The sequence below is a fragment of the Metopolophium dirhodum genome, chromosome 3, assembly GCF_019925205.1.
Source record: "Metopolophium dirhodum isolate CAU chromosome 3, ASM1992520v1, whole genome shotgun sequence".
In the NCBI taxonomy this organism is placed as follows: Eukaryota; Metazoa; Arthropoda; class Insecta; order Hemiptera; family Aphididae; genus Metopolophium; species Metopolophium dirhodum.
The window spans coordinates 19,814,880-19,936,775 of NC_083562.1; the positions used below are offsets into that span (position 1 = coordinate 19,814,880).

General features: G+C 30.6%; 8 protein-coding genes across 13 annotated transcripts; 4 read left to right on the forward strand and 4 right to left on the reverse strand.

Annotated features, from left to right (window-relative positions):
* Positions 1-793: 793 nt before the first annotated feature.
* Positions 794-4,063, reverse strand: LOC132941514 (cell cycle checkpoint control protein RAD9A). Its single transcript, XM_061009602.1, has 6 exons — positions 3,741-4,063; positions 3,304-3,515; positions 3,061-3,222; positions 2,765-2,918; positions 1,897-2,068; positions 794-1,820 (listed from the first exon to the last, which is right to left on the reverse strand). Exons 1-6 carry the CDS (start codon positions 3,772-3,774, stop codon positions 1,256-1,258), a joined length of 1,299 nt encoding a protein of 432 aa, XP_060865585.1. The 5' UTR covers positions 3,775-4,063; the 3' UTR covers positions 794-1,255.
* A 152-nt stretch (positions 4,064-4,215) lies between these two features.
* Positions 4,216-8,567, forward strand: LOC132941515 (ER membrane protein complex subunit 2-like). The gene is made up of 8 exons (XM_061009603.1): positions 4,216-4,520; positions 4,593-4,706; positions 6,218-6,368; positions 6,583-6,726; positions 6,792-6,948; positions 7,172-7,267; positions 7,729-7,832; positions 7,900-8,567. The coding sequence occupies exons 1-8, from the start codon at positions 4,505-4,507 to the stop codon at positions 7,979-7,981; spliced, it is 864 nt and encodes a 287-aa protein (XP_060865586.1). The 5' UTR covers positions 4,216-4,504; the 3' UTR covers positions 7,982-8,567.
* Positions 8,568-12,519: 3,952 nt separating this feature from the next.
* On the forward strand, positions 12,520-23,746 carry LOC132940723 (fragile X messenger ribonucleoprotein 1 homolog). 3 transcript variants are annotated; one of them, XM_061008436.1, is made up of 11 exons: positions 12,521-13,099; positions 14,977-15,029; positions 16,394-16,714; positions 16,809-17,196; positions 17,251-17,388; positions 17,877-18,020; positions 18,083-18,210; positions 19,304-19,428; positions 19,494-19,748; positions 20,743-20,826; positions 21,825-23,746. In XM_061008436.1, exons 1-11 carry the CDS (start codon positions 13,049-13,051, stop codon positions 22,073-22,075), a joined length of 1,938 nt encoding a protein of 645 aa, XP_060864419.1. In that variant the 5' UTR covers positions 12,521-13,048; the 3' UTR covers positions 22,076-23,746. The 3 variants fall into 3 exon arrangements, with proteins under 3 accessions (XP_060864420.1, XP_060864419.1, XP_060864418.1); XM_061008435.1 differs by having other exon boundaries at positions 12,526-13,099; positions 20,743-20,883; XM_061008437.1 differs by lacking the exon at positions 20,743-20,826 and having other exon boundaries at positions 12,520-13,099.
* Positions 23,747-26,700: 2,954 nt separating this feature from the next.
* Positions 26,701-28,652, forward strand: LOC132940581 (52 kDa repressor of the inhibitor of the protein kinase-like). Its single transcript, XM_061008309.1, has 3 exons — positions 26,701-26,794; positions 27,596-28,116; positions 28,221-28,652. Exons 1-3 carry the CDS (start codon positions 26,701-26,703, stop codon positions 28,650-28,652), a joined length of 1,047 nt encoding a protein of 348 aa, XP_060864292.1.
* A 29,074-nt stretch (positions 28,653-57,726) lies between these two features.
* LOC132940475 (uncharacterized) lies at positions 57,727-69,968 on the reverse strand. The gene is made up of 4 exons (XM_061008110.1): positions 69,706-69,968; positions 64,206-64,279; positions 61,729-62,694; positions 57,727-59,308 (listed from the first exon to the last, which is right to left on the reverse strand). The coding sequence occupies exons 2-4, from the start codon at positions 64,248-64,250 to the stop codon at positions 58,388-58,390; spliced, it is 1,932 nt and encodes a 643-aa protein (XP_060864093.1). The 5' UTR covers positions 64,251-64,279; positions 69,706-69,968; the 3' UTR covers positions 57,727-58,387.
* Positions 69,969-70,739: 771 nt separating this feature from the next.
* Positions 70,740-103,164, forward strand: LOC132941811 (basic-leucine zipper transcription factor A-like). 2 transcript variants are annotated; one of them, XM_061009992.1, is made up of 3 exons: positions 70,740-70,818; positions 99,838-99,926; positions 102,568-103,164. In XM_061009992.1, the coding sequence occupies exons 2-3, from the start codon at positions 99,852-99,854 to the stop codon at positions 103,147-103,149; spliced, it is 657 nt and encodes a 218-aa protein (XP_060865975.1). In that variant the 5' UTR covers positions 70,740-70,818; positions 99,838-99,851; the 3' UTR covers positions 103,150-103,164. The 2 variants fall into 2 exon arrangements, with proteins under 2 accessions (XP_060865975.1, XP_060865974.1); XM_061009991.1 differs by lacking the exon at positions 70,740-70,818 and having other exon boundaries at positions 99,676-99,926.
* Positions 84,664-89,796, reverse strand: LOC132941097 (uncharacterized). 3 transcript variants are annotated; one of them, XM_061008976.1, is made up of 4 exons: positions 89,650-89,796; positions 89,480-89,564; positions 85,454-85,682; positions 84,664-85,174 (listed from the first exon to the last, which is right to left on the reverse strand). In XM_061008976.1, exons 1-4 carry the CDS (start codon positions 89,715-89,717, stop codon positions 84,807-84,809), a joined length of 750 nt encoding a protein of 249 aa, XP_060864959.1. In that variant the 5' UTR covers positions 89,718-89,796; the 3' UTR covers positions 84,664-84,806. The 3 variants fall into 3 exon arrangements, with proteins under 3 accessions (XP_060864959.1, XP_060864960.1, XP_060864961.1); XM_061008977.1 differs by having other exon boundaries at positions 89,480-89,721; XM_061008978.1 differs by lacking the exons at positions 89,480-89,564; positions 89,650-89,796 and adding an exon at positions 88,218-88,354.
* On the reverse strand, positions 96,930-120,990 carry LOC132941810 (anosmin-1). The gene is made up of 7 exons (XM_061009990.1): positions 120,630-120,990; positions 111,512-111,716; positions 107,240-107,560; positions 105,419-105,609; positions 99,535-99,664; positions 98,407-98,603; positions 96,930-97,954 (listed from the first exon to the last, which is right to left on the reverse strand). The coding sequence occupies exons 1-7, from the start codon at positions 120,810-120,812 to the stop codon at positions 97,829-97,831; spliced, it is 1,353 nt and encodes a 450-aa protein (XP_060865973.1). The 5' UTR covers positions 120,813-120,990; the 3' UTR covers positions 96,930-97,828.
* Positions 120,991-121,896: the final 906 nt, after the last annotated feature.

The following is a 121,896-nucleotide window of genomic DNA, read 5'->3' on the forward strand; positions in this document are numbered from 1 at the left end:
TACTACAAATACAAATTTATATAGCCGTACAGGAATCAAAACGGTAAAACCTACAATAAAACCTCGTCATAACTCATCAGTAAGCTAAACTTATCGGAGACCCTAATTAAACAAACTTTGTGTAAGCACGTTATCAGCCCCTCCCTCCCCAAAAGAAAAATCCTGGCTTTGCCACTGTCTTAACCACTCATATCTGATCAGCTATGGAACCCTGGCCATCGTGTGACACATGTAAAACACCCTTTATAATTGAAAGTATAATTATCCACTGCCCAAAATCACGTAATCTTCTCAACAATCCAACTACCTCAGAAGAAGCTCTCAACCAACACACCACTGAAAAAAAATATACTTATTTTTTTTATAAATAGACCTAGATTAAAAATCATAATTTAGACCTGAATAATGTATTTGATTTTATACTATAGCCTAATAATCTGTCATTGAAACATCTAATAAAGTTTATAAAAAAATACATACATAAGAAGTGTATGATAATAGATGAGACTATGTACATCAGTTTATATATTATGTGTCTTAAGAGTATTGTTTTTTTTTAGTTACAAACTAATTTACAAATGGGACACTTATGTTTTTTTTAATAAAATATTCAGTCATATAATTTAATATTTACAAGAATAATGCATTTAGACCATAATTACATCGTTTTCATTTAGTGCCTATTGGGTAAGTAGGTAAAGCCAAAATTATATTCAACTAACATTTTCAACTTATTTTTTTAACTTTTCTATTCTCTTAACATATTTTATAATACAAAGAAATTAACTATTAATCTTTTATAGGTATAATGGTTTATTTGTTATTATTTTTAACAGTTTATACTATTAAAGCATCCACACAATTATTAAAACTAAACATTTCAAATTTGTGTATTATAATTTATAATCTTTATATTATTTCATGTAAGTACATTAAAAAAGTATAAGACCCATATTTATTTCACTCACATTCACACAACACTATCTGTTGTGCTTTTTACACATCCCAAATTCCTAATAATTAAATACAACTATTTTAACAAATCATTTATATGAAAAATTAAAATTGACTTGAGTAATTTGTTTTACATGTAGTCTTGTAAAAATAAAAAAATTGTATTATTTACGATGAAATTACATTAAATTATAGTTTATTTAACACAATTTTTAACATAGGACTTGAACAGTCAATGAACAAATAAATAAATTTAAGTTTGTTTCTGAAAAATTAATGTGTACACCAATTAAATCAATAATTAATCAGAATCATCTATAAGACCATCTGAATCATACACTAGCACTTTTCCCTTTCCTTTAATAGGGGAATTTCTTATAGGCAATGAATGACATCTGGCAAATACAAGTGCAGTATCAGAAAATTCTTGTGTGATATTACTATTCTTGTTTACAAGTGTTTTAATTGGTTCATTATTGACATGGAAGTCAGCAACCTGAGATAATAAGACATCTTCTTCTAAACATTCTTCTCTGAACTGCTCAATTACTGAAATAGAATTGACTGAATTGGCTATTTTTGGCGTTTGTTGACTAGTTGATGAGTGTTTGCGTTTTCTTGAAATACTATCCGGATACTCAACTTGTACCCGCATTGGAGTTCGTAAGCTAGAACTTGCTATTTGAGTTCGATTTATATTGGGTAACAGATTTTCTGGTTGCTCATTAGTACTCTGAGTATTGTCGATGGCATTAATATTTAAACGTATGGAATTGGCATCTCCAGATATTGCATTATCATTCATTGTTGATAATATGTACTGGCTTTCAAATGTCAAGCCGTTTTTAAGTCCAAATACCATAGGCCTAATAAAACAGATTTAAAAGAATTTTCTTGATATAACATATAAAATAAAATACTCATAGTGATCATTACACTTACATTCCAGGAGAACTAAAACGAATAATAACTGGTAATGTCATGTGCTCTGCAAAGGCCAACAGAGGTCGTATTTCTTTAAGCGAAAATGTTATACAACAGCCTTCACCAACATCATAGATGTCAAATTCTGATGACTGCAAGCTCAACTCAGTTCTTAACATTTGTCTTATATCTATATTTAAATGTACACAAATTAGGCATGATTGATAGTAAGTCTAAATTTAATTACAAATCAACTGTTATTATTATAATATGAAGCTAAGCAAAGTCCTACGCGTCTGGTGTATTAGGCCAAAATGATTGGTCACTGGCGATATATGATTAATGTTGACCTAAATTGGTCTTTCCTCCTATACTGTTACTGATTAGTGTATATCAGCGATTCTCAAACTGGGGTAATCAGAAGGTTACATGATGGTACACAGAAGGCTGTATGGTGGTAGTACGATAAATTAGTAAACTGATATTTTCAGTAATTTATTATATAATGGATTTAATATTATTTTATGTTTTGTGTAAATGTGTACTAAATATACAGTTAAATGTACCTGAATTATTATTTTTATAAATATATTGAAATTCTAAATAGTTTTATTTTTAACCATTGGTAGTAAATGACCAATCTGTAATACACATGGGTGGTACGTGAAAAAGTTTAAGTATCTCTGGTGTATAATATGTACAAGAATCATGTTACATAGTACATACAAATATTGGCGGTCATTTGACTTGTGTTAAGTTTACCAAAAATCCATTAGAAGCCAGTGAATAACAAATATACATGTGACTCTTCCCACTGGTGACCAGTGACCAATATTGGCCTAGTACATCAGTCATGTAGGACCGACTTAGGATTCAATTCAAACACCTCGACATGATTCCGAGTGGGTTTTCAATATCACTTTTTCAGTAGTTACAATTAATGTAATGTCGGTTTCACTGTTTTGGAAATGTTTAACAGCAGCTGATAACACCTTGGAATCAATACAAAGTACATGACTTGTATCAACATTTTGATTCACCTAGTAAAAACAAATTAGAAATATTAAAAAAATAATTGCCCCAGTTTGATGATTTATATTTTATTTTTTACTTTGCATATGAACAAGAACCCTTATAAAAAAATTGTTTATTTCCTATATAATGATCCGATCAAAAGCTCACTTGTAATGCTGAATATTCTAATACTGGTATCAAATGTGTTTTAACACAAAAATTTGAATAACGTAACTGTATAGTAATTGTATCTGCATTACTTTTAATTTCCATATGACATGACTCTAAGCAGCGGGATAAATGTGGAGATTTGAATATTGTAATGCATGACTAAACAAATAAGATACAATTATCAGGTATTTCTTGTTTAAGCTTTTTCAATAAAGTTGTGTTAGACAAACCAAAATATACCTTGAGTGATATTTTACATTTCAATGAATTTTCACTGTTTTGTTCGTCGTCTTCAGTAAAATAATAACTAGAGAAAAATGACGAATCAAATGTAAACCATGCATAAACGGTATGCCAACTATTGGTAGTATGCATGACTAATTGCGTTGAATTTGGCTCGATGTACAAATCTTCCCCAATGCGACACATTGTGTTCAATGCTCGCGATAAAACTGTAATTTTTGAACAAAACATTGTATTACTCGAATAATTGCACGTTATAAATTATAAAAGATATTATCTGCTATATATTTTAACATTAATAATTCTAAACCATGTAAGTACCTATATAAATATAATTAATGTTAAATTATTTGGGGGACTTTTTTCAGATATATTTCTGCTCAAAATGATACTGCAGTAATTTTGAAAATATAAGTAGTATTGATCATAGTTACTTTTCAAATTCTGTCTAGGTATAACACACTTCATAGTGATTAAGTCTCGTCACGGTCATCTACATTTGGGGACATCTCATAGTTATTTTTACAAAACTGCAACAAACAAAACTTGGTTGTCTCCAAACACACTCCAAATCAAGAGTCATCAGAAATAACAAGCCATCGTAACTATTGATCTCTTGATGATCGATGACAGTATGACACTATAGTCACTAGTTTATGTCAAAACTCAAAATCTATCAAACATAAGAACGAAATTGCGGTGAAAATTTCAAAAATCAAACTAACTCTAAATCTAGAGTTTCGGTGTTATCTAATCACTTATCAGTAGATACCACGATTTGAGGTATATCTCAAATCATGGTAGATACGTCTTGCCGTCACGAATTAATCACGACCACGGTCCACGATTGCCATTCGCCATTCAAAAAGCCACGGGACTTAATTATCTACGCCCATGGAGTCGCCTGCCCATTATCAGTGTCCCGTTGCGGAATAATGCAAAATTCTTATCAATCCCATCAATGTACAACTCATTACACAATTGTCATTTACACGATATAAATTTTAATTATAATCTATAGAAGTACTTACATTGAGTATATTTCATTAATTAATATTTGTCTACTGTGCGCCGTTAATCAACAGCCATTATCCATTATTATTGATTATTATTCCAGTTTTTGAACTTCTTAAATTTCTTCAATCCCATTATTTATAGTTAAGATTGTTATAGTTTAATTTCCAGTATAATTAAAGTCATGGTCCATTTAAGTGGTAAGTTTTCGTTTAACGTGCCTCGTGATTCATTATTAGTCAATCGGCTTATTATTTTAATTATTTTTTTAGAAGCTCAAGAGAAACTTAAGAAATATAGAGAAGACAACGAACGTAAGAGTAAAGAAGTGTTAGAATTATGGGATTCATCTGTCAAACATAAAATTAAGCAATTAGGAAATGATCGTAAGTGCTTCAATGAAAAATCAAAAACCTGGAAATACCTTGAGCATTTATTTACATTTATTTTTATGAAATTTAAATTCTATATGTTTTTATTTAATGCTAAACAACTAGGTAATTCAATTTATTTTATACGTGCATAATAGGTATATAGGTTTACCTTTACCTATGTTATATTACTTATATAAAATGTATCATTAAACATTTATAAAAACTTTATCTAGTAATAACAGATCGTAAAAAGTTATTAAATTTTATAGTTGAGAGATACAATTTTAAAATGTTTATAACTTGCTTCAAAATGTTAACAAAAAAAAATTGTAGGACCCTTAATAATATAGGTAGAAAAATACTGAAAATAACAGAGTAAAAACGATTCTTCTGAACATTAATTATCTATGTCATGTATTAAGACGGAGCCCATATATTCGTTATCAATCCATCAGTAATAGTATATAGGGCAGAGTTATTCAAACTTTATCATCCGATATTCTCTATTCGCATGGCTCCTTTGTGTCTACACAATATTTTGACGGCTTTTGTTGGCAAGTTTTTAATCAACAACAACAGTCTACAGATAAAATAGGGGCGATAACAATACGACTATACTCTATTCAAAATGAGATTGTGACCCAGAAGCGACCAGTTTTTGTCGGACGGTGGTCAGACACCGTTCCCACTACGGCTGCACTTCGGGCGCTGCCATGAAACAAAGCCACGCCCTTGTGTACAACCCGGCCGCCTGGTCACGATCTCATTTTGAATAAAGTATAGTATTATAGAAATAAAACTTCAAATTTCCATAGTTGCTATATAATAATTAAAAATAACAATATTACATTAATTTTGGTTTTCGATACTTTGATGCGGCTCCCTTTGCCAACTACTGCGGTGCACAATTTGAATACCTACCACCAATTTATTTGTATATAAAACTTATATTTACTTTGATCATAATAAAGCATGAATTATATAACATAACCTTTTTTTAAATAGTTTACCATGGTATTTTTTTTTTGCAACAATCTTTTTGCATTTTACTTTAAGAATCAGAATACTTAACTAGTTTACTAAAATATTGATGTATGAATATTAAAAAATGAATAATCATAAATCATTTAAAGTTTAGTTGAGAAGAGTAGTGGACCATAGTTTTTACATTTTACGTGGCCCTTCCAAACTTAAAATGTATGTTAATAAAAAATAAACTTTTATTGATAATTGATACTCATACATACAAAAATGTTAGAAAAGTATCCTACTTATTCTTTTTAATATGAAATAAATTATAAATAATATTAAGTATAGTATAAAATTAATGGTATTATGCACTTATATCTGATCAATCAAGAAAACCAATAAATCAATTATTACCTATTTAATAAATAAATGTTAGTATTTAATTTTTGACTTAATATAATATAACGTGTATAAACAATTATTTATTTGTTTCACTAATGATGATTGACTATGTTTTTATTAAATGACTGATCATTTATTTTCTAACATTATAGGTTACCTAGTTTTGGAACAAGTATTAATAGCAGCATGTGATTGTAACCGTATTGATGTGGCCAAAGTATGTTTACAAATGCTTCTTAATAAATTCCCTGACAGTCTTAGAGTGCGTAGACTGGCTATAACAATACTAGAAGCCGAGGAAAAGTAATTAAACCATATTTGTGTTATAGAACTTAAAAGATATTATTGATTTTCAAATCAGAATCTATTTGATATTTTATTTTTCCTATATTAATCAAATAATTAAATAAAAAACTTTTCCTACAGAAACATGTACATTTTTAAAAACTACCATTTCAATGCTTATATACACCAGAGCATTCATAATAGAAACTAATTTTAATGTTGTGTAAATTAGATATGATGAAGCATTAGAATCTCTTGACAAACTAATCAAAGCAGATGAAACCAATGCTCAAACCAGGAGACATAAAGTCGCAATATTAAAAGCTAAATGTCAGATAAGCGAAGCCATAAAAGAACTTGTCGAATATCTTAAAAAGTATGTGCATAATTTAGCCGCTATTAATTTATTTGTGATTGTGTATTATGTCCTAATAATTTCAGGTTTATGGTAGACCAAGAAGGCTGGCAAGAATTGAGCAATTTATACTTGTTGGAAGGAGAGTATGCAAAATCTGCATATTGTATGGAAGAAATGATTCTTCATAATTCTCAAAATCATTTATATCATCAACGAAATGCTGATATACGATATACACAAGTATTGAAACTTTAATTAAAAATTGTAGAATTTTTTTAATTTCTTGTATAGTATGTATATTGTACAGCTAAACATACAGTGAATTTTCTAATACCACTGTATAACATATTCTTATATTGTATAAATCCGTTAGGTGTTCAATCTTTAAATAAAGTAAAAATTAGAATTCCTTCTTGTATTGTATGTATATATTTAAAATTAAACATTTAATTTTATTTTTCAGGGAGGTGCAGAAAATTTGGAATTAGCACGTGCTCATTATTCATATGCTATTCTTCTTAACCCTAACAATATCCGAGCTTTGTATGGATTATACTTGGTAAGACTATATTAAAATCAGTATTTTATACTTTTACAATAGTGAAATCTTTTATTAGATTCTAGAGAAAAATATCAACATAATATGGTTACTTTTTATAAGACAAGTTGAATACTCACCAATGACATAATTTACCTATTATACAATTTAGGATAAAAATATTACACGGGATATAATTTTGAGTTCTTTTATTTAAATTTTACACTGAGATACACTGATTTAATGTATCTATGTATATCGTTAAAATTAGTTTATTCAAAATTCTAGTCAACACCATGACGTGTCCACAGTTTTAAAATAATGAATAATTGCATCTTTCCACTTGATAATAAGTTGGTTAACTATAATTTGACTCTAATTCCACTTAGTGTTAGTATCACACAAAATAAATTTATTATAACATACCAATATGAGGTGCCCTCTTCAATAGATTTAAAGTATAACAAAACAAATTCTTTTAGACTGCTCGCAGTTTGATGTCATCACAAAAAAATAATCAAACAAAAAAAAATACGTTCAAGAAAATTGCTACACTGTCATTAAAACGAGTTGAACACATGTACAGGTAGATAATATAACTCAACTTTTAAAATGTTTTATAATAATTATAAAATTATTTATTTCTGTTTCAGCGAGAAAAAGCAATTAAATAAGAAAAATCAGCTGTATGTACTTGAGACATTAATGGGATCATTGCATTTGAGCTTAAATTAAACTAGTCTTAGATATTTGGTATAACTTTATATTTATTATTTTTACTTCATAAACGTTTCTTTTTGGCAATTATTAAAATAATATTATGTCAAAACTTCTATATGATACATTGTAACGTGTTCAGCCAATATGTCTAAAATCATTTTCAGAATTTTATTTTTGATTTCTATCAATTTGTCAGTGTAGTATTTAATATAACTGTTATTTCTGTAACCAACTTCATTGTTGTTTTCACAAATTTTATTTACTACTTTATATTATATAATTATTATTTAATTAACTATTCAGAAGTAATAAGAACAAATTAACTAATACATCTGGATACTGAATAGTAGTTAATAAAATTAAAATAACTCTGGCACAAATATGGTACCTACAACATTTCAATGCAACAATGAATACACTGCCTTTTAGACAAGTTGTGATTTCATTGACCTTTTGTTTCAACTGCTGTACAATTTCTAGTAAATGTTTAAAAATATAACATTTACTCCAAAGAAATTAAAATATTGTGTAATTGATAAACTTACATATTTTTAAAATTCAAATATATTTAGTAAAATAAATAAAACTGATTCAAAATGTATTTAATTTTAGTATAATATTGTGTCACTTTTTATGATTACCCAATACATACAATAACAAGACCAACACATCCTGGTTATAATTGATAATACTTCATTAAATTATTCAAATTGATTTAATGCAAACACTGAATGATTATATATTGATTTTATACAGATTAATCATTATTGTTTTTAAGATCTGTACTATAAGTTAATTTATGCATTTTGAATGGCTTATGTAGCCATGTAAGTATGTTTTATTTTATTATTATTTGTATTTATGGTACCTTTTACTTATAAGTTATAAATAAATAGATATTTTTCTTCGGCCTTTGCTCAATATTTCCTAGATAAATAGGTACTTTAAAATAGTTCATCATAAATGTACATGATTATTATTCATATATTATAGGTAAGTTTATTCAATATTTATAATACCTAAATCAAAAATTAATATATTTTTATATATTAACAATTTTATTAGGCTATTATTAATTACAAATTAATCCAATAAAAAATAAAATACCACTACACAACTAATAAAAAGTTTCTTACCTACATATTATATAAACTTCACTTAGCTTTGGTCCTGAATGTACTCCAGGTACAGGAAATTATTATAAAGTAACCAAAAACTAGAATATTTTGTTAAGTATCCAGCCATGAAAGGTGTTAACAGTTTTTCATTTATATTGGATCTTTCTGATAAAGGAATTGATAAATTGAGAACATTGCTACAAAGTATTATTGGTAGGTATTTCCACAGAACGTATTTCAAATGAAAATACTACATTGGTCAACATTGCCTACCTCCAATTTACATTGATATTATAAAGGTCGTTTTATACGTCCATATGTGAGAACTGAAAACATTTTCTATTATTTATTTTGATGTCCGAAGAATATTTTATTTGGTAAAAAAAGCTAATTATGAAGAATTTGTATTGATAAAGATGATTATGACATAGATTGGGACCCGGGGTCATAGGCGGATTAGTGATTTGAGCCCCCCCCCTGAATGTAACAAACCACACTAGATGTCAAAATAAATTATGTATTTTAATATACCTATATATACTTGGTGCCTCTGCTAGAGTAAAGTAGGAGTACTGAGTAACCACTAGTTAGTAGGTTAAAGCGTTTAAAAATATATGTTTACGCTAATGGATAAGACAAAAATAATTTTAGGTGCCTACCCCTCGCAGTACTGTTATACCGACCTATAAAATTTCCTATTTTTCTTCTATCAATACCCACCCACCTATTTTTAAGGTGTTGACTGGGCAACACTTGGACCCTATGTTACACGCCACTGGCTGTACAGAAGGGTACAAGTGGGTCACTGTAATGGACGGTGTTAAATTTGAATTCAATGATATAATATCATTGTATAAGAAAAACGATTCTGTGTAAAGACGGTCAGTCAGCCTACGATATTCGGAACCTCTCTACTCCACCCCTAAACATAGTTATAATACACAATATCTAATATACCAGGATAGAAGGTTTGAATGTGATTAAAATGTCAATTTTTAATTTTTAATTTCTAATCTCATTATTTTTTTAATATTTATAACTTTAAATGCTTATAAAAAAAAATTGTGCCTATGTATTTTTAATATTTTTTAACGGCTTTTGTAACAATATATTAGGAGCCTTGCATTAGATTTTCACGCTTTATAAGTTATAGAAAAAAAAAACCAAAAAAACTGAAAACAGACAATGACTATAAACAGCTCAAAAAGAGTCAAAATATTTTTTAAATGTTATGGTATTTCTAAAATGAAAATATAAACACTAAGTGAAATTGTCATGTATCTACTGTATAGTTATCCGTTTTTGAATTACAACAAAATTACCAAATTGCTATTAGAGAAATTGAGTGGATACCTAATCCTTGTAAAAATATAAAATTCAAACGCTCATAAAAATTTAATTTGATTTGCTTGTAGACATATTTTTTTTTTTTTTTGATAAAGGCAAACTTATGAGGAATATTGTACTACATTTTCAAATCTTAGATTTAAATAAAAAAATTTTTATGAATTTCTAACTCAATATAATTTGCACATTTTCGTAAATTGTACTTATTTTGTCAATATTTGAACTTTAAATGCTTATAAAAAAAAATTATGACAGGATTCTTAATATTTTTCATCTGTATTTGAAACAATATATTAATTTTAAAGGTTAGGCAACATTTAGCCTTCTATTACATTTTCAAGATTTTTTATCAAACAAATAACATTTTATTGATATTTATAGAATAAAACATTAAAAAAATTGGAAACTAAAAATATCTGTAAACAGCTCAAAATATTTGAAAATGTTATGATGTATAAAAAAAATGTTTTATAAACATTCAGTCAAAATTTCATGATCATTTGTTTTAGAGGTACGCCAGTCACCAAAAAGTAAAAACTAAATCGATTTTTCCAAAACTTAATTTTGCGTCAAATTTCTTGTTTTTCCTTAAATTTTCTTTTATTTTTCACGGCGTTTTTGAAAACGTCTGAACAATTTTTACTTTTTACCCCCTACCAACTAGATTCACTTTCCTATAAGAAAAGATACTATTGAAGAAAATCTAATCACTTTTACCATGATAATAATTAATATATAAGCATGTGATAAATAAATAGATAATTTTTAATCTCAATTATATTCTAATAAGACAATCAGCTAATCACTGATGTATTACATCAAATAAATATATTTTTTTTGTAACTTTATTTTTGTATCTATTTTATAAAAACTAAAATGCATATATTACAACTTTTTAATGCATACAAATCCTAGCCCTGGCCAGCATAAATGCATAATCACTAAATAGTAAATAATAAAATCAAGTGGTGATTATCTAAAGTAGGTTTTAAGTGACTCTGGCGCTCTGCGCCATGCAAATGTAGTCATCGGCTGTTTAATTATATTATAGCATATGCACCATATGGTCGGTTTGAATTTTGCGCCAACATCACGGTGCAGCAAAAGTGCATTTATTTGGTCCTCGTGTAATAGTGCATCAGAGCGCCTGCAGGGCGCACTGGGCGCAGGCTGCAGCAGCGACTGCATAGACGCATAGTAGGATTATTTATTATTTCGTTTAGCCGGTGGGTAGCCAGCGTACTAAATAGCGTTAGTTGCAGCAGCTGATAAAAATAAGACAAAAACAATGTCGCCAGAAAAAGGAACTTTGCGCGTCTCCGCCACCGGTCACACTGCAAGCCGAACGGCCCGATGCCATTGGCTCATCCGCGTATGCACCGCATAATGAATTGCCGTAACGCGCGATTTGACGAAAAAAGACTTTTTTTTCCCTCGTGGTTTTTTGTTTTTCCTCACCCCCGCCAACGTTAATAAAAACTGGAAACATAAAATATTATATACAAGATACATAAACATTATATACATCATAGTATCATACACCGTTTCTCATTCTTCAATTCTCAATATTCCACGGCAGTTGTTCACTATTTAATGCGAATTTTATATTTCGCACCGTATTCTAATATATACGCGACACGCACGTTGCGACGACAGCTCACAGGGCAGAGGGTGCAAAAAAACAAAATAATATTATACATTTTTATCGCTAGGACCAAACATAATTTTCATCTTGCCCCGTCCCCGAAGCGTGCAAATACGAACCGGCAGCAGCCCCAGTGACCACCTTTTGGCCGCGGACGTCGTTTATCATTTGTGTCGGCGTTGGCCGGTCGCGATTACTCAGATTAGCAGTGGACTAGTACTTAGTAGTGACACGACAATCGCCGAACCGATCAACGTACAGTCACTTGACAGAAATCGGAATTTCAGAGTTTCCTAGTTCCGACTCTGAGTCTCGTACAGAATTGAGAATATTAGAATATAGAGGACAAGAGCACCCGAGTACAGGACTCTAATACTCTATAGAGGAGCAGCAAAATCTCTTATTTCTCCCCTCCCCCCATTCGTCGTCGTTATTCGTTACCACCGAGCCGCCGTTGCGCGCGCGTCCCCGATAACACTCGTCGCGTACGCACGCACGCACGCACTCACTCACTCGCCGACCGAACGAAGAGCAGCGGATAATAATATTGTACAGTGTAAAAAACGCCGAAAATCCCCGCGCATCGTTATTATACACACGCACGCACGGAACGTAACGCGTTTTCGGTTAATTATATTATTAATTTTATACCAAATTGTAACGATATATTGTTATTTTTTTTTTATTATTTTAATAATATTATTGCTGCTGTACACCGCGACGCCGCCGAAGCCGTATCGCACGCACGCACCGGCGCCGCCTTACCGCACGTACGTTTCGTAGTCGTGGTCACGTCTGTCGTCACTCGCCGTATACGCGCACCGCCGAATCCGCCACCAACGGCACGCCGAGAACGCCTCATCGCAGCTCCGACACCGACACCGCTGCCGCCATATACCGCGCACCACCCAGACACGCGACGACGAGACATCAGCAACGCCACACACCCGCACACACACACCCGGCACAGCAATGGACGATCTTAAGGTCGAGGTGCTCTTCGAGAACGGCGTCTATTACGAGGTGAGCCCGCGTTGGTTTGGATAGGGACGGCTGCCGCCATAGCGTCTACCGCCGTCGCGCCCGTGTGCGATTTTAATAGGTTATGGTCGCGGACGCCGCCGGTTTTCCCCGTCGAATCTGCGGCGTGCGACCGGGTCTCCAGACCAAACACGCCCGTAACCCCCTCCGACCCTGTTCGAACAAGTCTTTTTGTCCACATTTTGAAAGTTCTCCTTCTCCTTGTTTGAGGTTATTTCGGAGTGTAATTTAAATTTTTAGTACATTTTCACCCCCCCCCCCTCATCACCACCAACCATAATACTAGTCTCTTTCTGCATGATATCTTCCCCTGTAATAGTGGTTGAACGTACAAAGATTGATTGTAAACGGCCGACCAGCCGAAAGATGTAATGTGATTGACTTTATTTCATTCTTCTACAATACGCTTTTTTCACTACCTCGTCATTACGTTCTATTGCGTAGGTACCTGCAATTTAGTCTTAAACGTTAATTCTATGACACCTTTATTTTTAATTTTGCTTGTGTTGAACAAGTTTAACTACCTACCTTTTAATCATTTTAAAATAAATGGTTATTTGTTATACTATCATTTTTAGCAATTCAAATAAATTAGTGCATACTAATTAAGCTCCCACACCTGAACGTGAAAAAAATTTAATTATTGACTCCCGGGTTTAAACGAATAATATACTAATTGAGTCCTAGGATTAGGTAGGTATTTTGAGTAAAATATAAAATCATCTGTATAATCAGAATATACACCAAGTTTATCTCATACATTTTTACCAGTACCCATAAAAAATTTAATTTAATCATTACCTATATTTATTTATAAGCAGGTAACAACTTAATATATTATACACATTAATTAAATTGTACGAAATGTACCTACATTAGAAAAAAACATTTTTAACCATTCATGTAGGTAGGTACCTACCTTGAACTTTTTGTTACAGTCATATGTCTGTAAAAATGGGAACGAAGATGTTTTATATAAAAGATGAGACGGGACTCAGTTAGTATTTAAACATGGACTTAATTAATATTATATTTTAAATTTCATAGGACTCAATGAGGGAGGAGTATGTACCTGTGGTACACACTTTAAAACTGTCCAAGACTCATTTCGTTCTAAAAGATTTTATTGGGACTCAGTGCGTATGCAGCCAAATAAATCAGTTGATTCAGTTCCATCATGTGTTTGGTGTTTATCTACAACATATTTCTGAAATTCTAAATGGTCACGATTAACCAAGCTTTGATGAAAATCACTTTCAAATTTAGCTGTTTACATTTTTTTTAAATTTAATATCCCTATACAAATATAAGTAACATATTTAACATGGTGGCAAATTCGATTCCTTTTAATGTACATACAATTCTTTTAAAGATTTTTTTTATACAACTAAAATAAGTATGCTAGTAGATTTATTCTCGGATTTATTTATCCATATTTTTCACCAAAGCTTAATTATACTAAGCTCTTGTAAATTTATAAAATAATATTTTTATTGTCCCTAAATATAGGATAATAATCAATGTAAGTACCTACCTACTTGTAATACACGTAACCACATAGTATCTACACTTGCTGATCAGCATTTAATGTTACAAGTATGGTAAGAATTTCATGAGAATAGTATGATATGCCTAACATTTTTGCTATAATATACACACACATCATGATAATCTATACTGATATGTTATATTTTACCTAACATTTACCTGTTACCATTAAAACGGTTAAAAAGACCTGTAGATTCCTACAATTTTGCATCTACATGACTATTTGACTACTTCTCATTGACTATTTAAGATTACTTAATCTATGGAAATGATAATTAACTTGAAGAATTAATTTTATTTATTTATTTTAGGGTTTTGTTACGGGTGTAATGGAAAATGAAGTTCTAGTTTCTTTCCCTAATGAGTGAGTATCTTTTATCTATTTAATACTTTTTTTAAGCATTTTAATCAAAATTACAAGTATGCATTAAGAACCTTTGTTTGTTTTTTACTATGAATAATTTGTATTTCAAGAGTAAGATCAGCCTGGAGACTTGCCTTAAAAAAAAATCATGTCTTAAGTATAAAGTCAGGTTTTATATTAAATGATTCAGTTGTATTAAGATTATTTTATTAGACTTAATAGATACTGATAGATTTATGTAAAAGGTTCTTACAACTGGTTGCATAATATATTCATTAAATTAATAATTTGCCAAAATTGAATAGACCAACCATGGGTCACTATTGACCCATCATATGTAAGGAACCATTGGCTCACTATTGAATGCATAGTTAAATGTTTAGTAATTGTTCATGCAACCAGGGATTAATCCCATTAATTTTATTTTAGTTGACACTAAATGTCCAGTAGCTTAACTATCGCTATATTATAAATGTTATAAATGTATATTATAATTTTAGAACAATACCTATAGTTTACAAAAAATTGTTTGAACAATTAATTAACTAAAATGTAAAAGAAAAGGTATGTAGTTAAATACTAACTTTTATTTCAAAAATTTGTCTTCTCGCAAGTCAAATTTTGTTACAAGATCATTCCAGTCTTCAAGCTTTTGATTAATAAATCAAATAACTACCTTAATGTGATTGGAAAAACTTTTTTTTCATGAGATTTTCATTCTATAATATGCTGTAAATGAGAAAAATAAGTGTTAACGAGACAACAGGGTTTCAACGTTGTTTTGTGCTGTCACGTCTAAGGGACATAGTAGTCGAATAATTAATTACTAGGTATACCTACTTACTATATTTCTAAGATATACCTATTATATTTAATTTAATTTGTACAACCTCTATTCATACTAAAACTAAACATGTTGTATTAAATAAAAATGTTCTATGCACTTACTAGTACTGAATACTTGTTTGCTCTAAAATTAGTTGGTAATTTATTTATTTTAAAAAAATTTTGTTAATATTAAAAAGTATTTTTTTTTATTTTTTTTCCAATTTAACACATGTTGATTGATTTTTAATTGTTGAATTAGAGTGATACATAAATAACACATTTTCGATTTTTTCTTCAAATTAAATATGACTGTAGATTTAATTACAATTTATAGAAAGGAATTAAGTCTTACCTTCCATAGATGTTAACAAAATTAGGCAGTGAAAAAAAAAATAAACTATTAAGTTTTCTTATAAATATTAATAATTTATAGAAATTCATATAATAAGTTTTTTTTCCAGATTGTCCTTGATCATATTAAAACATTAAATTATTAGTACCTTACTAAATAATAATACATCATTTATAATTTTTAGTTGGTATCCTGAAACTAAATTCAACTGTGACAATGTTCGTCTTCCCTTGTCAGATGAACAATGTAGTACAGAGTTTATTGATAATCAAGAAATAGAAGTAAAATCAATCAGAGAACCTCATCCTTGTTATGGATGGATAAAAGCAGTGATAAAAATTATCAGTGGTAACCCACCATCCCAGTTTGTTGTCCAATATTTCAACACTACAGTTACAGAAATAGTCTCTCCTGATCGAGTCAGATGCAGTAACATAAATTCTCACATTAATGGCGATACATTTTATAAGTTTGATATTGATGTACCTGAGGATGTTAGAGAATCGTATGTACAATAAAAATAATTTTATAATCAGTTTTAATAAAATTTAACACACCAAAAAATATATTTATAATAATTACCGTGTTTAATCTTTTAGTGCTAAAATAGATGGTATCCACAAAGATCTGCAGAAAGCAATTGGCGCATCTCTAGTGTTATACAATCCTGATCAATCAGTATTGAGTGTTATATCTCGTTCACCATTGACCAGTAAAAGAGCATTGATGTTAGCTGATATGCACTTCAGAAACCTGAACCAAAAGGTTATGTTGCTTAAGAAGACTGAAGAGTTAGCCAGGCAACTGGAAAGTTCCAAGCTACAAATAACATCATCATCTTATACTGATGAATTTAATGTACGTGATGACCTTATGGGTTTGGCTATTGGTGCTCATGGCACTAATATCCAACAAGCTCGCAGGGTTGACGGTATTACAAATATTGAATTAGATGAACATACTGGCGTTTTTAAAATTTATGGAGAAGTAAGTTAGTTTTATAGTACTTAGGCAAAAATATTTAATGTTTCTTGTTTTTAGAATAAAGACGCTGTAATGAAAGCTCGAGGAATTTTAGAGTATAGAGAAGAATTTCTTCAAGTTCCAAGAGATTTCATAGGAAAAGTTATTGGTAAAAATGGTAGAAACATCCAAGATATTGTTGACAAGAGCGGAGTGGTGAGTTATTTTATTTATCCTTGTATTATTTTTAATATTAGTAATTTGGAAAGCCCAATATTTATTGCATTTAAAATTTTTCTTTTACTTAAACATAGTACTCCTATACAGACATTTTATTTATTGACTAAGACATTGGAAACATTTTGCGTTTTTATAAATTGTACACTAAACAATAAAACATTACTTATTGTTAAAGATTCCTATAAATTTAATTTAGTGTTCATTATTTTTCTTATCATTGATATTTGTAGGGTGTAATAAAAAAAAAAACATTCAGTAAATTATGTTAGGAATACTGTATGATTATTTTAATGGTTTTATTGTCAGTTGGTATACCTACTATAAGTATAGTTGTTTATTCTAACTTTGACATTTAAAAAAATATATTATGTCTTTTTTAAATAGTAATATTTAATTTTTAGATGATTGGTTATTATTATTAGTATTTCAATTTAAACAGTTATATTTTTTTCTTATTATTGTAGATCAGAGTAAAAATTGAAGGTGATAATGAGCCACAACCTACCATTCCTCGAGAAGAGGGTCAAGTTCCTTTTGTGTTTGTTGGCACGGTAGAAAGCATATCTAATGCTAAAGTTCTACTAGAATATCATTTAGAACACCTTAAAGTATTTATTTAATCTGTTTATTCTAGATTTTTTTTTAACTAATTAGAAATTTTTATATTTAGGAACTTGAACAAATTAGGCAAGAAAAAATGGGAATGGAGCAAGAGTTACGTAGTATTCATAGTACTGGACCAGCTTCTTACCAACATCCCTTGGTTCAAAATTATACGATGCAAAGGCGAAATGACCGGTAAATTAGTACAATTATATAAATTATATCTTCTGGTTTGCGAAAAAAAAAATTTTAAGTACTCAGCTTTATTTATAAAAAGTTAGAAACAGCCTTACAGGAGAGGGGATATTTAGCTTTTCAACTGTAAGATCCGTCAAATTGTATGCTCGAAACACCACACCGAAACTCTCGTGTATTATTGAAATATAAATGTTAAATATCCTTTGCACACATAATTTGTTTGCTCAATTTATTTGTGCTTAAACTAACCTTTTTATACTGGCTTAATGTATCCATAACAATATTAAAAACAGCCAATTTTTAAAAGTTAAATCACATACAATATAAATATAATTGACATGAATTGACCAACATTTACATAATTATTTATATGAACTCTTTCGAATTAACATTAATTAAATATAATATTTTCTAGCTAAAACAATTTAAGCATTATTGATTAAGTAAGAATTATATTTTTAAATGTTAAGTTAACCACAGCTAAAAATATGCAGATTGATTCTAAGTAGAGCCAATTGACAAAATACATTCTGAGTATACTTTTTTTTATGTAAGTTGCAATATTAGGTAGTTTCCAAAGTATACATAATTTTTAAATATGCTATTATTAATGCTAAAGTTTTTCAAGTATGTTTCAGCTTAGGTTTGTTACCTGAATAAATATTTTGAAATATAATGTGTTAGTCCATCAAAATTGTTTTTCCTGTTGAAACCACCAAATGAAATACTAAATATTACAATTAAGATTATTGGTTATCAAGCTGTTAGTTTGTACACATTACTTCTTCATAACAATCCCTTATTATCAGACTTGGGTAAATAATAAACTAAAAGCTGATTAAAATATTTTATTCTGACAAAGCAATATTGAATAAAATAAATTTTCATTATATTGTAGTAGGTACATTTAACAACCTTGTTTGCTGTATTAGTAATTTTTAAGGATTTTATAAACATAAAATAATAAATTCAAAACATTTTATGCAATTTTCACAATATAGTCACTGACATTAATTGTGCAAAAACTGAGTTTAATCATCTGTTAAATATTTAACTATAACTATTTATTGTTTGTTTTTTATTTGTACAGTAACTTTAATGCTGACAGCGAAAACATGAATAATGGCCTAGGTAACTCTATGGGAAGAGGAAGTAGCAGACCTAGAGGTACCTCAGGCCGTGGTCGAGGTGCAAGGCATGATTTTTATACCAATAGTACGTAATTTTTTTTGTAGACTTAAAAAAGTACAGTATTTATAAATAAATATTAATTTTTTTAGGTGGTAGTAGTAGAAACCAACATCCAGATGGAGTTGATGATAGACTTCCACCACCTCCCCAACGTACAAATCAATACCAGTACAACCGATCAAGTGGTCAGGGAAATAACTTATCCAGAGAACGTCGTGGTGGTAGTAGTAATTCAGCTCCCAGAGGTTCCAGAGGTGGTGGAAACAGGAGAATGGATGATAGAAGAAGAACTGCTGATGATGAGCATACAATTCTTGACAACGCTCAAGACAGTGGTGATAGAGGTAATAAACTAAGTTGTTAATCATTTTTTGTGCTTTTGTTTGTTTGTTTGTTTTTTTTTTGTTTTTGAATGATGTTTTTAAAATTGTTGCTTGATCAATTCAAAAAAATGATAATAATGATAATGAGTATAGTATGTTATTAGAATAAGGCTTGGAAGAAAAAGTAGATTTAGATTGCTTTAATTTTATTATTTAGCACTTTTTGGCAATATTTTATTAATACACATACATTTAATTTTAACTAGGTATGAGTCCAGTGCAACACAATTCAAATTTTAAAATAAATTGTCATCATTTTAAAAATACCATTTGTGCTTAAATATTTCATAGGATTAAAAGCTTTGTAATGGTTGAGATTGTGAACCTAAAACTAAACGTATTATAATTAATACATTTGTTTTAATAATTGTGACTAGAGAGTTTAAACCTAAATCTCAAATTCTCAGTTGATTTTTTAGATTTGTGATTTGAACAATATTTTTAACTGACTTAAATTTGAACACAAATACCTTGGACATTGCCATGTAGGTAATACAAAATAATAATATAAACATTTATTAACTTCAGTTAACACTATAATTTGGAGAGTCTAAAAAATACTATTATTATTATTAATATTATAATAAATGTATTTAAAGAATTTTATTACTATTATTGATAATAATTGTAAAAATGTTCATACTTGAATAAATCTGTAGTTGACACTGTAAAAAATAGGTTTATAATATGATCCATTCTGAAGCAATGGGCTAGTTTTTGTGTTCATTTATATTCTTACATTTTAACTTCAGATTAACACTGGTATTATAACTTAAATTTAACTACTTATAAAAATTATTCACCCATAAGTAAAATACTGAGTGCGGGGGAGTTCCTAAATGAAAATAAATAATATTAATTTTATTTTTACCGGTTTTGAATTAATATTTTTTATTTAATATTATTTTTTCTTATCGTTTTTTTTTTTCTCTTATTTTATTTTATTTTGCGCTAGAGTCTGTATCTAGTGTGGACGCGCAAGCACCGAAGTCAAAAAGCAGTCAAAAACGAAGAAATCGCGCCATAGCTGCTGCTCAAGGTGAACCATCAATCAATTCTAATCCCATTGGTAGTAATAGTGACAATGCTAATGACTGTAAGTAATGCATAACTAAAAAAAAAGCTTGTAAATAATAAAAGCACGGATAGAAGTTTGTGTTACAAGGATTAAAAAAAAAAAAAACAATGTTTTTTTGGAAAGACCCAGTGACTGATGCAGGAGTACCACATTAAATTTGTCATTAATCATTATTAAATAAATAGATTAGCTACTTATTTGTATTTTGATAGCAACTGTATATTTATGTAGTACCCAATGTAATATGGTAATTACGTTGTTGAGCAATACCTTTATTTTGCATGTTTTTCATTAGTATATTAACATTGAACATAATATGTATTTAATATTTTAATAATATTACTTAGATAACCAAACATATGAACAAAAGCACATCTAATCATAGAATAGTTTAATTAGACATAAATTTGTTTGCTTATAGATACTTTTATATATCTATCATTTTAGAAATTTAATTACACTAACATATTTACATATTATACATTATACATTGCTAAATTAACTACTGCAGTTATTTTAAACTATGCTCTATATAACAGTGGTTCTCAACCAGTGTGCCGCAAACTGTCTTTAAATGTCCTGTAAAATTATTGAAAATATAAAGCATTTATAATACATATTATAGTATTTGGTTGCTTTTATAAAACACTTAGGGATGCCATGAACATAAAAATGTTGAGAACCACTGCTTATATAGAATAAGAGTACAGCACTTTTGAGCACGTTAGACAAGGTCCCGAACAATGTTATACCTTCGAGCAATAGCAAGCCTCTTTAGAATATTGGCTATCCATTGTTGGCAGCCATGATCGTCTGTGGCGCGTGGGATAAATTATTAATGTGGGTTGAGCATGCGCAAATTCGATAGATTTCCTAGTGTTGTACTCTTATTCTAGATTGAATTTAGTTATAGTTGATTATTAACATGTTTCTGAGCTAATGATGTTTTGATCATTTAGGGACGTATGACTTCAGTAATGACAATAAAAGTGAACCAATCAGCACGTCTCAGACTACCAACAATGGAAGTACTAATAATGGTAATGCAAACAACGGAAACACCAAACCAGCTAAAACTCAAAAGTCCAAAGGTCAACAGAACAAGTCTCCTGCTAAGAACAAGTCCAACAGCACCACAACATCAGCAGCTAATGGACAGCAAGTCATAGTAAATGGCTCATCATCTGCACCTGATGCCGATTCTGCCTAAGTTTTAAACCTACTATTATAACATCTATAAGAAACATAAAGATAATTTTTTGTTTCTAAAAAAAAATCATTTCTTGTGGTATAAAGATTTCAAACCACAAATATTTTATTTAAAATATTTATAAAATAATAATAATAATTAACAACAAAAGATAGCATCTTAAAAATGTGTGGGAATTAATGTAATTGTATTAGAATTCTTTTCTGCACTTATAGATATTTATATTTTTTATTTTCTCAATGTAAAAATAGTCATGTTAAATACAAAAAAAAGATATATTTAAAATCTGCTTTCTTAATGCATGACACAACAATATACACATATATATATAAATGGAACAACAAATTAGGTTTTTTTCCTAGAAGACCTCAATATTGAGATTTAATAAGTCTTAGCAAAAATTTAAATATCTATCATGTTTGTCAGCAAGCAAACAGGCTTAACAGATTATTTCTAACTAATTAAAATTAAAAACAAAAAAAAATCATTATTTATTTATATATAATTTTTTCTATTAACAGTGTGTTCTATATGATTTTGTTTGAAATTTTAATTTCAAATAAAAATTTTCACAAAACAATTTTTAAAAAATATATTCATTACTATATCCTTAATATTCGTAGACATTTTATAAAATACAATTTTCTTAAATAAAAATTTAAAAAATATAATATTATTTTGAAAAAGAATTCAATATATACTTTTTTATTGTTAATATTATGCAATATAATAATACAACAATAATAATTATTATTATAATGAATTTAATTTATACTTAAAACAAAAATATAGTGAATTAGATTTGTTACATGGCATTAATTGACAGTCACAATGTCAAAATTGTGTACGTAAAACAAATAAAACGTTAAAAGTAAACACAAAAAAAACTCCAATAAAATGATCTTTAAACAAATAGTTTTTTTCACTCATATGCAAATATGCATTTATTTTTTGCGTACACTATTAAACAAATCCAATATACATTTGGCTTTGTTTATTATTATAGGTACTTATTTATTTATTATTTTTAAAACTAATATTAGTAGTTCTATAATGATTTAATTAATAATTATGTTGATAGCATTTTTTTTAATGTATGAATTAATAGGGTGTGCAGTCCAATTAAATTTGGTCATTGGGCTACAATTTATTCAATTGTAGTACACGGTTAACGTCATGTCTGTACTAAATTTTGTCAAAGTCGTTGTAACGGAGGGACGACAATTTAATTGTGTCTTATTAATATGTAAAACTTATCTGCGAGTAGAAGATCACTCATTATGTCTTAAATGTCTAATTATTATGTCTCACTAAGTGAATGATTCGAGTAATTTTGGCACCTTGTTTAGTGGATTCTGCTGCAATCGTCCAGCATTATATATTGTGACTTTTTCATTGATGTATACATAATATATAAATATATATATTATATATAATATTATTACGATCATTATAAATTATACATGCCTATCTCTTATATAAATGTTTATAAATGTATTAATATATTATACGTGTATACTATATATTATATACATATAATTATATAAGATATTAAAGGTAATATACATCCTCATAATATACTATTAGTTATATAGTATAATCTACTGAAATACATTATTATAATTTTTTTTTTTGCATAATAAATAAATTGTACATTTTTGAAATAATTTATATCATCTTTTCTTGTTTGATTTTGTTATTACCTCTAGTCCTCTATACTGGTATTATATTATTAGTGATTTGTCTGGTAGGTACGTACCCAACTGAGCAATAAGTAGCCATACATATTTTTTATGAATGCAGTCTTCAGTCAGGTACAACTACTCGCTGTTTACCGTGATTTTGATGGACAATTGCCCGGTAATTTGAAAGGGGTATGTGGGTGGGCGAGTACTGAATTTAGTGAGAAATTGTAGTACACGACTAGCTTTATCTGAATATAATATTTAATCTATATATATTCAATTCAAATACCACAGTCCCCTCACTCACACATTCATCGCTAAATCTCAAAAACTTCAAAACGTACGAACATAGAATTTGGAATTGTGGTTCCTCTAATGCTCTAAATGTGAATTAGAATGGCTTCAATTAAAGAAACTATATCATCTTAAAATCAAATGTATGTGTGTAGCTTATATACTCGAAAACTACTCAATTGATAATTTGATGAAAATCTCGGAAAGAACAATCTCTTGTTTTTAGAGATTGAACCGTTTAAACCAATTTAAGTACACCAAATTCTAAATCCAATCCTCGACTTGTGGTTGCCCGTCTAGGCATATGATCACTTTGGTCGACATAAACCTAGCACCCTCATACATTTAACCCAAATTGTGCCTATGCTGAGACTAGGTAGTAGGTACTGTTTTTTTAGAATTGTGTAATAATTTTACTACTTTTTATTTGCACTGTCATAATATGTTCAGTGAAGGTTTCTAAAGATATTCTTTGTAAGTTTTGCATCCTTTATAGATTATAGTTTACCTGGTAATCCCTAGCCTGTGGTATAGTGCACACTTGGCAGGTGATCTATTGGACGTATTGCCACCAAGGGATGAGTGATTTTAGCCACATCGGGTACAAATGCATAATTAATGTATCTTGGTGTATACGTCATATTATTCATATTTCACAATAGGTAGGTAACTCTTGAAGTGGGGGATTGAACTTATATATACTCCTGACAATTTCAGAAGTGAACAAAATCTCCGTTAGTGGGGATCTATTTGTATTTTAGTTTTTATTAAAGATGTATGAAATGTATCTTTATTAAATTTATTAGTGTAGGTTCGAGAATACAAAATACATCATAAATTTGTTTTTTCTTACCCTTAGTAGCACTGGAGTAAAGGCTAGCAGTATAAAACGAGCACTGCTGTAGTGCAGTAGGTAGTAAACCTAATAGGTACAAATTGGAATACGAATCCTCGTTAAAATATTACCTATAACAATATATCAGCTACCTTAGGGGTGTCCTGAACCTAACAATACAATCTTCTTTATTTTTTTTGTAAACTGTTTAGGAGCATAGATTTTTTTGAAAATATTGATGTACCTATAACCCAGTGTTTCCCAACCATTTTTATTCCTGGACTCATCGTAAATTTTCATGGATCTGATACCTCCCCCTAATCATTTTAAATTTTAAGTGTTTTTGGTTATAATAGGTAAAAGTTAAATTATAAAGTTTAATACAATTTTTTTTGTTTAATATTTGTTTTTATAAATAAAAACTTGAAATAAATAATTATATATTAACCTATAATTAATAAATATAAATTACAACCAACACCGAAAGTCGTGAACTTCGTAAGACTATAAAAACTAATGATTTCTGGCAATTTTTTTTTGCATTATATAGTTCTTAACTGGTTGCAACACATAAGTTTCCAAAATAAAAAAATTTTGTGGGCGCTAAACTAGATTCTAAATTTATAACACTAAATTTGAAAAATATTTTAGGGGTTTTGAGAATTGTCTTCAAATTATCACATTTAATTATTTTATATAGTGATATTATTGGTAGGTTAAGTTTCTATTTTATAATAGATTAATAGTCAATAGGTTACCTAAATCGACGTTGATGGACAGTCAATTGTATTATTTGAAAAAAGCCATCCTAAATACGTCAATTTTCATTACTGCTATAGCACTGTAGCAGTAGTGCTTTTAGTACTGCTGTAGCCTGTAAGGTTTCCTGCTATATAGGACAGTATATAACTGTCCACTGAGATGTCGGGGGTCACAAAAATCTATCCTCTCATAAAACACCATTGAAAATATCACTTCTATAGCAGTAAGAAATATTTAAAAATGACCCTCGACGTCAACTTTGAATATTACTGCTGTAATATTTGGCAACTGTCCATCAACGTGATAAATCCCGGTAGTCGAGTTTTGGACAAGTACCTATATAGGTTACTTATAATAATTCATATTGTATTTTAACTATAGGTACCAAAAAAATATAACTTCTCAAACATTGTGTCTATGGGCACTGGCGGAAGAATGTATTAGAATGTCTATAAACTTTCGGACCAGTTTGTAGAGTTAAATTTGGCATGCGAACTATAACTGAAATAAAAACCTGCAGAATAGGTACATTGCAGATCACAAAGATTGCTGTAAAAGAACATACGATTTATCAATATACTGAGTATAATATACATTGGCCCAAATAAGGGGGGGGGGGCTTAAGTGTCGGTCAAGTCCGCCTAGTTCAAAATCTAGTAATTAGTACTAATTTGTATATTCTGTGGTACGAAGCAATATGGCCTATGGGGAGGGAGGCTTGTGTCCCCCTAAAAAATTTAGTCAGTTTGGGCCTATGATAATATATAAGTTCTATGGATTTATCATAGAAGATAATATATTTTATAATATCTATGGCAATCGTCAATTGTCGAAATTCGTTACAGTTCTAATATTTTCAGCAAATACTATAGTTGTATTACAAATATAATATATTGAATTTATTTCAGTGAACAAAAAAATATTAAGCCATCAAAATAGACGGACAGTTCGTTAATAATGTAACTTTTAACACAAGCTCATACATTTCGTTATGATCAGGTTATTTTCATAAAATATTTCGATACTTTCAAGTTTCAGCTTGGGGCGAGATGAAGATGGATGAAGTCATGAAAATAGCTGTTTCTTCGGCGACGGCAGTATCTAACAACATTAGGTGTTCACCAGAAGAGTCGATGTTTACGTGTAAGTTTGTTTTTATATTATTACTATTTTACATTTACTTTTTAGACTTTAATTATATATTTATTGCCACGGACAATCTGTTAACTGGGTGATGTAGAAGCAATTATAAGTTTAATCCCAAAAGCGCAATGTATGAAATACGCGAGACCGAACAGTCCAAAGGTCGTCTCTGTTTCACCACGCCAAGTTTAATACGTACCTTTTTGCATATACTATACGCCGGGTATCACCTTAGGTTTGCTCGAAATATTTAAAACAATATTACGTTATTAATCTATATATTTTATATACATCAATGCATTATACACTTCATATATTTTATTAGTATACGCCATACTTACACCTTTTTTAGTGTAAGGTGAAACCATGCCGGTATAAAATAGTCGACTATTTCATATGCCTATAAATACCTCAACACGAATCAAAATATTTTTAAAATTTCATGTATCTACGGTACGTAAGTAATTTATTTTAGAGTTACACCAAGAACCGAAATCGGTTTTGTCGAAAATCGGATTTCACGTAACAATTCCAGTTTTTCCTAATTTTTTTTTTGTTTTCCCGGCACTAAAACTGACTAATAATTAGCAAAACCCGAATTACATGACATTATGATACAGAATACAGATAACATAATATTAAAACCGATTAGCGGCTTCTGCGATTGTGATATCGATATCTTACAAATTATAATTCCCAATGTATTTTTACATTATTAAACCTTAGTGCATTTTCGAATACTTCGATAGCGTTTTTCATAAGCCTTCTATTTACATTGCAGTGCCCATTGTTTAAATTTAGCAATAACTTTTAGCTGTAAAGTCCCAGAAGTAAGAAATTGTATGGGTACTATACAAAGTGTAAGTACTTTTTTCGGTTATCCAAAAAGGCAAAGTATTTTGCAATTATCAATAGTAGAAATATTTCCACAGACTAATCGTTTTAAACTAAAAAAATTATGTGCAACTCGATGGGTCGATCGCCATGATGCAGTTATATTATTTGAAGAACTTCAACCAGCCATTTTACATGCACTAGATAAAATAACACTTTGGCCAGATTCTGACACTTCTGCAAGTCATCTACTTACTGCGATAAGACAGTTAAAATTTCAAACAGCTTTAGCTATTTTAGTGAAATTACTTTCCATAAGTTTTCCTCTCAGCCGATATCTTCAAACAGTAAATCTTGATCCAAAAACTGCACTAGAAGCTGCATCTAATGTTCAAAATACTATTCAGGAAATTAGAGAAAATTGTGATGTAGAGTTTCAACAATTATTGTTATCTGTGATAACATTGTGTGAAAAATTTGATATTACTGTTAGTTTGCCACGTCAATGTAAATCAGATAAACCAGAATATTTTTTGAGATTCTCAGTATTCATACCTTTTATAGATAATTTTCTAGATCAATTGAACGATAGATTAAAGGTAAATTCAAACAATTAGTAGAAACATATCAAGATATAGTTAATGAATGTACCGATTCAAATCTAAATGATAATTTATTAAACGGAGAATTAGATTTGTGGTACACTAAATATTCAACTTTAACATCTGCTGAACTCAAGAACAAAAATGCTATTGAAGTATACTTCCAAACCTGTCCAGATGTTTATCCAATAATATCTAAGCTTCTTCAAATATTTATTACACTTCCAGTATCTACTGCCACAGGAGAACGATCGTTTTCAACACTCCGTCGTTTGAAAACTTATTTGAGAAATTCTTCTGGACAAATACGTTTAAATGGTTTAGCCTTACTTAATATTCATCGTGATATTAACGTGGATATTAATGATGTTTTAGATGAACTTGCTAAAAAATCGAAACGAAAATTGAATATAAATTTATAGTTTGAAAAAAAAAATATTTACATATTTCAACTTTTTATAGTCAGCGTTATAAAATAGTTATACACTTATAAAATATTTAATGTATGATGATTTATTATAATAAAAACACACAATTCAATAAAATGTTATATGTTACACTTTTATTAACCCCCCCCCCCCCAAAAAAAAAAAAAATTCTGGATACGCCACTGCCTAGGGGATGCCATTAATCCGAATTCCGAGGTAAAAGGAAATATATAACTTCGGATGATTACATTCTGGAGATAACAAACCAGACGAATATGAAGATACGTAGGTATTGTTTGGATGAAACAAAAGCATGGACAACGAATTCAAGGGCCGTGGAATTTTGGTTTGTGTTGCGCAGGCATGATGTAAAGAGACATATCAAAGTAGAAAAGCAAGATTTTACCGGTCAAACCTAAGTTTTCCTGGTATTCGTACTTTTACTGCAACGTATATAGGTATAGGTACGGCTATATATAGGTAGGTATGATTATGTAGCTGGAGCCGTGTAGGCACAATATGATGACGATTTACGAACACTGCGTGAAATTTTTCGCGCCCATAATAACGGCGACCGCAGCTCTGAAAATTAGATTTCTTTTTTGCGGTCGTGTTTCTAACCTATAATATATTGTAATATAAATAAGTATTACATTTGTTGTGCTTATTTTGGACCATACTTGGGTACCTACCTATATTGTTTTATTTTCGTTGACTGCACGACGGCGTTTTTGAAACTCGCGCGTAACTTCGCAGTGAGAGTAGGTATAATAGATAGTCAGATAGATATAATATGTAGTCTACCTGATTATCTACCACCTATCTACCTACATAGGTATACATGACCGTCTTCTGTTTTTTCAGTTTTACCAAAAAGGTAACACAGGAAAACTGGAAAACACGGTGAGTCGGTGAGGTGCGTCGTCTTGGCACCCATAAATCGTCAAAACCCCCCCTAACATATCTCATTTTTTTGAACCCGATTTGCACCCATTTGAATCCTCCCTACATTTTTTCTTACCCCTTTCCCTTTTACACAAAACCGAATCCCACGTCCGGGTGCTGTAAAAACGTCGTCCTGGAACCCGGAACCACCAGGAACTAAACCGATCGATTTCGCACCGATCTTAATTTTTTGTACCCATTTGAACCCTCCCTAAAAATGTTTGTACCCACCTCCCTTTTACGCAAAACCAAATACCCCGTCCGGGTGCTGTAACGACGACGTACTGGCACACAGCGTCTTTATTGGATACGCAGTGCTTAGTGTTTTTCAAAATCTTTGTTTTTCGGTTTATTAAATGTAATAATTCATCGATGGTAGTAATTACATTATATTACTATTGTATACGAGTATATAAGTATATTGTTATTTGACAAAATTACTTTGTTAGATTTTACTGAATAAAATGTTCAATTCTCAAGTTTTAATACAAAATCACGTTTTTACAAGTAATTTCTACCTCTAACCAATTTTATATTAAAATTATATATTATTGTAATATTATATATTAGGTACATTATTTTTATAAGCTTTATTTAAAATAATTAATAAATAAGATATTGAAATTAAAGATTTGATGTATAAATAATGTATTGTACTATGTTTAAATATTATGATAGGTACCTCATCGTACCTACTATTAATACTGGTACTGCGTAACAGCTTCAGAATATAAAATAATTGTTATATTTATTTATTGTGAATAATACAAACAATAAATTATTATTCGAAAACACAATTTCGTGTACCTATTATTATTTACTAAATACCTACAACTAAACTAAAAATAAACATAAGAATACATTCTGAGTGCCTAAAATATAATATTAAATATGAAAATTGAATCTTTATATTAACGAATACGAATTCTTATCGTTTACACAGACCACAAGAAAAATGTAATTAAAAAATTAAAAATTAAAAAACACATCATTGTAAAATTAATACAGTTATCTGATACATTTAAAATTAATATATTAACTATAATTTGACAGGAACTTAACTTTAGTAAACAAAACCTATATGGAACTTAACTTTAATTTAAGTGGAACTTAACTTTATTTTTGAATGGAACTTAACTTTAATGCGAATGGAACTTAACTTTATTTTTGAATGGAACTTAACTTTAAATGGAACTTAACTTTAATGAAAAAACTTTTTGGAACTCAACTTTAATAAAAAACTTTTTGGAACTTAACTTTAATAAAAAAACTATTTGGAACTTAACTTTAATAAAAACAACTATATGGAACTTAACTTTAATTTAAATGGAACTTAACTTTATTTTTGAAGGGATCTATTTGGAACTTAACTTTAATTTAAAAGGAACCTAACTTTAATTCGAATGGAACTTAACTTTAATAAAAAAAACTATTTGGAACTTAACTTTAATAAAAAACCTATATGGAACTTAACTTTAATTCGAATGGAACTTAACTTTAATAAAAAAAAACTTAAATGGAACTCAACTTTAATTTAAATGGAACTTAACTTTAATAAAAAAACTTAATCGGAACTCAACTTTAATTTAAATGGAACTTAACTTTGATAAAATTTACATGGAACTTAACTTTAATAAAAAAACTTACATGGAACTTAACCTAAAATTTTGACAGCAATTGTTAGGTAGGTAGGTTAGGTAGGTTTAGTAGGTTTAGTAGGTTAGGTACCTTATTTTTGAAGGTACTTTATTTTTGAAGGGATCTATTTGGAACTTAACTTTAATTTAAAAGGAACCTAACTTTAATTCGAATGGAACTTAACTTTAATAAAAAAACTTTTTGGAACTCAACTTTAATAAAAAACAACTATATGGAACTTAACTTTAATTTAAATGGAACTTAACTTTATTTTTGAAGGGATCTATTTGGAACTTAACTTTAATTTAAAAGGAACCTAACTTTAATTCGAATGGAACTTAACTTTAATAAAAAAAAACTATTTGGAACTTAACTTTAATAAAAAACCTATATGGAACTTAACTTTAATTCGAATGGAACTTAACTTTAATAAAAAAAAACTTAAATGGAACTCAACTTTAATTTAAATGGAACTTAACTTTAATAAAAAAACTTAATCGGAACTCAACTTTAATTTAAATGGAACTTAACTTTGATAAAATTTACATGGAACTTAACTTTAATAAAAAAACTTACATGGAACTTAACCTAAAATTTTGACAGCAATTGTTAGGTAGGTAGGTTAGGTAGGTTTAGTAGGTTTAGTAGGTTAGGTACCTTATTTTTGAAGGTACTTTATTTTTGAAGGGATCTATTTGGAACTTAACTTTAATTTAAAAGGAACCTAACTTTAATTCGAATGGAACTTAACTTTAATAAAAAAAAAACTTTTTAGAACTTAACTTTAATAAAAAAAAAAAAACTAGTTGGAACTTAACTTTAATAAAAAAAAAACTATTTGGAACTTAACTTTAATAAAAAAAAACCTATATGGAACTTAACTTTAATTCGAATGGAACTTAACTTTAATAAAAAAAACTTAAAAGGAACTCAACTTTAATTTAAATGGAACTTAACTTTAATAAAAAAACTTAATCGGAACTCAACTTTAATTTAAATGGAACTTAACTTTGATAAAATTTACATGGAACTTAACTTTAATAAAAAAACTTACATGGAACTTAACCTAAAATTTTGACAGCAATTGTTAGGTAGGTAGGTTAGGTAGGTTTAGTAGGTTTAGTAGGTTAGGTACCTTATTTTTGAAGGTACTTTATTTTTGAAGGGATCTATTTGGAACTTAACTTTAATTTAAAAGGAACCTAACTTTAATTCGAATGGAACTTAACTTTAATAAAAAAAAAACTTTTTAGAACTTAACTTTAATAAAAAAAAAAAAAAAACTAGTTGGAACTTAACTTTAATAAAAAAAAAAACTATTTGGAACTTAACTTTAATAAAAAAAACCTATATGGAACTTAACTTTAATTCGAATGGAACTTAACTTTAATAAAAAAAACTTAAAAGGAACTCAACTTTAATTTAAATGGAACTTAACTTTAATAAAAAAACTTAATCGGAACTCAACTTTAATTTAAATGGAACTTAACTTTGATAAAATTTACATGGAACTTAACTTTAATAAAAAAACTTACATGGAACTTAACCTAACATTTTGACAGCAATTGTTAGGTAGGTAGGTTAGGTAGGTTTAGTAGGTTTAGTAGGTTAGGTACCTGCCTACTCGTCGAGATTATAACGAGGATCAACGTGGCCTTAGCGGAAAATGTCCGTTTTACTATCTGTTTTCGAAATTAATTACTTACATTCGCGATAATTCCATGTTAATTATTGGCGAAGGAAAAAATATGAAATTGTGTTTTTTGGAATGTTGGGGGGAGGGTAGGCTAAGGAAATGTCAATAACAAGGTAACGCGTCTGATACTTTGTGCATTTTTTGTTTGTCGTTTGGTGGTTATCACAATACCAAAGTAGGTACCTAGGTGCCTACCGCCTAGAATCTAGGTACCTAGCTAAAGAAGAATAAGTTATTTAAAATTTCAAAATATTGAGTTAAGGTTGAGTTATAATTTCATAGCAAACCTATTAAAAAATCTTTACCTAGTTAATTAGGAATCACTGAAAAAACAAACTCGAACAAATACCAGCATAGGTAGCACAAACGAATGACGCATTCAAAAGTTGATGATTCCACGCCTCTACTGTGGCGGTGCTGTAGTTTCCATGGTACTCTCCCCTCAAAGAATTATTTGTGAGCTCGGCTAAAGTATTTGTTTGTTGTCCATTTACAATATTAACCAATTACAATATATTACGTATTATAATTGTAAATTTAATTAATTAGCCGTATGTCCTCATCGTGGAACTGTTGATAAATTGCATACGGTTAATTTAATGAGATTCTTAATCGAATTTCTTATAATGTTAAACATATTCACATTTCTGTATCATTACATTAAATATTTTTATTTAAATTACATTCGCGTTACCTGAAATTATTTTTATCACGTTATGTTACTTTTTCATTCAAAAAGTAATGCGTAACGAATAGTTACTTTTTCAAAATTGAACGACAAAATCAGTCCATAACGAATATAATAAGTAGTAGGTATACTATTAATAATTATTATATATAAATTGTATGGTAGTATATGTAAGACATTGGTTATGTAGGTACACTATATTGATAATGGATGAATGTAATACGCATGAATAAAATGCGTAAAATTCCTGCATCTTTTATAATATTCATCATTATTATCTAAGAATTTCAGAATAGTAAATACCTACATTTTATAGATTTTTAATTTTTCTCGAATATCCTAACCCTTAGTTTATGTCATGCACTCTACATTATTAACTTATTTTACTAACGTGAAAAATAGCACGTTACTCCATAGTCATTACTTTTAAAAGAAATTTCATTACAATTGCATTAAATTAAATTAAATATAATAAAATTACTACAGCTCTACAAGCTACTGCAATAGTAATTTTCGTTACGATACTATCCAACACTGCAACTAACAACTAAGTTCATGATCAGAACAATGTGAAAAAACAAAGATATATAAACTATGAAATATCTACCTTATGAGTTATGAATAATTATACGATTTCAATCAATAAAATAAAGTGGTGGTTGAAATGTCAGGTGCAACACAGGCTGCAGAGGCTGAACCCGTAGGACCACCTATGTTTATAGGTATACCTACTGAATAAAAAAAAAAAAACATAAAAAATTTACTAATAAAATATGTTGTGAATAGATACAAAATAGGTACCTACCTTAAATAACTTAACAAGTACCGAATAATAAATCCAAATCATTTTCAAAGTCCTTTATAGTTGTTTTTTTTTTGTTTACGTTGACATGTTTGAACGATTCAGTTTTTGATTTCCTTCATTGTAATATGAGTACTTATCCTGTATGGATTATATACATGTTTGAATTTTTTCGTCCTGCGTTTCTTAGTGGATATTCTTTTCATTTAGCCATTTAGGTACTGTAAATACATATAGGTATACCGTATACCATATAATAAAATGTGTTGTGAGAATAATATATTAATACAGAAGTATATAGAACTACTATGGATTTGTTTACTGCTGTCTTACGTTGAATATATTAGGTACCTATATTATGTATATACATAATACATACCTACTATATGTTTAGGTATTGTACGCATAATATATTAATGATATGTAGTTGCTGCAGGTGGGTATTTAAAAGTGAAATTCCTGTGTGTTTTGTGTAAGTATATTAATATTTTCAATGTCGAAACAATGGTTAGGAATGTTAGGATAATAGAATGTGCATTCTTGTGATACGCGATGATTATACGGTCAACTCGAATATAATAATAATACAATAATATTATGTGAGAATTGGAGCTCTTGTAGTGTATCATATCCATATAAGTACGTCGTATAAAATATAATATACTTAACATAATATAATACAATGTATATTATAATATGTTTAGTGCGTACACATTTGGCACTTTCGAGCACATGTTGTGCCGAGGTAAACTATCTGCCGCGAAGATGTATGGTGTGAAAATGTTTATATGTATATAATATATGCATATACATATATAATATATTATATTATGTGCCCGCGTGTATTAAAAAGAACTCGTTTCAGAGAGATTTTTTTAGAAAGAAAACGAACGGTGGAAGAAAAATTTAACAGGAAACGCGTACCTACCTACCTACCTATATCCGTGTCAACTCGTCGGGTTTTATTAATATGTTTACTGTCATTACATTAATACGGCCATATACGCGGCGATTACTAACTATACTTGGTCGTGGACCTGTGTTGTAGTGCAGTCCGTCTGTGTGAGTATATATGAAGGTAGGTCAGAACATATAAAATTATTTATATACTGAACCAATAATAATATAATGTGTACACAGAGTCCGATTACTTAACGATATTATTTGGACGTTACGAGTTACGTTACGATCAATAACTATGTCGACGACATCGATCGATATAACATATTTTTGTGTCAGTATATTGTACCATTTTTACCTAAATAATAGTTCCAACCGTATTCGATCGACACGAAGACGTCGCGAATCGTACCGCAACTTGCTCCATTCCTTGATTCACGATTCACTGCTTAGTCATCTCAGCTAAATCTATGGGAAATGAGGGAGGTTAGGAAGCGTATTAGCCCTCTCAAAATAATAAGAAAATATCATCGGGATTTATAAAAAAATTATTTTTAAGCATTTATAATCACTTACGTACAATAAGTATGTACGGCCCCAACAAAACATTGATTTGGTTTTTATACTATAATTGATTTTTTCTAATTTATTGTTTATAAAGTACCATAAACATAATATATTATATGAGCATACGATCTTGTATACTGTGTTGGTCGGTGTTACTATATTGTAGGGCCGTTATGGGCAGGAACGTGCATATAATATAAGTATTTGTTTATAATAGTGCGTCCATAAATATCTTGGATAGGCCTTGGTCATAATGGCCGTTCACAGGCGTACCTTTATCAGTCGGATATCAAGATACATCGAAGAACGCACGTGGCAGTGATCTCTCTCTCGAATAGATTAGGCAAATAGAATGCAATGATGGGAGGAAGGGGCCACGGCTAGTCAGTGTATTTTCAAAATATTCTCATCGATAGTGAACATTTAGAAACTACGAATATCGTTAAACAAAAACGACAAATTACGTGTTTGTCATAAAATAAGGTCATAATTTTTCGTTAAATTCGTTCGAAAACGTGAATTTTTAATAACGATCTTCGCCTCTCTAAAGCAATAAAAGTTTAATAATATATATTTTAATATTTATTTATATATATTTGAATTCTCTAATTGACGATGTTCGCGGAGGTCGACGATATGTTTTTTTTTAATTTGGACATACGTCGCATATATGCTTTTCGTATGTATGTTTAGGTACCTACCGAATTCTGAACTGACACAGTTTAATTTATCTCGGACACATAATCAACGTACAATAATATATATGTATACGGCACTGGCGAGTTCTTCGTTGCAGGCAATAACGAATTTCGCCATTTCGGAATTATTTTTATTAAATTTGGTAAGTATAATAAAATCGCGGTTAGCATTATATTATATGTACCTATAGGAATTACGAGTAGGTATATAATATACGCGAACCTATATTATAGCTGCTGCAGGTATATATACCGCGATAACCGCGGTTAGGATATTACTTATTTATGCGTATATAACATACCTTGTGCTGTCGGTTATATGATGTTGTGTATGATACATCATTATCCGTTTAATGACTGGAAAGCAATTCACTGCCGCTTTCATATGCGGATAAAAATTACCCGCAAAATCAATTTCCTTAAACACGATAAAAAAAATAAAAAAATCTTCTGTACTCGTAAGTATACATCATTATATGAATACCTACCATTACTAATATAGTTAGTACTGTTTGTAGTACATATATAGCAGATAATATAATTTGTACTGTTATTTATTTATTATTTTTATTATTATTGTTATTTTAATAATTTTTTTTTTTTTGAGCATATATAATCATAATATTATGTACCTAGCATACGCGTAGACATCGTAAAATTTAATGAACGCGTAAATTACGCGTACCAGCTATTACGAACAAATATATATCTTGAGAAATTAATTTTCGCACAACAACGAATAGACGATGAATTCGGAATAATAGTGTTGATAGTAAGTACCTAAATGGCTAATTATATAATACAGGTATAATATACATATATGCGTACTATAATATATAGGGTGCCAAGCATGCTCACTCCCAATTGTTCCTCAAAAACACAAAACATACGAAACATCTCGTACTCGTCTGAATTTTGATTTTGATACGTTAATATTTTCAGAAAAATTATCCGCTAAACAATTAACATTAGAAAATAGGGATTCTCATTTGAAAAATTGATGTTTGTAACTCTACGACTCCACAAGACATTTCTCGAATACCAGTATCTAGTACGAAAATTCTCATGAATTTTAAAATGCGGTTTCTAAGTATATTTAAAAATTCCGATAGTCACATTTTTATTACTAAATTATTGAAGAAAAATGGATAAAAACATGCTTGGCTAATCACTCCGTGTACCATTTTATCAACTCGGTGAATTTTTGTGTTTTGTGTTTAATTTCGAGTACTTACTAAATACCAAACAAATTTACTATTCAAAATATTGTAAAATATTAAAATGCACCTATACCTAATTTTATTATTTATTATTATTAAAATTCGTTCTTCAAACTATTAGTAAAAACATTTGAAAAGGGACTTGAATTTACCGAGATGTCTATATTGCTATCTGAGATATACATACGCGCTATCATAAAATATTATTATATAGTTTGCCACATTGGTACAAAATAAACAAGTACAATATATCCATATATACTTCTGCGAATACCTTTATATAGAAGCTACACGACCGACTTGCAATTAAACATAATATCACATAGGTATATAATGGCACGCGTGCGGAAAACTTATTATTAGTATTCAACCTAAATATAGTTGTAAGTTATAACTTGTAATATAATCTCTTGATTTAAGGATATAATAATAGACAATATGCTATTAATTACTATCTACATAAAATTTTCTTTAAAAAAAATGTTATATTTTTATGTTTAGATGTACACATATAGGTACCTATTACATATAATATACTTTCGGTACGGTGATGACTGATGACTATTTATATTTTAACGAACCGTTCTTGTTCAACGTCTGCAATGCATTAGTCATTATAGGAATGAAGTGTATTACCTATATAGGTAGGTATAGGTATAATAATACATGAATAAACTTTTGTGAACTATGAACAGTTATGGGGCTTGCAATAACGAACGGATAATTATTCATAACTTGACCTCCAAACGAAAATAATAATATTAAACTATACAGTATATTATTTACAAAAATGTGAAATTAAAATGTCACATACATAAAAGTTTAAAAGAATACAATAAAAAAATAATCGACCGATTTATGGTTTTGAAACTAAGCGCGATAAAAAAAAATATAGGTGTGCAATTATTATTGTTCGCGGTGAGAAAAAAATCAATCTGCGAAAGTTCCGACAAATAATAATAATATACAGAGTGGATAACGATAACCTAAAAGCATAAACTCTCACCAATTGTATCCTTTAATGATGAATTTATTAGAATTAAGATTTTTGAAATTTTACATATAGTTAAGCGCCATATTTCCAATATTTACTTAGATTTTTTTGTAATATTTAAGGAGTGTCCTGTGACGATACTAACTTTATTTTAATATAGATTATAGATATAGTTATTATACTGGATATAACTTTTTTTTTCACTAACTTTTAGAAACACAAATTGACTTTTAGATTCTGATTTATTTTTGTGACTGAAAACAGTTTTTCAATAGTTAAATTACATTTTTATGAGCGTTTGAAGATCACATTTTTACAACATTGGATATTCACTCAATTTCTCGTATAGTGATTTTCTTATTTTGCTTCAAAAACGAATAATCGTATACCTATACACTTTAAATATTACATAATATTATGTTTATTATATAATTTTCCATACGTCTTGATAAAATTTTCAAAATATTTTGACTTGTTTTGAGCTGTTTACGGACATTTTTTTCAAAGTTAGTTTCCAATATTTTTCGTTTTTTTTCTATAAACGTCAATAAAATTTTATTTGTTGAATCAAAAAACGTGAAATTGTAGTACAAGGCTCCTAATATATTATTACAATAGCATTTGAAAAATATTAAAAATACAGACATAATTATTTTTATAAGCATTTAAAGTTTGAAATTTTGACAACATTTATCAAATTTAAAATTAAAAATTAATTTTCTTGTTGAAAATTTACAAAATGTTCAATTTTTATAGCTATCCGCCCTCTTCCGCTAAATTGGTATCGGTCAGTAGATTAGTGGAAAACTATTATAATTAAGGTAGCAACTAAAATATAAAATTTAATTTTCAAATTTTATAGAATTGCGGAAAATTTGAAAAACTGGCACCGATTCCCTTAATGGTGATTCTTCAATTTTTGATAAGTGATAACAAACAACTAAACCTGCATCATTATTGAAATATTGATGAGTGACGTGCTAAACAGATTTTAACTCGAGTAAAAACAAAATAGTGCAGGATCCTGCCATCCAAAACATGGATAGAATATATCTTATGAAAAATGTACATAGAAAATAGGAAATTTTTCTGTGTACACAAAACATTTTATATTTTTATTACAGTAAAGGATATACTTAGATAATTAAGTGAACACTTAAACTTCTTGAAGTTTGAACTTTAGATATTTTATTATATAATGAATTATCATTGCTTTAATGCAGTACCTATAATTTATTTGTATCGGCCTTACAATGTATTATATGAATTATGACGAATGTCATTTGTATAACGACGTGCAGCTATACCCGAGGATTCGTTCTGCGTCCAAACAAATCGTTTTTTACATTCATAAAAATTTTTAATTTTCTAAAATAACAATGATAATAATGTATAATATTAATAAATTATAGGTCACTACCACCTGGTAAGAATTCATAATTTATATATTATATATATATATTTATAGTAACCGGTTGGTGAAGAAATTCGTTTTTAACATACTATTTTCGGGCACCAAATGAATCTCTGTCTGTTTTTGATTTAAATACACGTTTTTATTTTGTTTAGGAATACAGATTTTTTATTATTAGATAAACCTTGAATTGTATTTTAATTGGTTCTCCGGATGGCTCTCACGTTACTCAAAAAAATTGACTATTTTTAAAAAACGCTCGACACATATATTATTGACCTATACATTGAGTCGGCCTACACGATATTTGCCCTAAATAAGTATGTTTGCATTTACATAAACATTTGACACGAGTTCCTACATAGACGAATTTGTGAGATCTTCAGCTTATTTTGGAGATCTATTTATATACCCATCGTAAAGTGCATCCTGCAAACAGGTTCAATCGTTTACTGTCTTCGAACACATACCTGTAGCTACTATAGTATATATTATATATAGATATCTTACATCGTATACGCGTTATACCATGACCTTTTGGGTTTTTTTTCTGACAGATTGTTGTTTGGCCTGAATCTATACATCGAACCGATATTATATGTGCATTGTGCATTATTCTTAAACAAAACAAATCAGTGAAAACAATTTAAAACTAACCAAAGAAGTATAACACTACTGTTATATAGAACTGTAATCCCGTGTTTTATGTGTTATTATATTATTATATATCAATAACGACGACCGCCGACTGCAAATTACAGAAGTCAGGAGACCGCTACATTATAGTAACCTACCTAATATGTGGATAATAATTTCTACGATGAACTCAAAGGTTGAAAATAGAGGGGAGGGGGCTGAGACCTGGGTCCTGGGGGCCTAGATTATACTATCTTAATAGCATCTCACTCCAAAAAAAGCTTAAAATTGTATTATTTTTGAAAACATATTATAAAGTTTGAAATTGAGCATATTTTTGTGTACAAAAGTATATTATGAAAAATAAAATAGGTGGTTGTTTTATAATTTAATTCACAAAAAGTTCAATGTTCATCTTTTTTTGTTTTAATTGGATCTCTTTATCAAATTTATTTAAAAAAGTTGAAATTTACCTACAGACGAAATAGTCTAGACTACGTGAACGCGGGGTTGTGCGTAACATTCTTCACGTTTCTAATTAGAGTTGCTTATATTAAGAACATTAGCCACTATCAGCTCTACCTGAAAATTATACACATTTCCATTACATGTCATGTCGTTGATTTTTTAATTTTCGAGCAAACCGAGAATATTTTGTTTTAAAATTATGGTCACAGTCACTAATAATTTAACCCGATAAAAAGTTGTGCTAGTGGTAGATGTGTCTGGCACAATAAAAATAATAAAAATAATTATTCAATGGGTTCAATTATTTGGCGTTCGAATTTCCGTGCACCAGACAAGTTTATATTATATTTGTTCGTTTCGAATCAATAACGCGAGTACCCGACTACACAACACAATACCGCGGACGCTTGATGTTGAAAAGTAAACTCTCCGAGTCGGGCTGACGGATATTCAGTTGCGTGGTTACAATATATTATTATACACTATATCCGAGAGACATAATATTAAATACACGCCGATATACTTATGCGTGTGTGTGTGTTGGTACGCGTATATAATAATAATAATAATAATAATAATAGTATTATATAGACGTTAACCCGATGGCATTCGTACATGCGGCAATATGGGAACGGGTTTTTTTTATTTAATAAGCCTATATGCTGACAATATAAGTATAAGATACCTAAGCAAGACTGCGCCGACTCGCTTACGACCATCATCGTGTCTTACAGTGTTACGTATAATAATAATAAACAATGATATATTTATATTTTTTTTCCATTTGGAAATTATACAATCTATTATGCGTAAAAATAGTATAATAAGCATCAGTGATGTTTTTTAGTATAATGTGGTGGCTTCAGTGGCTTGAGAGAAGAACCAACCAGTGAAGGCACTTTGGTTATAAATAGTTATAATAATATTGTATATTGTCAATATTATTATAGCTGTTATCTCCGCCTATGTCCATATCCCTCAAAAATACGAAACTTTATGTTTGCGCGTGTTCTTACTGGCAACAATATGCTAGTATCGTTTTACTATTTAAGGGTACCTACAGATATATTACGACCAGCAGTTAATGGTTGTACAATTGTACCTATAATAGAGCTACGGTGGGTACTGGCCACTGGGTAACCTACCTATAATACAATATTTAATTTAGGAAAACTCGAGTTGGATCCCGAGACATTTGATCACCTGAATTAAACGCAATTGGGTCCAAGTAGTAATTTGATAATACTCTAATCGGGCCAGCAGTCACAACAGATGGTCGCCGTAATGTTGAGTTTTTATGGAGTTAATGTTGTTGATAATGACCTAACCGCCAACGTGTGACCATGTAATGTAAATATTAATTATAGAAAAATAAATTTAAACTTTATGCAAAAAAAATAAATGAAATATAAATCAGAATAACAAAAACAAAACTTTTGGGAACATCCGAGTAGGGTGTTCTGGGTACCACTAAAAGGCTGCCAAACCCAAACTAGTTTTCCCAAATAAATAGACCCGTACCAAACTCACGTACTCAATCAAATATGTCAAAATCCAACTCATGCCATTTCTAAATTTGGGACCCAACGACCAACATGTTACCTCTGGTTACCTATTAAAAAAAAATGAATAATAACGGCAGTATTGACGCTGTAATTTCTCAGTGCTACAGTAGATTCGTGTTGACGATCAGTGATAAATATCGTCATGTAAAATATACATTGTATATAATGTATATCAGTACCTACATAATATTATGTTTATAACGCATATATCTGCACGACTGTACGTATATCTTGCGTTAAGCTGACGTTCGATCGAACAGTTCGGTACAACCGGTTATATTATTACAGCCAGCCGATTGCAATTCTTGGTAAAAAGTCGAAAATATATAGGTAATGTTGTCTCCTCCGACAGCTGCGGCCCAATGGCGAACAGTTATGGTCGAATGTGTGTGAGATAATTTTTATGACACTTTTACCCATTATCCAAATCATGCATGCTTCAGTGCTCAATTTACTGCCTAAAATTTTCCCCAAAGTCCAAACACGATGTATAGGTGTTATACGTCGTACAGGTGCCTGCACGTATACAGGGGGGGGGGGGGGGGGGGTTAAAAAACGTTAGTGTTTTCTAAAATATTGGATGTCTTACGTAAAATAGATAACATCGTATTTTAATGGGGAATAAGCTCCGTTCAAGTCCCTCCCAAATATATCTGGCTATGGGCCGTGGTTGGTCAGATGACGAGGGCTTCAAGTTGACGCGCATGTACGTTGTGGCTTGTGCTTCCAAAGTCGATTAGGCATCTACCACTACCACCTACCACTATTCATAATTTTGTAGAATGTTGGATTATCATCCCTACCTGATACATAATATGTATAAAGTACGTGGATTGGGAAAATTCAATCTTTCAACATTATTCTGTTGTGTTTATATTTATATTCATATCATATTATATTATATGAGTAATGGTATACCTAAGTGGATAAGTAGGTTAATTCGCGTGACAAAAGATTTGTAAAACATTTCCAATATTGTCAAATACGTGTTAAAGATGAGCTTTAAATGTTTTAGTCGGATTTTTGCTCGATAAAAAAAATTACAAAATCTTATTAGTTTATTACCAGGTACCTACTACTAAGTTCCCATCAGCAATTTCGGGCCAATAGTTCAACCTGCCAATCTATCTGTAGCTTTAGCAAAAATCGACATTGATTATAAATTATAAATTTAAGTATTAAATCGTTAAATTTATCCATACGTACATATTATAATACTATTTAGTATACACCTGTCTAAACAGAGATCAGCGTTACCTAAAATTTGCATCGTATTTAAAGAGAAAAAATTCTTTGCGCGGTCCAGATTGAAGGTCGTTCTAGAAAAATATTTAGTGCAACCATTAATTTTGGACACACTGCACCAGCGAGTATATAATATATATATATATATTATATATTATTATACCATGGTCGCGGGTACCCGGAGCAACGAGCCTCATTATTAAAAATTCGAAAATATTATTTTCAAATATAATTACGGCGTGTAGGTAATTAATAAGTGTGCCGTTTACACATAATGCGTGCTGCATATAATATACAAACCGCATTTATAATAATATACATATATTATGTGCATATGCGTGTACATATTGCGGCGAATAACACGCGTGTATAGTACACTAGGTAGGTATATACACGACGTGCATTGTTTCTCATCTCGTCGTTATAATTATATTATACGCAGCTGTTCCGTGTACCTATTAGAGCCATATTATAGGTGCGTTAATGTGTATACTATTTTTCGTGAAAGAGAAATATTATATAGTTCAAAAATAATAACATCGTTATTATAGGCACTACACAACTTTCGTCCGTGGTTTTAATTTGGCACTGTATTTAAATCGGGTATAGATACGCGCATATATGTATACAGGGTGATTCACCATGCATGGTCACCTCCTTTTTCTCCTTCAATGCTATAGTTCAGCGTTCAGTCAATGCATATGCTATACATACATATACATATACACAAGGTAATTCACCAAGCATGCCCACCCCTATTTTTCATATAATTTTATTCAAATTCAGTATTTTGGCCTTTTTAATTATACTTATAGACCATATTATTTTAAAATGTGTTCTGTGGCGATATAAACTTCTGTTTTTTTAATGAGGACCTATCTTTTTTACTGTACATTATTTAGTGGATAATTGTTTGGAAAATGTTTAATGAAAGTACCTACCTAATTCAAAATTTGAACAAGTAGTTTCTCAGTTATTAAAAAATGTTTGTAGGTACTAAGGATAGTGTGCTTAAAAATGATTTATGAAAATATAAAATATTTGTAATATTATTGTAATATTGGATCTAATATTTATTGTATTTGGACCATTCTCACAAATTATAAATTTAGAAAACAGAAGCTTGTACATCTATAGGAATTCAGGACTTAGGAGACTTAAGAGTACATAACACTTCTTTAGTAGGTAGTATAAGAAATCTCAAGAGTTCTAAAATATGATCTTTAAGTATATTTAAGAATTTTAAAAATCAGTTTTCGAATGACTCAATTTTTTTAAGGAAAAAAAAGGTTATGTATGCTTGTTGAATCACAAGTCTATTACCTATAAGTAGTTGCAACAATGCGATAGTGCAGCTGGTTGGGAAATACATATAGAAAATCTACACCTTGTTGGATTCGGTGTACATATTGGTGCTTCGTTTTTGTTTTCACCCCCACGGATAATATAATATACATATTAATATTTATATACGCGGATATATTATTTTATGTATATAGGTCGACTCTAAAAACAATCGAATTTAATAAAGCCGGTACCTCTATAGAATTAATATTGACGCAATCAGTATGTACAATATAATAATAGTTGCTGTACGTTTTAGACAAATTACGATATAGGTAGTAAAAATAATAAAAATAATAATAATATAATAAAAATTACGGATGGAAAGGAATTTGATGCTTCATATATAATATGTACTCATTGACGGTCAGATATTCATTCTCGTGATTTAAAATTAGAAATTCATTGGTTTACCGCTGCAGACAATATTCAAAGCTTATGATTTACAACACATATGAACATTAAAATACATATAACACCGTCACAAGCATTGTTATTAGTTATAAAATAAATCTTTAACGTTTTAATGTTTAAAGCTTTCTAAAAAAAATAAATAAAAATTGATATTACTCATTATTTTGGAAACCGTTTTCACGTACTAAATAATGAATAGAATATTACAATATGCACATTTTAGTATTTTACCATTTAAACTAAACAGATACGCCAAAACATATTTATAAATTAAGTATAACATTGTGCAATCATAATTTCTATAGTAGGTACCTATAGAGCATACGCTAAAACATATTTTACAGCTCACGAAAATCGACTGACACAAATTAAAACAATACGCAATATTATTAGTAATTTTCGGTTTATGCAAAAAAGTACATACCTACTTAAATTAATATTGTTTTGAACTGCACAAGTTGTATATAGGTGTATAAAAGTGCATGCTGACACGAGGTCTGGTATATGAATTATAATATATGGCTGCCAATGATATTATTCAAATATAGCGTTGCCCGTAGGCACGTACATAATAAGTTAACTGTCTATTGTTTGACGAATTTTATTATAATAACATGAACAGATTATTTTTAAAACGTTTAACTCGTGTAGATAATAAAAAATATGGACATTATAATTATCACTTGTAGAAAATATACATACTCGAGTGTAGATTAAACACAAAGTGACGTGGAAAATGTTTGATAATAATGTACACGTATTCTCAATGTTGTCCCAAATATAATAAAAATGAAATTTTTTTTTTAAATAAACGATCTGTTATGAATTATGATTAGCAGGTTAAAAAAAAATTAGAAATATAAAATAAATATAGGTTAAGTTGAATATCATTGGAAAAAATATATAGTGATGAAAGTATAGTATGTCCCCGAAGTCCCGTATCACCCTTAGTATCTCCATGGAAAATCAATATATTTAAATGCAATTTTTTTACGGTAATAAATATGGAAATTCTGATTGAATAATATTCAATTTTTTTTTTCAAAATTTTAAAAATTATCCAAACATTTTTAGGCAAATATGTTTTTAAACTTCAAAAATAGCCATTTTGTTTATTGTATTTTTTAAAACCGTTCAAAAAAAAAAAATAATATTAAAATGTAATGAAAATTGTCCAAGTTAGAGCTAATTATTATTTTGAATTTCTAAGAATAATAGTTATGTTACCTATGCAAACGGCATTAGCAAAATACAATTCGCATGTTAATTATTACAATCACGCTGATTTTTGGGCTAAAATTAAAAATAATAATTAGGTTCAACTTGGGCGATTTTCATTAAATTTTAATATTTTTTACTAACTGTTTTAAAAAATACGATCAACAAAATGGCTATCTTGGTAATGTAAAAAACTTATTTGCCTAAAAATAATTTTTGAATTTTTGAAAAAAAAAATCGAATATTATGCTATTCAATCAGAATATCCATACTTATAACTAGGGCTCGGAAGTTGATGAACCTTAAAAAATGACCTAAAAATATATGAATAAATTATCAAAAAATTATGGAAAGTGACTGCAAAAAATGACTCAACAATTGTCAAATTATAAAATAAAATAACTTTATTACCTAAAAAATGCAAAAAAATGATTTATTTTATAAGAAAAACACCTTTTATTTAACATCTTGTTAAAAACTGTTATCTAAATATAAACCAAAAATATCCTAAAAAAATATTTAAAACAAAATATAAAAATGATCCTAATTAAAAAATCTAATCAAATTTATTACATTGAACAATAAGTGCATGTTTGATATTTTCCATAGTAAATGACTTGCGATTGTCCGAAAGTAAATTCTTATACATTGAGAAACTTCTTTCTACATCTACAGATGTAATAGGTGCAAATTGAAAATGAGCAATATCGGAAGTATTGAGGTCCTCTGGAAAGTTTTGGTTCAACACTTTTTCACCATTCAACATTTTTGAAAATGTTGTCACTGTTTTAAAGCCCGTATTTTTATCCAAAACGGATTTTAATTTTTTTTTTATATCTTGTCCTACTCTATTTTCTGCTTGTTGAATTTTATTTTCTACATCTTGTACAATTTTTATTGAGTGGTGAAGACTAAGCCCAAATGTTTCTAACTGAGTTATAGAATCACTCAATGTTCCAAAATTAGAGTAAATGTATATCAAGTCACTTTTCAAATCACAATCGTCCATGAGATCTTGAGCTATCTCAATCGATGTAGCGTCTTCTCTATTTAAACCAAGTATTATTTCTTTTAAAGTCTCGAAGTGTTCACAATAATAATTTGCGTCACTTAGCCACGTCCCCCATCTAGTTAATACAGGCTGTGGCGGTAGTGAAATATTCGGTGCCTTTTCTCGAAAAAATTGAAACGGGCAGGACACTTTAAAAACATTTTTTTTACGTTAGATATTAATTTATCAACTTTAGGAAAACATTTACAAACTTTTTCTGTAACCCTGTGTAATCCGTGAGCTAAACAGGTGACATGTTCCATTTTTGAGTACATTATTTTTATGCCTTTACCATATATATAGCGCTGCATCGCTCAAAAACAGCAAAATATTGTCGTATTTAATCCCTTGAGGCCACAAAAGATGAAGTGCTTTATCCAATAATTTAGTAATGCTGGTATGATTATCTTTTTCTAGTGCTTCTGTGTGAAGTAAAAATATTTTTCCTGGGCATCCAATTTCTAACGTACCGATAATAACATTCGCGATGTACCGGCCTTCCGCATCTGTGGTTTCGTCGATAGAAATCCACAGTTTTTGATTTTCACAATACTTTTTTATATTGTTCATTGTTTGTTCGTAACATTGGGCAATATACGATTTTCTCAATGTCGATTCGACGGGAATACTCTTGCTTGTATTTTTTCCCAAAAAGTTACGAAAAGTTGGATAATTTATTCAACGGAATATTAGCCGATAAAAGTGCTTGACACAAATCATAATTAAATGTACATTTTCTGGATGGTTGTGTCAGTAAACTTTGACTTTTTGATTTTTCAGTTTGTACATTTTTGCGCTCATTACCATGTATATGCTTTTGACGTGACACGTATTGTTCCACAGTGAAATTTTTATCTGCGGCGACCTTAACGTCACATATCTTGCAAAAAAGTATATATCCATCAGTTGAAAAAATATCACTTCCAAATTCTGACACAAACGAACGTAAACGAGCACTAGTCGAAGTTTTATTTTTAGGTATTATTTAGAAAAGATCTTAAGACAGGACAATAACACGCTACACTAGACGGTCGAATACTAAATTATATTATACAAAATATAGTGGGTACAAATTACAATACGTTTTAGCTGTTATTGAAAAATAATCATTTTATTGCTTACAATAATATACTATAAATATAAATATACTTTAGTCTATAAACTATAAATATACCTTATTTCAAACATTGCGAGTTAAACAGCTCGACCACGACCAGTAATTTTAGTGTACCTAGTTATTTTTGTAACACTGACAACAATAAGCTATATTTAAAAGTTAAAATAAGATATTATATTTTATTTTTATGATTTTATCTCATTTAATGAAAATCAAATTAAGCATTAAATGTATGAATAAGAAAACTTCGCTATATTTTAGAAAAATTACGTATTTATCGAAAAATAATGATTTAAAATGTAAGAACGTGATAAAATAATATCAATGAGAAATAAAGTCAAAAAATGCAAAAAAAATGCAAAATAAAAATTTCAGATTATTTTATTAGACCATCTAAATCGGATTTTTAGCTTGATAGATTAATGACTACATCAATTAAAAAAAAATGCATCAACTTCCGAGCCCTACTTAAAAAAAAAGTAAAAAGTAAAAAAAACTGCATTTAAATATATTGATTTTCCACGGAGATACTAAGGGTGATACGGGACTTCTGGGATATACTGTATATTATATAGGTATGTGCATATATTTTGCAATAAAGGATAATATTAAGAAGTCCTTTTTTCTTACTATTATTAGGTATAATGTATATTTTATTAATTGTTTTATATTTTTTCATTCTTGGATCGGGAAACTTTAACGAACGGCCATAAAGATACTTAGAGATACCTCTGCTTGACTAAATAATTTTAATTTGTATATTATGTTTAATAATGTGTTTTACAATCTTAAATATACTTGTTAATAAATAAAAAATATTCGTTTTTTAAACAACAAATGTGGTTTTTTATTACTCAATTTTATTAAGATTGAAAACGAAAATACGTGGGTATAACGAAGTATCTTAGACATGAATTTGATTTAGTATTTAGTATTGATTCAAATGTCAAATAAACCTACGTTAAATCGACGAAAATTCGATTTGATATCAGTAAAATTTTCATAGTTCTCTAGGTCAGTAATATTTGCAGAAAATTACTAGTGACTACCTATTACCTAATAATTATAATTAGTTGAATTAATTTAATATTCCGGTAGTGACTGTAGTGCGTGTAGGTATACCTATTGTAATACTGTATAGGTAGTATAATATAATATGTTACTATATTCATATTACTTTTCTAGAATGTTCAATGCGTTAGCGTATGCGCGTATGTCACTAGGTATATGGTATATGGTATATAGGTATAACTCTGTATACGAACTCATCACTGCCACGCATAAACTATAAGTAACTAAAGTATTTATTTATACGTGTGTATAAATATTATTTTTATATTTGATATGTCCTACACATATTATGTATATAATGTCTATTTATATTATAATATTATGTTAAATTTAAAAATCCAATTTAAATTAAAAATTCGTCATGGGTGCCCACAATAAAATCGTTTACCTACATCACGTCATCAGCTGATAATAGTTTATAATGTGATGAATTCTGAGTACCTATAGATACATAGTAGGTACCTATATAATTATAATAATTTAATTTCAACACTTTTTTCATGCAATTGGCTTTCGTTTTACGATCGATTTTAAAATCAAATAAATTATCATTGAATGAAGGTACCTCTACATAGCATATAAAATATATGCGCACGTATATAATACAATTACCTATATTATGATATAATATTATGCGTATTATGCTATAGTATGCGCGAGTTTCTTTGATATTATAATGTATACCTACTGCAGCAGCAATGTGAAGTAAAATTATTGAAAATATAAAAGAATAATAGTAGGTACCCTATAAGAACGAGAAAATAACGCTACAAGTAATAAAACTATAAGAGTCGATTGTTTCAAAACGGTTTTCGTATATTATATATATAATAAAGGCCGACCGGTGAAAGCGTTTTTCAGTCGACAGTGTCCATGACGAACGCCACAAAACTGTATAGTAAAAATAATAATAAATACTTACATACAATACATACATGCAATACATATATATATACACACATATATACGGTGTAGCAGACTTTCGTGTAGTATCATCGTCGTAAATCATATTCACCGGAATTGCCATTAGGTCACTATAATATACATTACATACTATACATATTTTGTATTGTACCGCGGTCCAGCATCATTATCGATCGTCGTGAGACTTGCATTTTTTATTTTTTCCAGAAAGCCATCGCCACAACCGTCGTGCATAGGTTATGACAATTATTTCCACGGGTAGGTAAGTATTAAAGTATACGTAATCAAGGCTCGCGTCCAGTTAACAATTTATTTTTCAACTTGTCTGTGATACACGCTGCAGAATATATGGACTAATAGTAGATAATGAATACCTTAAATACCTACACTTATAATGATGGTATATTTTTGAATTTTTTGGTTTAAAGTCTTGGATGTTTTCATTATACATAATATTTCTTGATCAAATATATAAGTATTATACCATTACGCTATTGTAATGATTTAATTGTATTAGTACATTTAAAGAGAAAAATGTTATAGACACGTTTTAAAAGGCACAACATAGCAAACTTGGGTACATAAAACCCAATTGTGGGTTTAGTTAGCTTTAATATTTTAAGAGTGAGTGTGACCTATTATAAGTCTGAAAGGTAATATCAACAACGTTATCTGTATTAATTGTACGTAAGTTTTTTCACAATATTTCAATTATTCAGTGAATTAACTCACTTACAAATTAAAATATAGTAAAAGTCGACGTAAAAAAACACAAACTATATTCTTACCTTCGAGTTTGATAATAAAACTTAATCTAATATTTTAGCCAACAACACAAAATTGGTTCTGCTGAATGCAAATTTACTATGTTGTACGTTTATAAGACTACGTTAATGAGACAATACACATTTTGTCCTCATTGTGTCCACATCTGTGAAAAATAACTTGAAGTTAACACGTTGTATGCTTTAAAAAAATAACTTGTTAAATTAAAAGCCAATTTATAAATAAGTAATGAGTTAATTAATTTAGTTAAGATTAACTTGACGTTTTAACTTAATTTTAATTATTCACTCGTTAATGTCCGGTCTTTATTATGTATACTCGTAATACTTATGCCGGCCGTCACCAAAACCGGTGCAGTGCGTATTTAAAAATTTGATTAGGTATATGATTGATGTGCAATATAACACACTTTTTTAGGTTTGGTTGTGATAATTACTTTAGTTTAGCTTTCGAGTGAAGTACAAATAGCTGATGGTTTAATAGTGGGTTTGTTTTTACAACTGTAAACACATTTTTGGTTATAGAACAAGGAGAGCGTATAAAGTTTCAGGAACCTATAAGTTCACATATGATCGTAAGTATTAAATCCGAACAATACTTAATAAAGAAGATGATTTTCATATACCTACCAAGTACCAACTTTAGCTCAAGTCTTGTGATAGTGAGCGGTTACTTGTTATACTGCAGTCATTAATCACCATAAATAAATCCTGCAAAGGTTGTTAATGCCAAGAAAACTATATATTTATTATATTATGTGTGTAGATTTTAGGGTTATATAGATGTATTTTCACCAATATTAAGCCATATGAAAATTAAAATAATACGGACGTCACCATTTTTGTTTGTAGTTTGCATGTCATAAAATGTCTTTTAGCGGGGATTCATCTGAAATTCACAAGACGCTTTTCTGTTATCATTGGTTACGACTTACCGTGATAAACGTATACATAATTTATATAATCATATTTTTTTTTACACTTGATGATGGTATCTGCAGTTGCTATATAAATTATAATCATTTCCTTGCGATTCCAAAGACATGGTCGTGATCCACTGGCTTTCCCAACGAGGAAATTTCTCTTTGGTTTAATTTGTTGTAATTGTTTTTGCTCTGAATAAAGTATAAAGCAATTATATTTACTTATATAAAAAATGTTTATATACCTACGCGTTCTTATAACGAAATATATATACTTAGCCCTAAGTTACTTACTATGTGGCTCGTCGAAATCGTATTTAACAAAAATATACACCAGAAAAAAAATCATAGGACCTAATTTCAATAATTTCTTTCAACACATATTCTTCTATAACATATCACGCATCTCGCCGTTTTAAATTGCACGTAGAACATTATAATAATATTGTAATCTGGTGCGCCACGTTTTGTTCAAATATAATTATAATACTACAGCATAATAACATAATATATTATAGTGTGCAACAAGTGCACGTGCGCGCCGACGGGGACACACTTGCGGGGGAGTGCCTCGCGTTGCGTCGGCTCGTTTGACGATAATATATTATATTACTGCAGTTCGGTACTTCGGTATTTATATACATATTATACGATCGTATAATAAATAATTAATAATAATAGTTTCCTCCTAGGGAGGATCGGTCTACTATACGCGCGTGCAGGTAGTGTGGTACCATAGGAATATCGTATACGATATACGCATATACGGCGACTGTATTAATATTTTAGTACTATTAAAATAAATTACTTATACAGGGGGATTCACCAAGCATGCTCACCCTAATTTTTTCTTTTCAAATTTTGACTTTTGGAATTTTTATTCCATAAATTTTAAAGACCATGTTTTTAAATTCTAGAGATTATTTGTACTACATATACTTAAGAAGTGTCATGTGCTAATACAAACATCCGTTTTTCTAATGAGAACCCTCCCTATTTTACTGTAAATTATTTAGTGGATACATTTTTGGAAAATCTTGATGTACCTATCTAATTCAAAGTTCGAACGAGGAGTTTTTCAGTTATTAAAAATGTTTATACTAAATATATTATTCCTTAAAAATGCTTTTACAAAAATATTAAATAGTTTTAATATTTGATCTATTATTTATTCATTAAGTTGATAGATTTCATATTAATTTCTACAACTTTTAAATTACTACAAGCCCCATATCTGTGAAACCCATATCATGGACCTATTATCCTTATTCCTTGGCACACAAAGCTAAATAACTCAAAAACTACGTTTGAATTTTGACTTTTATATGTCTACATTTTCAGAAAATTATCTGCTGCATAATATTGATAGAAGAAACAGGAGGTTCTCATTTGAAAAACAGAAGCTTGCATCTCCACAAGGCATCTAGTACCAACTGCTAATATGTATGCCTGAAGGCAAAAATTGAGAGCGACTCGGATACAATGTTAACGCTTAAATTCACACACCATTGTTTATAAAGTTATTTAAACAAACAATAAGAGCTGGGAGTGGAATGACAAAAATTAGTCCTTGATTATACAATTTGAAAAAAAGAAAAGTACTTAGTACAAGAAATCTCAGGAATTAAAAAATGTGATCTAAAAGTATATTTAAAATTTTTAAAAATAAGGTTTCGAATAACTATACATGATTAATGTTCGAAATGGGGTAAGCTTGCTTGATAGATCGCCCTGTATGCATGCGCAGCACTATATCGTATTATACTGTAGCAGACCCGGTGGCGACCGATTGTACCCAAGACGTAAAAATAAAATTTCTTCTCTCCGTCGGACCGCGTCTCTTATATATATATATATGGTCGGCGAATATTATTCGTGGGTACCTTTATCATGATATTATTATACACGTCGCGGAGATACAAAACCCGATACTATGTATATACGCACACACACACACGCACATATACGAGTATATTATTATTATATATTACATATATAGCTACAGGTACCTATAATACCTATATACCTATATAATATGCGCGAGCGATCGGATCGAAAGTGTGCCATTCACCTACTTCCCGCGGGAGACTGGTTTTCGCCGGTGGCCGATCGACCCGTTGGTATTTTACGCGCGCGAGACCGTACGACGATATCCGTCATACGTCCGTACTTGCCGTGCGTGTGTGCGTGTGTGTGTGTGTGCGTGTGTGTGCGTGTGTGTGTGTGCGTGCGTGTGTGTGTGTGCGCGTGTGTGTGTGCGTGTGTGTGTGCGCGTGTGTGTGTATGTGTGTGTGTGTGTGTGTGTGTGTGTGTGTGTGTGTGTGTGTGTGTGTGCGCGTGTGTGTGTGTTTGTAAGTATATTCGAATCGACGTCCGCATTTTTAGAGATAGACCGCCGCCGCTGCCGCCTGTGATTTACTACGCACACACACACACACACACAAGCTTTACGCACTTAGTGTGTCCGGCCGGCGGCGGCAACGCACACGATTACCGTCGACGTTATTATATTATACGCACACTGCACACGGAGCCAATTAACGACGTCCAGCCGCGCAACAATAATAATAATAATTAAATCGTTTTTTTCAGGATTTTTTTTTTTCATTTTTATATCATTATGACTTTAATATATATTTTTATTCCGTTTAGTTTTCCCATGGACAATTTTACCTGTAAAGTGTATATTATAGTTGTTAATCGAAATCGACCACGTGCTCACCACGCAAATATTGTGTTATTACTTATTAGTTATTACAATATAAATGTATATTACATGTCGGAATGACACAATATGGTAATGATTAAAATAATTGTTTCCATATGGAATCTAACTCTGGGGATCAGCCAACCCCTCAAATTTAAACAAAATCCAAAAATTTCAGTCCAAATTCACCTCATTCAAATAAGTAATGGGTAACTAAAGCACCTTTCTGCGTTTCTAATGATACCACCTATATTATACACACGCTCCATAATGATCTCTTTATACCAACAGCCCAAGACGTCACCAGATTACCAGAACCTTCTACGAACGCTTCCACTTGAACTTATCCAACCATCACAATATTTCCAGATGGCCCAGTGGATATTTAAAACAGAATTGGTGTTGTGACCTTCTAAGTGACTAAAGTTTAAAATAAATAACTTAATCCCTCGAAATGCCGTCAAAAAGGACTGTTTCTTCGCTCAGGACTTCTGACTACTACTGAACATAAAAACACTTGCACTTATTATTGTAAAATAATTATTTACACATTGTGTAATGTATATATTAAACAAAAACAAAAATAATTCGTTTGACATGAAAATAAATATATATAATGAAATCACATTTTATAATAAAAACGCAGTTTAATATAAATAAATAAATTAACTAATAATAAATAAATAAATAAATAAATAAATAATTAATTAAGTATACATACATAATATATATAATATATAACTTATACCAATATATATATATACATATATATATATATAGGTACAATGTAAACGCATATACCATAGTCAACAACTAATGTGCATGTGCTAATTTTGTTTCTCTTCTATCGGTACGTATAATAGTAAAAAATAATAATATTATATCTTAGATCCAGATTATAGCAGGGAGAATGATAAATATAAATATTTGAATTGCAATATATTTGGTTTTTTGGAATATTATTTTTGTGTGATGTATATAAGTCGTAAAAAGCAAACGCACAAAAGTTGTTGGAAATGCCTCGTTAGAAACTAATTAGGCATTAGTATGTATACAATAATAATAACGACTAATTATTCAACTATATATTAAAAAAAGTACAACGTAATAATAGTAATAATAAAATTTAAGTAATAACTATTATACTACTACAATAATTTATAATATTATTTCGTGTATATATATTATATATATGTATAGACGATATAATATATCGAAAATAAATAACATAATATATATGGCTCGTTTCCTTAAGTCTATAAATTGTAATGTTATTCAATACAAGTGCATTATATATTTTTTAAGACATAATATTTTGTTACTTTAAAATAGATATTACACCGTGGATACAACATAGTAAACGTAAACTGTACAGTGCGGGGAGGGGGAGGACGCAGACACCAGTCGCGATAGTGAGTGTCATTATTTCCTCTCTCAAACTCTCAAACTCTCTCACTATATCTATAATATTTTTAAATATATGTAAAAGCGTGAAAAACAGTTTACAAATTACAATATAATATTATATTGGTTGTCTACGTATGTATATTTTATTTTGAACGTGTTTACTGTTTAATTAGTCTAAAGCGATGCGCGTTTTGACTATATCCAGACGAAACAGACTTATAAACCTATAAAATTAATATAGTAATAAAAAATAATATAAGATTTTGCGGGCGGTGGGTATACCAATTATATACCTATACGTCATTATAAATTTGCGGTTGTTGTATAGTGATAAAGGTGTATGGGGGGAGGGGGTTAAACAAATAAAAAAATCATCTAAACAGTCGGAATCGGATGAAACTTATAGGTAATCAAGTACCTATAACGTTTCAAATCCAAAAAATAATACCTCTCATTGGATCCTGACAATGACGGTTTTTTGGCTTACTTTCATCGATTCACGCGGGACATCCTAGAAAAAAAAGCGTGCGAACGGGATGGATATTTTTTGAGGTCGGTGTTTTATTTTTCTGCGTGTGACTACGACGCTCTCGAATTACTGAATACTGTATGATATTATAACGTAGGTATAGTGTTATAGCGTCGACGGGTCAGCGTGAATGATAAGTCGTAATAGTACTATGATGATGGAACGAGACAGCGAAAACGAACGACGACATGACGTGGTGACTCGTAAGTCGATACGTTCCCCCGGGTGTGAATTACGATATTGGACGAAGAATGGAATGGAAAGGATAACGAAAAAAAAACTAATGCGCGTAGGTACCTACCGATTATTATATATTATATTATACGATATTACGGTAAGTATATTAAATCCTACGATGTGATACGACCACAATAACGCCGATGAATAGCGTCAGACAGGAAGCAGGAAAAATCGAAACGAGAGACGACGATCGTCATAAAACGATGAAGGGATTGAGGCGCGGAGCGGTTCACGAAAGATGTTTTTTCTGGGGGATGTTTAACCGTTATTAACAAGTTGTTACCGTCCGTTTTGTCCGACAAAAAAAGTTTATATATACCTACCTAATGTTATTTGGGGGTAGCTTTGGCTTACTATATATCTACGTCTACTAAGTATTACCTATATAATTATAATTATGGCGTTTCGTTTGTGCGACGGTCGTGGCTTTTTTTTGTGATTTTGGTTTTTTTATTTGCGATTCGATTTTCGCCCGCCGGCCACCCACTTGACTGCGGGAGTAAGCCGGAAACGTCGTCGACGATCACGACGTATATGCCTGATGCATAACAGCCGACTTGTGCGCCGTCTGCGGTTGAAGTTTGGGATTGGTGCACGCCACCTGCGCGTTTTTCCGGCGCTGTGGCATGGACCTGATGCGCAGACACAGGTACGCGGACACAAGACATGAAACCAGCACGATGCCGAGCAGGACAACCAATGTGGCGGAGAAACCGACCGTGGTCATGCAGATCATTGACGAACCTGGTTCAACGGTCCTGGTGGGGAAAACCATGGTGTTGGTGGCCGAGCCGTTTGTCGAGTCATCGAGCGCGAACGTTAGGTCACCTGTGGACACCACCTTAATGACACGGTTGACGCCCACGTCTTCCTGTTCATCGGATGAAGCAGTGCTGGTGCTGGAGGTAGTGCTGGTGGCGGCCGACCGACGGTGAAGTCTTGGGCGGACGCGTCTCTCATCTCTGGGATGGGCCGAACCGATGCGTGCATATACGTCCAGGGGCGCGGGTGGCGGACCGTACTCAGCGGGACCCTGCACCGCCGGATGGTGGGCAGATAGCAAGTTACCATGCTGTGCGCTGAGTATGGCGTTGGAGTCCGAACACTGGTCCGGGCACTGGTACCGACATATCTGTATGGTACACTGGAAGTGAACTTCCATCGAGTCCGGGAACTTGAATGCCTGGAAGTGCGCATATGAAAGCACGGACGCGCTTGCGCCGAAGTTCTTGATCTTTGTGAATCGGGACATGAGTTTGCCGCGGGTCACGCAACCCTTCTGGTCCACCAGCTGGATGGGTGCCCGTTTTCCATCGTGAGCCATGCAATTACGCACGAGCATGTCGAACTTGGAGTCGTCGTCCTTGATGGCCAGCACCATGGTCATGGTCTGTCCAATCTTCACCAGCCCAGAGACTTCGGAAGCCCACGGTCCCTTGCCGACCTTGTTGGAACAGAAAGAGAAAAATAAATAGAGAAAAACGAATCGAATGTCATTGTATGTATTAATGATAATAACTCGTTATTATTCACATAACGGACAGAGTATGGATCCAGAATGTCTGGGTGTCCAGTGTTTTTAGGATAAAATATATGAATGTGCTTTGACCTAGGATTGACTTAAAAAGTATTTTAAATGGATGTCTAGCCCGGACTTGTCGTCACCTCAGTCTTATAAGTACGTAACATCAAAAAACTACAAACATCGCGTTTAGCTTCATTTTTAACCTTGTTTTGATATTACAGTGAATTTATGTATTATTAAAACTAAAAAGGTAACAATATTGCCTGTCGGATGCAATGTTTTCGGTATTTTTATTTTGAAATGAGTTTTGAGGGTGTGTACAATATTAAAATTTAAAAACACTCATAACCGACTTAAAAATTATAATTTCGTTATAAAGACATTTCTAACAATATTATTACCTAAAGGCATATGACATACAATATACGGTTTGATATAATAGCTGACCACTCTGATAGGTGTAAAGCTAACGATACTATTTGTGAACTTCCGAACGTTAATTTGCAATGTTACAACTTACACACTGTACTTGACGTCTTCAAAACAACACTTAACAGCTACACTCGTATTAATTGTAACCGACTAACCGTATGTTGGTTTAAAATTGAAATATTAAAAAAACAGCAATTTGACCTATTATTGAACGTTATCTGCGATGCTATTTCGTCCGTTTTCTATGTCATTTCAGCTATGATGCTAGTTGTACGAAGTAAAACAGTATAGTTTAATAACGAAAAATAGATCATTGAAAAAGATAGTCAAAATCTCGGTTGAAACGTAGTACCTATAGATACGACCCGTATATAATAATATATTATAACGTATCTGGTGTAAATGCGAAACTCATGTGGTATATATTATTATTATCATGCATTTTCGAATACGTACTCACGATATCGATGGTTAAATTATAACTGTAAACGGCATATAATATTGGCTACACGATGTATAATTATATTGCGCAAAATTGAAAATTTATATTTACGCTGCAGTATATTATAATTGATATGTAGATTGTAGGTACCTACGTTTAAAATTTGCATAATAAAACGGGTATTTGATTTTAGAAAATCCAGTGAAGGAGATAAAAATTATCACCCGATTTAAACACAAATGGCACGTCGGCGATCGAATTATATTCGTACCTACATCGTCGTATTATACTAATCAATAATCATATGCCGGCCGTTTGCTATTATTTACATACTATTTTCGTATAATCGACTTGCGTGCGCAAAATTAATTAGTATTCATTGAGTTGAACCACCACAGTAAAATAACCAGCAATAATAACGCATAATCACAAATTTCGTTTTGGCGACATTAAAAAAAAAAAAAACCCATTTGGAATGGTGCTATTACAGATACATGTGTATGTAGCCTATGTATAAACTCGTATATTATAATAAATAATTTGCAAGATAAAATATCTGCAGTGGCGTCGCGGGAGAGGGAGAGGCGATCATTTTGTTTTTAGCGATTTCTCCACGGCCGAAACGGATGAGTGAGTGGAGGTATTATACACGAGGACCTAAATATGACCATATATTTTATAATATAACTAGCTGAATTACCCGGGGAAAAATGTGATTGTTCAACTCCTTTTGAGTGTAACACGCTGTGGAAGCAATGTCTTTTTAAATGAAAATGATATTATACTTTAATGTATAGCCATCCCGACCGGCGTTGTCCGTAAGATTCGCTAGTGATTATGAGAGCAGTATATTATCAGGTAGGTAGGCAAACCCCGTGTGGCTTGTACGTAAGTGTATAATTTAACTGTAAAGTATTAAAGTTATACCTAGTTTGTCGTTTTACTTTTCAACCTACGGCGGATTAATACAAACAATTAACACAAAATCCTCATATGATCTAACCTAACCGTACGAAAATGTCTATTATAGATACTCAAAAATTACGATTAATAGTCATGAATTATACAGATGATTTTTTTATCGTGTACCACTCAATAAGACAATATCTTAGGAAATATAAAAATAAATTTTAATATTTTTTTTTAAACATACCTAAAATTGTACATTATTTATCTAATGACTATTAATCAGTATTTATTCTTGAGCTTAAAACAAAACAACATAATATTCTGCTTACATGTCACGATAGAATAATCGTCGGTGGGTGATGGTCAAGGGAGGAGGGGGGCAAACGTTATACTATACTATTCGGCGTCGACTAAGACTTGACAATTCGGGGTCGCCACTGCAGATTACACTTGCGGCAATCATATTATATTACACTAAACCACGACCGCTGTTGCGGCTAAAATGGTCGCATCGACATCTTATATACTATTAATTATCGATGGCATAATAAATTACTTGTATCTGCATCCAACATCCGACGTTGTCACCGGCGAAGTCAGCTCTGACCACGTCCAGCATGTCGACCGGGAACGGCCTGAAGGTGACGGACTTCTCGTACTGGTCGTGCCACGTGCACCGGAGCTTCCTGGCTTGATCCCAGACCTCCTGCACCTGTGGGTCGTACTGAATGACGACGATGTTCTCGAAGTAAGTGCCGGATCCGGAGTCGGCCCCATACCCATATAGACCGTTCTCGGTGTTACCGGAAGTTCCACACGCGTGCACGCCAATCTCAAAGTTTACGGACGTCCGGCCTAGGCCTGCCGGCAAGTGTACGCAGTTGCCGTTGCTGTAATGGCCCTTGCTGAACACTATCCCGTAGAACGGTTTGTCGAAGCTCAGAAACACCTTCATGGAGTTTTTCTCGCACTTGACGTCCAATGACACGATCTTGGGCATGTCAGCGGACGCGCTGCTCGGCCACGGATCGCCGAGCGCGTTGCCTACCGGACCGGCCGAGTACACCTTGTCCATGGCCTCGGACTGTTGGGCAACTAATTGCTGTTGCTGTTGCTGTTGCTGTTGCTGTATGGATGGTGGAGGCGGCGGTGGTCCATGGTAACCCACGTGATGGTGATACTTGCCGGACTGTTGTTGAGATGGTGGTGGTTGAGACTGCTGCTGAGGGGGTGGCGGCCCGCGATTCAGTGGTGGGTGGCCGCGAATCGGTGCCGACTGCGGTTTCAGGTAGTTGTGTTTGGCTATGGAGCCGGACGCGTCCTGATCGTCCACGTCGTCACCGGTCTCCATGGCCAGCTGGTCGGGGTTGTGTGCCTCCATCGCATCATCGCGCTTCTGCGCCGGCGACTGCAGTGGCCCGTGCTGCAGCTGCAGTTGCTGTTGGTCTGACTGTTGCAGCAGATCGTCAATTGATTGCGATGTCCCGGAAACGGCTTCGACGACGTCCACTTCTTCCGTCATCTGTACGCAGTTCGCAAATATAGCGAAACAAGAAAAAGAAAAAAAAACGAAACAGTGAGAACGATGAAAGGAAAGAAAAACAATTTCGAAAATCTCCAGGAATTTATTATTATAGTACCTATATAATATAATAGTATATAATATATTGTTATATCCCAAAATGATACCACTTTCACATGGACCAAAATTAATAGAAAATATAGTGGCCCACACTATATACAATATGCGTAGATAAATACATTTAATATGGAATGTTGCATAGGTTTTAAAATTATATTTCGAAAATTGCATTATATTATATATTTGAATTGCGTATGCATTGATGAGATTTACATAAAATCTTCGGGACTATAAAGCGATTGATTAAAAAAGTATCAAACAATCAGTGCAAATATGTCGTATGCTTAACAAAACATGTTATATTTAAGCATCTCTAAAAATTAGTTCCATCGATTCAAATTATAAATTAATAAATTAATAAAATAGCTTTCGAGCCAATATACTAGTCATACTTGACAAATACAACGAACAAATAATATTGTTGGGGTGTAACTATTAGTTTCGGTTCTATCTTGTTGCGCCTGGCTAATGTTAATAGTTAATGATTACCTATAAATACTTGGACGTACTTGCAGGAACATTATTCGAGGGTCGTTTCCGGGACGGACTGAGGAAATTTCCAATTCCCCACGATACGTGTTATTGTATATTATAGCCATATAGGTACTTATTAGCCGCGGCGGTATAAAATATATAATATATAGATGGCGGCGATCTACTTTCGAAAAACGCGAAAGTCGTAAAGGATTCATAACCACGCGTACACACAGCATATTATATTGTTGTACATAGGTATTATTATTATTATATATAATAGTACACGCTCTGCACACCGTGTCTGGCAAACGAAAAATCAACGAAATCGTCTTTTTAGAGGGCTCTTGAAGTGTCGAACAATAATATCATATTTGCATGTATTTTACCCGTATACACATGTATTTAATAATAATAACAATATTATTAATATGACGTGTGCACGAGAAAATGCGTTTGTTGTTTGCGCGCGTAAACGATACGCGATATTATATGCTGCTTAACGGTACCACAAAGGTTACCTAACCATAACGAGTAGACAGCACTACAGCAAAGCAAATATAATAATATATATCTAAGTATAATATAAGATCTATATTCCGCAGAGCGAGTACGTATATATACCGACCGTAATACGGTATAATTGTCCATAACGTTGTATCTATATATTATTATTTATACACCGCGTGTCCCGTATCAATTAAATAGACCAATGGTATTAATGACTGCGTCGTAAATGATACGCGTATATTTTTTTGTGTCGCCACTTGGACGACGACGTACCTACCTCCATACCTACAGACATCAGCTGCAGTTATCACGGTAAATCGTTATTATTGTTTTTTTTAAACGTTTGACTTAAAAAACAAATTATTTAGTATACAATATAAGTAATATTTTTGTGTAGGGGTACTCACGCTGTACGCCAAAAAGCAAAACATCAGTGACAGTCTAAGGATCATTTTTCGTCCGTGCGGTTTTATTGAATGATCTGAAAACATAAATAGGCAGATATAATAACAATATTACTATATGTTATATAATATACATGCAAATAAATATATTATAAACGACAAGCGAATCAAAGTAGGTATATACGTATCATAATCCCATCAAAATGCCTACGAATAATAATTATCGCGGTGTCTGACGGGGGTGCAGTGACACGGCCGAAGTGGAAAGTTAAAAATATGTGAAATCGATTCAAAAAAAAAAAAAATTGTCTCTCGAAAAGGCCACCGCGGCAGAATGGACGGAACGTGCGTGCGTGTGATATGGACCACAGTCTGGCGGTGCCCGTATGCAATGTAGATACAGGTCGGTTGACCGCTTTGAATTTAAAAAATAATAATAATAATAATAATAATAAATAAAATAACGATTTCCTTCCAGTCCCGGACCGTCGCTGCCTACTTTTGTGCGGTAGTGCTGCAGTTCGCGTCTTCCGTACATAGATGGGTAAGAAAAAAAAAAACCGTCAGACAGATGATTCCGGTTTTCGCGCTCGTCTCCGCGTTCCGCGGCGGCACATCCTGTTCACCGGGAAACCTGGAGAGAAACACTAGTGACACACTCGGACATATATGTGTGTAAATCGTCCGTTTTTACCAGTACGTGATCGTTAACAATGCCGGTCACCGATATACGGCACACACACACACACACTCACACACAAATATACACACGCGCGCGCGTGCGCATATCATATATATTATACGAACTGCATCGTAGTAAGAAAAATATTGGTATATTATTTAATGACCATATAAGTTATAGAGCCTACGGATCGAAAAGAAAAATACGAAATGAACTTTCTCAAACGTCTCCGAGCCGGATGGCCTTTCAAAAACGTCGACTTCGCGGTGGTATACAATCGTACATTATATAGATACCTGCGTATGATCTTATGAATTCTATGTGAACGATTTCTGCGAGCTTTGCAAACCGCCGTGGTTATTATTGCGATCACGAGAACTATTTAGATCATCGAGAGGGAATATATAATATATATTATAAATATATTTAAATAGGAATAACGTGTTTCATAATTCGATAATAATTAAGAATGAATGCGCTGCTCAACTTCCGAAATCCGGTTTTATGGTCACAGCGGTGTGCGACCCGTGAGTGGGTCAGTGTTCTTCTTAAAAAAAATAAAATAAAATAAATAAATAAAATGGGATAAAAGTCTTATAGCAGTCTCTCCCGACTAGGTTACCGTGCTACTACGCATTATGTATGTCGAACATTTTTATGGTAATATATTATATTATACGTTTAGGTCAAGTACCCGAGAGAAAACGCCGGCAGCTGCAGTCGAGCCCGGACTGCCGATGCCCGCTCGCCCGCTCCCGGCGTCGATCAGTGAACGTGATTTTCAATAGCCGCGATCACGTTTTGTTTCTACGAAACCATTATAATATACGTACCACCGCCGATTCTCTTTTATTCGCCAATCGATCGGTTTGCGCATGATGACGATAATAATATGGTAAAAATTGGCGGATGTAAATCGTATATATATATCGTATACCTACATAGATGATTATATTCGGCGGCCCGGGTGCCAGGTGCTTCCCTCGGGGTTTTCTGGGTCAGATTTCTGATCGATTTATTACCCCAATTCCACGTGATTGACCCACAAAAACTGTGTGTATCAAAAACACAAAACCGTTTAACAGCAAAATCGTACTGCGATGTGACGAAAAAGTGTACACCGCAATGATGCGTGTATAGGTATATAATAAGCCAACAAAAATTATAATAATATTATTATGTATACGACCTAAATCGCGTCCGATAATGATAAGAACAAAACGGGTATACAAACGAAAAATCTGCAGTTCACCCAAATGCATAATACGAAGTACATATTATAAGATGTATCGATGCCAACAGATATCGTTCGGTGCGGTTCTCATTGCAATGTATCATATTATTAAACCACGTGCGATTCCGTTTATAGGTACAAACCGACAACGTGGACGTTAGATTTATGTTACATTATAATATTATACAGACGTCAACTGCAGAATTGGCGTCCAATCGGCCAAACATACTGGCTGTACTGCACATTACTGTGACAGTGCTGTCGCAGCAGCATTCATTGTTATTCGTTCTCGCATATAATATGATATTATACTCGGTTATCGCGGTTTGTCGACTGATCTGCCATCCTATATACTCGTACACGCCTAGGTATCGTGGTCTATGAAACGTCTATGACCATGGTATACCCAGGTGTACCACGGTATTCGGTATACTGTGATCGCGGTACACACGTTGCAGGTGTCCGCGGTAGGTATATTTGTCTACAATTATATTTAATAAGATCGTATAGATCATTCCCATCGGTAAGTACACTGCATTATATCGGCACGGTGCTGCGGCTCAATCGTACACGAAACGAGACCATCATCGAACCCATTGTCGTCCGTCCCGAGTCTCACTACTCATGTTAATGATACTCACAATGTATAATAAATAATAATTATATATTATATATTATGCTCTCTGCCGATTTACGTGACCGTGCATACGTAATGCATAACCGCGCGGATCAGGCCGTTGCAATTGGTTTTTGTTCGACACGCGCATTGTCTCCCGAGTTTAGCAGCTTTCTATTTTCGCTCGTCGCTTCCACGCAGCATCCCGCGACACGGACCCCCTACGAATCGCTGTAACGCACTGCTATGAGTTCCGAGGCCGCTGCGACATCGGACGTTTTATTTTCACTTTTAAACGCGACAAAAAAAAGGTCCACGAATAGATTATTCGAGTAATATAATATTATTATTAGTGTTCGGAAGGACCGCGTTCAAAGGAACACGTTCGAATAATTTCGTTCAATTTTTAGGAACTTAACGGAAACATAATTCCTTTGTAGTGTCAAGGAATTTCGTTCATTTTTTAGAAGAACATGAACAATTTTATTCGTTCCTTTTTTCGTTCATTTATTCTTAAGTATATAGGGAATTTAAATAATTTTTAGAGGAAAAGTTTTTATAATATTTTTTTTTTGTATTATCTAAATAATGTACTATATAAATATTTAAACCTTTATACGACAATATACGATAATATTTACACTGTTTACTAAATGTCAAGTCGACTGACGGTATTATCGGTCTTAACTTGTATGAAAATCAATAAATAAAACATTTTAAAAACAAAATAACTACATAATTAAACAATTTATTACTAGAAATTATATTAAAACAATTTTGAAATTACTGAGGATCTAAAAATGTTTTTTTATTTAGAAACTAGGAAAGGAACTAGTTCCTTTCTTTAAGACAGCAACGAGAAACGATTTAGTCCCTTAACAACATGGACGTGAACATGAACTAGTTACTTTTTTAAAGGGACTTTCCAAGCACTGTATTATTATCATTGCAGATGTGTGCCTATACTATATTAGATCTTGGTAGTCGCGCATAGGTACATCGTAATTAGTTGATTGCTATTGCTATTCACGCTCTGGGCCGGTTCCAGAAACGATATTTTATGATAATTATTGGACTTATTATCATAGTTTCGATATTTAATTATTGCCGTTCGAGTCGATGAACAGCAGTACATATATAATATAATATATTCCCTATATTATGGTATCTATATGTATAATATATCAAACATATAAACACAAAATTACACAGTTATTAAATTTTAAATCGTGTCGGTGCGTCCATCGTCCATTATTCGTTCTACATACCTACTCCAAATCGCTTTAAGTATATTATCATCTAGTAATTATATTATTTTATATCGTATAATACATTATAAGCAGTAAGCACTGTATTTATATACCTATTAATCTGGACATCTCGCAGCTTGGACTTCCGACAAGTATATAAAGTTAGTCAACTAAATGTACCTATGTATTATTTCAATCGATGTTCAGCACTATTGGTTTGATACTAATTTATACACCTAGATCATGATCTTGTGATATTTGTCAAGTCACGCGTTTATCAATGAAAATTACGAAATATACGTGTTTCCAAGACTATGACGATTCGCTGCAATCGTTCAGTGATAAATAATAATAATACTACCTATATTAATATTTTCTGTACAACTATAATACCGCGGATATAAACTTGTTAGGTATATCTACAACTAACTGCAACTGACAACACTAAAAACCACTAAACATGAATTAATTATTTTGAATCGCGTCCAAATAAAAACAAATATATGCAAAATTGTTGTCATTTCAACCACCGTTACAAATATTTTTATTTAGTATTCGACCTATGTTGGTTTTGAAAAACATTTACAGTTTATTAATTGAGTACAGATTTAAAGATTTAGCGTTGCTTTAATTATATTATGCGTTTTAGCTGTTCTCGAGTGTTAACTGTTTGTTAAATTTTGTATTTAAAAATAATCAATAGAGGCAGTAAGTGTAGACTAAAATTAATAAAATAGTATAAGTACTTATACAGTATATTATTGTTCTAGGTGTAATTTATAAATAATAATTGTTTTTTAATATTTTATAGTTTTAGAAATGGCATAACGCTTGTTTAATGTTCATTGATGTTCCACTCAAATTACTATTATCAAATTGGACGCATACAAATTTACAATATACAAACATATTCCATAACAATTAACAACTGCTAAGCTGACGTTTAAAAACGAATTGATTGGTATTGCCCACGCATAAACAGGTTTTAACATCTGAAAAATAAGTAGGTACCAGCTTATTTATTGTAATCGTTTTTTTGATCGTTCAGATGGAGTTCATTCATACTGTCAGTTGCCCGGGGATCGGTTTGATTCAAAATTAATAGGTCGTGTCAAAACTATTAATAATATTTAAGTAAAATAAGATATTTTAAAAATTGTTTTTTGCTGACCGCTGTTCGTAGTTCACGAGATGTTGTGTAAACATTCGTCAATATGTAGGTAGGTTATACTTACAAAAAACTAGTATTTGCTAAAATTTAACGGCGTGAATATAAGTTTTGATATTATTCCTGGTTTTTAAACCTATCAGCCTTAGGCCTTAACGTAGTAGTTTTCAAAAATTATTAATAGATAAGTAAGTCGAAATAAATTTTTATAAAACCATTTAAAGTCTACGTACTTATATGGTGTAAAGTTAATTATTTTCCAAGATACCACATAAACGATCCTATTATGATATTGTGCGTATGTATAATAGGTGTTAAGGTGAAAAAACGACTAATTGATAAAACTTGATATAAATCAGTAATCACTATTAGGTTCAAAACCTATATAGATCTTAGAGGTCTGTTATAGACCGACAAGTTCCTCATAACGTGGTATTTTTAAAATTGCATGTTTTTAGAGATTCGCTGTGTATACCACTAATACCAGGCTTTAAAAAAACAAGTTGTCACTAGTATAAGATAGTGTAAGACATGTAAATAATAGAAATCTTACCTCAAAACTAGGAGACTGGTCTCACAAACACGTAATTCGACAGCAACTTGTTGTATTATGAAAACAAAACAACAGCACTATTGTAACACTATTAACAAAAAAAAAGAGTAAAATAAAAACTTTTCGGAAACTACAAAAAGTTCTAACGATTTAGGCCGAACAAGCAGTTGACGCGACGGTTTCAAGACGATTAGTGATCGAGAACTCTTGGCCGGCAAGAAGAAAGGATCAATAAGATCCATCCATCTCTTCGTCGTGGTTAGCTTTGCAGGGGTCCGATGATGATATTGAAACGGCGACAACGTGTTTCCGTGTCCCCTTCCTACTCCACGGCCACTCGTGATAGGTACCAGCCACTTGGTCATGACCTAGACCTCAACAGGAACAAGTCGGATGGTCTGGTTTCATCAAAGCCCGCATAGCAATTAGTCTGCGTGTGTGAGTGTGTGTGCGTGTGCGTGCGTGTGTGTGTGTGTGTGTGTGTGTGTGTGTACCGTCCCTCTCTCTTCCCGTCTGCACGTGTTGTACCTATACTACACGTCTCTCGCTCTCTCGCACTCTTTCACTTCCCATCGGCCCCTCACTCCATCTCTATCCATTTCTCCGCTGTTTCTCTACGATTTTGTGCTTCATTGAAACTATTTGTACGGATATGGCCCGATAATGCTATTCTAAGATAATAATATAACGTATAGGCACTCCACGAAAGTAGTGAACATGCGCCAAAACGCATATAGAAGAGAGAAAAGTCCTACTGTCTAATTACACAATTGTGTAAACGCGTAGCCTTTATTTATTTTTAGTTGTGAAATCTTAACATTAAAATCAAATAACCTAATTTCGAACAAAATTTTTTTTGCAAATTATAATAATAATGTAGAACGCAGGTGGACAAATATATTTCCTTGTCGAATATAGATGTTCAACTATATCCAAATTATTAACATACGCCTATATTATAATGTATATTACTATACTATATAAATATTTTTTTTGGTAATTGCTCATCAGTCATCACTGATCACTCATCAGCAAAACAGAAGACAGGGATAATTATAATCAAATTGAGAACATATTTTTAATATGTTGATTTTTAAGGTAAATATATAGTAGGTAAGTTGTAAGTTTCTTGTAAGTTGTATTTGGCATTCGTATAATATTATAGTATATAGATGTAGTCATGTATATGTATACTATATCAGACTATATTAAATACTATATGATAATAATATGAACAGTTATTTGGTTGTAGAATTGAATTTCGGGTTTTATGGATTTAATTAAGTTTTCTATTTACACCTATACCATTTGAAATAATTTTACTATTTCTTATCTAAATAATAATTATGATACTTTTTCAACAATAAAAAGTATTTTTTATTTAATTTTCCAACTAAAATTATTAATAGTTATTAAAGTTCAAAATTGTATTACAAGTATCGATTGTTACGGAATAACCAATGTTTAATGTTACAAAAATGTGAGAAATATATTTCTTTTTAGTTTTTATTGATAAAAAAATATATTACCTGATAACGTTGGCATTTGGCAATATAATATAAGGTCTTAAACTAAGTAATAATAACAATAACCGGTAACAGAAATGTATATCAGATACTGTTATAGTTGAGTATATACGACATTTATAATAATTTGTTTTTTGTACCTTCTTAAATCATAATAATAATATAATAACTATATTATAAAACGAAACATTTTAATAAATATTTTTATTTAGTCACATCACGATTTTATTCATTTATGATGTATTCATGTTTAGTACAATTATGTTGTAACACAAGTCACAATGCTAAGACAAGACTTTTTTTGGTGCCGTATTATGGATTATTTTTATAGTTTATGTATAGGTAATCCTGCAATTTTTATGCGAACATTTTATTTATCATGAATTCAATTTACTATAGTTAATATAATTAAGCAAATTTATTAATTCAACTGGATGAACAAATAGAAAATAATATTAATTCATGAGATCCTTGAATAATTGTAGCCTTTTAGGAGTATAATATTTTAATAAAATTAGGTAGGTACTACCTAATTTTATTAAAATATTTATATTTATACTTAATATTTTCTCCTTCACTGTATTTATATACATAACGTGACACTGAAGACATTGCAAATAATGACATGAACCGCCACTGAATTCTATATACCTATAAAATATCTATGAAGTGTATATTTTTTCCAATTTTTGCAATGCAATATTATAATTCTAAATTAAAAGGTATACGGGAGGTCATATTAAACTGCTAACTATAAATTACATGTATTAGCTACTTGTTAGCGAAAAGTGTGTGATGTGTCATCGACGCCGATCAAAAGAAAACAGAGTCTATATTAAATTCAATAGTATATTATATCTAGTATATAAAAATGGAAAAATAAATAATGTTTGAATATTTTTTTTTGTATTAATTTAATTAAACTTCTGCAGCTAAGGCCATTAGTTTTTCCACATTGTTATACAACGCTAAAATATATAATATTAGTAAACATTATTTATTTATTTTTATTTTTTATTTTATTGTATTGTATAATTACGCAATAATAGTGTTTTAGTTTTTCCTTTTTTTAGTTTTTAAGCATGATATGTATCAATTTATAACTCTCTATTTTCGCCACAAGCCTAGCTTACTGAAGATAGATAATTCAAATGTACAATTAATGTAAAACTGTATATTTGTTTATTTAAATAAAAAAAAAAATGAATGTTGTACAAAATAATTTGCAAATTTTCGAGATTTTGGTCAACAATTTGAACTTACAATAGATTCTATAAAAAATAGCCATGCAAATAGATCTTTGACATTTCTCAACTGTCATTATTAGAACTTACGAGGACTCTTGTGTTAGATTTCAAGGATTTTGACCCCACAAACGAGAAAGAAAAAATTTTAAATGTCTATCAATAGCTCAAAACGAGTGAAAATATTTTTTAAATGTTATAATGTATAAAAAATGATAAATAAAGATTTAGTGCACGTATCTACGGTTAATTGTTTTTACAAAATTGTTCTATGAGAATCGGGTGAATATCCAATGTCTAACTTCAATCTTTTTTTTTCCACTGACGGCAATTTAAAAGGAACCTTATGTACTCATTGAATTTTCAAATTTCTGATTTAACAAAAATTTTTTTATCGACAATAATTTAAAAAAAAAACTTTTCTTATGCCTATAAATCGCTCAAAAAGAGTCAAAATATTTTGAAAAATGTATGATGTGTAGAAAATCCCAATATAAAAATTTGGTCAAAATGTCATGAATGTATTGTTTTTTAAAGTTCCCTACATAAAGAAACAAAATCATAATCTTAAAAATCTTATTTTTCTTTAATTTCTTCTGGGAAAACTTCTAGGAAATGTTATCTTTTACCTCCAGCCCCATTCTTTACCTAAAAAGATACTAAAGTAGAAAATCGAAACATTTTTACTGCCCCACAACGTGATGACAGACACGAATTAAAAACAAATAAACTCACTCCGCTCAGAATCTAAAATTTTAAATAAATATTTGTACACATATATTTCGCAATGAATTACAACGTATAATTAAAAATCAAAAACTTTCAAATATAAATCTATTGCACGCAATACTTTGATATATTATATATTTCATCAAAACAATATAAAACTGTATATTTTAAGGAATGAAAAATAATTAATTGCTTTATAAACGTAACTTTTATAACGTATTCTTTCGTATATAGGTATATAGTAGATGATAAGGTTGTTAGTCGTTAGGTTTACCTATAGTTATTTCAAATTTAGCAGTAATAAGATAAATACTAGAAAGTTAATTGAAATTACGATTTGTATGTTGTATCTATAATATCATCTATATAAGTGCATAAAAACTAAAAAGTAATTGCATAACGCATTTAATTATAGTAAATATGGCTGTTTTTCTAACACTTTTTTCAATAGTAAAATTGCTCAAAAATGTTCGTGTAGTACGTAGGTAATTATAGATCGAAAACCTAGGCATAAATTGTACGAGTACCTATATTAAAATAAAAGAATTCTCGTTTTCTAGAATACCATAAAAAAATTTCAAAAATGGAACAGTTTTAGAATGTGATTAATGATTATTATCGCTTTAAAATGTAATGGCACAACACCCCAGTGGCCAATCTAAAACACTTATCTACTAAATTTAATGTGTGAATATAATATAATATAATTCAATTATTGTGTATAGTAACCTGCTATACACTTGAAAGTATGTCACATTTTGTAATTGAAGACGGTTTAAGTTAAGCTTTTTAGTTTTAATTTCAGGGATTGTAAAAACATATTAGGTGTATTTTACTCTTTCATATTCCTGTTAATGAAAATTCATAATCATTAATATAATATTATAATTTTATCTATTCGATAATAATATAGCAACTAGCAATGACTGGAAATCACTTAATTTTTTTTTATCATCAGTTAACATTAATTGTTCTAATTGTATTATTTAATGTATAAAACTAATTATTAATGCATAGTTGTTTTTCCTGAATTGTAAAATATTTTTCTATGTACGTGCTTAGTACTTAGCTGTAAGTCTATAAAAGAATGTTACAATACATTTTCACTTTCATTATTTACCTACTAGGTACTCAATTAATAATTTAAATATTAAAGACGTTTTTAAAGTAATTCATAAATTCATAATATAAAAACTTCAATGTGAGTGATAATTAATTTAATTTAATTAAAAATATAAGTAAATATATGTTTTAATATAATACAGTTGTAATAATAGTATAAATGCAATATGTATTTATCAATTCATGTATGTATATTAATATTATGTACCTACATATATACATGATTATATTACAAATTGCAATTATAATTTTTTTAAATAAAATGTTTTTATTACCTACGATGTTTTTAGAATAAATAAATAAATTGAATGATTTTTAGTATGAAATTGAATATTTTCAAAGTCAATTTTCGTAAACATTATGTGGCACATGTAAATTCCACCGGAAAAGACGGGTCATAAAAATGTTGTAAGAACTCCACCCGAGAATTTATTTCCATAGAAAAGGTCAGTAGTAAATTCCGCTTCTGATATTCATGTAATCGACAGTAATTATTAGTAGTTTCGGCTTTCATCTTCGCTCCGCTTTCTATACAATAACCCTCGATTTGTAATAAAACACCCGACGAGTAGGTCAACGATTTAAAAAAGAATTTGGTTTTGAAAATGGATTATATTTTCAATAAATGTAATTTATCGTTCAACAGTTATTTTCCTAAAAATTGAATAATACAATATTATGTGAATGATTCATCTATCAAATTAAAATACAAACGTTATAGAAGAAAATATAAAATAAGTTAATACATTTTTATAAAGAAAATAATTATGTTTCCTAATGATTTATTCGATTTTTGGTGGTAAAGTTGTTATACCTATTTCGATATATTAATACTATTATTATTAATTTAACAATTTCGGTATTGCAATAATGTTATTGTAGTTATATGATTTTTTGTATATTGTACTTAGTTAAAAAAAATTATTTGAACAATAATAAATATTTTAAATGTAACATAATAGGCTGTTTATATTTATTATTATTTAGTACATTAAGAACTAAATCACAGTTAAAGGTTGTAACTCTTTGCCACTGGCCTTTCACTATCATACCCTGTAACATTATAATATAGTTATTATAAATGATAATAAAACAGTAATTTTATAAGGGGTAGGGCATACAATAAATTGATGTATTAAGAGTATTAAGAACATTGTCCTTAGAGCAAACAGCACTGATGTTAGGTACGTGTGAACTGCTGAGTTTACACAATCTATAGGTAATGAAAAGAAACTATGATTAAAATAATTAACTTCATAATGTTATGCTGCCGAATATCTCCGGCACGATTCTTGAAATTTATTTTACAACGTAAAAATCGTTATAAATATTTTAGTAGAGGAATAATTGAATTGATAAAAAAAAACCTTAATAATAATGAACGATTAATTTAATCAATTAATTGCCATTGATGATTTCACACGAATGTGCAGTATAAAGATTATCAGACATCAGATTAAAGCAAAATTATTCATTTTTCTATTATTATAAAATAATATTCAACAGTTTTTTGACATGGTGTCTATAGTTATTATTTAGCACGGAAATATAGTTCTGTTACAATTTAAATTTACATTTATTTAAAATATTTTTTTATTGTAATATATTTATATACTTATTTTATTGAAATAATGATCATTGCATAGTTCGTTTGACTAAGTAAATTAAGTTTTGCTCTTCTTTGTGACATAAAGGCATAATTACTCAACAATTTTTTAAGGTTAGTTTTATTCCATTATAATTTGCAGAACTACATACGCCGGTAACCTCAACAGATCACGCATATAGGTATGTATTAATTTAGTACCTAAGTAACAAAGATTTATTTAATATTATATATTACAATTTATACAATACAATTTGAGTAGGTATATATTAGTTATTAATTATAATATACCATATGTACAGTAAACTTATACAATTTTAACGACACAATAATAATTTGGGTTGTTTTGGTTTAGTTGGCCTAATAAAAGCAAAACAAATATTAATGAAAAGCATCAATTTAAAGCTCATAAATAATGCTAAAAAATATTACAATTGCATATTTTTTAGGTAGCTGCATATTCAAAATATTTAATAATAATTTTATTGTAATAATATTAATAATAAAGTATTATATTAAAATATAAACATTTTTCTTAACAATAATAAAAAGATGATGCACACTTTTGAATATTATTAAAAATTTTGAATAATTATGAATTTAAAAAATTCATATTTTATAAAAAAAAGTATTTACTGCAAAATTTTTTTAATTTATATTTATGCACATATCAGGCCGAAAGATCGAAAGATCTATACATGACGTGGAAAATAATGAATTACATTATGCTTCAGAAGTCTCACAGAAGTACGCTTGTTTTCAATTAGATAATGTCAATAACTGTGAATGACCTAGATGAAAAAAGGCAATGTTGTGAGGGAGTGTATTCTCCAAACCACCCTTTTTCATGGACCCGGCGCATATTATATCAATGATTTTTCTTCGCATAAAGTTCCGATACCTACTTGATCATACAAAATGTTAATATATTAACTGTAGTAGCTAACATTGTAACAGGTATCCTGGTAATCTTGGTGGTAACCACAATAGTGATTGTATATGTCACGTGGTGTATACCTATTTGACTGTATAGTCCAGTACCTAAAATTATTTCATTCAACAACTATTTGATCCCATGAATTATGCAAATTTACAAAAAATACTCCAACCCACGGATAAAAAGTTATCAAAAGTAATTTCAAACAACGCAAAAAATTGTGAAAATATTTATATTACGATCAAGAAATTTGTTTTAACGATCCAAAAATGTATGGACACGACTCACGAGCAAAATAAAGAAACAAAGTGTACCTACATAATGGCCGTTTTAACTCAAGTAACGTATCCAAATTTTAATGAAATTGGTCAAACATCAAAATGTTACATTGGCCTTTCTTGCACCAAGCCACAGTTATTGATTTTCATTTTCTTTTATATTTAGGTAACTATAAATAATTTGATATAGGCAGGTATGTGTATGAGAATATAATATGTTACTGAAACGTATTACTAACGGATAACAAACGTGTATTTATAACATTAAGACCCCCACACACAGCTTTGAATTAAAAATAGTCAATCTATTAATATATTCGTCAAAGTTCATAATATAGTGATATATTATATTCTCAACAATATTTTACGATAGAAATACAAAACGTTAACTCACGTGTGACCCGTAGCCTAGGTACGCTTACGCACTCTATAGTTACATACCACATCACTTCGTGTATCAAACTCTTAAAACAAATTAGTAGTACCGTTTGAATTACAATCGTCATCAGTATTAAACATTGATTGAGCCGTATAACAAGGAGGGGGGGGATTGGGGATAACATATTAATTTCCGATTTGATGTGCGTATCGCGTATGTAACAACGACGATATTGAAATGTTTTTTTATCGATGTCATACCCATATTATTATAATGATGTGTATAATAATACAATGACAAATGTCCTATTGAAAAACTATAGGTACAGTAAGTGGTATGGTAATTTACTATAATACGTGTTAAAATGTATACCTAAATCGCCAAAATTGCGTTAATACTTGCCAGTTTATTATGAAGATAAATATATAGTTAGCCACGCGCACTACAGTTTAATTTATCCATGAGCAGTGTTTGGCGTACCTAGTTCGAACAGTGAATGAACATGGGTTTAGTTTGTGGAATTCTACAAATAATGAATAAAATGTTTTAAATAATAGGTCTATTTATACAAATATTATCATACTTATAATAACAACCATTGTCCATTGACTTAATGTCAATGCTGTATAAAAACTTAAATTGTTTGTGTTTTTGTTATAAAGATAATCATGCCAAAGTCGTAATAAAAATATAATCTATAAAATAAATATCCCCTACCAGACACGACTCTATAGTAATTTGTAGCCTTGCAGGTAACATAAAAATAAATCATTTTGTACCTAAAACCTACCTTATAGGAAATTAATCTGGTAAATAAAAATGTAAGTACCGCTTAATGATTATAATATTAAGGCGTGTGTTGACTGTTTATACACATCTTCAAATAACATAAATATTATTTTGTGTCATATATTGTCACGTATTTATAAGCTATATCGAGCTATAGTGCCATAGTGGTTTCAACAAAATTGTTTATCCATATTGTTTTGAATTAAAATAGAAAATATTATGTAAATCTGAAATCAATTTAACGATTTTCTGAGCAAATAGAAGCACTCTTTTACAATTAAGTGTTGTAAACACTTAACTGTTCTAAAGATTAACCATATCAAAAGATGGATTTAAAGTCGACAAAACCATAAAAATCAAAAATATAATAATATACTAGATATACGATTTGTTTCATTCGAGAATCTATGTTATCCCTGTATTATCAGTAATTTTATAATTAGCGTGGAAACTTAGCGTGACACGTGCATGTGCATATATGCTTGCTTCAAAATTTGTTTAGAAATATGATTAAAAACGTTGCGATATCGTCAAAGTGGCTTGAAATACAGGGTACAATACATCTAAGTAAAAATCTGCCCTTTTTTTTTTTTTTCGAATATAATCACTACATGGGAGCCGAACTGTTTTCACATTACTTAACTCCCATGCAGCATCGTTTATTTAATAAAAAATGTACACATCTTTGTTTTGGACTCGCATGAGTCGTGGTTTTATAGTACCCCCGACCCATGAAGCCTCACAATGTTTTTTTTTTTTTTTTTAAACAGACGGTCACAGGAACATAGCCCATCGAGCCCGTGACCTATCGAGCCCGTGTAAAAATCTGCCCTACCATAATCTTCAATAACCTACCCATGGACCGTCACTAACATGTAGAAAAACTCTCTACAAACGTTTCCACTCAAATCTATCCAACCACCGTAATCTTCTAATCTTCAATATATCTACTCGAAACATCCTAGGTGACCCCAGAAGGTGACTGAAACGAAATTGGTGTCGAGACCTCTTGAATTATTAGGAATCATTTCCCACTACCGCGTAGTTCCATCAATGGATGGATTCTTCCCCTAAGACTTCAAATCATTAAATACTAACATCATTTATACTTACTGTAAATAAATAATTACAGATTGTATAATAAAATATTGAAATACAAAAAATATAAATTGCTTTCCGGTAATTTTATTAAATCTTATCAAATTAATATAATTCATTGCAAATCGCATCCTGCTGCTGCAATGGTTCTCAAAACGGTATCGTGAAGATTGCTAGAATTATAAATTATTATTTAGTTATATTCATAGGTAATAATAACTAATATAATATTGTTAATCATATAACGATATACAATTACTCGCATGGGTGTAATCGGTTGGGGGGAAGGTTGCCCCTTGACATTTTATATAGTTAGAACAAAGACATCGTTTTATTCCCTTGTTTGAGCTCTATAATATAGTCTAACACATTGTTTTTTTAAGACATACTGCTTTAGCTTGAATATTAATTGTTCATGTTCATTTTACGTACCTATACAGTACTAGATAATTATTATTTATTAAAATAATATACAATTATATAATTATAATATTATACAATTATACTGTATAAGCATGTCCGATCTCGTATCTACACTAAAAGTCATATCTTTTATGCTTGATATAATAATATATTTACAATAGTTATAGTGATGTGAATTTTACGCAAAACAATTTTTCAGTATTTATCAAACAATTTTAGCAGTACCTATACCTAAATGTACGATAAAATCATTAAATTTGGTTATATTATATTATGTATTAATTAATGCCCTTACAACTTTGTTACATTTTTTTTATAGATTACCTACATGGTTTTTAAATTTACTAATAAACTTAATAACTCGGTTTAATTGTTCCATTAAAATCTTCGTTATATATATACATTTATAAAACGATAAACTAAAAATTCTATTTGGATATAATAAATCGTAAAATTATAAATATACATGTATAGGGTATTAGAGTATTTGTATAAACTATAAAGTAATACAATTAATATAACATTTATAAATAAACAATTCTTTATTATAATTAATATATTAATAATATTTTCAAATTAACAGTCTGATTTATTATTATATATTATTTTAACGAATATAATAATATATTAATATAAAGTAATAAAAAATAAAAATGTAGTTACCGTATCATGGTGTTTAATAATCACAATATTCTTATAACTTATCAGTGATCCCTAGTCATATTCATTTTGTATTATAATCCTAATCGTATGAGAATAAATAAAAAACACACAAATTTAGTGTTCACTCGGTTTTCAGAATAACGGTAAAAAAAATGTACCTCACCGGTAAAATTGTACACAGTCAATTTACGGGCCCCACTTTAAATGCTATCAAATTTCCCACCCCTCTGAAAAAAAATATTGGCTCCAAAAGTTACGCCACTGGTTACACGTATCTCAATCATTATCACTGTCATGTCCGTGCTGCATGTATCATTATTTTATTACATTATATTATTGTTTCCTCCCGCGAATAGTTATTATCAGTCACGACGTGCGCGTGTGTGTGAAAAAAATTACGATGTGTGCAGCGATAGAGTGCCCATATAATATAATAATCATAATAATCATATATAATATTATAATTCTATATACGCGCAGCATCGGGCGTATACCGTGGTATTAAATATTCTGAAGTTGGCGTCGATCTGCTGAGAGCTGCAGCGCGTACGATCGTTTTTCTTTTCCCCTTATTAATTAATTAACGTATCCGGCAACGGAACGGATACAAGTACGATACATGATGATGATGATGATAATAATAATAATATTATTATACACAACAACGCCGAAATAATAATAATAACACGCAGTCGTGTTGTAGCGATATAATTATCATCATCGTTATGATAATAATAATAGTAACGTATACCTGTGTAAAAGTACAACAAAAAAAAAGTTTTTAATTATTGCGAGTTCGCCTTTTCTCCCGCGCACGCGGCGGCAAAAATAATATCCGTATGATGATAAATAATAATAAAACAATATATATGATACATACTATATAGTATACTACACATGGGTATTATATATTATTGCTATATCGGCGGTAGGTATATACGGCGATCGCACGCGTTATTATATTGTTATTAGGTGCAGTAGTTCGAACGCGGACTCGTGCGTAACGCACCTTCTTCCTTCGAGTATAATAATAATAATAATATATGTACCTACACATATCGACGATCAAATGGACCGCTTCTATGCGTCGTACAGCCTCCGCCGGATCGTCTCCTTCGCTCGCCACCGCCGCTAACGTCGTAGTTCCGGTCGCGGTGTCCACAATGCCTATATATTATATCATAATATTATATACACCCCGCCGAATCGTACAAATTATATTTGGTACTTACAGCGAAACCTGTAAATACCGGACACCTCTCGGTCGCTGAAAATGTGTCCGCTATTCGGAGGGTTCCGCTGTTCAGAGGTGATATAACACAGTACGTAGAGTGGCCACCGTGTGTGTTTTTCCCGTCGATGACTTCTTCACGACTAGTTTCCTATTGTAATCTGATTTTTTTTTTGCAGATCGTCATACCGTATTGCCGTTGCGATGGGATGGGCACGTTTGTTCATCACGTAGGTACCTATATACCAGGTGATCCATTTAAAGTTAAACTCACTATTTCAATATACTATTAATGTTTTTGAATGTTATTTTCCACATAATTTTAAACGTCATTAAAAAACAATATTTTTCTTTAAAACATATATTTATTATTTTATTTTTATTGCCATCATGCATTTTTAATTTCTTCATTCCAAAGCAGGATATTATTTGAATTTCGGACGAGTAGCTTATGAGATAAAAGTATTTAAAGTTATCACTAATAAATTATTTGTCAGAAATTTGATTTTATAGATAAAAATACTGCAAATAATATTTTGCTTTAATTACCTATGAAATGAAAAATATATGTTGTCATTCAAAAATGTAAGAAACTTAAAAAATGATAACAACAAAAAAAATTGGATAAATATCACATTTTTCCCAAAAATGTTATTTTGCAACGACTTAAAATTATATAAGTGTCAAGTGAAATGTTTGTAGAAACGTAATTGTTTTCTAAAATAACGTTAAATTCTGTCTTACATTAAATAGATCACCCCATATAAATATATAATAAATACTTATAGCCGATAGGTATATATTATAAATGTATGCCTATACTATCTATTATCAACTTTTTTATTTCTCTTTATCGGATTAACAATCATTGTTCGAGATGATTCAATCATTATCGTCGAGTAAAACATAATATTTAAGAGTACCTAATTTATGTAATGTACCGTTCGTATTTATAACCGAAGTGTTATAAGTAATAACTAATGACTAACAAAATCAAATTTCCATCGAAAATTATTCGCAGCTCTATACGAACATCTTTAACGGAAATACACTTAAGGTTTTGAGATATTTTTACCTACTAAGATCCAGTAAGACTTTAACAAGCATCTCGAAAATCTCATATAGGAGGGGGAAGAAGTCATCAGCTGCAGGGCCAGTCCATATTATACTGCGTAGGTACTGCAATATAACATACGTTCGTGTGTGCGAGTGTAAATCTCATGTGTAATGACAAAATGAAAGGGATAATAAGCAGGATTAATGCGATTTTGGCAATGGACTCGCGGGCCGGTTCCCACGTGTCCCCGTCGGCCGTCTACGCGGCGGGTCTCTGGCGGACGAGCGACGGGTGTCCTGGGAGGGAGGTGCGGTGAGCGAGGGAAAGCACCTTGGGCGGGAGGGGCGGTCAGTCTGCATTCCACCGGGCAGGTCGGCCCCGTGACCTACTTATTATCTTCTTCTCGCATATCTATATATGTTATGTACCTGTAGTTGTACATAAGTACCTGAAGCGGCGGCAGCAGCAGCCAGGTATATTATATACCCGCGCGCGCGCACTATACGCGCTCCAGGCTTAATCGCCTCCCCTCTGTGTACTTTTTATTTCTCCGTGGCACACACACACACTCATAAGTCATCGTCGTAAGTGGAACCCCGTTTTATGGGAACTGGATAGATTATTATACATGTATATAATACGTGTTGGTGGTGAGTGTGTGTGAATGAGTGAGTGTGTACGCGAGCCGCCACTCAGTGGTGTCGGAAGCGAAAGGAAGCCGCCGCCGCCGACAGGGGCTAACCGAATAACTACTTCCTCCTATCGTGTGGTGTGCGCGCGTATATATAACAACACGCCATTTGCGTACGAAAAAATGTTATGGAAAGTAAAATAAAAAAAAAAACCAAGTATTAATGATCCATTGATATTATTATACGCACACACACACACACACACGCTCATCAGGACCACACGTACTATATATGTGTGTTGTATATAATATAATATAGGTACAGGTATATAAGTTTATAATACGCACTGGTTTAGTTCATTTTACGCGTACGTTATTAGCATGCCATTGATTAGCGTTGTATATAATATAATGTGTACAGATCAAACAAACGAGATCGCCGCGCATTCATGTTCCTCGGTATGAAATAATTACTATCATTATAATATCGTATACCTAGATACATCCGTCGTTTTTCCGATAAAATCACCGATCGAATACTTTATACATCGGCCAGATTTCTCATTATTCTATAATATACTAAATTATAATATTATCTGTATATTTCGTTCGATTTCGGGATTTCAAACAGTATAATATTATACCATTATAATATAAAATAATATGCGAATACTACAAATTATAAGCCTATAAAGTCTACAAGTACTTGGTTGTAAAAAAGAAAAACGCAAGCAAGTATTTTATTTGTTGAGATACCTAATATTCATAATAAAATATATTGTTTGTATTACTGTGACATGATCATTGTTGTTAGATGCGAACCAACGATACGTATATATTACATTATATTCAAATAGCTCGTATAATGTTTCAAACGGTCTAATTATTTTCATTACAATAAAAAGACACACGTCATAAATAATTCAAATTTTTAGGCTAGCTAGTGAAAACTAAAAGTAATAATAATGTGTTTGCATTTGAAAGAATGTATAATTGCACGTTGATGTTAACCTAACCTATATACCTACCTTGTATTATTAATAAAATATGCAACTACATTATACAGCAGCCAGTGGATTACCGAGGCCGTAAAAATATTCTCGTCGCGGAGAAACGAAGAGTTTGAAAAGTAAGACCGCTGTAAATTATATTAATTGTTATTATTATGCCGACGACGCGCGACGGTTAACTGTAAAAAAACAACAAAACGCACGTCTTTAAATATAAATAAATAACATGCAAACGTATAGGCATAAATTTAATGATCAAATTACAATATCGATCATGTTTGAGTATATAATGCACACCTGCGGTGTATATGATTTTGTAATTTAATTTTACCAAAATATGTTGAAGTAAATCGATATTTATAAAAACAGTACACATTATCAATTATTGAAATTGGTATCGATTTCGGTTTGCTGCTTATTGCCACGGTCGTTGTGCAACATGGGGTGCTTGAAATTGCCGGCCCCGGACTTCTTGTCGCCCGCCGCCACTGTTTTTGTACCGTAGTACAGCGGGATGACGGCGGGACTGCAATCGTCCTGCACCATAGGGAAAGTGTACTCGAGTTGGACGCCGTACTTGGGCAGTTTGTCGTGTACGTAACTGCGTACGTTAACCGGCACCGTCCTGTTCCTGGACAACAGGATGCTAGACAGGTACCGCGGGCTGGACGGTTTCTCAGCGCAGTGCAAAAGCACTGCCCACGTGTCCTTACAGTCCAGTACAAACGTGTTGTAAACGCCTTCGTCTGGAAAATCGCAAAGTGGTCATCTTTAAGTTAGTTTTACCCACTGTAAAAACTTAATTCATCTAAGATTGCAAATATCAAAAGTTACTTTGACGTCAATATTTATGTTATATATAGTACCATCATTTAAACTTTATAAATTATAACTTTATGTTTTGATAAAATATCAACTTTGACTAGGTAATATACTATTATTATGTAACACTAAATTATGTTAAAACTGATGCACGTATTATAAAGTACGTGTTATCAATTATGTAATATAATAATGTGCCATACATGGTGTTTCCATGTGAACCCAATGACCGGGAAGTTCGAAGCTTGGTATATTCCACGTGATGTTCCCGGTCAGCATCTCGTTATCCGGGTCATCCGCGTAGCTATACGTAAAGTCCATGGAAATCTCTGGCGTGTCCGGCGATAGATTGAACGTCGACCTCATGCATCTGTAGATCTCCACCTCTTCGGAACTCGCATAGTACTCGATCACGTTCCACGGACCTTTAATCTGAAAATCGGATTACGTTTCATTTATGTTATCAAACATTAATTTTAATTTTTACATAATATGCGATTCATAATATCGATGTAACGATGTATATTTTCTTTATAGGTATTAATGTATTATATACCACCCGAAAGGCGATACTGCGATAGTCGGTGTAGGTGTAGTATATATATTATAGATGTACTATGTAGGTACTAGGTAGAATTAAGTACAATGATCGTATTATACCCTACACATATATTATTGGTAACGGTAGTACCGTCGTGTTTGTGTGAGTGGAAGGGGGGGGGGGGGGGGTTCTACAATTTCACAAATCGTCACTCATATATAGGTACCTACACATGATTTTTCAATCAACGGTACCTAAATCAAAAACATTCCAGTAACTGGATAAAAATAGAGTTATCTTGTCCTTGCACGGAGCCCTTTAGTTATTAATTATTATACTTAATTAAATAAACAATTAGTATAGTAATAACTAAAAAAGTAATTTATTACTAGTAATAAATATTTTTAGTCAAAGTAAATTCACAAGTAAATCATACACACACATTACCTGTCGCGAGGACAGTGCTTAATAATAATAGTAATAATAATAAAGTGTGTTAGGTATTCAACAGAATGATGTAAACTGTATACCTAATAAGTAACTCATATGCATATTTATTTTATTAGGTATCATTATAATTTAAAATCACAATTCGTTACAGAGGAATGATGAGGCATGGATTGTTTTTAATAAAATAAGTTAAGGGTAGATAAAGTTATAAATTAAAATATGTAGTGGAATAATTTCCCACAGTTCCCCCTCCACACTTTCACCAATGTGCACTATACGAGATGGCAACGATGACAAAAAAAAATTATCATTTGACTGCACACGCCATTATATGTAACAGCTATATAAACATATTTGAATATCAAATAACATATTTTATACATATACATATTGGTACAAACGTACATCACATGCATTATGAATGTACCTTTGCACATATTATTATTATATTATCTTATATACATTAACTATATTGAATAAGACGATTTATTATATACCTACAAAAAATATTATTCAATTTTTTTTTTGTTTGTGACGCATATATACTCATAATTTATAAGATTTATAAGACATAATTTTTCACGAGTATAAAATTAATATTCTTAAAAAATTAAAATGTAATTTAATATTATAATCTATCTCTTAAGTGGCTAAGTCGGAAGTCCTAATATTGAATAAATACTTTTTGTTCCGCAGTAATCGGGAGTTTATTTTATAACAGTTATTTTTATTATTTAAATGATTTGCAATTACGTAAACTGATTTAATCTAAAATAGAGCATAAACAAACATGTGTGAAAACATATACATTATGGTATATTGGTATTATATATAGTATAATACCATATATTATAATCTATTTTGTCTTCCTGTTAGTCAAAAAGCTAGGTAATCAATAAACTTAAGTTTAAACTTAATCAGCGGGATTTATACTTGAACTTCCTAAAATATAAAAGTGAATCATACAATTTATTTATTTAATAGTTGTTTAAAAATTAAATAGCTACAGCATGTGTCAGATGTGTAAATAATACTTTAAAAAAAACAATAGCATTGATTAATGTATTATATATTCAATTGTTTATATTATATAATATATTGTAACAATACCTACATTGAATATCACAGTCAATTATGCAATTATAACGATAATTCATTACTCATAGCCAGGTAAAACAAAAAAAAGTTAAGGAAAAATGGGAATTTTTACGCAAAATTAGTTATCGCCAAAATCTATTTTGGTTCTAAGTATAATTCTAAAGCAAATGACCGTATAAACCGTAGTAAATGTAGATACAAGCAATTTTCACTGGTTTTTTATATTAGTATTTTCTATACACGATAAAATGTTCAAAATATTTTGATTTGTTTTGAACTGTTTACGGGTATTTTTAGTTTAAATTTTTTTTAGTTTTTTTTTTTTACTATGAATGTCAATAAAATTGTATTTGTTGGATAAAAAAGCTTGAAGGGTATATTGTATGGTATTTCCTATTATCTCGAGATTCATGGTGGAAATTGAAACTTTTTTTTGTTTATGCTATTGGACATTGGTTGCAGATTATAATAGTAATAGTAGAAATAAGTATTATTTTTTTTTGTAGATACCTATATAAATAGTTGCCATTGGTTATTCGGGCAGATCAGGTACCTACAAACATGCATCAAATCATCGCGTTTACATGGCCTCAATTAAAGAAACTATATTATCTTAAAACCAAATGTATGTGTCTAGGTTATATACACAAAAACTACTAAATTTAATTTATCTCAGAGATTTTTTTAGATATTATAACCGTTTAAACCACGTTAAAAAATATACCAAATGTTAAATCCAATCCATGACTTGTGGTTACCCATCTAGGTAGAATTATTTTACAAAGATAGGTACACTGACGCCGATTTGTCAAGTACACAAAAGTCTAAGACTGAGGTACCTATACTCAAACCGAGATACACCTATTTAGCATATATACCATATAGGATTTGCCACGAAAAACTGCAGAATACGGGCGAATCCGGAATATTCAGCTTGTATTGGTATAACGTTGATACCTAGGTAATATTTTAAAAACCTTTTCAATGCTTCTTCTGACGCGTATTGAAACTATGAGTATACCTACAAAGCAAAACAGAAAACGATTTCTTCAATAATGTTGGACTAGACATTAGACTTTATTTTATATTAAGGCGCCCGGTGCAATGTAATTTTTTCCACAAAAATACGCTCTACGAGAATAATTATCCTATTCTGCGGAATCAATCAAATTTGATAACTTTTTTTTTTAACTAACAGAGTGCCATATTCTACAGACAGCATATTGAACTCTGTTTTTCAATATTTTAATCTCAAACTTTATAACATGTTTTCAATAATAATATAATTTTAAGCTTTTTTTATAACTTATATTATGCCATTATTTGAAATAAAATAAAAAAAATGGAGTTTAGTGGTATGTAGAAAGTGTTTTAATTTTAGATAAAAAAATAGTTGTCAAAAATCCGACAATTCTACAAGGCCTGATAATTATTCATGTGAAGTCATTATTTTCAATATAATATCAACCTCCCCCCCCCCCCCCCCTTAATAGGTATCGGGCAGTAGATTAGTGGAAAAATATTATAATTAAAGTGGCAATTAAAATATAAAATATAATTTTCAAATTTTATAGAATTACGGAAAATTTGAAAAACCGGCACAGGGCTCCTTAATAAAATGATGCATCAATAACGATCAACAAAAAAAAATAAATAAAACAAACTAATTGTGGTAACTATAACGTCATTTGGAATGTAAAATGTGTAGGTACCATTCAACCAGTAGGTATGGCCATACTGGCATACTCCGACCTAAAATCGTATCATACTCCAGGTGTGCGATGGATAATAATAAATTTGCTACCAAATCTGCATGCATTCAATTTAGGGCTCAATCATAGTCCACATGTACCCTCTCAAACTGAAGTACCTGGTAGTGAATCTTGTGACTTAATTTACTTGTTATTTGACTCTCCAGCTCTCTCTCTTTTAACAAACTCAATTTGAAAACAATATTTTTCTAACAATATAATGTTTTTTTTATAATAGACACTAAAACACATTTACAACATTTAAAAGCCTCGACGAGTATTACTATCATTACTACTTACTGTACTTAGATATTTTTATTTTATAATTTTTATATAACTATATATTTATTAGTAATGAATAGTTATACTATAACATATATAGTTCTTACTGCGTCTAGATCACAATTGCTTCTGGCCCTGACTTCTGGACACTTCTCGTCGTTTTTCGGTAACTTATAACACGACGTTGAGTGGCTAAAACCGAAAATAATACAAAATAAAACTTTTACCACTTTAAAACACGCCATAATAATATAATACAGTGATGAATAAAATGCACTTGTTAAATTGTATAATTCGTGAAAAATCTGGTTCAACAACGCCGAACGTGTCGCCGTGGTGGTACATATTATGTTTTATCAGTTATCTCCCGATATCCGGTATTCAAATGCGCACAATAATTGTAAATAATAACGTCGGGTCGATAAATATAAATATTTATCACTGTGTCCACATACAAATGTCGTCATTTCGTGTATGCGATCAAAGTTTTCAGTTGAACCGATAGTAATATGTCATAATTTTTCAACAACAGTTCTGAAAATGTTTAGGTAGGTACACGTTGACCTAGTTTTCGGAGTGCCTTAAATGAGAACTGGAAACGAACAGGATGAAATTAATGGTATTTGTCTATGAATATTATTGGTGTGTATGTGTATGTTATTTTTTCGGGAGGCCTCTTTAAAAAAAACTGGTTCTGTGTTGACCATTAATTGGAATACTCGTTTAGAGCACCAGGATTGCTGTGATTTTTTTTTTATTTAAAGTTTATTCCAGCTCATTGATATCGTAGTTGGACACCGGTTAAATACCCATTATTATTAATAATATATTATTATTATTCGGTTTCAGTAAATAATATTGGTTTTAATCGGCAGTACTGCACGCTGCATCCGCTGCATCATGGATCCCAATAACAATAACATACAACGAATATCATAATATTATATACATAGAAGTGCATATAGGTATGTTTAATGACGTTGAGCTGCGCTGATAGGCTCAAAGAACAATTACAGACACGCGAAAATGTATATGTGTGTGTCTCGGAGAAAGCTCAAAAACGTTTAAGAATGAAGACGTGTGTGTGTGTACATAAGAAGTGTTATTATATGAAGGCAGTCCCCGAATAATATATCTATACACATAATATCGTGGAGAAGAGGTCACGACAAAGATGTAGACAAGTAGTCTCATCAATTTGAGATCGTTACGAAAATGTATAATAATACAATAATTGATTGCGGTGGTAACGGCTGTTATCATTATGTTTTATAATCGTTGAAGAAGACGTATAATATTATTGTAAAATTGTAATAATATAAGGTTTAATAATTTATTGTTATTAGGAAACATTGAAACGTACCTATGCTGATCACTTCCGGAAATGCTTTTGAAGTTAAGCGTCAATGCATACATTTTTTTTTTTATTATTTCTATTAACTAAGACAATAAATTACAAAATGATAGATATTTTATTTGAAATGCATTTCATTCTCGATATTTTTTTGTTTTTGCATTATTATTTTTCGATTTATTTCAACAAAAACTTAAATAAAGAGAAATTCTACAAAAAAAATATGATATTTGAGCTATATAATATATTTAAAACATCTAGAAATAAGGAACATGGTTTTATATAGCCATTGTCCATTATATCTAATACATATTACATACGAATAGGTACCTATCTACTGTTATTGATAGTCACGAGTAGTTTTCTGTAATTCGAAACGTCCAGTACTAGCAAAATAACTAATAAGACATACACAATTTTCATATCTCTATAGTTAGCAAAACAATTAGATCATGAAAAATAAATGTTTCAATTGTATATTATGTATATACAATATGCCGTTATTTATTGAAAAATTTAACAAATCGTGATATTATTGTAACACCAGAAGGTACTATGTAAACCAAGTAATGTATGTTTTATGCATAATTTTATACACTTAGGGAACAAAGCAGATTATAAGATAAAACATTTCTGTTTACAATATATTAAGACTTAAAAGTGCTAATTAGTAAGTACTAAGTAATTATGTTAAAATTAGATTAGGTATATATTATATATAATCATTGACTTTAATTGTAAATGTGAAATGACATTAATGAAATAGGCATGAACTATGGATATTGTATTCTGGAGTAGGTTCATAGTAGATACATACCTACCCAATATTAATATGTAATTAATAATAATCATTACAAGTTAATAAGTACTAATTTGTCTCATACTTAATTTTAACTTACCGTTTTAAATTTTTTTACGAAAATCAAAAGTCACGATTCACAATATTTGTATAAACTTGTACAACTTTTCACATGAAATGTAAACCTAGATGAAATAAATAAGTTCTATTCAAAATGATTTTTTTTGTAAGTGACTCGGAAAATTTAAAATAACAACAAGAAATACTTAACACCCTCCATTGGGCATTTCCATACCCGACTAAGTTTTTAAATTGATATTAGTACGTTTGGCTGTTTATAACGTTCAACTAAACATTTTATTAGTATTTTAACTTAAAATATTGTTAAATCTATAAACAATAAAATATCTATTAACAATATTATCATATTGCAAACATTTAAGTCACTAAAAAACGATGCGTTCATAATGTGACATACTATATAAGTGTCTAATTTATAAGTCCTTTTGTTTGATAATTTATTAATTTATCGTAATATACTAATACCATATAATATATTATTATTATATTAAATAAACTTAGTGTAAAAATATTTTTTCATTTAAGTTGCCTAGACGTATTTTAAGGGAAGTGGCCAAACTACTACAATTATGTCCCACTTTCTCGGCGATTCTACTAAGGATGCAAGAATGTTCAGAGTAATTTGTCCTCTTTCTTTTTACTAAAATTATATTTAAACTAAATTGCGTGTTAACAACTACTAGATAAACATTTTGTTAGTAAAATCATTTGTTTAATGTGTTTACGTATTGGCATTTATTAATTTTTATATATAAAATATGTTTTTGTTAATATTTATATCTATTAATAAGAATTATATTTTTACAATTAAATTTTTTTATAGTTAGAAACAATTATTATTGTTATTGTAGTATAGGTATAGCTGGAAAAAATTATTAATACAAGTTTTCTTTATATATAAATAAATCGTATTAATAATAATTTTTTTATACTATTTAGTAATTTAAAAAATCACTACGCACCAGCATAAAAAAAATGAAATAATGTTAATAAATAAGTACTACATTAATACATATTTAGAATAAAATAATAAATAAAATAAATATGATTTGCATAGTAAAAGTTGTACAAACTTTCAGCTTTAATTTAAAATTTTAAAGGACCACTCTGATTTAGTATTTTACACGTGTGATTTAAGTGATGTTAAATGAACCTAATGCATCAAATAATCTTTTCCATACCCTTCATAACAATAAAATTAGTATGTTAAGAAATAATAATTAATAAATAATAATCTAATAAAGGCATGATATGGATAGTTTAGGCTGTGGTCGTTTCACGAATTATTTATCAATATACGAGTAGTTATTCTAAGCTAAAATAAATATTATTAGATGGCTGCTAACTAAAAGCGATGCAAGTATGACGTGTGTAATTTCTACGTTGATAGAAAAAAGTGATTCTAGACATTGGTATCAAATAATGGATGTACAAATTTCAAACAATAATTGTTTGTAACAACCTGAAAAAATACAGTTTGAATTTAAATGTTTATTTTAACTTAAAGTAAAAAATAAATGTTTTAGTTAAAATCGTTTTTTTCTTATTATACCTAAAACATTTGCAAAATCACATTTTTTGACTCGGAAGTATTCCATGATGTCTAGAGTTCTGGTACATCAGAAAAATATACCACAGTTCACAGCCATAGTCATTTTCTCATATATATTATGTATATATACTTACATATATTGATATATATTATACATATTGATTTGCAAATGCAATTCACAAAAGCATATTATTTTACTGTAAATATGTTCTAAAAGCAGCCACCAAATAGGTGTCTCTACAAAGATGTTTAGACGTGTCTCCCATTATCATAGTGAACGGTTATAACTTATAGCTTATAGACTTCAAACTTATTAAAGTTGATTATAACATAAAATATTTATTTAATTTTAAAACATAAAGTGTGTACCACCTACGTATAAGAATGTTCATATAAATATAGAGTGCTTTTCTCTTAATTGTTTTTGTTTTTTATATGCATAAAATACGTCGAATTTAAAATGGACAACTAATAGAAATATTACAATATTATAACTACATCTTATTTTAAAGCACTAAAATATTCTAAGGAAAAGTGAATTCTTTTTAGTTCATCGTGATTATAGACACATTTGTAACATATATTTTTTATTCATGAATGTGGACCATAGGTAATAGGTAGTTATAATAATATATACAGTGGCAACTGGCATGCATATCGTAGATAAACAACTTTGCTTAGTTAATATTCTCTTTCTCGGTCGGTTCAAAATTGTTTATAATTTATAACTCCACATTATTTTTCCTTTAATTTAAAAGAACATATTTTACAATGCATATAGAACATATTAACATAAAATATAACATGATATATTATATAAATTCGAATTTGGTCACTGTATGTAGTTATTATTTTTCGTCGCCGGTTGAATTTAAATACCATTTAAAAATTATATATATCTCCATTATTTAGAATTTAAATTAAGCTGAGAAAATCATTTTTAACCTCCCACTGTGTATTTCAAACACACCTGTAACACACTGTTTTTCTAGACATAAATAAATTGATATATTATAGCACGATCATTTAGATATTATATTATATATTTTGTAAAGATTATGCAAGTGTTACATAGGTACTTACAAAAAATAATGGCTGTGTGACATACACGTAGCATGCTACTAGATATTTTCATCTTCAAAGAAAATGTATGAATCACAAATATGTATTAATAAGTAACCATTAATTGTATATTATATATCTGGTAGAAATTAGATAATTTTTACATTTTATTCGTTCCTATGGTGATGAACAAAGCGTTAAAATATTTGATTAGAAAAATAAAATATCTGTACCCAGCCCAAAAACATATTTATGTTAAATTAAAAATTACAAACATGAACAGTTTACCATGGTGAAAATAATATGAATTGTTGATGTCAACTAGTATCGTATCATATGATTTTGATAAGCGCACAGATACAATTTATGTTAAATTCAGAGTTCACTTACAAATTCTAGAGGCGCCTGTGAACCCGCATAATCGTTAAAAAAAGTTTACCGGAAAGTAACTTTAATTTTTTTATGAGGGATTGAATTTAAAATTCTTATGATATTGGATTTTAATCAGTAAATTAATGAATACATCAGTTTTTGATATTTTGTTGTAATTCAAAAACTAAAACCGTAGACTAATATTTTCAAATAATTTTGACAAACCATCTCCGCTCAGAATCGTTGTTCGTATAGGTACAATGATATTATATTATCAAATTTAAATTTAACACCATGTGTCAGTCTCTCCGTCCGTCCGTTAGTTACCACTTACCAGTACATAGTTACGATGGTTGATATTAAGTTATTCATTTATTGTCCGTAGACGACCGTAGTTTTGTACATAAATTGTTTGAGGGATTATGGAATTATAATTTATTGCATTATATTAAAATACGTGTAGAAATCGGGAATTTAGCACGCTCGCAGATTGAGCTTTCCTAACTTGTTCGTAACAACGTTTTTAGTTGGAGACTTGAGACTTTTTTGGCTTTTGCCATTAGATATCATGTACCTATCACTATTATAAATTATATACTGCAATGATATTTTCAATATTATAGTAAATATATCATGAAATATATTTAGAAATAAAAGATGACAGACCGTCTACGTCTATCGTTTTCATATAGGTACAATGATAATATATTATTACATATTAATTACTATGGTTTATTTAATATTTATGATTATAGATATGTATGAATTACTTACCTACGTATTTGTTAATAATATTATACGAATATTAAGTGCATCATTAACGAGGATCATAGTTTAAGCGTAAACAAGCGTGTAAAACATATTTTGAAGATTTCTTATGGAATAAAACGAACATAATAACAACATTAGTTTTGTATAGTACGTTATTGCTCTCTAGTAGATAAATGTCCAACTACAACAAGAAACTTGTTATATCTACACGTTATACATTACTAGGTTGCAGCATGTATAGGATAATTAAAATACGAATTGATTCAGTGGCATCCAAGTATAATATAATACATTCAAATACTGGGACAGTCAGCGCCCAATGTTGAACTTAATAACTTAATGAGGGATTCCTGTTGAAAATTAATTTTTAAGTCGTTATGTTATTTTTAGTTTACAGTTAGAACAATAATTTAAAGAATAAGTAAAATGTTCCTCTACAGGTGAATCGTAGATGTTTTATTATTTTCATGTAATCATAGATTTTGCTTGGCGAAGTTACAAAAGTATTGGTCTTTCACACAGTGGTTTTTTTACGTCTTTGTCTTTGAGAAAGTTTTCTGGTGGGTTGATAAAAAGGATCCAAAAGTCACATTTTTGTTCCAACTTCCACTGACTCATTGCGCAATATGTGCATAGGTATTTATAGTAAAACCTGTGTAATAACTAATATGGAACATGAATAATGTGGAAACCTGACTTTTATGAAAACATTTAACGGTCCCGGCTAGCCTAATGTATTATTATTATTTCAACCTGTATTAAATTGAAAAAAATATTCGGTCCCAACCGTTTCCATATTACACAGGTTCTACTGTACCTATTACTTTTCTTCTTATAAGGATTACACGTCATGATCTTCGTAAATTATGTAATGAACTATAGGTAATATCTATTTAACAATTACCAAATAATATTTTAACGATGCAACAGTAATTACTCAGTTGCTTTAGTGTTTTGTAAGATACTCCTTGAACATAAATTATATTGCATTTACATACCTATAATATTAGATATCTATACGTGCTCTTTATTTTGTGATAATTTCTAATTAGTAAGTATTTGTGCAATAAAGTTCGTTTGAATACAGTTAACTTAGAACTTATATTGTGCTTATATGTACATCAGGAATACAAATTTACAATAATTCAAACATCAAAAATATCATGTTTTCATAATCAAAATCTTCATTAATGAGAATGCAAAACTATCAATAATTAATGTAAAAAATAATGTGTATTTTTTATTCTCCCATCTTATAGCGTCATAAATAAAGTAAACTCTTATAGAAAATAATATTTCTCACGTGTTTCTTTGACAACCATGTCAAAAAATATTAATTTTATTGTTTGTGATAATATGATATTATAATATAGACACGATTACGCAATACTCTTAGAAGTCCGTAAAATGTTATTAAATATTTCAAGGAATTTTTTAATGCTTTTGAATTGTTTTTATAATTTTGTTCAAATTAAAAATACATATTACCATTGAGTACAAAATGATCGATGTTATTACTAATAACTGAATATAAATTATACATACAAGGTATACTTACACATAAAATAATATTATGATATACGAATTTAATAAAATAAACTTATAAATAAAACATAGGTAGGTAGTTGTAAAGTTACAAAAAAATTACCGAGTATAAAATAAATTAAATAAGTTGAAGGAAATTTGTCTTTGCAACACATTTAACCGGTAATTTTAAAATCTCCGATTGTCAATATTGTAATATTAAACACATAACAAAAAAAAAAACTATTATACGTCCTACTATAATAATAGTAGATAGGTAGTCTTATACTTTTTCAAATATAATGTCTTCAAAAGCATAAATAATAAAACCTTAGAGAGCTAAAACATCATTCATAATTTATATTATATACTATTATAATGTATAAGTATAAAAGTTTCCACATGCAAGAATATTGCTACATTTCTATCGTTTATTAAGTGGACGCTACCCATACATTTGTTGTCTCTGTCTTACACACGCACGACATAGCAAATTGTCGTTCACTAGTTTCAATGGTGTGCTGTTAATTTTGATACTAGAGTGTATTGACCTATTATAAAACTTTTAGGTCAGAACATTATCTGTGCTTAAGCCTTGCCGATTTTTCAAAATTTTCATTTTCAAGCAAGATATGGGTATGTGAAATATCAAAAATAAAAAATGTTCATATCTAGCTTGAAAATTAAAATAGCGAATAAAAACCAACGCTTAAGCACAGATAATGTTATTATCTAAAAAATTGATAATAGGTCAAATCACTCTAATATCAAAACTAACAGCACACTATTGAAACTAGTGAACAAAAATTTGCTATGTCGTACGTGTGTAAGACGGGGACAACAAATGCATGGGTAGCATCCTCTTAATTCAATACTATTTATAATTTACTTATTTTCTAAAAAGTATAAATAGAGTAACATTTATATAAGTATTTCAATTTTCAAATCTTCAATACAGTAGGTGTAAAATTAAATGAACCCACGTATTTGGATCCATTAAATGTAGTTGAAACTATAATGAAATACTCGCATTGTGGTTTTAATGAAAATAAATCAAAGTACGGCACCTAAAACAATATTACACGAAAATTAATGATTAGAAATATAACTAATTAAAATTTAATAACTATGTTAGAAAATTAAAAACATAAATTAAAATAAAATCGCATGTATATATTATAATATCGCACACAACATACAACATATTATAATTTATATGCGTGAGCAAGTATATGAACTAAAAATATTTACTTGAATGATAATTTAGTAAATGGTAATTTAATTGTAAATTAATATAAAATATCTGTTTTATTTTTCATTATTATTAAAAAATAAATGCTTTGTATAATATTTTAGATAAGTATAAGAACTGCAGACGATAAAGTTGATATATTATATAAGAATACATAATATAATGTAATAACATATTAGTTATTAGTATATAATATAATATAATATGTATATTAATATTTAATATCGAAAGACGATTTAGTATCCAACTTAAAAATAATTTACTCACTTCAGTTCTTGCTCTTAATGGCTTACTCTCATCATTGCAATCTTTAGAAGACCACGACAATGTGTAATGGAATTTCTTTAATGTCATCGTCACTGGTCTCCAAGATAGTCTAGCGTTAATTAAATTACGACTGTCAGGATCGCCTATAACCACAATTTTAATTCCCGTGATTTCTTTAGAATTTAATATTTTTTTTCCTGAAACAATAAATCAACAAATTGTTTGTTTTCATTCTTTAATTACAATATCAGTTTTTAATTATACGTTATAGATATTAATTATTTAGTCTAACCTCTATCTCTTAATGAATATAATATGTAGGTATAGTAAATTAAAGTCAAAATATTCATTGAGAATCGAGAAGTACATAATGATGTACCTATAAAATCGGTAGTTCCTAATTTGTTTTATTGGATTTCAACAAATCGTTACAAGTATTTAACACATTATGTACGTATTTAATGTATTTTTACTTTAGGAACCTACACACGGAAAATATCGTGACTCTTATTATAAACTGCATTTTTGTTTGAATACATTGTAAATATTTTTAAATTAACGGTTTTACCATAGTTGCACACTTAAACTATCACTAAAATGTAGGTACATAATAAAAAATTTAAACAGTTGTTATTAAATTAAACAACATTATTTTTGTTTTGAATTATTGAAAAAAAAATAAGAATAATTTAAATTATAATTCAGGAAACAGTTAACTAAAGGTGATTGATTTTAATTAACAGGGTAGTATTTCTGCACTGAAAGACGCTAAGTATGTAGTAGTAACCCACGTTAAAGGTAAATTTAACTAAAAAAATGAACTATTTAATGTCATCTTAGTTTTTTGATAATCATTACTTCAATATTATTGCATTAAATTTAAGTACTATCAGATATGTCGGTACATATAAAACTCGAGATAAAATTTAATAATGAGTTCTAGCGCATAACTAATTATGTTTTAATAATATAACTATATAATATTATTAAGAGTGCACTATAAAAACAGATTGAAAAATAAAGAAATATTCATAACATTATGTTAGTATTAACCTTAAATTATACAAATACATACTATTTAAGTGTATAATATGGTTAAATAGGTACATATATTACATTTTCATTCACCTTTGGTTTTCATGGTTGTCGAAGCCTTTTGACCAGCGAATCTTTTTCTTCCGAATTCGCTAATGGCTTGCACTTGAAGAAAATATTCGGAATTTGAGTTCAGCTTTTTGATTGTAAACCTCAAAATATCCTAGCCAGAGGGGGAAAAAAGTATATAATAATGTTTTTCATACAGATAAATGACGTCATCGTGCGACAAAATAATAGTTGCGAAACACCTATCTTGTTACGTGGTCCATTAGGATAAGTCGAGGGTAGTTCTATTGTTATATATTGTTAAATATAATACTGTTCTATTTATAGTGGAGGGATAGTTCATGAGACCTCAGTACATTCATTTCATTCGAACGATGCATGTTGTCTTGGGCAGTATTTCGATTTGGACTTTATACGTAAGTACATTTTTTAGGTAAATGTTATTTTAATTTCGTTTGATACTAGATCTCAACAATAATTAAGCTCTAAGTAAGAAAAATTAATCCTGAGCACGTAAGTTAGATTTTAATCGTTTAAATGATTAAGGGATCTTAAATTTACAAAATTTACAAAATTTACTAGGTAATTAAACAAAAAAAAAATTTTAAATTAAATCTAAACATGCACATTTTTTATACAGAACATATATAGTATATGAATTTCCTGAATTGAACGATATATCTAACCTGATGGCATTTACTGTTGTAATAATATACCTATTATAATTTTTAATTTTGTTCGTATACATTTCTTCTTTTTTTACTGATAATAAATTATTATTGAGTTTTCAAATGCAACTAATAATATTTATACTATTTTTTTTATGTTAAAATAAATAAAGTATAAGTATAGGTATGCATAAATATATTATTTTCATTTAACTTTACGGTTCTGTGATGGGTAAAAAATTAAATAACACTACTTAATCAATTTGTCTAAATCAAACATCTAAATGTTAAATACAATTTTTTTTCCACGACTGGCAATAAACGTATAATATGTTTTAATATTTTTCGAAAGTTTTATTACACATTTTATTATAAGAATAATTAACAATTGAAATTAAGAAAATGTGCAAAAACCTACATAATAATTATAAATCCTGATTATATATTATCTATAGTTTTAACAAATTATGTTTTGAATAAACGTATCAAGTAGAGCTTAATAAGTAATAACAACAATTTCCATGGAGCTCTACGTCCCCTAAAAAAACAAACTTAATGTTTTACAATCAAACGTACTCTCTATAACTTAAAAGAAACAAATAGATAGCTGTAATTTTTTTTAACCTTAATTTTTTATATTTAGTAGGTACCTAATTAAAAATTAAAATAGAGCACTTACATAGTTTTATTTCCCGCGTATTAATGTATTTGTCTATCCGTAACCTTTACATACTACTGTAAGTGTGTTCACTTTTATAAGTAATCCGACATTGGAAAGAAAATATAAAATATAAAAATTAACGAGATAGAGATTTGGTCATTTATTAAAAGCAACCAGTTAAATATATTTTTCGGGAGTTAATTAATATTACATTAATACGATTTTTTTTATATTTTTGTTCTTTGTTGTATCGCATCATTAACATTAAAAGTGTATAACAAACAAACGTATATAAATAAAGTTATTTATCTTTTGTTTTAACAATGATAATTTTTTTTCATCCAAGCGGAGCACTAGTTACTTGTACAGTGTTATAATAATATAATGTGTATAGGATTAGACGCTAGATATCTGTTGGTGGACGGGTAGTAACGTTTCTGACCCATCATGATATTATATGGTTAATGGTCGTATTTTTTGCTATTATTCGTTTGTGAGTATTTTGATGTCAGGCATGCATTAATTTCAATACGGTGAGATGTCTTTTAAATCAATTACATTAGTCTACATATCTTATGATTTATGGGGAGAATTTAAAAAACGGGACACATATTTAGCCCCTCTTATTCCCCTGAAAACAACTTTTTATTTAACAACATATTTTATATAGGTGGTACATTAATATATATGATATAAGCAGAGAATATATTAAATCTATTATAGATTTAATGTATTCTGTGATATATATATATTGCTTAATGTTTTTGGTGGCATTAATTTATAACCATAATATTATTATACACTAATAATTATTGTAATAGATGGTAGAAAGGTAAAAGGTTTAAAAGGTCCACCTTCAATGGTGGAAGGTATGCTTTAATTTAAATGCCATAAGAACGAGATGTAATAATTATTTTCATTGATATTAATTTTAGGAATCGGACAATATTATAGTTTCCGACACATGTTTATTTTTTTCATTTACCCACCCCGTGCAGTAATTAGTTTATTAAAAAATGATTATAAAAATAATTGTCTGCGTCATTTAAATTTGGGTACTTACAGAAATCTCCACTTACCGTTAACCATTAGGTATATATATTAGCTATATTATGACCTACCTATTTATATTTTTATCCTCCGAAAACTGATGAAACTCTAGACTTTTGAAAAATTGTCGAAATTGTTATTGTTATTATTATTATTATTATTATTGCATTTTATTATGACGTGATCGCGAGTATGGCACGTCTAGCCAAGACCCCCATCGACAGCCCCAAATGCACCCACCCAACCGTGATCATTATCCGATCTTCTTCTTTTCGTGTCGGTATTCAGCTTTATATTCCTATAATCTTTCTCCTCCCCAAAAAGTAGCGAATTGTTTGAAATATCAGTTGTCGTCATACAATTTTTCTTTCTACACTTAATTGGTAGGTTATAATAGTGGACCTGCAAACAGACGGTCTCTGCCTTGTTAGCTGTTCCTCCCCACATTCGAATTTTCCATCCTTTTTTGTTCACCATTTTTCCTTCTTACTGTCCTTACAGTTCCGGTTTAAAATCTATTTAGTAACTTCCATGTCGACCATATGGCAGATGTTTCCTAGGTGGTAACCTTCCTTTCGGGTCCTTTCTTAGCTGTGAGTTATGTAATTACGCCCCCCCCCCCCCCCCCCAACATAATATTAATATAATAATATTTTTTTTCGCGTGTGAAACCACTAGGCGTTGGTGTCATGCGTGTCGGTCTCATGTCTGTCGATGGCCAAGAAAGTGAGATGGGAATTGGTATACGACCCTATGCCGAACGACGAATCATTCGATCGGTTCGCCGCCGTCGACCACCACGCGACTGTCAACCTGATACAGCAGCGTGACGAGCAACAGCAACAGCGGGACGAGCAGCAGAAGTGGCGACACCGGGAAGAGCAGCGGCAGTGGCGGCACCGGAACGAGCAGCAGCAACGGCACCACCACCACCAGCAGCAGCAACAGAAGCGGGACGAATGGCAGCAGCACAAGTACGCCGATACCCTGTCAGTTGCCGCATCCGAGGCTTGCAACTGCACAGAAGTCCCATTAGTCCACAGCCTGACCGAAAACCATTACCCAAAGGAACTCATGTCGGTCACATGCAGCGGCAACTTGTGCAAGACGGCCTGGTACAGCGTGCCGGTGTTGTTGAAATCGAACACGCAACAGGTCGAAAACCAAGACGACTTGCCAGACGAGCTGCAGCAGAACGTCAATCACTGGAAGTTCGACTCCGTAAATATCACGGTTGCCTGCTATTGTTCTATTAAATAAACGCTATTTTTATCTACCTTTGACCTATATATTATATCTACATTATAATAACACGACATTTTCACCGTTTCGTTTTATCCTGCATCCCCCGCCTCCTCCTCCTCCTCATCCTTTTATATTCAACCTAACCTAACCGTTCAGTGCTCTATTTACAATAGGCAAAAGGCAATTGGCAAGTTAATAAAACAAATTAATTCATGTTAAGTCAAGTGAACACGAGATCTTTAAGATAGAAGTTAATACGTAGTTGACAAATAATACATTTAACTTGACTCAGTTTAAAAATATTATGTAACTTTATGATTTAATTTTAATTTTTTTTGAATAGTGCGTGGACCACATATAGATGTTAATGTGTTATTTCTTATTTCTTGAATTATAATAAACAATTTTATTGAACTTAAATTACCAAAATCGTTTGTTTTTTCATGAAATACACTTTAGTTTATAGCCTTATTTAGATATAATAATGTATCATTATATTTAACGCATCTATATATATTATTTTATATGTCAATTTGATTTTCAAGTTATTATTAGATTTTTTTCTCATACCTAGAATCTAGTTAGTGGCAGTATCAATCACTGGCAGTTCGACTTCGTAAGAATCCCGGTCGCCTGCTTTTGTTTTTTAAATAAACCATATTTTTGTTTGTCTCTGACCTATATTATATCTTCATTATGATTTATGACCCATCATAAGTTATCAAGACACATAACATGATACTTTCGCTGTTTCGGTTCATCTAGCATCCCCGGTGGCCGGTAGAGTAGACCAAGACGGTGATTCCAATATGCACGCCGTCGCGACGTTTCGAACACGGCGCGCATCTCTCTCTGAGCAGAAGCAACTGTCTAGAGAAAGAGACCGCCATCCTCCCGAAATTAAAAACTTATAGCGGGAACATCTACGCCCTAGGGGTGCGTAAATTATTTCAAATGATAGATCATTGCATACGTGCGTACCTAAAAATTGCGTTTATCTTTAATTTTGTTTTCCCCCAATTATTAAGAAAAATACTGGCAACTTTTTACTCATGACTCTCCGGAAGGACCAACTAGATTCACTTTTCTATCAAAAAAGATATTGATGTTAAGGATCAAAGCATTTTTACTGCTCAAAAAAGTGATGACAGACCCAAAAAAAACCCACACGTCTTTGTAAAACCAATACATTCAAAGGTCCGCTAAGAATCTAAAAAAAAAAATAGTAGCAAGACGCTAACACTACGCAGTGTTTGTATAATAACACGTTATAATATTATTATTTTTGCTTTTTTATATGTATGGAAAATATAATTATAATTCTCAAAAACTAGAGCGTTGTGGGCGTACGATTCTTAAGTCTATAACCTATAGTAGAGATTATCATCGACATTATTCGGGTACAAGAGAACAGCAGAACACAATACAACGTTTATTAAGATTATTGTAGGTCTTAGGTATGAAGTATTATACATCATAACAGTATATTATTATACTAAACTTTGCTCTACCTACATTTTTTCGTTGTGTTTTAATTATATTTTCACTGCGAAGGGACAACTTGCAAATTCTAAGGATGGCAGACATTTTTGCAAACTCACTCGACAAATATAGTGGCTTCACTAAACGGTGGACAGACTTTCTATTATAACTTATAAGTTTATACTTCCACAGTATAGTGCCTATAACAAAACCCAATGGAATAGACAGGATTTTGCTTTGGTGGAGATGGGAAGCTGATAATCAGTTATTTATTAAGGGAGGTTTTAATAAGGTCCCTCGTGAGTTTATCCTGATGCAGTTATGCCATGATTACACAGTATACAGGGCATGCTCATTGCTCACCCTATTTTTTCATATAATAATGAATTTAATAAAACTCTAATTTTTAGAACTTTTAAATATACTAATTACTAAAGAGTAAGGGGCCATATTTTAAAATCCTTAGATTTTTATACCATTTAAGAAGTGCCTTGCATAAAATGTTGATGTATCCGATTTGAAATTCGAACTTTTGAGTTATTCAACATTGTGTACTATAAATATAATAGATATGAAAGATATCGATTATCGGGGCCATGATGAATTGAACATTTACATAATTATTATTATTAAATGTTGATAAATCCATCAAGGTTTTATAATAATTATTTATAAATAATATCATACGTAGGTATAATAAATAGTAGATGTCTACTACCCCACTGAATTGCAAAAACCTTAGAAGTGCACCACTTGTCGTCACGATGTGCCATATCGCAATACTATATTATATTTAACTCACTGCCGGGACCACATTCCGTTTGTGGTAAACGTGGGGTCCGTCGCGTACGCTGATGAAAACTTTGTACTTTCGGACGGGTAAAACGGACTCGGCTGGGGGCCTCCACGACAGAACGCATTGCTGGTAGTCCTTGTTTGTCCATTTCAACGACGACACCATCAGGTCTTGTGGCGGTCCGGGTGGATCGACGTCTGCAACGAAACGAATACAGCGATTATAATAATATAATATCACTTACAAATGACATACGTCGCATATTATATCACAGCGATACCAATAACAATATATAGGTACTAGGTAGTCACCTAATAATATAGTCAAGCACTGTACTACGATGGGTAATACATTCCGGCGAATAGCGTTGTATATCCGTTCAGTTATCGTGCGATATACAATATTGATACAAAAACGTAAAGCGTTACAGTTTCTGAATAATATTAATTGTTAAGTTTTGTTCTAAAAATATATTTCAAAACTATTTCTCCCATAGTATTATTTATTCGAAATTAGTTAATAAGGACGACTGAGCAATAGACCTCTTATTTATATCAATAAATTGAATGGAATTGTATGTTAAAATTTATGTATTTTTAATGATATTTATTTTAATGTAGCACTCGATGAAAAGCTGAAGTAAGGTATGTCCCGCGTAGGTAAAAAGACGCTTGCTGTAAATTATAGGGCGACTATCCGTCCTTCTAAAATCCGTGAGAAGGTTCAATTTTCACTTCCACTAAAAATAATATTTTACCTGATTATCAAAACGTATGTTATATTATATTTATATGTATTAGGTACACGTACACAATACGAACGGTTGTGTCACTACTCGTTCGATATTAAAATATTTTATTTAAGTACACGGATTCGGCCAAGTTTACTAATTTTTATAAAAGTGTTCTGCTGTAGAATTCAGATTAAGAAATTTCATTATACTATCTGTCCTAACCTCGGAAATTTCAAAACTACTAATAACTCATTTTAATCTACAATATTATTTTTACATATTGTAATAGGTACATTTTAAGACGATAATAACATTTTCGGTAGCAAACAATAATATTGTATTACCTAATACATCTTGTAGGTAGTATATATTTTAAACATAAAAGACGTGGTTTGTTGATATACCACACCAATACAAACGAGAAAAAAACAAAGTAATCTAAGTCCAATTTTGCAACTCATTAAATAATAACAATTAACAACATATATTATACATCATTACAGAACACACGCATCGATAATTATTTATGTCGATATAAGCACGTGAATATAATTCTGTATGAGTGTGAAATGTGCATTGCACGTGACACGTGTAAATGAAAAAAAAAACTGTAGACTTCTTTCCCAGTTTCTTTTTAGTGGGCGCACGTGCCTCCTATAAATCTATACCTATGTATAATGGTATCATATATTATTGTCATTCCGTGGCTTTAACACGCATTACAATCATTACATATTATATTTTATTCGATGTAATAATTATTGTTTAAAAATAACGATATAAAACGATGATGGTCGAATATTGCACTTGTTATTACCTAAATATAAATGAACGGATGGGGTCAAAAGTGGCCGGTATTTAGCGGTTTCACCAGTGTTGTTCAATAGCTAGATTTAGTTAGAAAAGTGTATCGAGATAGTAGAAACCATATCTAGTCATCTAGAATAATCTAGATAAAATCATCCTATCTTTATCTTATACAGATAAATTCCAAAATTGGTACATAACTACCTAAATCTGAGCCAACGCTGTAATATTATGACGTAGATAATATATAATATATGCATGTGGGACATGGCTGCCATAGAACTTACGCGGTCCGATCTCAACGAAAAACTGCTCGGACGGCGGCGAGTATCCGCTGGTGCCGTTCTCGTTGACGGCGGCGACGCGGAACTGGAACCACCGTCCTGGCGCGTGCAGCTGTCGGAACTGTTCACGTGTCCTGTCGGTCCTGGTCACCATAGCCCACGTGGTCATACGCTCCGGTACGTACGCGGCGCCCACGTGGTGCCTTTCCTGGACCACGTACGTCACGTGACCTGCAGATGTGCCCGGGAACGGCGCCGACCACTCGACCACCAGCGCCTTACCGTAGTCCGACACAGCGACGACGTTCGGCACGTCCGGTAAACCTGCGGGCAATAAAAATAGCGAGGGATTATGCAAGCACCTCGGAATGAATATCTATTATTTTTATTAGAAATAAAGGCTTCAACGTCCATGTAATTAGCCCTGTACATTTACAATACAACTACTACTTTTACTATTATCTCAAGTTAACTCGACACCTTCAATACAAGCAGTTGATTAATGACAAATTGCAAGTTTAGTATAACAGTATGCTAAATGCTTGTAGTAAGTAAGTTTAATTGTCTCATGTTTGTTTGCAAGTTAATATATTATTATACTTTATATAAACACCGATGAGTTTAACAATAACATTTTATTATTATATAATAGAGTCAGAAATATTATTATACGCGTGGTGATGCATTTAAGGCAGGATAGTGAACCACGATTTTAGCGGGCTGATATTTCTATGGTAAATTGCCATTTTACTCCACTTGTCTAAACTTTAAATAAATCTGTTTATTCAATTTTCGATATAAATATTAATAAGTACATTCAAATATTTAAAAAATACTCTACTTCTGATAGCGAAATAAAAAAACCGTTAGATATGTTAAATAATTAGATACTTTGTAAAAATGTAGTGTTATATAACGCTTCAAATGGTCGGTACCTATATAAAAAATATTTTCTTCCTGAATGCAAATATTGACTCACGATATTTTATTAATGTAGTCGTTTAAATGCATCACTCAATATAATATAAATTTCGATTCGTTGTAATAAATATAATGATATAACTAGCGGGCTAAGGTTGCCAAACCCACCCTCTTGATTTTTCTAACCCTCTAGGATGTTTGATCTAAGTTTATTTTTAGTTTAGTAGATACACATAATAACAATAATACAATAATACAACACAACAATGTCACATAGGCGACAAAAAAATATCGTATAACGTATTGCAATATTATATGAGCCACTTTTGTTACAACCATCGATGTTTCCCATCGACCCATGATTCCCATACTTGAAAAGTTTCTACCGAAATGAATCTCTATAAGCAGTATTTAAGTTAAATTAAACAGCTGGAGACTTAGCGCAATGTCATAGTGGCTATCACGGAACTACAATTTACATTTGAAAGGTAATTGCATTTATAGTCACTACAACTGTATAAGCGCTAATGCGTAAGTCTCCAGCTGTTTAATACTGATGATGGAGATTCATTTCGGTAGACATTTTTCTAGATTCGTTGGGCAACCATACTATCTTTAATCGTGGTTACAACGATAATCTTATTTTTATTTATCAATAATCAAAGCTATTTCTCAATAGAATCAGAATAGGTCACACATGGTTAACTCACAAACACCTAATGACCAAAACGAATCCCGAACCTTATCTCTTATGCGGCGAAACACCTTCAGTCAAACACATCATATTATGCTTCTGCCGAGAATACAACATTAGAATCAACCTCAAGCTAGCTGACAACCTTCACGAAGCACTAGGCCCTGATCCGGAAAACATCCAAAAAATATTTACTTTCTTAAAATCAACTAAATTATATAACTTAATCTAAACACACCTTCACGTCCCAATTTTGAACTGTATAACTCTCCCCCCGCTTTCTCTTTCTATGTAAACAATTTAATATCCTTTATCTAATTACATATTCATATTATCTCATTGTATATACCAAAAGCCAATAAACTATGTTATTGTGGCTAAATAATAAATAAAAAAAAAAAATCAAAGGTTCTAATATAACGTTCTTATTATTTTTACATGTAATTTTAAGCCATGTTTTTTGATTTTATATTTTATAACATGCATATCAAAATATTTATCGATCAATGTTTTAAAATATCGTCAATAGCTTTACCAATAAAGAAAATTACACGTTATATAATAATATAGTCAAATGATAAACAATAAAATCTATTTGATAATAATAATATAGTGATATGCCTACTGATATATAAATTGAATTTATTTTTATTGTATTTAATAAAAACAACCGGCAAGTAGACATTTAGCTAATTCAAATTTAAAAAATTGAGTGAACAGTTTATGCATTTATGGTTTCAAAAAAATAACTGGGTAGCGATTTACAAAATGTAAAAATAAAATGTGGTTTGCTCATAAATTTACTGCAAAAATATATATACTCTATAAGCCGGGGCCCGGTGCACGTTAGATCCTATACTATTTATATAGGAAGAAGTCCTTGAAAATAGGTCCTTAGACATTATGACGTAGTAAATCATTGTTAAATTGTTCGTGCAATACGCCCAAGTCATTTTCGATACAAAATTCATTATATTTACCACCATCTCAAAATACGGTAATAAATTATTATGTACCAAATAACGTCATAGGAGTGGCCAGTTTTTTTTTTGTTTTCCATGTAGGTACCCATACGACATGTTAGTGCGAATATAGAGGTATATTATATAATATTATGTGCATTGCAAATACATCAAAACTGAAATCGCCGTGTCTATAACGAGCCCGTAAAAATAGAAAACGAATAACCGTAACGGCGCCAAAAACGATGTATTATTTTACGATAATTTGTTCTTGTACGGCACATTATAATGTTATATACAGGGCGGTTCGCGTTTTTCACAGTGGCCCGCCACATTGGAGTGATAACCTATTTATTTAATAACAACAAACTCCACACAGCTTGTATGAACTAACAATAAGTAATTACAATGTACCTAAATTGAGGTAAATAATATTTATAATTAATAATTAGATGGAAAACATTTTGATATTTAAAAAAAAGAAGAACAGGGTCAAAAATTAGCTTTTCACATGCAACGACAGAGAAATTGGTTTTAGTCATAATAATAATGAAACAATGGGATTTGGAATGGGACATAACGACGTGTAAAGGTTTTTTAAAAATACATTTGTGATAGATGTAGCCATGTAGGAAAATCAATTTTGTCATTAAGGCACCCGGTGCCAATGTAATTTTGTACACAAAAATACGCTCTATACGGTAATAATAATACTGTTCTGTAGAATCAACCAAATTTGATAATTTGTGTTTTTAACTAATAGAGGGTAATATTCTACAGACCGCATCGAACTTCGTTTTTCAATATTTTAATCTCAAACTTTATAATATGCATATTAGACATGTCTTCAGAAATAATACAATTTTAAGCGTTTTATTATAAATTATATTATACTATTATATGAAATAAAATAAAAATCTGAGTTCGATACGGCCTATAGGAAGTCTTCTTCTTTCAGATAAAAAAATAGTTATCAAAATCCGACAATTCTACAAGGATATCAACCCCCTCCTTAAGTAGGTACCTATTGGGTAGTAGATTAGTGAAAAAGTATTATAATTAAGGTGGCGATTAAAATATAATATTTTTTATATAGAATTGTGGACAATTTGAAAAACTGGTACCGGGCCCCTTAAGTACGTTTATAATATTATATTAAGTTAAATTAGCTTCGTGCCTACGATCGGCTAGGAGAGTAATCATGATGGAGGTGATACATTTCAAGTGCACAGCTGACAAATCACAATAATTTACGTTGAACTCTTTCATTCTGACATAGGACTCCTAGGTGCACTAGAGTCCCTGCTGGAGACAGTAACGCCAAACTATAGATACTCTTACATTGGTCTGACGAACTGCTACTTGCTAAATATTATCTGCCTTCTCCTTTGAACCGTAATAACTAATAAGTAATAAGTTAATAACACATCTAGAACTAAACACCGTCACGCAGTACTCGGATAAACTATTAAACAAACAGACGGCAAAGAACTATAATATTGTAATCGATTTGGTTTAACAATTCAAGTAATTTGTCTCGAGAAACCAAATTTCGATATAGGAAAATTCGAGATATTGACGTTGGAGTTACCGAGAGTCGACTGCATAGTAATATAATATTACAATAGTGTGGTGCATTATAAATGTACATAAACTTATAAATTATAATAGATAGGTATATACTATAATATAACGTACCCGGACGATGGTCGGCTAAGCCAACAGGCTGTTGGCACGTTATGCCGCAGCTGTGTCGGCAGCACTTGTACTCGGCGTGACAAAAGTCGTCGGAATTGCATTGCTCCAGACACGGTCGGTCCAGCGAGGCGACGCTGTCAAGGTCGCCGACCGGACACTCGCCCGGCTTATTAATCCACCGGTCGTTCAGACAACCGCTATAACACTGCGGACAAAAACAAAACCATAATTATTTAAACCGCGATAACCACGCGTACCTATCGGCAAGCTGGCCGAATATGCTATATTAGGTTAATCAGTGAAACATCCACTAACGGACACCTCCCAATAGCGGACGGTTTTTTGGGGAACGGGGACATTTTCACTACTTTTCTATAGGTAAACCTCCGAATAGCGGACTCTCCGAATAACGGACATTATTTTAATAGGGAGTTTTTACAATAATGGTAAATCCCTAATCTTTATTAGAAAATGATACGTATTCACATTCGTATATGTACTCTCGTAATAATGCAATATTACGATAACAACCTCGTTATGGGACGATAAGATAACGACAAATTCGGTTATCGGTGAAACGGTTATGTGTTATGACAAAAGTATGTCAATTAGTGACGGTTTTCGACACGATGACTTAATAATTTAAAAATACATGTACTTAATTTTGATTTTGATTGTAAAAATATACTTAAAATGGTAATAATTAATAATAATTTGTAAAAATATAAAAATGTAATAATTTACAATAAATAATAAGTAATAACATTATACATACATACATACATAGTACATACATAATTATATGTACAAATAAATTTCAAAAATGTATCCCCTCTGAATAATGGACAAAATGTTGGTGACCGAGATTGTCCGCTATTCAGAGGTTTCACTGTATTATTATTATGTATTATGCTTTAAAATATAATATGTATATTGTATACAGAGTGGGCCTATCTACATCTTAATACCTTAGTATAACACTTTTTCTCACTTAAAATTAAAAAAATATATGATTTACTTAGTATCTACTATAGGGTCCAGTCTTGTAAAAAAATTAACGCTATTTCTTCTTTATTTTTATATTTTGTTATAAATTATCAATTTATCGCAATAGATACGTATTTGTATCTAAGATGATATTCGTTGTCGATGACATTTTTACAATTATATACTAGATGGTACCCCCCCCCCCCCACATCAATAACTTTTATGTATACCTTTAGCCACAAGAAAATATTAAGTTGGTTTTTTGAATACAGTTTATCAAGATTAATAGTTTTTACATTTTTTTTTTGACACTTATTAAATTATAGAAACACATAATAATAATTAAATAATCTGAGTTGTTTTAATATTTTACACATAAAATTCGTTTTTTTTTACATTTTAAGTAATTTTAATAGTTCTATTACCTAGTCATTAGTGTGGTATATAGTAATAAATTAAGATGTCTTGTGATTTTATCCATCAATATTCAATATGCTTTTTTTACTGAATAATAATTATTAATTTATGTAGCCCATAAAATGAAATCTCGTAAAAAAATTAAATAGAATGGTATATATTTATCAGTATCGATATCAGATATAATATAGGTAGTATAACTACCGCAGCGGCCAGTGACGAACTGTGATGGAAGAAGGACGACAGCACTCGACGATGGGGATGGGAGTATACTACTTGCGTCCGAAATTATGATCAGTAGGTGAGTTGCGTCCCGCAAAAAAAGGTTCGAAAAAGGTCATAGTCTATTTTCGTCCCGGTATACCTTTTTTTATAACGTTATTACGTCCCAAAAGTATCGATTAATCAATATCAAAATTTAAATTAAAAAAATTCATGTTTTACATTTTGTCATGATATCCAAACTTATAACCATCAATTATATAAAAACCATTAATCGCGACCAATTTAAAACTACACATTTTTTTCATGGCTTAAAAAAAATTAAATATTTAACTAATAAAATAACTTATTTTTTTGAATTTGAATTTGATGAGTGGTATTTGCGCAGAAACAACTATTGGTCTAATAAGACGAATCGTAGTGAATAAATGTAATATGTGAAAATATAATTTGTACGAGTAAAATACAAAAGATTATCGACGTAATAATTGCTATAACTTATCGAATCTAATAACCAATAAGTAGTATTACCTGTGTATACATGTTCCATTGTTCCCATATCTTTTGGCTTCTTCACATAAAATAATACCCACATAAGTTATTAATATAAAATGCTATCATAATGTACCTACCTAATTATTAAGGTTTATGAACTATCGATTTTAGTGATTTTGTTAGATAATATCGATAATAATTATATAGCCGACTTGCGTCCCGCAAACGGGACGCAAGTTACCGGTCAAATTTACTACCTGAAAAATATACCTTTTTTTGGGACGCAAGTAACATGCAGCCATGGGGATGTGAAAGATTCTGTAACCTACCTATAAACTTATTAATAGTGAAAGGGGGCTATAACGGCAAATTGACATCGACTGCGGATCAAAATTAATTATTTTATTATCGTTAGTTATTAGTTGTTATTTTTTTAGTTATTAATCATTTTGAACAATTAGCTTTTTATTTTTTCTAAAACAAAAATATATGTATTTAGTGCAAATACGTAGAGTTGTGCCTTGTACAACTTGTACACAGTTATCTATTAGACAATACTTCGAAATTCTTCAAAAGTACTGAATAGTAAGATTTCTAAATAAACTTGTCATTTTAAATAAATAAAATCCTATACTTACAAATTTAAAATGTAACGTGAGACTTGTTACACCTAATACACATAACTTAAATGTATGGCAATAATTTGGATAATTTAAAACTGAATTAAAGTTTGTTATTATTTCATCGTTTTTATTAGTTGACAATGAAAAACACTGTGCTAATTAATCATGTAAATTAAATTACAAGAAATAACTATCACCACTGTTTATCTTGTAGAGTTCTCATACAAATCGATATGTCACACCACCTCTTATTTTAGTCAGCGACTCGAGCGTGGAAAACTCGCGACAAGCGCAAAAATGATGTGACGCCTCGGTTTTCATTAAATTCAAAAAGCACTTCAAAAAGAGTGTTTTTTATTTTTTACATTTAAGGTAATGTTCTTAAAATTAACGGAATAAACACAGAGTTTTAAGGTAAAAAAAAAAATCTTTATTGGGCCATCGCAGTGAGTACACGCATAAATCTATACTATATAGTAACCGCATCCATTTCAGAAACACCCTGTATGTATCTTTACTCCGTACAGAAACCTAATAATAAATCACCCTGTATAATGTATATACGCGCGTCATTACGGTACATACATTACCACATACCACCTATAAATGCATACATATATGATAATACGTATATACATATTTTAATGGGCACGATGGACGACGTAAAAACGACTCAGGGGCGTCGGCGGCGAATAATGCGGTTGTGCCGAAGCCCGTCCCGTTTTTTTTTTTATTTTTTATAACCCCGTCGTTGTAATCGCGAGACTATAAACTATATATTATATACATATATTTATCGTTATTTATTTTTATACACTTTAATACACCAATAACACCAGACGCATATTTTACATGCCACCGTGATTTTTTTTTTTCGTCGTTAATACTACTTTTTTTCCCCCGTCGATATAATACGCGACAACATTTATATAGTGTTCGTATATTATAAAAAAACACCAATACATAATAATATACCACGTGCAATGTGCATAGACTATAATATACAATCAATCGATTTTATTTACTAAAATATGTATGTACAAAAAAAATTACGGAAAACAACCACCGTGGAAGTGTGTGAGTATACGTTTTGTGGTTAGCATTATTATATGGTATATGGATACCTAAATAATATTCGCATATTATACACAGTAATATGCAGTATCATAATTCGTCGATGACGAATACTATACAGGATTATAACGACAAACATATTGTGCTGATACGGCAAATTATTATTATTATATATACTAATACACGGGATAATTTTGTGTTTATACTTTATTATGAGCCAGCGATTTTTGCCGAAGATTTTAATAGTGAATTCGATTTCGGTTTTTTTGCCAGCCTGCATTATTATTTTATACCTATATGATATGAATATTGAATCGTTTAAGATTTCTGACTACTCAACGGTTTCTCCTTTTTTGTCATTGGGATTATTTTAAACGCAATCTATATAATAATTTTAAATCCACGTTCTGGACTTTGATTTACAATAGGACTTATATAGTTGTATACGTATAATTATTTAATATATTTTAAACATAAATCAATTTTTTATTAAAAATACCATACAAGTTATTTTTGGTTAAAATTTAGTTAACAACACTACAAAAAAATATATTTTAATACATTTATGTACCTATAATAATATATTATATACCTTATATAATAATATGAAAATAAAGGTGCTATAAATTATTCATGAAAAAATTATAACTACCACATAAGTAAATAAGTTATTCAAGTTATAGATATAATCCTTAAAACTTTAACTAAATCAATCAGAATACCTATTTAAATTCTAAAACCAAAACTATATTATTTTAATTTTACTATTATTTAAAAGAAAATTGCATTTAACATCTATTTTTAGATTGTTGTGATCGCCACCCGTCAACATAAACTTTCACCGAGTACAAAGATTCGTTGATAAGTATAATCATTTAAATTAACCGACAACAACAAATTAGTTATTCTTGATAACTAATAGGTACAAATCTCAATATTAACAATTATTTAAAAATAATATTATAATTTATGGTGGAAAATAGTTTAGTAAAATCATTAATCATCAATATTATGGTATAATACTATGATCCAACAAAAACAGCCAATGTTTCATTATATCTTAATTATTACCTAGGTAAACTGTAACACCGATAGGTATATAGGTGATTCACCGAGCATGCCACCTTTATATTTTTATTTAATAATGAATTTATATAAATTCTGATTTTTAAGTTCTTGAGATTTTTTGTATTACTTACTTATCCTAAGTATTCTGTAGCGATACAAACTTCTTTTTTTCAAACCAAAACCGCCATGTTTTACTGTAAATTATTTCGTGGATAATTTTTTTTTAATATTTATATATGTAAATATTTATAATTAAAAATTCTAACAAGTAATTTTCAGCTATTAAAATGTTTATATTAAGTATACCAGTCCTTAATTATTGTTTTTCCAAAAGTATAAAATATATGTTATATCTATGGATGTAGTATTTATATTATATATTTACCTGTATCATTTTTATATTTTATAAATATTCATAGATTAATATAAATTATATTATCTATTAACATTTTCATATTACCATAGTCCCCATATCTTCCAAATCCATTACCGTGGACCTAATATCCTAATCCTTAGTAAACAAAGTTAAATAACTCAAAAACCACTAGTCCAAATTTTGATTTTGATTTTGATTCGTCTTTATCCACTAAATAATTTATTGTATAAAATGGAAGTTGTCATTTGAAAAATAGAAGTTTGTATCTCCACAGACCACGGGACGTTCCTTAAATAGTACGAAAAATCTCAAGTAGGTATTTGAAAATACAATCATTAAGTATGTATATTAAAAAATTCCAAAAATTTGAGTTTTAATAATTGCATTATTGAACAAGAAAATGAATCAGCAATAAGCATGTTTGATGAATCACCTTATATAATATGTTCGAACACAATTCATATTCATAGCTGCTTTATAAAACTTAATTAATATTTCAACAAAATATAAATATAAAATACAAATTCATATACACCAATCAGTGTTTTATTTTTATCCAAGACTTAAAACATTTCAATGTTGTTGTTAAAATTGTTTTTTATATGTATTAAAAGTATAATATTGTTATAATATAATGTATATTTATTGTTATTTATAAAATGTTAGTAGGTTATTTTACTTTTGAAAAAAATTAATATGTTTGTATTTCGTTTACCACTAGTATACACGTACTAAGGTTAGGTTAGGTTAGGTTAGGTTTCACCCGAAAACAGAACGATTTATAAATAACATGTGTGTTTCTTTTACGTTGTGGTTTAATGCTAATGAACCGATTTCCAAATAAATTCTTTTGTGATTCGAAATCTAAAATCTATTGTATGTTCGTATACTGCAAAACTGGTTCTTTCCGTATGTTTAGCATGTAATACATATATCGGACTTCAGGAGAGAACCTGAGAACGTATTCTAATATAGGTACTTAGTGTATTTTATAATTTATAGGGCACCTACTGCAATAGTGCAATTACGTGTCAAATTCTGTGTAAAACCTAAATTAATGATAATATTATTAATTATTATGTAGTTAGTTATACCTACCACACTACCTAATACACGACATTTTGAGTTTTGAAAATTGTTTGACATCAAATTATAATAATAACTTATTATTAATTATTATTTATTACAGATTTATAATAAAACAATTATATTATTAACAGATACTTGTTAAGGCACAAATAATAGCTTAGTACGTACATGTTGAATCGTTATGACAAGTAAGTAAGCAACAGAACTAATTCGATAGCACGACAGAGAATTTATAAATGATTTATATTTATCAGACTACACCCATAAGAAACACTATAATTATTGCCATCATACCGTATTCGAGTTAGTATGGTTGGCTACTTAGCTACATCTAACGAGTAATGTCAGTTTAAATAAAACACAATTTTATACCCTTTTTAGTGCCTACCCAATTAAGATTATATATGTGTAATTTAGGTAGATATTTCCAGTGACCATTTTATTCATTTTTTAATGCGTATATAGTAGTTAATGAAACCCTATTGTTATTTCCAATTTATGTCGACTGATCGGCAATGATAATATTTGAAGCAGAAAAAAACGATTACTTATTTATTTTTGTTTACCTTATACAAACAGTAAACACTTACATCATAACATTATAATATATACCTAGAGAACCTTACAAAATAATAAGCTATAACGCACTTAGTATTATTCATATTTCTTAATAATATTAGGTACGCATTGTATGTTTAGTGCTTACATTTTCAAAATTAAAAATTAAAGATATCACCGTTTTATAGCTACAATTGCTTAGGTAAAACACATACTTGTAATTGTCATATACTTGAAAATGTTTTTTAAAACTAAATATCTAGGAATTATCTTTGACCAGAATCTTAAATGGAAAGAGAACCTAACCATATTATATTTGTAGTTGTATGGGAAAGTTATTTTATAATTTAGAATATTAAAAAAAATTCATAATCTTCATAATATTAGGATGATTTACATTTCACTAGTTAAATCAATAATAAACTATGGAATATGTATTTGTGGCTTAGCTTTTAAACCATACCTTTACTAACTGAGCATAACTTTATAAAACTTGTTAAGAATAATTTTAAATAACCCTAGACTTTACTCAGTTAGTTTTCTTAATAAATTATTATTATTTTATTTTAAAAACGAGGTCCGAGAAGAGCAAAGACCCGTTGCACATAAATTTCTCGTTAAGTAAAAAAAATCACTAAATCTCTTTGATGAAAACCCAGACAAAGAACAGCCGTCTAAATGGCTATCATTTAATTTACATCTAATTGAATCGTGTAAACCGTACACGTATATAAAATATTATAATTTATAATTTATTGTAATAAATTAATGGGATACACTGCTGATACGTAGGTGCAGTTGCGTCGTTTCACGTCATCATTGATTGCGAAAATATGCAAATAATAATTATATCGGAAACTATCAACCCCGTTGTCACTTATGGATATGTGTAAGCAGGAACCGATGGCATTGCTCGCGAGTTATCTCGATAAGTGTTGACATGGGTTGGATAGCGTGTAAAACATCAGTTTAAATATGCTCATAACTCACTTAAAAATTAAAATATCAAAAAAAAACACTTCCATAAAACACATAAATATGATGTTACCTTTAAGTTTAATAGTAGGTGCTTGAGTATTCACTTTAATATTAAAAATAACGATGCAAATTGAGCACTGCTAATTAGTAAGATGTAGACAACACATGCGATTGAGACATCCTTTTCAAATATAGTTAATATATGTGTAAAAACATAAATCCTAAAACACTAGGTTTGGTTAGTAATTCGGTAATAAAAGAGGACGATTATAACTCGGTCCGATAATTTTTAAGCCTATACTATTTTTTAAATTAAATATTTATCCCCAACGGCCAATACTCGTATTAAATACATCAGTGTGGTTGAATAAAGGTATCCGGTGACCCATACTTCGAATGCAACCAAATTATGTTTCTCGAATTCATAGTGACTAAAAATTGTAGTATATTTTGTTTTATTTCTATTTTACTAATCAAAACTAATTCACATTACATTTTTCCATTTTTGGTAGTTGGAAACAATTCTAACGAAATTACGTATCGTGTTATTTTCGTTACATTACTATACTCAATACTCATATACACTCACCCTCACTCGTTCGTCGAACGATGTCGCTGACTGAACTTTCAGTCGGACGATTAATGGTTTTTATGACATAGTCTCGTCATAAGTGTTGTAACTTCAAATGTCTGGCAAAACTTTCAGTCAGCCCACTTCCTTCAATGGACAATATTTACCGATTAGAAAGCTTATTAGGAGGCGTATAACATTTTATTGGCTATCACTATTCACTACATTATTACTATTGAGTATTTATTTCACATTAACCTACGCTTGTCGTACTGGCTACGCATGGTAAGGACATATCGTGTTTTTCGTAATTAAATATAAACCCTACTTGTAGGTATAAGATTGTACGTATGTTGATTAATCGTGGCCGATGGTCACTATGCCTACACTTAAATATTTATGCTTAAAATTTTAAAATTGATTGATGAAATGAATGGCAATACTTGTAACACCGTTAATCCTGGTATACAGCTACGCCTGTCGTGTCACGTCCACAAGTTAGGCTCGACAGGACTTTGGAAATTTCCAGGTAGATGCGATGGTTAGTAGTGAATGATACACTACTATTACAACGGTCAACCGGAATACGATAAAAGGCACACGACATGGCAGACGGCGTAGCTGTGAACCCGGCTTAAGTGTACGCGTGCGGGTACGTACTTTGGGCTGTTCAGCGGCGATCTGACGGTAACATTTGGCGAAACAACGCGCATCGCGCACCGGATCACCAACGGACGCGGCTACTGCATCAGCGGCGGCGGCGGCGGCGGTGGCAAAGATCGCGGTAGACAATACGAGATACCGCTGCAACGAGACGGAAGACGATCGCGCGCGGCACGGCATGATGGCGCAGTCAAAGTGCAGGCGCTAGTGTGATGCGTTTCTGTCGCGTTCCAAACTGGTGTACGCGTGTGTCGGCTGTGTGCAATACGCGGCGGCTGCAGCCTATATAACCATTCGGGACGGCGACGGATGCGTTAGCGCGCGTCGTCGGCGGCGTCGGCGGGTATTCCAGACAGCACCACCACTACTACCACCACCGCCACCGCCATCACCACCACCGCCGTCGCCGCCGACGCCGATGCCGATGCCGAAGACGGCCGACCGATCATCCAACCCACCCACCCACCCACCAATCCGCATCGTTATTATATTTGCGTGCGTATGCGCGAGTGTGCGAGTGCACTTGCTGAATGCTGCTGCACGGACTGCAGAGATTGCGGCAACGATGTTATTATTATTTATTACTATAGGTACCATAGTTTACTGTACTGATTCCATTATTTTAGTCTCGTGCCGGTTGTTTATGCGTAGGTACGAGCTTTTTTTTCTTTTCTTTTTCAATACACCTAATAATATAATATAATATTATTGTATATTTCGTGTATTTTAATATTAAACGTATTAATGTATTGTACACGTAATATTATTAAGTACCCATGTCCTTAAGTGTATAACGCACCACCACCGCCGCCGTCGCCTCCGGCCGACCACATATTATTATCGTAATATTATGCATGCGCGCCGCCGCTCCAGTTGATCGGAGACGAGAGCGTTTCATCGTGTAAATGGCGTCGTTTGGTTTGATTTTTTTTAAGTATTGGTTACCTATTATAATAATTAATAATTGAACGTCGCAGGACATCGTCCGTAAAACGACGGGAAACACGCAACCGCGGAGACACGACAAACGCGCAATAATAATGCGTTCGTGTTTTCTGTAATAATAACGACCGTAAAATATACGTATCAGCCGTGTTTTTGGTATTCGGTGCACAATAATTATTATTATCATATACGTTTAGGTCTTACACGTTATTATTTTACTTACATTATAGGTATAACAGAGGTATAAACACGTATTTTATCTGTGGCCGAATCTCGTGTGTGTTTCGATTTATGTATAGAGATAGGTTCGACGGCTGAT

Coding starts and splice junctions, on each gene's coding strand:
- LOC132941514 (XM_061009602.1), bottom strand. CDS start 3,774: ATGAAGTGTGTTATACCTAGACAGAATTTGAAAA. Junction 2,919..3,060: donor TAGAATATTCAGCATTACAA/GTGAGCTTTTGA, acceptor TGTTTTTACTAG/GTGAATCAAAATGTTGATAC. Junction 1,821..1,896: donor CGTTTTAGTTCTCCTGGAAT/GTAAGTGTAATG, acceptor CTGTTTTATTAG/GCCTATGGTATTTGGACTTA.
- LOC132941515 (XM_061009603.1), top strand. Junction 6,727..6,791: donor CTTGTCGAATATCTTAAAAA/GTATGTGCATAA, acceptor TAATAATTTCAG/GTTTATGGTAGACCAAGAAG. Junction 6,949..7,171: donor CTGATATACGATATACACAA/GTATTGAAACTT, acceptor TTTATTTTTCAG/GGAGGTGCAGAAAATTTGGA.
- LOC132940723 (XM_061008435.1), top strand. CDS start 13,049: ATGGACGATCTTAAGGTCGAGGTGCTCTTCGAGAACGGCGTCTATTAC. Junction 17,197..17,250: donor TTTTTAAAATTTATGGAGAA/GTAAGTTAGTTT, acceptor TCTTGTTTTTAG/AATAAAGACGCTGTAATGAA. Junction 19,749..20,742: donor TCAAGACAGTGGTGATAGAG/GTAATAAACTAA, acceptor ATTTTGCGCTAG/AGTCTGTATCTAGTGTGGAC.
- LOC132940581 (XM_061008309.1), top strand. CDS start 26,701: ATGAAGATGGATGAAGTCATGAAAATAGCTGTTTCTTCGGCGACGGCA. Junction 26,795..27,595: donor AGAAGAGTCGATGTTTACGT/GTAAGTTTGTTT, acceptor GTTTAAATTTAG/CAATAACTTTTAGCTGTAAA. Junction 28,117..28,220: donor GTGAAAAATTTGATATTACT/GTTAGTTTGCCA, acceptor ATTGAACGATAG/ATTAAAGGTAAATTCAAACA.
- LOC132940475 (XM_061008110.1), bottom strand. CDS start 64,250: ATGATCCTTAGACTGTCACTGATGTTTTGCTTTTTGGCGTACAGC. Junction 62,695..64,205: donor TTTGCTTTTTGGCGTACAGC/GTGAGTACCCCT, acceptor AACTGCGTACAG/ATGACGGAAGAAGTGGACGT. Junction 59,309..61,728: donor GATGTTGGATGCAGATACAA/GTAATTTATTAT, acceptor TGTTCCAACAAG/GTCGGCAAGGGACCGTGGGC.
- LOC132941097 (XM_061008976.1), bottom strand. CDS start 89,717: ATGTACCACCACGGCGACACGTTCGGCGTTGTTGAACCAGATTTTTCA. Junction 85,683..89,479: donor GCAATTGTGATCTAGACGCA/GTAAGAACTATA, acceptor TCCGATTTTCAG/ATTAAAGGTCCGTGGAACGT. Junction 85,175..85,453: donor GGTTCACATGGAAACACCAT/GTATGGCACATT, acceptor GCGATTTTCCAG/ACGAAGGCGTTTACAACACG.
- LOC132941811 (XM_061009992.1), top strand. CDS start 99,852: ATGAGACCTCAGTACATTCATTTCATTCGAACGATGCATGTTGTCTTG. Junction 99,927..102,567: donor TTTCGATTTGGACTTTATAC/GTAAGTACATTT, acceptor TGAAACCACTAG/GCGTTGGTGTCATGCGTGTC.
- LOC132941810 (XM_061009990.1), bottom strand. CDS start 120,812: ATGCCGTGCCGCGCGCGATCGTCTTCCGTCTCGTTGCAGCGGTATCTC. Junction 111,717..120,629: donor TCGCCGCTGAACAGCCCAAA/GTACGTACCCGC, acceptor TTTTGTCCGCAG/TGTTATAGCGGTTGTCTGAA. Junction 98,604..99,534: donor GACAACCATGAAAACCAAAG/GTGAATGAAAAT, acceptor TTATTGTTTCAG/GAAAAAAAATATTAAATTCT.